The following is a 144,179-nucleotide window of genomic DNA, read 5'->3' on the forward strand; positions in this document are numbered from 1 at the left end:
ACGAAGTAGATATCTACTGCTGATAGCAATATTGATGAAGCAGCTATCTACTGCTGATAGCAATATTGATGAAGCAGCTATCTACTGCTGATAGCAATATTGATGAAGTAGATATCTACTGCTGATAACAATATTGATGAAGTAGATATCTGCTGCTGATAACAATATTGATGAAGCAGCTATCTACTGCGAATAGCAATATTGATGAAACAGCTATCTACTGCTGATAGCAATATTGACGAAGTAGTTATCTACTGCTGATAGCAATATTGATTAAGTAGTTATCTACTGATGATAGCAATATTGATGAAGTAGTTATCTACTGCTGATAGCAATATTGATGAAGTAGATATCTACTGCTGAAAGCAATATTGACGAAGTAGATATCTACTACTGATAGCAATATTGATGAAGTAGCTAGCTATCTACTGCTGATAGCAATATTGATGAAGTAGATATCTACTGCTGAAAGCAATATTGACGAAGTAGATATCTACTACTGATAGCAATATTGATGAAGTAGCTATCTACTGCTGATAGCAATATTGACGAAGTAGATATCTACTGCTGATAGCAATATTGACGAAGTAACTATATGCTGCTAATAGCAACATTGCTAAAGTGGCTATCTACTGCTGATAGTAATGTTGATGAATTATGTATCTACTACTGATAGCAATATTGATGAAGTAGCTATCTACTGCTGATAGCAATATTAATGAAGTAGATATCTACTACTGATAGTAATATTGATGAATTAGATATCTACTGCAGATAGCAATATTGATGAATTATCTATGTACTGCTGATAGCAATATTGATGAAGTAGTTATCTACTACTGATAGCAATATTGATGAAGCAGCTATCTACTGCTGATAGCAATATTGATGAATTATCTATGTACTGCTGATAGCAATATTGATAAAGTAGTTATCTACTGCTAATAGCAATATTGATGAAGCAGCTATCTACTGCTGATAGCAATATTGATGAAACAGCTATCTACTGCTGATAGCAATATTGATGAAGTAGATGTCTACTGCTGATAACAATATTGATGAAGTAGTTATCTACTACTGATAGCAATGTTGATGAAGCAGCTATCTACTGCTGATAGCAATATTGATGAAGCAGCTATCTACTGCTGATAGCAATATTGATGAAGTAGATATCTACTGCTGATAACAATATTGATGAAGTAGATATCTGCTGCTGATAACAATATTGATGAAGCAGCTATCTACTGCAAATAGCAATATTGATGAAACAGCTATATACTGCTGATAGCAATATTGATGAAGTAGCTATCTACTGCTGATAGCAATATTGATGAAGTAGCTATCTACTGCTGATAGCAATATTGATGAAGTAGCTATCTACTGCTGATAGCGATATGGATGAAGTAGCTATCTACTGCTGGTAGCAATATTGATGAAGTAGCTATCTACTGCTGATAGCAATATTGATGAAGTAGCTATCTACTGCTGATAGCAATATTGATGAAGTAGCTATCTACTGCTGATAGCAATATTGATGAAGTAGCTATCTACTGCTGATAGCAATATTGATGAAGTAGCTATCTACTGCTGATAGCAATATTGATGAAGTAGCTATCTACTGCTGATAGCAATATTGATGAAGTAGCTATCTACTGCTGATAGCAATATTGATGAAGTAGCTATATACTGCCGATAGCAATATTGATGAAGTAGCTATATACTGCTGATAGCAATATTGATGAAGTGGCTATCTACTGCCGATAGCAATATTGATGAAGTAGCTATATACTGCTGATAGCAATGTTGATGAAGTAGCTATCTACTGCTAATAGCAATATTGATGAAGTAGCTATTTACTGCTGATAGCAATATTGATGAAGTAGCTATCTACTGCTGATAGCAATATTGATGAAGTAGCTATCTACTGCCGATAGCAATATTGATGAAGTAACTATATACTGCTGATAGCAATATTGATCAAGCAGCTATCTACTGCTGATAGCAATATTGATGAAGTATCTATCTACTGCTGATAGCAATATTGATGAAGTAGTTAACTACTGCTGATAGCAATATTGATGAAGTGGCTATCTACTGCTGATAGCAATATTGATGAATTATCTATGTACTGCTGATAGCAATATTGATAAAGTAGTTATCTACTGCTAATAGCAATATTGATGAAGCAGCTATCTACTGCTGATAGCAATATTGATGAAACAGCTATCTACTGCTGATAGCAATATTGATGAAGTAGATGTCTACTGCTGATAACAATATTGATGAAGTAGTTATCTACTACTGATAGCAATGTTGATGAAGCAGCTATCTACTGCTGATAGCAATATTGATGAAGCAGCTATCTACTGCTGATAGCAATATTGATGAAGTAGATATCTACTGCTGATAACAATATTGATGAAGTAGATATCTGCTGCTGATAACAATATTGATGAAGCAGCTACCCAGCAAACACAAAACGTTTTCGACGTCATTCGCAAAAGGTTATAAAAGGTTGTCAGAAAACGTTTAAATGTCGGGTTATATAAAGGGTATATTAAGAGTATAAAACGTTTTCATAACCTTAAAAACATTTTTGATAATCTACTGCTCAGCAAACAAATATGTTTTACAAAAAACGTTTAAATGTCGGGTTATATAAAGGGTATAAAAACGTTTTAGTAACATTCCAAAAACATTCCTGAAAACTTGATACAAAACATCCTAAACAGAATGTTATTTTGGGGTTGAAAAAATATTTTGCGCAAAATTTTGCCCAAAATATTTTCAATAACGTTTTAAAAACGTTTTCATGACCTTTATATAACCCGACATTTAAATGTTATTAGAAGGTTTTGAAAAAAACATTTTAAGAACATTTCTGTGTTTGCTGGGTTCAAATATTTTAACATAATGTTATTTAAGTATTGACACAATATTTGGCAAAAATGTTTGCAAAAATAGTTTTCAATAACACTTTTTGAAAACATTTAAAAATATTGTTGTAGTGTGTTTTCATATAAAACGTTTTAAAACGTTATCATGACTTTTATATAACCCGACATTTTAATGTTATTAAAACGTTTTTGCCTAAACCAAAAGCCAAAATATAACTTATTTAAAATGTTTTTAGAACGTTTTTGTGTTTGCTGGGTATCTACTGCAAATAGCAATATTGATGAAACAGCTATCTACTGCTGATAGCAATATTGATGAAGTAGCTATCTACTGCTGATAACAATATTGATGAAGCAGCTATCGACTGCTGATAGCAATATTGACGAAGTAGATATCTACTGCTGATAGCAATATTGATGAAGCAGCTATCTACTGCTGATAGCAATATTGATGAAGCAGCTATCTACTGCTGATAGCAATATTGATGAAGTAGATATCTACTGCTGATAACAATATTGATGAAGTAGATATCTGCTGCTGATAACAATATTGATGAAGCAGCTATCTACTGCGAATAGCAATATTGATGAAACAGCTATCTACTGCTGATAGCAATATTGACGAAGTAGTTATCTACTGCTGATAGCAATATTGATTAAGTAGTTATCTACTGATGATAGCAATATTGATGAAGTAGTTATCTACTGCTGATAGCAATATTGATGAAGTAGATATCTACTGCTGAAAGCAATATTGACGAAGTAGATATCTACTACTGATAGCAATATTGATGAAGTAGCTAGCTATCTACTGCTGATAGCAATATTGATGAAGTAGATATCTACTGCTGAAAGCAATATTGACGAAGTAGATATCTACTACTGATAGCAATATTGATGAAGTAGCTATCTACTGCTGATAGCAATATTGACGAAGTAGATATCTACTGCTGATAGCAATATTGACGAAGTAACTATATGCTGCTAATAGCAACATTGCTAAAGTGGCTATCTACTGCTGATAGTAATGTTGATGAATTATGTATCTACTACTGATAGCAATATTGATGAAGTAGCTATCTACTGCTGATAGCAATATTAATGAAGTAGATATCTACTACTGATAGTAATATTGATGAATTAGATATCTACTGCAGATAGCAATATTGATGAATTATCTATGTACTGCTGATAGCAATATTGATGAAGTAGTTATCTACTACTGATAGCAATATTGATGAAGCAGCTATCTACTGCTGATAGCAATATTGATGAATTATCTATGTACTGCTGATAGCAATATTGATAAAGTAGTTATCTACTGCTAATAGCAATATTGATGAAGCAGCTATCTACTGCTGATAGCAATATTGATGAAACAGCTATCTACTGCTGATAGCAATATTGATGAAGTAGATGTCTACTGCTGATAACAATATTGATGAAGTAGTTATCTACTACTGATAGCAATGTTGATGAAGCAGCTATCTACTGCTGATAGCAATATTGATGAAGCAGCTATCTACTGCTGATAGCAATATTGATGAAGTAGATATCTACTGCTGATAACAATATTGATGAAGTAGATATCTGCTGCTGATAACAATATTGATGAAGCAGCTATCTACTGCAAATAGCAATATTGATGAAACAGCTATATACTGCTGATAGCAATATTGATGAAGTAGCTATCTACTGCTGATAACAATATTGATGAAGCAGCTATCGACTGCTGATATCAATATTGACGAAGTAGATATCTACTGCTGATAGCAATATTGATGAAGCAGCTATCTACTGCTGATAGCAATATTGATGAAGCAGCTATCTACTGCTGATAGCAATATTGATGAAGTAGATATCTACTGCTGATAACAATATTGATGAAGTAGATATCTGCTGCTGATAACAATATTGATGAAGCAGCTATCTACTGCTGATAGGAATATTGATGAAATAGATATCTACTGCTGATAGCAATATTGATGAAATAGATATCTACTGCTGATAACAATATTGATGAAGCAGCTCTCTACTGCTGATAGCAACATTGATGAAGCAGCTATCTACTGCTGATAGCAATATTGATGAAGTGGCTATCTACCCAGCAAACACAAAAACGTTTTTAAAACGTTTTAAATACGTTATATTTTGGCTTTTGGTTTAGGTAAAAACGTTTTAATAACATTAAAATGTCGGGTTATATAAAGGACATGATAACGTTTTAAAACGTTTTGTATGAAAACACACTACAACAATATTTTTAAATGTTTTCAAAAAATGTTATTGTAAACTATTTTTGAAAACATTTTTGCCAAATATTGTGTCAATACTTTAATAACATTATGTTAAAATATTTGAACCCATCAAACACAGAAATGTTCTTAAAATGTTTTTTTCAAAACCTTTTAATAACATTTAAATGTCGGGTTATATAAAGGTCATGAAACTGTTTTTAAAACGTTATTGAAAATATTTTGGGCAAACATTTTTCGCAAAATATTTTTTCAACCCCAAAATAACATTCTGTTTAGAATGTTTTGTATCAAGTTTTCAAGGATGTTTTTGGAATGTTATTAAAACGTTTTTATACCCTTTATTTATTACCCGACATTTAAACGTTTTTTGTAAATCATTTTTGTTTGCTGAGCATTAAATTATACACAAATATTTTTTAAGGTTATGAAAACGTTTTATACCCTTAATATACCCTTTATATAACCCGACATTTAAACGTTTTTTGACAACCCTTTATAACCTTTTGCGAATGATGTCGAAAACGTTTTGTGTTTGCTGGGTATACTGCTGATAACAAAATTGATGAAGCAGCTATCTGCTGCTGATAGCAATATTGATGAAGCAGCTATCTACTGCTGATAGCAATATTGATGAAGTAGCTATCTGCTGCTGATAGCAATATTGCTAAAGTAGCTATCTACTGCTGATATCAATACTGATGAACTGCTGACCATCAATATTGCTTTGTACGTCATCAATATTGCTATCAGCAGTAGATATCTACTTCATCATTATTGCTATCAGCAGTAGATATCTACTTCGTTAATATTGCTATCAGCAGTAGATAGCTACTTCATCAATATTGCGATCAGCAGTAGATAGACAATTCATCAATGTTGCTATCAGCAGTAGATATGGCTATTTCAGCAATATTTAGCAACAGATAGCTACTTCATCAATATTGCTGTCAACAGTAGATATTGCTAAAGTAGCTATCTACTGCTGATAGCAATATTGATGAACTGCTGATCATCAATATTGCTATGTACAGACTTGACATTTAATATGGAATATTTTTTGGCAAAATTCCAAGACTGGTTTGGAAGGGGTCTGCACACGGGGTAAATATTAATTGGGGTGTGTCGGGAGATGTAAAGTAATTGTTTGTCAGAAAATGTGCTTTCCATTAGTTTACATAATGGCGCTCATAATGTACTGAATTAGCCTAAAATGGCGGATTTAAGGATACTGAATATGATTTTTGTGGGGTAAAATATCTGAATTTGAGGAACATTATTCTGATATTATCAAATTTATTGAGGGTTGAGGTGATATTTACTAAACCTAAATACAATAAGTGTTCATCAGACCTGAAATGACTTGTAATCTATATACCAGTTTTGAAAGTGGGAGGAGCTTTTATAAATATGGCTCCGAAAAGTGTTACGCAGATACGCACTAAGAAATTTTGAATGGCCACCTGGGGCCAAATGTTATAAACTTACTGTACACAAAGAAACAGCGTGAGTTGATTGGACAACCAAGAATCCGCGCAGTTGTTTTGTACTCTAAGTTTATAACATTTGACCTCAGGGGGCCATTCAAACTTTCTGAGTACGTAAAACTGTTATGAGCCATATTTCAAGCTCCTTCCAAAAAATTGGTACATTGCAAGCGTATTTCAGCTGTGATGAATGCCAATTGCTGACGAAGTTTACGAAATACCACTTCAAACCCCTATAAATTTGATAACAGCAGAACAATGTTGCATAAAGTCCGAAATTGTGTCCCCCACATAGCTCAATTTCAGCCTCCCTAAATCCGCCATTTTAGGCAAATTCGCTACATTATGAGCACCATAATGTAAACTCATGGAAAGCACATTTCCTATCAAATAATTATTTTACACCGTCTCCCGACACATCCCAATTAAATTTAGCCCGTGCGGTTTATGCAGACCCCTTCCAGTCCAGTCTTTGAATTTTGCAAAAATATATTCCATATTAAATGTCAAGTCTGTACTTCATCGTGATCAATATTGCTATCAGCAGTAGATAGCTACTTCATCAATATTGCTATCAGTAGTAGATAGCTACTTCATCAATATTGCTATCAGCAGTAGATAGCTACTTCATCAATATTTCTATCAGCGGTAGATATCTACTTCATCAATATTGCTATCAGCAGTAGATATACTTCATCAATATTACTATCAGCAGTAGATAGCTGTTTCATCAATATTGCTATCAGCAGTAGATAAAGCTATGTCAGCAATATTTAGCAACAGATAGCTACTTCATCAATATTGCTATCAACAGTAGATATTGATGAAGTATAATAGCTATCTACTGCTGATAGCAATATTGATGAAGTAGATATACAGCTGACAGAAATATTGGTGAAGCAGCTATCTGCTACTGATAGCAATATTGATAAAGTAGCTATCTGCTGCTAATAGCAATATTAACGAAGTAGCTATCTACAGCTGACAGCAATATATTGATCTCTGCAGCGGACAGCAATATTGATGAAGCAGCTACCTATATACTGCTGATATCATCTATCTACTGCTGATAGCAATATTGCTGAAATAGCTATCTACTGCTGATAGCAATATTGATGAAATACTTATCTATACTGCTGATACATGTAGCAATATTGATGAATAAGTTATCCAAGTGATGAAGCATATAAAAGATGCGGGGCCTGCAAGTGTATCCTGAGAGACGCCTCCGTTCATTCAAATGCTTCCAGTCAGATGTGACATTTTTTGTACCTCACACATTGAGATCTACTGAAGGTATCAGCTCAGATCTCGCACCCACTTGGGAGCATTTTTGAGATGACAACGTTATTCGACTCTATTCCTGACTTTATATCAGCGTGTTTGTGAAGGTTATCAAGTAACTTTGCTAGAGCCTTTGCTGTTGTCAAACTGGTTACTGTCAAGAAGTGGCCTAATGTCTTGCATAAGTGAATCGATGTGGAACGATTCGGCGGTTTTCGCAAAATTGTCGAAAGCGAGACTGGGACACAACACCGCTCTTAAAGAAGGAGTTTAAGATGATGGTCAAGGGAGAGCTCAACTCATATCATAAGCGAACTCACGTATAATGTATGCTAGTATACCATCGGGACCACTAGTTTTCTTTGAACCAATCTTACGCAACTTGTTAAACACATCACATTCATTGATCAAGGGCAAGAGAGGTGTGGGTTTGAATGCTGGGCGATTCTCAAGGTGCGAAGGTGACAGGTAAGCGTCCGATTTGCCGGTGTATTCTGGCATTTCAATGTGTATTGTGTTTTCTTGTGTATTTGTCAACCTGTAGTATTGCGATATAGGCCTACTGTAGAAATCCATCTACACACATAATTTTGACGGAAGAGGCGAAAGGCAGACGCCCTCCATTAAAAAAACCATTTTAGTAAAAACATTATTTTGGAATTTGAGCAACAATTACTTAATGTATATTACTGATATAGGCGACTGTACACACACACCATCATGTACAATTGTTTTTGTGGAGGGTGTATGCATATGCTTGATGGAATTCTACGGTAGGCCTAGTTTAAGGGGCGATCATATTCTTCGGAGGGGGTCGCAAATTTACAAAAAGTCTGTGTCAATAAATTTGTGACCTTCCTATTTTGGCAACAAAATGTTATGACCCCCCCGATACACCTTTCCCTCCAAAATTGTATTGAAACCAGTATTTTTGAATAAAATAAACACCATCTGTGGTCATCTTGTGACTCTACATGTCATCAAAAATGTTGACTCCCTATTTTTCTTTCCACAAATTTATGACCCGTATAATTAGACCCCTTCCTGAAGAAAATGATAGCACCCTGGGAATACATATAAAATACCTTTCCATGCATGCAATGTGTTGCAATGATTAACTACATAATAAACATACACATGCTAAAATAAATCTTCTAACAATAATAACGAAAGACTTTTAATTTACTCACACAAAATACGGCATACAAAATATCAACATACAAAAATAATTATTACGTAATTCTAATATGTACAAGAGAAACTAAGTAAGAGGTCACACCTAACAAGGATTTTGCGCCGAGTAATGACGATTCTACCATTTTAAATTTCTTTTTAAAGTATGACAAATGCAAGTATTACCGAACTTCTTAAAACACGTTTGGCCAAAACTATGTCTTTCTTTATTCAATATATTGGTAAAGAGAAATACACGATTTTATTTTGGTATAAAACGTATTATACCAGTTCAGAAATTTGTAATTGCCCTAGGTAATTTTAATAGCAGAAATTCTTATTATTTGACTTGCATTTGATTTCATTATATGCCATTTTATTATTTACACTATACGATACTTAGGGTGCATGGTGCATTATATAATATTTACAGAGTTTGCCAATGACATAATACACTTTTGACTGAAATATATATAAATATTGTTCATAATAGACCCATGCATCCTTTGCTTCGCGGACTATGTGAAAGACAATAGAATAAACTGGTTCAAAACCGGGACAGGGGCAGGCAAGTTCGCAAAGATGTCACGCAGTTATATGGGCCTATATGTTTCAGCCTTATTTATATTATCATTCCCGATCATAATAATTATAATATAATATATATACTATAATACATGTAGTACGTTTGAATTTCATATATATATTATAACACGATTAAGAAACTATAGAAATATACAATGCTCCGAATCTTACAAAATTGTAGCTTCAAAATTTTACATATCGCCTGTCGTATATCGCCTAAAATATGATCACATAATGATCAATAGGCTCAAGTTGCATTATAATAATATATTAATTCAAAAGCATCGCTATTTGCTTCTAACCATTGTGAATAATTAATTGAAGTTACATATAGAGCATGTAACAATACCGCCCATCCTTAAACAAGTCTTTTCGGACTAGCTGACGACATTTTAATACTGGCCTGGAAGAAAAATAAAAAGATTCTTTCACTCGACAGTTCTTGTTAAAATTCGATGGGCACAAACAGTTCGCTGGAAAAAGTTCTTGAAACAAGTACAATAATGATAACCGTATCAGTATAAGCATAATACGATTTCATTACCAATTAATCCTCTCAATAATTAAGGTGGTGGCCTTCCTATCTGTTGTTGTCCAACAATCATTGCATACACCCAACATCGTGTGCGTCAATCCGGGGTGGGTCAGGGGGGACGTATCCCCTACCTGTTGGCAAAATGACCCATTTTTTTGTGTTCTTTTCGGCCACTTTTTGACAATTCAGGCCAAATGCCCCCAACATTTTAAGACGGATTGACACGAATGCGCAACACACATAATCTTGAGCTGTATACATACAAAAACAAAATATTTACATGGAAATGATAAACCTATATGCCTAAAGCTTTAGTCTACTGTCCTTAAAACAAGACATTTTGTTTTCTTCATTCCATTTGCAGCCATAACGCACAAAGTATAAACGCATCAGTTAACGCCATGTTTTATGTTATAACAAATTTACTACTATGTGAAAAAGACGATCAAGCTATTTTACTCTGAAGTGTTGAAGTTTAGCTCTGATTATTTTACTCTTGTTCCCGATTCTGCAGGTTTTGACAGCATAAGAACCATTGTTTATTACAAAGGTTTAAACGTGATGACGAAATCAGCACCAACCTGAACTAAACCAATTAATATCTTGCATGCCTATTCTCAAATAACGTACGTACTGAGTCAAAATTACCGCCAAAATCAGTTATTGGATAACATTAATTGACACCCCTAATGTAGACTAAAGCTTAAAAAAATAAAACATAAATAAGATGAAAGACCTATCGATATGTATTACTTACTAAATGAATTCAGTGTGATGTTAGTCTAATTAATATGCACCGATTAATTAAAATAAAAAGTAACTTTTTATAATAGGCCTACATGCATCGCATGATTAAAAAAGTTAATGGAAATGGTTGTATAAAGTAAGATGGAATGATCATATCGTTGTGGATATGCAAATTTTAATGTTACCAATATTTTTTATAAAACAATACAGCTAAATATATATCGTAAGATTTTGTTTTAATGTGTTTCTTACACGGGGTTTCTTAGTTACATCTTGTAATGTAATGATATTATTAGCAAGCTCTGTGGCAGTATAAATACACATGTATCTAGTCATTAACAGTGGTATTGCAATACCGTGTAAGAGCCAGTTACATCACATTGAGCACGTCTGTGGCTCTGTGCTAATATGTTTTACTACATAAATATGACTTCATACATTATCAATTATACTGCTACAGAGCTCATTAGCATTGCAGGTGAATATTTTACCAAACGTAACAGCGCATGAACTAAATGTCCTGCATGTGTGTAGGGTATGTCATGTATATGTTAGGCAAAGATTTTTTTTCGCTATAGGTGTCTTGGCTATGAATGTGATCCTTCCACATATGAAATTCTTTTACGTTAGCACGTTCAGAATTATTAGATTGAATTGAATTCAAATTGTTAATCCAAATTCGCCCACAACTAAAGAGTTGTTTTAGAATACCGTATATTTACACTCCACAAACCAACCTCATCAAACTTTTTTGGAAAATTACAAGGGGACTTTATTATAAGGACTATTATCAATTCCAGCTGACATCTCATTAGTTCCCCTGGCCGTTTGGATGTATTGTATTAAATAGGTATTAGCATTTTACTTTGAAAAATCAATGCAACAGGGCTGTGGTGATACATGTAGTTTGCGTGCCCCTCCATTGAACATTGGCCGAACCACACCCAGGAAAAATGCATGAGGCGTCACTGGAATTGGAACAGATTATAATAACCATTTTGAATATTTTAAATACTGATAGAAAAAGGAAAAGTGTGTACAATATCAAAATCAATTATTAACTTACTTATTTTACAATGCAATAGAATAAATAAAACATTTGCATATTTCTTGTTAATCATAAAATGTTAGTTTTACTGTGGAAACCTCCGGTGAAGAGGAGACGAGCCACATAGCTTGGCTTTCAAGACAGAAAGCTTAAACTGACAAAACGGCTTGCTTGAGCTTTAAGCCCAACAAGCTTGAGCTGATAAACCTGCTAACTTGAGCTAACAAACCTGCTAGCTTGAGCTGACAAACCTGCTAGCTTGAGCTGATAAGCCAGCAAGCTGACAAACCAGTTAGCTTTAGTTGATAAGCTAACAAGCTTGAGCTTTAAGCCCAACAAGCTTGACAAACCTGCTAGCGTGAGTAAACAAGCCAGCAAGCTTGAGCTAACAAGCCAGCTAACTTGAGCTAACAAGTCAGCTAGCTTGAGCTAACAAGTCAGCTAGCTTGAGCTAACAAGGCAGCAAGTTTGTGAGCTAAGAAGCTAGCAAGCTTAAGTTGACAGGCCAGCTATACTGATCAAAGGAGACAGGTGATGATTGGTCAGCTGCTTAAGCCTTTTCGTCGTCGACGAACTGAAATAAATAAAGAAAAATAACAACAAATGAATAAGACTCAAATTATAAATTCAACACAACAACTTTATTACAAGCTTTTCGCTCTAAAAGAGTATTTTTATTAGGTTTTCCCGCGGCATTAGACTCAAATACCTAGCAAAGACAAGAAAACGTTTACAAAAAACGTTTGATTGTCGGGTTATAAAGGGTAAATTGGGTTGAATGCCAAACATTCTAACATGTTAGTTAAGAGTTGAAAATATATTTGGAAACATGTTTGCCAAGAAATATTTTACTATAACATTTTTACATTTTTGAAAATACTGTTGTAGGTAATTTTCATATAAACATTTTAACATTTTTAAATGTTATTGAAACGTTTTGAATGAACCCAACACGTGTTTTATAACGTTTTTATGACATTTTTGTTTTTGCTAGCCATAAACCTTTTGAGGTTGTCACGATTGATGCTTACCCCCATAATTATTAACGCTACAATCAATACTAAAAGTAGTGACATATTTTTATTGCAGTGACTTGTCTGAACTATGCAATTAAAAAAATGGTCACTTGTTTCAGTTTTGATCTGTTTTTGTTAGTATCATGGCTGCAAAATTATGAAAAAAACAAAAAATGGTAGACTGATGATGATCGATGATGGCAGCGTTGTTAAAGCAGATGTTCAATCCTAAAATCAAGCAAATTCTATTACTATAATTCAAGTTAATGTTCGCTATAGTCTGATATATTTGCTCAATATACATGCATATGCCTAGCTGCTTATAGAGGAAGATTATCAACTATATTATTAAGGGCTGGGGTATGAACGTTTGGACAGTATTTATTTTGGGACATTAGAGCACATCAGACATATCGAATTGCATTCTGAATACGAAGAATGTCCTTCTGATATCAATTAATTTTGATTTTTTGAAATTCACAATTTAATACACATTTTATGGCAAATCATTAAAAATTGATATTTAACAGTACTCAAAGTAAACTTTATAAATCTGATGATTTATACTTAAAGTGTATGTAGGTGGGATAAAAAGCCGACGATCAATTGAAAATTTTGACCTTTCGTATTGAATATATGGAATTTTTTTCCAAAAACATCAAACAAAATTAGGTCTTTTGGGAAAAAATCCATATCTTCAATATGAAAGGTCAAAATTTTCAATTGACCGTCGGCTTTTCCTCCCAGCTACATACACTTTAAAATATATATTAGATCATGGAGGTATATAAATAAATTATTTATATACCTCCATGATTAGATTTATATAATTTACTTCGAGGACTGTTATATATCAAAAATTTGAAAAATACCAAATTTTTATAATTTGTCATAAAATTTGTATTATATTGTGATTTTTAAAAAATGAAAATGATTTGATATCAGAAAGACATGCTTCGTATTCAAAATGCAATTCGATAGGTCTGAGGTGCTCTCATGTCCCACAAAAAATACTGTCGAAACGCAATAAACGCTCATTCTAGATCCCTTAATTATTATAAACATATTTATGAACCAACCGATAACCATTTCAATGTAAGCAATTAATATGCCTCACTGTAAACATTCCCGGATTAACACTTTTTTAACACTTCAATGCGTTTATTTCCGTACTTTACACGTAACAGTATAGAAGGCGTTGCTTACCATTAACACTATAACGCGTTTACAAGGGTATTTTTCATAATTATTAACACACCAACGTGTTTATATTGCTGATATGAACATGTTGAAGTGTTGATTGTTATGAAAAATACCCTTATAAACGCGTTGTAGTGTTAATCGCTAGCAATGCCTCCTATACATGTTAAGAACGGAAATAAATGCGTTGAAGTGTTAAAAAAAGTGTTATCCGGGGATGTTTAAGTGCTGTGCTCGGTAGTCCTATATAAGTAAAAGCACGTGGATTGCATATGATTCCATTTAAATAATACCTGAATATGTAATTAATCAACATATTTGCAATCTATGAAGCCAATATTAAATATGCATAAAGGAATAAAAAAAAAAGTATCCTTATACTTATAACAAAAGCGATTTCTTAAAGAATATATACTAAATTACCAAATTAAGTAATCAAAATAGACGAAGAATTTTGTTCTGCAAATTTCGATACCTCATTTGGCACGATGTGACTCATTCCTCACGAAGTAAAAAAAGAGCATTTCAAAAAGTGACAAATTTGGATGTTTCCTCCTTGTGGGCGATTCTAACGGGTTCATTACAGCTTGACAGATCAACACCCACTCTGCTCATAATTAGCTTTTGAAATATCTTCTTTTTTATTTTTTATAAATGCGTTGAAGGTTAAAAATGTGTTATCCGGGGAGGTTTGCAGTGCTATGCTCAGTAGTCCTAAATAAGTAAAAGCACGTGGATTGCATATGATTCCATTTAAATAATACCTGAATATGTAATTAATCAAAATAGTTGCAGTCTATGAAGCCAATATTAAATATGCATAAGGGAAGATGCAAAAAAAAAAAAAGTATCCTTATACTTAAAACGAAAGCGATTTCTTAAAGAATATGTACTAAATTACCAAATTAAGTAATCAAAATAGACGAAGAATTTTGTTCTGCAAATTTCGATACCTCATTTGGCACGATGTGACTCATTCCTCACGAAGTAAAAAGAGAGCATTTCAAAAAGTGACAAATATGATGTTTCCTCCTTGTGGGCGATTCTAACGGGTTCATTACAGCTTGACAGATCAACACCCACTCTGCTCATAATTAGCTTTTGAAATTCCTTCTTTTTTATTTTTTAAAATTTAAATTGGTATTTAAGTTGAAGAAATAAAATCGCATCGCATCATGAGGTATCAAAATATGCAGAACAAAATTCTTCAACTAATGACTATATGTGATAATTTAGGTTTAGTGTCTTTGATATACCGGTAGATCCCTTAAGTGTACGGCTACTTTTTGTGCGCAGTGTACTTTCGCAAGTGCTGTTCCTGCCGTGTATATCTAAGAATGTATTTAAGGGATCTGGAATGAGCGTTTATGGCGTTTCGACAGTATTTTTTGTGGGACATGCGAGGACATCGGACGTATCGAATTGCATCTGAATACGATACGAAGCATGTCTTTCTGATATCAAATAATTTTGATTTTTGAAATTCACGATATAATACAAATTTTATGACAAATTATTAAAATTTGATATTTTTCAAATTTTGATATTAACAGTCCTCGAAATAAATTTTTATAAATCTAATGATATATTCTTAAAGTGTATGTAGCTGGGAGGAAAAGTCAATTGAAAATTTTGACCTTTTATATTAAAGATATGGATTTTTTCCCCAAAAGACCTTTTTTTTTTTTGGTGTTTTGGAAAAAAATCCATATCTTTAATACGAAAGGTCAAAATTTTCAATTGATCGTCGGCTTTTCATCCCACCTACATACACTTTAAGTATAAATCATCGGATTTATAAAGTTTACTTCAAATACTGTTAAATATCAACTTTTAATGATTTGCCATAAAATGTGTATTACATTGCGAATTTCAAAAAATCAAAATTATTTGATATCAGAAGGACATTCTTCGTATTCATAATGCAATTCGATATGTCTGATGTGCTCTAATGTCCCACAATAAATACTGTCCAAACGTTCATACCCCTTCCCTTAAAGGCTACGAATTTCGGGTCTTTCCAAATAAAGTAACATCAACAGCTATGAAAAATACAGCAGTTAATTTAGCAATCCTAATCAAGAGGGCATTAATGGCTGTAGCAAAGGGTTATTAATATATGGTAAAAAGCAGCACGAGGAACCAATAGATTTTTTACATAGTGTCCTTGCCTCTTAAAAATATCTCATTCGCAGCCTTATAGTTTACACGTACTTCACTCTCTGAAATAAACCAACCAAATAAATCGGGATAATATGGGGCGGCGTTATTTTAGCATAATTATGCAGATTTGATTGGTGTGGTTGAATCTCACTCGACGTTTTAGATCTAGCCCTCTTAAAAAAGACAAGTGACATGCCTACGTCCATGACAAGTTTGAACCAACCGTAATGTTGGTCCAATCAAAATTTGCATGCGCTATTTTCAAAATTTAATATTTAGTGCATGAATGAAGCTATGACTGAGGCAGCAATGATCATCATGATGTGTATTGAAGAGCTTTGAAGCACGCCATTTATCAAAATGATAGGAAAAATATATAATATCAACGAAAGCGATGATGTCAAGGAGGAGGGGGGAGCTAATGTATGCGAGCTGGGGATGAGTGAAAAGGCGTCTGATGGAAAATCAAAACATGTGTTTACATCCTTGCCTTTTTAAATATATCATTTGCAGCTTTACTTTACACGAACTTCTGAAACAAACCAACGAAATCATTATCAACTGAGCAAAAGGTACCAAAATCTGAATTTTGATGATTTTCACAATAGCCCGGATGAGCAAATCACTGAATGGGCCTTTAATATACAACAATAATTTCAATCAACTGAATCACACAATATGCTTACCTCCGATGCATCAGGACAGCAGCATCCAATGGCCATGGACGCCGCTGATGAAGCCCAAGTAATGATAGTCAGAAAGCACATTGCACCATAGATGATGATTGAGGCTAACCAATCCTCATATTTAAATTCGAATGTATCTGCGGGTGTATTAGCTATAAAAAACGAAAATAAAAACCCAATTAATTATTGTATATAGATAAGCCAAGCATCAAACAAACCGTTCGTTTTTGTGAAGGTGTTATCGACGACAAGTTTTGTTTTTTTAATTCAATATGCGAAAAACACCCTAAAAATGCATGTTTTTGGCCCTTATTTCTAAAAAATTGACTTTCATTGCCAGTAAGAACTAAGTAAAGGATATAGGATTTAGCTATGTTTCACTTGACAAAACAGGATACTATTTTTAATCCAAAAAATAGTGCTTTATTTTTCTGGAATGGGGAGTAATCCTACCCAGGAAAATATGCAAGAGGAGTCACTGGAGTTGGAACAGATAATAATCAGGGAGGAAAAGCTATAAAAGACTAGTCTATCACAATTTAGTTGAAAACATACACACACAAAATGTTATAAATAAAGACACGACAAAATAACAAATAACTAATAGGCAAAATAAAGGGGTGCTTGAAAAAAAAACCCGTTAATGGTACCGTAAAAACTCGATAGTTAGCATATGTGCTTACTATCAAGCACTTTTAAAACATGCAAACATAAATAGCCCCATCCACTAAAGTGTAAAGGGTTTTGAGCAAATCATCGATACACATAGTTATATATACGAACAAGTAAACCTGCAAATATGTGCCTCAACCCCATTAGCTCAGTTGGTAAAGCGTCGGACTGGTACAATTTAATGTTTTCAAGAGCGCTCGATAGTAAGCACATATGCTTACTTTCGAGTTTTTACGGTAATTTTGTGTGTGTTTAAATAACTGATAGCGGAAGTGTTTCGCTGAATTTGAATATTGTTGTATTTTTATCCGGGAGTATCAAAGAATAGGGTCACTTGTAAAAAAAATCCAATGATCATATAGAAGGCTTTTGTTCTTAGTTATATTTAATACATGGACTACAGAACAATTCCACAACCCTATATTATATAAATTATCACAGCCTATGTAGTTCAAATTATATTTATCTACTCCCTAAATGTAAAAGAGTGAATTTCCACTCTTTCAAGGACAATCCGTTTTTGAGTGGGAAACAGTCTAAAATGAAAGAAAGTACATTTTCTTTAGGCAATATTCACTCTTTTGTGAGTATACCGACTACTTTTTTAGAGTAAAACTTTTCCACTCAAAAATGGATTGTCCTCCATTTCACTCTCTCACTCTTTTTTTCCACTCTTTCCACTCGGTGTACATTTATAGAGAGTAGTATTACATTGTAAAAACTTGCTAAAAAATAATGCGTAAATTTGGACAACAAAACTGCCTGAATTCAGGCAAAATGTTCATGCCTTAAGTGAAATAAACTGATCAGAAACCTATACAAGACTCAAGGCTCATTGAAGCACGGGTGTGAGATGCCACAACTAAAAAATAAGGACAATTACTGTTCAAATGCTGAAAAACAGCGTAAAATCGGGGTATAAAAACGCCAAATATGGGCGGAAAATAAAAAACACTGGGCAACAAAAAATGAGGAAATCAACTGAAAAGAGGAACTCTATTGATAGTATTGTCTACTTGAACGAGTTTTATGATATCATGGAAGCTTTTCCCCAACAGGTTTACAAGAAGACTTATACATGGCATTACTTTAATTATAGTTAATATTAAAAACAAGTTCCACAAAGGCGAACACCGGTTGTTGTGGTCTGTTGCCAATAAGCAAAATTGAATAGACATGTCATTTAGAAATGTGTTGTTGCCATATGTAATGTTAAAAAAAAGGTTTATGTTATAGGTATATCATGTATATAGAAAGTGCGCATTTTTGTTTCAATATGACATTTTAAATGAGCAAAATACAGTTCCCAATAAAACAATGGAACCTTTTGTCTACGTTAATTCAACATAAATTATATAATAGCCCTGAAAAGAGTAATTAATAATTGTTTACCTATTACATATTGTTCTAATTTTGTTGTCCTTGCTTCCTCTCCAATATCACCAAAGTAGTCTTGTTCGTATAAGTTCCACGTTAGCACTGCCATTGTGCCTGCCGTTGACGCAATAGCCAATACACACATGATAGCCATGCCACGGGCACTCTGCAATGTTTAAGGGAAGACATATTAATTTGAAGTTTTTAAACTTAAAAGTATCCCAAACCAGATAAGATATTTTATACTTCCCACAATGCATTTCTTCCATTTCAATTGTCTGTACTGATCTGCTATCTAGTGCAATCACATATACTCCCGCATCCCCGGTGCAACATGGGTCGATAGTCACAAAAAGTGCCTCAACGAACAAAAAAAATATATGCTTCTTTCATGACTATCAACACATGATTGGCCAGTCTATTCTCAATATGAAAACAAAGGAAACCTGTACAAAGTAATAGGAGTGTCATTTGCTGTAATGTAATGCATCATGTAGCAAAGGATTCTGGGAAGGGTAAGACACAGACCCCTGTTCTCTTATCCCAAACTTACATCCATTAAGGCTCATTTATGTTTCAACAATATCGTTAATGAAAACAACGCCCAATTACATCGTTTTTGTACGTCCCCAGGCCTTTGTCAAAGCATCATCTTCGCCAATTAATTAGCTACGGCAATTACGCGAGCCATCCTCAATGGAAGTGCAGTGTACGGTAAGATAACGCTGGTATGCCTTTTGTTATATGCAACAATCAAATTAAATGACAACATTAAGAGATAATTACTTACACAGTCATCATCGCTCATCCTGAAGCCTACATACATTGCTGAAATACCTGCCACTAATGCCTGTGTGTCAGTAAAAGAGATTAGAGACGAGAAAGTTCTGGTTAATTGACTTCAAAATATATATATATATATATACCAAAGTGCATAAGAGAGCACATTAATCGTTAGTGAATAATTTAGCCCGGGAATTTAGTCAATCCATTGGTTCAGTATTTGATTATGTTGATGGCCAATGCCAGTTGTGGCTATCACATAAATCGGTAACATCTACCCTGATATTTTGGCATATAATATGACACATGTCCCTCAACTTATTGGAATCAGGCAACGTTTGTATATGACAATTAACATATAACCAGATGTCTTAACATCTTACCTCCTTATTTCAGCTTAAAATGGGACAAAAAATCTTTCAGACATTCATTACAAACATTATTTCATAATTTTTGATATTACAATGTGACAGAATTCGTATATTATGGCTCTAAGATATTAAACTAGAAGCAAGTGAGATTGTTTTCATCATTTTTTTCGCAACTTTCCAGTTCTTCGCAATATGACATGAATTCTTACTTTGCCATATTTTTTTGTAAAGTTACGACCAACTAAAGTAACTTACCCCAATACCGCCCCATAATGTGATATATGAATAGTTGAAAGCGGCTAAAAATTGGAAGATTTCTATGTCTGTTTCGCTGAGAGCAAATACGATACCACCTCCGATGAAGATGAGGCCTATGATGAAGAGGAAACTACCACAGCACTTGAGGCAGCGATACCTGCACACAGGATTACCCATTAAAATGCAACACATATTGGTATCTGAAATGAACAGAAACAAAGAATGAATGTATATAATAATATTATTATTTAATTAATTAATAAGGATGCTAAAATCTAATGCTTTTCCTTACAAGCAGAATAGCAGATGCGGGATAGAGGCTCCGCGGGCAGCGGCAGCGCTGACAATAAACATGATAAATGTCTTGTGGACTGTGAACTTTAAACAAGTAACATATTAAACTATTTATTATATAGATGCTTTTTGGAGATATTCTTAGGAAAATAAATGTACACATGGATTCAATTCTGGAGCTATGATTCATTATTTTGTTAAATTAGTTGGACGAACTGATTGCCGAAATTACCGTTATATACAACTGCATATCACTTTGTTAGAATATACCAGTTAAAGGCCCATTCAGTGACGTGTTCATCCGGACAATCGTAAAAATCATCAAAATGTATATTCTGGTACCTTTGTCATTGTCAAATAATTATTTGGTGCTATTATAGCCTGCTTGTGGTTCCGCCGAAAGCCGTGTATTTAAGACAAACCAAGGTATTTTGCATGAAATTTATATACTGACAGTATACATGTATAAATTAGTTATTAACTACATGTATTTGAATAGGGCCTCAACTTTGAAAACACTGCTGTTCTCATTTTTTGCCCATTTTGTTTTTCATTTCAAAAGTACCTAATAACAATTTTATTGACTTACCCTTCACTTTTAGGCAATTTATAAACAATTTTAATTATTTGCACTTTCGCTGGGATCACAGAAAGGGCCTTTATCTTTATTCTATATAGAATGATATATGATTATTTCTCTTGTCCTTTCACGACAGATCTCCCATGCTTGACGTAATCGGGGACGTAATACACCTCCAGAAACAAGTATAATACTTTAATATTTCTGTAAACAACTACATAATACATGACAAACCAGTCACCAGAAAACCCCGCAGAAAACTATTCAACTATTGAGGAAAGTTTGCTGACATGACATGCATTGTACTGTATTCCGGGGCTATACTAATACTTCCATTGTACCGAAAGCTACCATATGACCCGAAAAGAATAGCACGACCTTATGTATTGTACTCAAATTTAGAGGATGTAAGCTTACTCATGTTTGCTAATGTTATGCATTGCCGGATTTAATATACTAGAAATTCCGAAGATTTATTGTATTTTCCTTTTAAATTTACATTGGAATGGGAATCCCCAATGGAATTATGTAAGCTTTAATATGTTTGTAATCTTAAAATGTTTTCTTTTGTAATGTTGGTTTGTTTAATAAACTCTTCCATTTTTGTATATATTTTAAAGTGGTACCCTTTGATAAATGTCTGACAATTTTTGCATTTTTCTCAAAAAATAATAACACACTGGTAACAAAAGTTATGTATATTATAGGGGCGAGGAATCCAGTTACTACACTGGAATTTCAGTGACTCGATACAAGCGGTACGTTGTTTATGATAAGAAAAGAGGTACCGCTAGAATATACCTTATTTCTTAACATATCGAGGGTTGACAAACAGAAGGCCTTAACTCACTTTTGGCCATTTTGAGATTTTGGTACCAAAATAATCTGTAATACCAACAGATTCTTAAAATCATAAGACTTAACTCAATTCAACTTCCTATTGCATCTATAGCACAATAATACTTGGTCACATCTCAATGCAAAATATTATTTTTACTCATTTTTCTCAAAAAGGCACTTTTTGAGTTAAGGCCTTCTGTTTGTCAACCCTCGATATGATAATGAACCACTTGTCTTGAATCACTGACATTTCAGTGAAGTAATTGGATTCCTTGCCCCTATAATATACGTAACTTTTGTTACCAGTGTGTAGTTATTTGTTGAGAAAAATGCAAAATTAGACACAAAATTTTTCAGGGGTGTAGTAACCCCTTAAATTGGTATATTCTAAAAAAAATACAGGTATCTATACAGAAAATGTCGCATTCTACTCGTCACCCATGACTGGATAGAATTTAGTAATCTTCCTGAGAATGTATTAGACTGTTTGATGAAAATTCCATAATAGAGAAAACCAAGAAATTTAATCATAATCAAGGTTATTAAATACTATAATATTAAGGGGGTACTACACCCATCGCATTTTTTTACGGGGTTTTTTGCATTTTGTGAAGAAATGAGAAAAAAAATTGGACATAGTGGTATGCAAAATGAAGGGGCAAATCTTCTCGTTCTATTGGTGGCATCGGTATCAATGTAGCTTACATGCTTTTGAAGGTAGAAGCCAAAAGGTGGTACATCACTGATGTTTTAAATTCACTTCATTTTGGAAAGCTTGCTATCAACGGATTTCGTTAAAATTTTGGATATGTGTTGCTAACGCATTAGAGAAATAATGTTGATATGTAAAATGGGAATAAGTGGTTCCTGATGGCTTCATGAACTTGGTGATTTTCAGTGCTCCACATCTATCAAAAACGAACTGGTTAAAATGCTTCTATTTTCAATGTTGAGCTATATTTTGTATTTTTAACTAGCGACATTATTTCACTGAAACTTAATTAAGCCATAGGTAACAGGTTACCACAACCATACTACAGCAATGTTGAAAAAATTGCATTTCTCGTCACCTATACCCACCATATTTCGTAAGTGCGTTAAGCTTATATTTGCGATTTTGGTAACTATTTTACCTTTTGTTTTCTAACCCATTTCAACTAGGAACTCCAAAATTGATACAGTGATAGCATATTTTAAGCGGAGTCATATCATTTGTAACTTACCTATGATTGTCGCTATCCAAGGCAAAAAAATCAAATATTGTGTATATTTCCATAGAGTTCTGCACGATATACGGTAGCCGAATTTTGACACGACAATTTTGACAAGTGTTCACCCACAATCCATTGCGTTATACGAGTTGCCGAGTTTGGGTATATATTTAGGTATTTTTAAGATCAAATTCCGGCGTATGGGGCAATCCCAATACGGAGCCATGGAGAAGGAAAAACAAATTTTAGACAAGCCAAGACGGGCCGGGCCGGGGGCACAGGAATTTGGGAAAATTTGGCAGATCGAAGGGGGAATTTTTGGCGCACATTCAATGGGACACGACTGATTTTTAAATAACACGCACAAGGCTTTGGAATCACGTCACGAGTATGCCTACAGAATAGAAACGCAGTCAAAATCATGAAAAATTCCTGCACGTTATCCGGCACGCTCAGGCCTATAACGTAGGCCCTACGCTCGAATTTAGACATTCCCATCTATACAATTTTAAAGGCCTATCCAGTGATCCCAGCAAAGTGTGAAAAATTAAAATTGTTTATAAATGTCTAAAAGTGAAGGATAAGTCATTTAAATTGTCATTTAATATTTTTGAAATGTATTTGGCATAGGATCCTAACAGCAGTAGGCCAATTGACAAAGTTGAAGCCCGATATAATGTAGGTGGCCTATCATAGGCTTGTCCCGGCTAGTAATCAGATTCGTGTAAAATGTCTGATGATTTTTTCCCGGGATGAGATTTTGTCTTTAATACTCAGCGTTTGGCTAAACCACTAATAGGCCTACTATAACAACAAACAGGGACAACAAAGGCGATTATGAAGGCCGGGGAAGGGGTAAGATTATAAGAAATTCAGTTGGTAGGCCTACACCATTTGGAAATCCCCCAGTGAGCCCCTTATCATGCTTATTTCATCATCTAATATTTTAATTATATGACTGCCCCGGGCTATAACCTTTAACTTTCATTTTTCCGTGTTACCTTTAAAATGTAGGCCTACGCCTATTATTTTGCGGAATTGTACGCCTATAGGCCTACTCGTGCTTTTCACCGCTGATTAAGTTTATATTATCGCAACTCGCCATCTGGGGTGGTGAATTTCTTTCCCCATGCCAACAAATCTTTGTCCTCCCCACTTTGACCTACCATTTAAAATGTCTAAAATTGCGGAATTGTTAAAATGTCTTAATTTGCGGAAATGAGCAAATTTCTCATACGTTCAGTGCCGTACATAAGGGGGGGGGGGGCAATGGGGTAAGCTACCCCACCCCCCTGTGGAAAGTCCGCCCCCCCCCCCTTTGGATGCGGTCGCCCTGAAGAATTTTACTAGGGTTTTTTTTGTACTTTTGAGCCTATTTTGTTTCGTTAAAGATTTCCCCCTTGAATGAGGGTTCCCCTTTCACTCCTTTGCCCCCCCTTAAAAGTCCTAGCTACGCCCATGCCCCCCTCCCCATGACGTCACTTCATGGGGAGGGGGGGGGGCACAACATACATTTCTGGTGGGTATGCTCCTGGGGTATGCTCCCCAGAATTTAGTAGGGTCCGGGGACTAATCTCCCGGGGGTGCTGACGGCGTACCGGGGTAGGCCTACATGCCGGAAAGGGAGCATGTTTGGGGCTGCCAATAAATATAAAAGGTGGTCTTTTGGAGCTGCGAATAGTCAAAATTGGGTCTTTCTTGGCTTTCTGGGTGAATAACGCCTGAAAAAACCAGACATGTGAAGAATGATCGAGCGATGTAGGTCTTAGAGCTGAAATTGTCAAGTTTCCGTGTTTACGTATGCCTGCGCCTGCGCCTATAGCTCTATTTTGGTCACGGGTCTTTTGGGGCTGCGGAATCCAAAAAATGGAGGGGGGGGGGTCTTTCCGGGAGAGCATACCCGTATGGTCTTGTGTTAAGTTCCAACGCTTAAAATTCAATTTTAATAACACGACGGTCACAATCTTGATTTTATCAGGGATTTTACCAAGAGAAGGTGCCAGGCATACATGCTCATGTTTGAATCTGGCAACTTTGAACTTATGCGGTAGTCTTGTAGCCGTCCGGCCCTGTTCAGTTTTATACACGCATTTGAATAGGAATTGTTTTGCGCACTTACCTAATGTTTATGGAGCACATTTTCTTCATTAGTTTGTCAAGTTGATGTCAAATGTTCTATTCTATATTATTTGGCAATAGTGTTTTTTTGCCTATAGTATGTCCAAACATGGTCCAATGTTGTAATTTGTTGTTTTTTGATCGCAAAGGTCGGATATTTTTATTCCCGATTTAACTGTGCACCCGCCGGAGGGCTTCGCAAGGGTGCAGAATTCGGCGAAAGTTTGACGGTAATTTTGCCTTTTTTGACACTAAAACGCATTCGATCCTTAATTTTATTTCAGCAAAATTTTTGATTAGGTAGCATATTAATGAGGCGGCTACAATTTTTGTTACCAAATCTTAAAGAATTATTATTCTCAAATGTCTGACCTGTGTATTTCCTATTGGTAATACAAATTGACGTGTCAGCCCTAAACATACATAGGCAGGTCGTATTTTGGACTGGTAGCAAGTCTAATACTGTATGTGAACGGCAGAAACCGGTTGTGACGGAGACTACGTGGTAGCGTCCTTAACAACCAGTCAACTTTAAGACAAATAGGTGAAAAGGGACACTTTCACGATGTTTTTCATATTTTTTTATTTCACATGATCAGTGCATATATCGCCTAGCTTGAAATGATAAAATATTTTTTTAGACCAATCAAACCAATATATGGGTGTAGTACGCCCTTAAAAGTATAATTACTTCAGCTCTCTTAATAATTAAGAATAAGAGAGGGTATATTTTTAAATTGCAATTTACAACTATCCATTTTCAAGCTAATTTTGACACAAACATTGTGCACCACTCTGGGCCGGGACTCTGGGTCACTGCACACTCAGTGGTGATATATTCTTCATATTTTGATATCTGATAATTGCTATATCAAAAGAAATTAATTGAAAAGTGAAGAATTTTGATGACAATAGATTTTGTCTCGACTCCTGCAGAGAAAATGACAATTACAGAAACCATGATTGTTTATTTATTGTGGGAGTATTGCTGGTGTTTTACCAACCGTGTATAAGATATCTTCGTCAATTTATCAAGAAGTGAAACATTTCATGTATGGTATGTACAATGTACTTAGTATTTGAAAGCCGGGTCTGAATTACTTTGCTCTACTGGTATCCTTTGATTCCATGATGTAGCCTACATATCAATCATTTTTGAACATTGTCATAATGGTGTTCAATTTAAGATTAAACAAGGATTTTCGGTTATATTCACCACTGATAAATTTCTCAAAATAATTTAGACCCTTTTAAAATTGCAGCATTATTGGTTTGCTGCATTTATTTTCAATATCTTCCAAGGTTAAGGGCTGGGGTATGAACGTTTGGACAGTATTTATTGTGAGACATTAGAGCACATCAGACATATCGAATTGCATTCTGAAGAATCTGAATACGAAGAATGTCCTGATATCAAGTAATTTTCATTTTGTGAAAATTATAATACACATTTTATGGCAAATGATTAAAAGTTTATATTTTTGATATTAACAGTCCTCGAAGTAAACTTTCGAAATCTAGTGATACGTACTTGTGTAGCTGGGATGAAAAGCCGACGATCAATTGAAAATTGTTCATATTGAAGATATAGATTTTTCCCCAAAAAACACCACGAAAAAAATAGGCTTTTTTGGGAAAAAATGTACATCTTCAATATGAAAGTTTTCCAATTGTTCGTCGGCTTTTCATCCCAGCTACATACACTTTAAGTACATATCATTATATTTAGAAAGTTTACTTAAAAATATCCAAAATCAAAAACAAAAACAAATTGATAAATAATAATTTGTCATAAAATTTGTATTATATCGCGAATTTCAAAAAAAAAAAAATCAGGACATTCCTCATATCCAAAATTCAATTCGATATGTCTGATGTGCTCTCATGTCCCACAAAAATACCATGAATACTGTCCAAACGTTCATACCAGAACCCTTCATGTTCTATATTAAAATATTTATATGGGCGATATGTTCAAACCCGTGTTTAAGATATTTCCATGCATACATACATACATTTGAGGCATTTATATAGCGCTACATATATACATAAAGAGCGCATATCCATATAGTTTAATCGAATAATTTTAAATTACAAAAACCGGAGGGGATTTTTTTTTATTTAGGTACACACGCATAAATAATAAATAACCAAAAAAGCAAACATGTGAGATATTTCCCATAACACAAAGGCAAGTTAAGAATCATTTACATTTGTAAGCAATTTGGTTTAAAAAAAATGAAAAACAAATTAATATGTGGGTCATGTACTTCACATATTAGCCAGCAAATGACATCCATAATTAGGAGAAAATGACCAAAGAAAGCCATTATAGTGACCCACAAACTACATGTATATAGTTTCAGTAAATTAAATGCGATGATTATATTTACCTATAAAGCCTAATTGTTAACGTCAATATTCCTTCCATTCTAGTTTTTTCGGTATATTATAGTAACGAGCTATAGTTTGAACGAAGTGGATTTATATATTTAGTCAAATTATAAAGCCAATCAAAAAAATCAAAAAGAAATATTAAAAGAAAGAAAATGAATATTAACAACGCGGTTTTGACAATTGCCCCTTGCCGCGTAACGCGAGACATCTAATCCGAGGAGGGGCCGAGGGGCCCGGATAAGGGCCTGATATGAGGAGGCGCAGGCCATTTTTTCAACAATATTTTTTTAATTTTCACTTTAATTCAACTCCTATGGCCAGGGGTGCATGTATCGGAGCCAACGATCCGGAGGGGCAGACATTCTTGGGACAAATGCGCACGAAAAAAATACCAAAATGAGGACAACTGTGGCCTTTAACCAGGACAAAGGACATGAAGGAAGATGAACATAGGCCTAATAACTTTTGGTCAGTGTCCGGGTATTTCGAGCCAGGGGGAACTCGCCCACGGTGGGTACGCCTCTGTCTATGACGTTATCCCAGGGACGTATTCGCCTCTGGAATAAAAATTGAAATTTATGTAAAGCATTCTTTAGATTACATGAATAGTTTTTATATGTTAAAAGCATTCTATGACATGACATATGTTATAATAGCAAAGCGCACATTTATTTTCATATGCACATCATTTAGCCATTTGGCAGATAATATAATATAATCGACCAATTAATATCCGCCCTTATTCGTAATATACTGATAAATAGCTATATACTCTATAGATTTTATTTTAAGTGCTTTTAAAATGGCTTTGAAATGGAAAGATTTAAAACAATGGTTGCTGGCTGCAACCTGCCATTTATTTTATTCAAAATTAAGCTAATCGAGGCCAATATGTTTTTGCAATTTTTCCAAGAAAACATATGATATAGACAACTAACGGTGAACGTGTTGCCTGATGTAAACATTTTAGCATTTTGAAAGTGCCTCTCGGCAGGTGAAACCGACTTCTATATCATAATCAATAAAAATCCATAATTATATTTACTAGATATTAAATTCATAAGGAGAATCTTTGTTTGGATGACTCATTATATTAACGTCTCTTTATCAACATGTATATAACAACAAGCATGTTTAGAGTCACATAGCTTTTATAATGCAAAAATAGAGATCGGCGAAAAAAGCATACAATTTGGATCAAAATAAAACAAGCATTTATCTGATGAAGTTAATAAAATTCATTTTATTGACCTGCACGGTACTAGGATTTTTTGGACCAATTAGGTATAAATATTATCTGTATTATTCAATATACAATTTACAAAGGCCTACTTTGACATGTTACATGTATTATAACATCTAGATATTTGCAGAGGTCATGGCATTCGAATATGTTTAATTGGTGATTAGTGTATAAGCCTATTCTGATGAAAAATGAGGCAATTTTAATGCTTAGTATAATAACTGATGGTCTAAATGGGATTGGAAAACTTGCTGCAGTTTTGTACATAATTATCAGTTTCCTGAAAGCACTTTGTTTCAAAAGAATTTACGCGAATTTGATTTATTTTGGTTTTTCTTTGTTCAGACAATTGACAAAATCACCATCCCCAAACCCAGAAAGCTATCAACAAAATAAAAGCAACGCGGACCAATCCGCAGGTGCATCCGCACACAATAAAAAAATATCACGGAATATATTCGTAGTAGAAAATAATATACCTAATAATTATAAAATAGAAGATACATATGTAATTGTACGATAGTTGAATTTGTTGTTATAAACGTAAATCGCCAACATATGTATGGCTAAACTCCTCTGCAAAAACAGTGTTTAAACTATAATTGCACCACGTTTATAAACATGTTTATAGGAATATGATGGATTGTGATTAGGAATGAAATATGTTTAAGAAACATGGTGTAATCTCTTGTTTAGAAAAATCGTTTGAAGTCTAAATACTGTTTTCACAGTGTGGGGAAAGTAATGCAGTAAGAATGGCACAAAGCGGAACAAAACGCGGTAAAATATTTCTGTTCGAGCTTGTTAGGTATAGGCCTAGATTTCTGAATCATAGTTTTCATTAAAGTATAGGGCCTAACTTTGAAGTTGGATATTGATATTTTGAATATCTGCTTGTAACGTCGCGGTTGGCATTTGGATTGTTCGGTTTTGTTCCTCACATCAAGTTGCTGTACGCTCAGTTCTCTCTCTTGATACAAGGAGCACTTGCATGAAAGTAGATTTTGATGTGAAATTATAAATCTATATAATTTATGAATGTATGGCACTTGCAGTTTTCAACAAGTGCGTGTAATATGTGACGTTACCAAAACTATGTACAAAGGTTGTCATTTAATTAGTCTATATTATTTGGTCAAAGTGCGTCATGATTTTTTCGAAGTTATTCATGCACGAAAACTAATTCAGACATAAGAAAAAAGGTGACAGAATGTAATGGATAGTGACAATTGGTGGTACACACAGCAATGTGATTGTGATTAAGCTTAGCAACAGCATTTATACAATGTACATTACCAAAATTTTCAATGCGAATGAATTAAACGTCATTGTATCGTCATCTGATCACATGACCGTAAAAGGTAATCCCCATTTTACTTCATGACCAGGTGTATGTACATATTGTACATATGACTTTCTTCCCGATGAATGTAGGCCTATCCTTTTAAAATACCAAATTATTAATGTCGATTTACATCATAATCATTATACTTACAGTACATTGTAATTTGATCAAAATAAGGTAGCTCGGGGATCGCCTATTATTAATACCAGGGCGTGTACCTCATCTTCTTTGCTCAAACTGCTCAGAAAATAGGTAATTCACAATTACCGGTATAATTGATTACCGGTATAATGATTACATGTCTTTTGCGGCAACTCGATTTCCATCTCGCAAGTGCATGAACACAAATAAAAACATGTTTCGAGGTGTTCTCGACGAAGTACCTTTTTTTTTGCTTATCTTATTTAATCCTGATATAACTGTAGTCCTATTGTGGTAAAACATTTTAGTGTGTTACCGGTACCAAAATGATACCCATCCGTTGTTTGTGTATTTGAATAGGGACAAGACACGATACGGCCGTCTTATATACAAACTTATATTTTAAAAATTCACAAAATGGGCAGTAAGAACCCTTTTAAATGTTCAAGAATTATTATAGGCCTACTTCATTTTTGTTTGCAAATAATATTTCTAACTGATATGTACACACTTGAACTGTGTGTGCATTTATGTGCATTTATGTAGGAATTTACATAGGCAACATAATCTTATTAACTTACTACGGTTTCATAACGTCCTTCTGATATCATATAATTTTTTTTGAAATTATGAAAATTTTATTGGCGATATTAAAATTAAAATTAAAATTTGGTACTTTTGACATGCATTTAAGGGGGTACTACACCCCTGCCCAATTTTGTGCCTATTTTTGCATTTTTCTCAAAAATTATAGCGTATTGGTGACAAGTAAGATATGTATATTATAGGGGCAAGGACAACAACTACTGCACTGGAAATTTTATTTCAGCACAGACAACAGTTGTGGAGTTACAGTCAAAATGAGGGAAAACCAATATTTGATCAATAAATCAATAACTACTTGCCTTGAGTTGCTGAATTTTCAGTGCAGTAGTTGTAGTCCGTGCCCCTATAATATACATATCTTACTTGTCACCAATGTGCTATAATTTTTGAGTAAAATGCAAAAATAGGCACAAAATTGGCCAGGGGTGTAGTACCCCCTTAACAGTCTTCGAAGGAAACTTTACAAATCTTATGATATGTACTGAAAGTGTACATGAATGTAGCTGGGAGGAAAAGCCGTCCATCATTGGAAAATTTTGAACTTTCGTATCAATTGTATACATCTTTTCCCCAAAAGACCTAAATTTGTAGGTCTTTTTTGGGGGGAAAATCAACAATTTTATAACAATTTTGATGTTATTTTAGGGTAATTTTTACATATATGCATATGCAAGATGCATATGTTAATAATTATGCCCATTGTTCTTAGAAAATGCAATAAAATAAAGTTAAGCTCGAAAAAGTTCTTTATGATTTTGCATTTTGAGGGCATGACCGAGAAAATAAGTTCGTCGATTTCGGGTCATTTTGTGGTCAAGATGAATATGGATGAATTGCTTGACTGGATAATGATATCGTGATGATGAATGCATTGAACTATGTGATGTCTTGGAAAAAGTGAAAAAAAGTATAATAATCCAAAAAATATGCACAAATTGGTATAGAGAATTCCGTAATAGAATATCAAATTTAACCAATTGAATTTCGACCGTATATAGGCCAACCGGTAGATTCGGTAAACCATTTGCATTTATAGCAATATGGATTCCGAGTTATGAATGGCAATATCACGGGCAATATTAAAGATACCAAGAAAACTTCAGATGAAAACCAGTTATCTCCCGAAGTGTTTGAATGTAGCCTATTATTTAATAGGCCTATATTTAAATAAAACTCGGTAATGCTCAACATCATCAGCACCGCTGTAATTTCCAATCATAGGCCTTCAAACATGTCAAAAGGCCTACGTTCCAACCAAATGCACTTGTTGCACACTATTTAACACTATATGCACTTTGAATTAAACAAATTAAAACTGTAAAGCAAATGTGACAGTTTTCTGGCACAAATAAAGTACACGGCAAGTTCTGTACATACATACCTGTTTTTCACCGTTTTGTTCTGTACTATTCCGTCAGTAACGCGTCCACAGGTAGCAATTGATGAACAAATGGCGAGAAATGAATTGGGATATACTCAGTAGTATCTGTGTAAGTTATGCTAAGTGCATGAAGTGTCCACCCATTCAATGGTTTGATTACTAATACAACATAACAATACGTACCTTGGGCGTGGATCTAGTGGGAAAACCGGTAAACTCAGACGTATTTGACTTTTGAATGAGTGAATCCGAATTAGAGTTGTGTTGCCAGATTTGGGTGTTTTATTCCGCCTAATGCCTACCCCCAAAAACCGAATATTGCTTGCGAAACGAACAAAAGGCCTTATCATTTAGCCCAATCAATAAGTGAAATCGTTAGGATTCGGCACAATGAACAGCGCAAAAAGTGGTATTATGGCAATAAATACACCTAATGTATGACTATACCATTGCACGCAGTGAACGTTGTAGAGAACAAAGGAATAGTTAACCATCTATCAACCCACTGGTCATTGTTATGGTAATAAGGCTAGTCAACATGTCCTTAACAAAATATTATACGGTTCATCGATCGATAGGGTCATAGGGCTACCACAAACCACGGTCATGTGTTGGAATCCTGCACATTTGGAACTTGTGAGTGGAATAACAGTGGAAGAGCCCAGGTGGAAGTTTCATCAAGGTGTACAAGGCGCGCTGCGTCAGTGGAAGAGAAAAAAAGGGGGGGGGGGAGTAAAAGTAGAAAAAGTGCCGCTTTTTGACCCGGGGTTTTTGACTCCTTAACCAAGTTAATACAGAAAGATAAAATGTTTGGGTAAACCTGAGACTAGTCAGGGCGGTAAACTTAGTTGTAGAAACTACACATTTCGAACGTTTGAGGACTGAGCCGTGAGTTCCAATTATTGGAACTAGGGTAAACTAATCACTCACTTCGCCTTTGGCCCCAAAACGGGGTAAGAAATGAAGAAACTTGAAGGGTGCGTCAAGCGTAACTTTTAAACCCTCATATATCATCTGAGAATCTAAACATACCAACCCCCCAAAAAACCAACCAAACAAACAAACAAAACACCAACAAAACAAAAAAACATGAAATACTAACACTATAAGCTATAAAATCCAATGCGGAATGCGTTTCAGTGGCGTAGATAGAGGGGTTGTGACGCACAGGGCTAAGGATAGGCCTACATGATAATGACGACCCCCCCCCCCCATTCTTGAAACTGACAATTGCGCGCGGAGCTCGCGAACATTTGGACAAATAGGGCTTTCCATTTATTAATTTTGGTTATAATGAAGTTGAATATTGGCTTAAAATGATGTTTCAAATTATTTTGTGCCGAAATACCCCCCACGTCGCTACGCCACTGGTTTAGTCTTCTTTATCAGTCGTTTATTTTTATTTGCTGGTCTCGGCGTGACTCTCATTCGTAAAATATTGTTATCAGCAGTAGATAGCTACTTCATCACTGCTATCAGCAGACAGCAACTTCATCAATACTGCTATCAACAGTATATAGCTACCTCGTCCACATTTACTGTTGGAAGTAGATAGATATTTTATCACTAAATATTGTTATCAGCAGTAGATAGATACTTCATCAATATTACTAGCAGCAGTATGTAGCTACTTCATCAACATTGCTATCAGCAGTAGATAGCTGCTTCATCAATATTGCTATCAGCAGTAGATAGCTGCTTCATCAATATTGCTATCAGCAGTAGATAACTACTTCATCAACATTGCTATCAGCAGTAGATAGCTACTTCATCAACATTGCTATCAGCAGTAGATAGCTACTTCATCAACATTGCTATTAGCAGTAGATAGCTACTTCATCAACATTCTGTAGTAGATAACTAATTCATCAAGATTGATATCAGCAGTAGATAGCTCTAGCTATACCTTATTCACTTTACCATCCGAAGTAGATAGATACTTTATCACTAAATATTGTTATCAGCAGTAGATATCTACTTCATCAATGTTACTAGCAGCAGTATGTAGCTACTTCATCAATATTGCTATCAGCAGTAGATAGCTGCTTCATCACTATTGCTATCAGCAGTAGATAACTACTTCATCAATATTGCTATCAGCAGTAGATAGCTACTTCATCAATATTGCTATCAGCAGTAGATAACTACTTCATCAACATTGCTATCAGCAGTAGATATCTACTTCATCAATATTACTAGCAGCAGTATGTAGCTACTTCATCAATATTGCTATCAGCAGTAGATAGATGCTTCATCAATATTGCTATCAGCAGTAGATAACTACTTCATCAATATTGCTATCAGCAGTAGATAGCTACTTCATCAATATTGCTATCAGCAGTAGATAACTACTTCATCAACATTGCTATCAGCAGTAGATAGCTACTTCATCAATATTGCTATCAGCAGTAGATAACTATTCATCAATATTGCTATCAGCAGTAGATAACTACTTCATCAACATTGCTATCAGCAGTAGATAGCTACTTCATCAACATTGCTATCAGCAGTAGATAGCTACTTCATCAACATTGCTATCAGCAGTAGATAGCTACTTCATCAACATTGCTATCAGCAGTAGATAGCTACTTCATCAACATTGCTATCAGCAGTAGATAGCTATATACTTCATCAACATTGCTATCAGCAGTAGATATCTACTTCATCAACATTGCTATTAGCAGTAGATAGCTACTTCATCAACATTCTGTAGTAGATAACTAATTCATCAAGATTGATATCAGCAGTAGATAGCTCTAGCTATACCTTATTCACTTTACCATCCGAAGTAGATAGATACTTTACCCATTGCTATATATGCAATAAATTGCTATATACTTCCATCACCAAAACTGCTGAACCTTCTGTTCCTTCCTTGTACATAAGTTGGTTGAAATAAAGAAATTATTTAATTTAATCAGATCTTACAGATAGAACATTGAAGTCACCTGCAGGACAATGTATGCATGTTTGCATGAGACAACATCGCCGGCGGTGTAATTATTTTTAATTAGATCGATATTACATGTATATACACTGTAAATCCAAGTGTTTAGGGTTTTGTAACACTTTTAAACATTGCAAGGTGTTTCATTTTTCATTTTCACAGTTAAGGTATAGGACACCTAAACACCAAAGTAAACACAAAGTAAACACATAAACACAAAGAGTAAACCTAATTATGAAAGTATTTAGACAAACATTCAACATGTTTACTTTCAAAATTGTTTAGAAAGTAAACACACCAAACGTTTACAAAGTAAAAACATGTGCATTTACTTTCCGAACAATATGAAAGTAAACATGTTGAATGTTTAAAATCTAAATACTCTCATGTGTTTACTCTTTGTGTTTATGTGTTTAATTTATGTTTACTTTTGGTGTTTAGGTGTCCTACACCTTTACTGTGTATAAATGAAAAATTAAACACCCTGCAATGTTTAAAAAGTGTTACAGAAACCCTAAACACTCGGATTTACAGTGTCAAGTGATAGTTTTTATAGACATATCAATTAAACTATAAAATAATCATGACATTAACCTAGATTTTGTTTCTAGTTTGAAGTTATGCAGATGTTGCACAGTTTCAATATTCACATATTTGACCTACTGATCAGAAGTTTGCAGAGCAAAGTTTAAGCTACACCGATGCACTGGTATTTTATTCTATAGCCGCATATTTAATCAAAGTATTCTATTCTAGCCAATATTACACGGAATTCCATGCATTTTGTTGCAGTTCTGCCACGAGTACATTAAGATAATATCTGAGACTATTATACCTAGCCTCAGGTAATATTATTGCCCGCTTCTTTAGTTTTGTTATGATCATCTCCAGAGCATAGCGAACTTGATTATTTGGCATAATAATGTCGATTTACCAGCACCGGGATCTCCGCGCATATCAGGATATAATGATAACTTCACAAGTGCATGCCCGCCGTTGGGGGAGTGGTCACTGTTTTGTGTTCTCCAGTGCAGTATTTGCCCTGGATTTTTGACTCGAGTTGTGCAATTTTCGTATATTAAAAACAAGTCCTTTTTTTCAAATAATTAAAGCCATTAGGTTTTAGCATGGCAAAGTAACAAAGATAAATGCTCAGAGGTAAAACGGCGGGTAAAACGGCCTTGTCGTCGCGACACCCATCATCAAATTGAAAAAAAAACAAGACGACCATCATGGCACGACATATCCAGCAAACACAAAATTGTTTTCGTTTTATAAACGTGTTTTGGTTTTAGTCAAAATGTTTTATTAACCTTTAAATATCGGGTTATAAAAATGGTCATGCAGACGTTCTTATACGTTCTAGCAAAAACACTACAACAACATTTTAAAAATGTTGTCACAATATTATTGTAGCAAACAGTTTTAAAAAAATCAACCCTTAAATAACATCACGTTAGAAAGTTTTGCAAAGTTTTCAAAAATATTTTTGAATGTTATTCACCTTTTATAACCCAACATTTAAGCGTTTTCTTTTTGTGTTTGTTAGGGTTTCTGCAAACAGTAATGGAATCACAAGTTATTCGATTTTTTATTTTTTATTTCAACTTATTGTATAGTTTTGTAACAAATGCAATGGTCAAATACGGATTTCTATACAATTATTTCTTATATAGTTATAGGCCTACATCATTATAATAGCTGTCCTTGATTTGCGCACACCTCTAAATTAGTCCAATAGATTACCATAACCATCGTGCAATTCGCAAATTGTGTTAAATTTGCCGTATTTGGCAGTACTTATTTTGTGGGAAAAGGTAATTGGACTTTTCAACTAAATGAGGAGTGTTGTTGAAATTGTTGCTGAGTGTTGTTGATATTGCTCATCAATTAGAAATGATTTATAGGATATTTTCTTTTTCCTTTTTTTAAATTTCCATGATCAATCGAAATGATTTTACACTGTACTGATCGACTCTCTAAATGAGTGAAAATCCAGTCTTGTGGAGAGCCTCCATATAGGCCTATGCGTTTCACCACTACCGTGACTACTGCTTTGGAGAAAAAAATGAAACAAAAAACATAGGCCTCAGCACCACCTTATTTACACGCGATTTACATCGATCATCATATATGGTCAATATGCGATGTTGAGGAAATAATTTATAGCATTTCAAATTAATTTTCATGATTACAAATTTTGTCACGACTAATAATTATTAATTTTTAATGACAAATTAATGAATAATAATCAAAATCAAAATTCAGTTGTGAGATTGGTTCATGTAATGGAAAATATTTGTAATGATGAAAATTAATTTGCAATAAATTGATTCTTCAATATCCCAAGCACATTTTCAGAGTTGACACGATTGAGTCACATTTTGACATGATTTCGAATTAACTTTGACGAGAAATCTAGCGATATCATATCTTATTTTACTAGATCTATAGTCAAGTAACAAGATATTAAAGAGTTGTATTGTTGCATATTACAGTCAACAACGGTGGGCATCGCCTTATTCAAAATTATGTGGAGATGCTGTTTCTGATATTGAACACACGTGATGAATAAAAATAGTTTGAGTTCTTATGGTGGTACTATACTACACCCTTGATAAATTTGTAACTATTTTTGCATTTTTCTCAAAAAATAATAATACACTGGTAGCAAAAGTTATGTATATTATAGGGGCAAGGAATCCAGTTACTACACTGGCACGTTATTTATGATAAGAAAAAAGGTACCGCTAGAATGTACCTCATTTCTTATCATAATTATATAATGAACCACTTGTCTTGAATCACTGTTTCAGTGAAGTATAGTTGGATTCCTTGCCCCTATAATACATAACCTTTGTTACCAGTGTGTAGTTATTTTTTTTGACAACAATGCAAAATTAGTCACAAAATTTATCAAGGGGTGTACCACCTTAAACATTTAAAAATCCATTTATATAACATTATGCTTGCAGACTCAACATCGCGGAGTCGACTACACACACATGAAGTTCGATTCTCATAATGCTGTCAGTGCGTCAGACACTATAATATTACTAGTAATAGCTAGTAATTCTTCCGAACCCCTCATATTATAAAAGCAGCAGTCTATATAATACAAAATCTCATAAAATCTGAGTACATGCCTATTCTTGACCAGGACATCACATCTTTCCAGGAACTGGACCATTATGCCTTAAATTGCATGTATGGTCAAAGAAGTGCTCGTTGAGACCTTTTGCACCACCTTCTGCTACTCCGCTTTTATTTGTATCATATTTTTTGTTGGAATTTATCATATTTTTGTAGCTTTATGTTATGGGTATGGGTTCATTTTAGGTTATGCATGGTGCGTATCTTTATCACGTGATCTTTATTCCAAATATTGAAACGTTTATTTAAATACGTTTTCGCTCACGAAATATATTTTTGTTGTTAAAATTCCAACAAAAAGACAGTTTGTCTCTAACATGTTAAATGCATGTCATCATGCACCCGATGGCTCAAGAGTTTAGTGCCCAACCCTATTTTGAAAATTGGACGCATGCAGTCAGATGCCACGGGAATATACCACTTCTTCTTTTCCAATGCTACAAATAACAACTAAATCAAAGTGTGCAGTTTTTGAATTAATATAAAAGTTTTATCACAGGTTCTGTGGTATTATGTATATGCCTTTATACCCACCCCAAGCGCGCTTTTTGAATCGCAAACTTGCCGGTGTGATGTACAATTATTGATTCGCAAACGGTGTAATGCAGTGATGGATGGACTCGTTTTATAGTCAATTTAGGCAAACTCTATTAAATACCAAATTGCTTTACTCAGATTAGAGAATGAATTTGGAGAAAACCTTCTGATAATTAAAAACACTCGCTAAGCAGCAAGACCTTCCCTCTAAGCTTTTAATCCGATAAGCTGATTATCTATTTGTTTTCATGAATTGGAAGATATTCTTTGATGTATTACTGAGCTCAATCATCTGAAATTACTGGAGCGTGAGCCACCCAGGCTGGTGGCTCAGCATAGTATTTTATTAACAGAAGGTTTTCTCCAAATTCGTTTCCTAATGATACACGAATGTGGAAAATAAGGTAAACTACTTGTTAATATTCATAAAGATTAGTTGATCCAAAAGATAAGTTGGTCCAAACAATGGAGGTCATGGCGGTTCACGATGTTTCACATCAACATTGACTAGTCACGATCTTTCATTGTGCTTTAAAAGTTTAGGCACTAAGCAGTTGTTACGCTCTCCCTGGTTGTCAAAGTCTCGGTAACGTTTTTTACGTTATTCCCTTTCAAGCAGTTTATACGTCAGCCTGTATAGTTGTTACGTCGCTCCCTGGTTGTAAAAGTCTTAATGGTTTTTACGTTATCCCTTTTCAAGCACTGCATACGTCTGCCTGTGTAGTTATTACTTTAAGTCTCTCCCTGATGGCAAAGTCTTAAAACGTTTTTTTACGTTCAATCCGGTTTTAAGCACTTCATATGTCTGCCTGTGTAGTTGTTACTTTAAGTCGCTCGGCCCTGGTTGTAAAAGTCTTAATGTTTTTCTGCCTCCGCCAGGAGGTAGTATGATTTGAAATTTACACCTAAAATGCCGCACATTGCGCGGCATATAGGCCGATTGTACAAATTTATATTCTGACAAGTACTCTAATTTCCGCCCAATATCGAGAGCCCAATATATATCCCCACCACTTTGCGCCATACATAAATTCGCCTATCGCCATTTCCGAATGTTCAAAAGGTAATCACGCTTCCTCAGCATGTGCAATAAATTAGCATTAAAGTTAATATTATTCTATAGGGATTCTAGAAACACCTAGCACGTGGCGCCAATGGTGCGAGTCTATCAAGCTCATGAATTATGCATTAGAATTTTTCAAACTCATATGTTGTATAATTGAAGACCGAATTAAAAAGACTAGCTTGCGTATGCCGTCCTGTCAACCAGACCAAAAATGCCATACTGCGCAGGTCAGCAACCAATCACGGCGCGCCTTTGTCATGACGTCAGACGCAAACAAGTATTTTTAATTCGGTATTTAATTATGGGTTGTAGCCTCATCATGGAATAAAGATAGAGCACATCAGCAATATCGTAGAAATCAAGTCGGACAACCGTTATGCTGTGTGTGGCAATGGGAAAACACATTAAACAAGGTTTAATTTCATGATTACATGAAACCTGATTATCAATGCAAAAACTTTGGCTGGAGAAGTTGAAGCTGACGTTCATGGCGACACTTTGGATGTGATAATTTGACATCATGGATTGTTTTGTGCAAAATTTGAGGTATTTTTGTGTCATTTAATACGCGGTGAGTCAGCAGGCCGACTGACATGCATGCTAGGCTCGACTAGGCCGCAATCATTGTGCATGCGTGTCTACATCATAATAATAGGTTGAAATGATGGGATTGAAAAGACCGGCTAGCTATTTGATTTCTCTGCATACGAGATGTATGTGCTGTGCCGTGTTCAACTATGATGCGCCTAGCCGCGCCTATGGCCGGCTTCATTGCTGTTCAAATCATGTACTAAAGTATTGCAATTTTATTGTGTTGATATAATTCGGAATAATTCGTTTTAAAGTATTTGCTTCCCATGCGTGGTTGGTCATGTTGGTGGTATGTATGTCAGTTTTTTACATTCTACTGAGTACTGTTGCAATATTTTTGTATGCATACCCATGACCGTTTCAAGACTATGACTGAGAAATTTGCTTTTTGTTTGTTAAGATAAAAATAAAAATAAAATGCAAGAATCATCTTTCCCCACACAATACTTCTTACAAACAAGGTGTTGATATTGGCCCTTTCGATGCAAAACAAAGCACAAATGAAGGAAAGAAAACAAAACAATAATGTTTTTGATTTTTATTCAATTACACATACAAAAAAGTAATGGCCTATGAAAAGACCCCCCTAAATATAATAATATTAATATTATTTTAGTCCTGAATACAAAATGTAATAAACAAGCATAAAAGAATCTGATACGAAAATCTGTTACTCTGAAACGTTACAATTGTAATTTTCAGTCAAAAAATCCACAAGAAATGACTCTTGATACAACTTAGGCCTATATTTAAAAAAACAGAAACGGCTGCCTGCATCTGGAACTCTTCATATCTGAAAGTTTGAAGGTCTTATTTCATACATCAGAATTATCTGCAAGATGGCTTTAGGTGACCGTAGCCCTATTGGCTAATGCACAAATTTAGATTTTCTTTCTATTTAAATAATACTATAGTATGTTAAAGCTTATGCCCTGTAGATTACATTCGGTTCTTGAGATATGGCCTGTCAAAATGGCGCGAAACAAAAAAAAAAAATTGGCAACAACTTTCTTTTTATTTTCTATATTTTTGCAGTTTCCAGTTGCCAGATGATTTTCTAATTACATGCATGAATTATGCAAAGTAAAGATTTCAGATAATCAGATACAATTAAAAGAGCTATGGCACTGAGGCATGGTAGGCTATGGGTAGAACACACACTCTACTACAAAATTACGGTTGCGTTTTGGCAAATTTCAATTTGCATAATTAATCAGGGCCACTTATTAGAAAAGTTGATTAGGGCCCAAATTAATTATGCAAATGGAAATTTGTCAAAAAAGGCATCCATGGGTTTTATATCTTATTTTGTAGCCGATCTGAACATTTTACTTTGTATAACTCTTGCATATATAATTAGAAAATAAGGCCTACCTGACAACATTGCATAACAAAAATAAAAGAAAGCCATTTTGACAGGCCATATTTTGGTAACCGAATATCCGATTAAAATAAAATTTTCAGTCTTGTAATCAGTAGAGAATGGGCTCACATATTTCAATCAGACAAAAATCTATATCCAATAGCGTTACCTTAAAGCTAGCATTATAAGTGTCTCCTTAACTAATAACAAAAGGTGCCCATTTGTATCTTGGAGGCATTGTCTTTTTTAAAGACATTTCTTGTTTACGTTATCCCTTTTCAAGCACTTCATATGTCTGCCTGTGTAGTTGTTACTTTAAGTCGCTCCCTGGTTGTAAAAGTCTTAACGTTTTTTACGTTATCCCTTTTCAAGTACTTCATACGTCTGCCTGTCTGACATTGTTTTTACGATCGTGTCCGTTAGTATCTGCATCTGACATATAAACGTGTTCCATGTTGCTATTAAGATAGCCCTGAAATAACAAAAGGTAAATATGTAATTACAATTACAATCATCATTGTTTGATCTTTGGTAGTTATTTGTTTGTTATGTGTATGTGGGTGCGTGGTTGTGGTGGGTGGGTGTGTGTGTGTGTAGGGGTGGGGGTGTTGGGACGCAAATTGGGGTAGGGGATTCTCGCGTGATGGTATCTGTATCACGGGAGGTGTGTGGATGTGGGTGAGTACGGTATGTGCCGAAAACCGTTACTGTCATCTTGCATGATGTGTATCGAAATATCCGGATTTGAGCAACGTCTGCCACATAGTCGTTATTACAGCAAGAGATACCGCAAAATGCTAGCATTATGCAGCATGAGATTTAGCCCAAATACCGGCGTATTTCCAGCAAAAGAGTATGCCCATCTTGAATGCGGCATCGGAAAGAGATTCTCGTTTAATACTGACTTTCCAACAAGAGCCCCTGACCAAATACCGGCATGACATACAACAATGGATACAGCACATGATGCCGTCGCCAAACAAGAGATTAGTGTCAGAGATTATGTCCAATTGCCGGCATTTATACAGAAAAAGATTCTGCCCAATTGCCGGCATTTCACCAAAAGATTCTGCCCAATTAATACCGACATTACAGCAAGAAATTATACCCAAATGCCGGCATTACAGCAACCTGAATTGCAGCAAGAGCCTCTGCCCAAATACCGCATTACAGCAAGAAATATACCCTAATACCGGCATTCGGTAACCTGGACATTGCAGCGAGAGCCTCTGCCCACATACCGGCATTACAGCAAGAAATTATACCCTAAATACCGGCATCCGGCAACCTGGACATTGCAGCAAGAGCCTCTGCCCAAATACCGGCATTACAGCAAGAAATTATACCCAAAATACCGGCATTCGGCAACCTGAACATTGCAGCAAGAGCCTCTGCCCAAATACCGGCACTACAGCAAGAAATTATACCCTAAATACCGGCATTCGGCAACCTGGACATTGCAGCGAGAGCCTCTGCCCAAAATACCGGCATTACAGCAAGAAATTATATACCCTAAATACTGGCATTCGGCAACCTGGACATTGCAGCAAGAGCCTCTGCCCAAATGCCGGCATTACATCAAGAAATTATACCCTAAATACCGGCATTCGGCAACCTGGACATTGCAGCAAGAGCCTCTGCCCAAATGCCGGCATTACATCAAGAAATTATACCCTAAATACCGGCATTCGACAACCTGAACATTGCAGCAAGAGCCTCTGCCCAAATACCGGCATTTCAGCAAGAAATTATACCCTAAATACCGGCATTCGGCAACCTGAACATTGCTGCAAGAGCCTCTGCCCAAATACCGGCATTACAGCAAGAAATTATACCCTAAATACCGGCATTCGGCAACCTGGACATTGCAGCAAGAGCCTCTGCCCAAATACCGGCATTACAGCAAGAAATTATACACTAAATACCGGCATTCGGCAACCTGAACATTGCAGCAAGAGCCTCTGCCCAAATACCGGCATTACAGCAAGAAATTATATACCCTAAATACTGGCATTCGGCAACCTGAACATTGCAGCAAGAGCCTCTGCCCAAATACCGGCATTACAGCAAGAAATTATACCCTAAATACCGGCATTCGGCAACCTGGACATTGCAGCAAGAGCCTCTGCCCAAATACCGGCATTTCAGCAAGAAATTATACCCTAAATACCGGCATTCGGCAACCTGAACATTGCAGCAAGAGCCTCTGCCCAAATACCGGCATTACAGCAAGTAATTATACCCTAAATACCGGCATTCGGCAACCTGAACATTGCTGCAAGAGCCTCTGCCCAAATACCGGCATTACAGCAAGAAATTATACCCTAAATACCGGCATTCGGCAACCTGAACATTGCAGCAAGAGCCTCTGCCCAAATACCGGCATTACAGCAAGAAATTATACACTAAATACCGGCATTCGGCAACCTGGACATTGCAGCAAGAGCCTCTGCCCAAATGCCGGCATTACAGCAAGAAATTATACCCTAAATACCGGCATTCGGCAACCTGGACATTGCAGCAAGAGCCTCTGCCCAAATACCGGCATTACAGCAAGAAATTATACCCTAAATACCGGCATTCGGCAACCTGGACATTGCAGCAAGAGCCTCTGCCCAAATACCGGCACTACAGCAAGAAATTATACCCTAAATACCGGCATTCGGCAACCTGGACATTGCAGCAAGAGCCTCTGCCCAAATACCGGCATTACAGCAAGAAATTATACCCTAAATACCGGCATTCGGCAACCTGAACATTGCAGCAAGAGCCTCTGCCCAAATACCGGCATTACAGCAAGAAATTATATACCCTAAATACTGGCATTCGGCAACCTGAACATTGCAGTAAGAGCCTCTGCCCAAATACCGGCATTACAGCAAGTAATTATACCCTAAATACCGGCATTCGGCAACCTGAACATTGCTGCAAGAGCCTCTGCCCAAATACCGGCATTACAGCAAGAAATTATACCCTAAATACCGGCATTCGGCAACCTGGACATTGCAGCAAGAGCCTCTGTCCAAATGCCGGCATTATATCAAGCGTCTGCCTGGACATAGAGCAAATTAATACAACATATGCATATGCAACTAGCAAGAGATTCAGTACAATTAATGTTGGCATTACACGAGGGCAAGAGATTCTGTTCAAATGCCGGCATTTTCCCTAAGTATAGGCCTATACACAGGATATACCGGGATTTTGATATTCTGATGAATATATTATTATGTCGTTTGCTTTTGATGCACGGAAATCTGCGATCGGAGTGTGCAATATGCCTACATGTTTCGTGTTTAAATTTTAGCACCTTCAAGTTTCGCTTGACGAAATGTTGGTATCTCGGCACCTCGACACTCCAACGTGTTAATTTCTATGATTTTACAAGACGTTTTATGCGATTACATCATTAAAATTTATATCGTTCCGAAAGGGTCCGAATTCGAAAATCAACGTCGAAAATAACGTTGTCACAACACGAATACGAGTCCACAAATTAACGTAGGCCTATTTACAAACGTGAAAACGTAGTGTGTTGCCGGAATAGTTTATCTTAGCAATAGCCTACGTCATCTTGCAGCCTACCTTTGGAGGTCTGGATTCACAACAGCAATTTAACCATGCGCCATAGCAAGAACAAATTAGCAGGATCAGACCAAATAGCACCACAGCGCCCTCTATAAGTAGCCCAGTCAAAACTATTGTGTCCTCGTCTTTTTCAGCATCACCAGATCCAGGAGTAGCGCCATCACCATTTGTTATTTCTCCATTGTTATTATCGTCCATGGTGAGATCAAATTCTATCCAGAAGGAGATAGCTGCTGTAATTGCCAGACAAGCAAGACTGCACAGGATTGATGACAGACACAAGAACAGGAATAGTCCACCCTGTGAAGACAAGAAGACAGACAGGACATAAGGTAAGGGTGAAACCTTTGAGGTATATCTTATTCGCGACCAGTGGTCGTGGTCTTACATTTATTATATCATCATATATTATGAGGATGTTGACCACCCTACAAAATATGAACAAAATTATGCTTCGGACCCCACCTTGTATTTATTTATTTATTGCAAAATCTTCGACCCTCCCAAACGACAATAACGACCCCTCAAAGCTCTTCAAATAAGATTATATAAGGTCCTATCATCTAAATGATATATCTTTAACTTTACTACACTCATAGAAATTGTTCGTTGGCATTACTCAGTAAGTTGATGTAAGTCGTTGCGTCAACTTTCCGAGTAATGCCAACGCGTACAATTTTGAGTAACGCTGACTCGATATCATTATGTTGGTCGCACTCATTTGCACTTACTTTATTGAGTTGTTACAACTCAGAAAATGAAACTAGCCTAGGTTAGCATAATTTTCTAGAGGTGTGCTATAGTATACAAAATTGTGCACTGATTACAAAAATAAATATTTGAATACTGCTAATTGTGCAGAAAATGATCAAATTTGAAATTACGTGAATTAAGTAACAAAGTACCAAATTGGAATAACTCAAAACAATAAGTACCAGTAACTTAATATGAACGAGTTACATCAGCTTACATGTTGAGTTACAATAACTCAACTAATTGGTTCTTTGAACCTTGTTTATTTTCTAAGTTCCTGAACTTGAATTCAGAAGTTGGCATTACTTAAAAGTTGACGCAACGACTTACATCAACTTTTAAGTAATGCCAACAAAGTTGATTAGTTGACGGAACTTTTGAGCTTTTTCAGCATTTTTTAAGTTCGGATAACTAAAATGAATTTTGTTTTGGCAACTTTTACACTATTTTTGAGTTGTCCAAACTTACTCCTTTTGAATTGCGCCATCAAGGCGAACAAGTCATTTCTATGAGTGTGCGTACTTGTATTGCAAAATGTGAGCCACAAGTGCATCAATGTTTCACGCCTATAATAAAATAGTTTAATATTGACTATGCAAAGTTTATCATTTTTTATGTTATTCTTTACACGCATGGCTCTACAAAACTATGTTGGTAAAGGTGTCCTTTTTTAATATGATCAGAGCTTTTACTTCCTCATCAAACGCGGGCATCAAACTTACTCACTAAGTTCGTCAAGATTTATTGAACCAAGCAAAAGCTAACACTTTACTTTTGCAATAAATCTATTGGTATTCTGGATAAAGCCACTTTCCATTCATAATGCCAGTGAGAGGGTTTTCCGCATTACTCGGTATTGACTCACTAAATCTTCCGGGTTGTTATCCTTGATATGAAAATTCTTGTTATTATTTGTTATTTATTCACAATATTTAATTTCAACAGGGTAACCTGCTCAATAAAAAATGATTTTCAGCAGGGCCCTGCATAACGCATAAAACAAAGTTTTACATAGTTTTTCAAGAAATTTTTCGATGTCCGAAAGCATGAATCTGCAAGCGTCACACATAGGCCTATACACTTGTTTGTGTGACGCTGGAGTTTTTTTTTATACAGTCGTCTCAGGTTAAAGTAAAGCATTCAATAAAAATATTTATATTATAATATTAGTAGTAATGAAATTACAATAATTACATTTATTTATTACTGGCCAATTTTGTGCCTATTTTTGCATTTTCTCAAAAATTATAGCGCATTGGTGACAAGTAAGATATGTATATTATAGGGGCAAGGACTACAATTACTGCACTGAAAATTCAGCAACTCAAGACAAGCAGTTATTGATTTATTGATCAAATATTGGTTTTCCCTCATTTTTTTTTTTTTTTCCACAACTGTTGTCTGTGCTGAAATAAAATTTATAGTGCAGTAGTTGTAGTCCTTGCCCCTATAATATATAATATCTTACTTGTCACCAATGCGCTGTATTTTTTGAGAAAAATGCAAAAATAGGCACAAAATTGGGCAGGGATATAGTACCCCCTTAATGCACTCACAGTCACATCTCGACATAATTATAATGAGGGCTCACTTAATATTGAACAATTCTGATTTGGGATCTACCGCCCCTGGTCTACCGGTTTAATGGATTTGGTCCTGAGTTATTTGAACGTTATTTATCATGTTTATGCTAAAAATATCTGATATCGGGACTGCTATCTTCAGTAGATAGCAGTATGTGACAGGATACTATTCTCAAGGGCAATCTTGAAAAATACTAGAATATCTTTATTTAGCATATTAAAATAGTAAAATGTGTGCTTGAATTAACTTCTTTACAGTGTCTTGCATCAGCAGTGGTCCCAACGGGGACACCTACCCGCTATTGTTATATTACATCTCCTGGTTATGTTACAGAAACTTGTTGGGGGGGGGGGGGGGTATAATAAATCGAATTATACAGTGCTTTAGCTTTATGCCAATGTATTATCTTACCACTTTGAATTCCTTGACGGTTCGGACCATACAAACACCAAATAAACCGGTCAAAACAGCCTGAAAAAGAAAGAGATGAATTATTTAGAATTCGTTATATTTCACTTGCTATTTGTAAACATGGTTTTCAATTGAATAGTGTAAAAATATTCATAAATCGGCATTTTATGTGAAATAATGGATGGGAGTTATTTTTGTAATAAGCTTGTCTTGCAGCTAACACACGCACACGGTGATCAACGATGGTATGAAAATTGGTATTTTTACAACCATTTATTATTTTCTCAAAATAAACGAGTGGCTATGCACATTATCTAGTTTTTAGGGAGTAAGTTTCAATGCTGTGGGACAATGTATTTCATAATATCGGCAGAATCCTGAATCATATCAGTCAATCAGGGTTAGCGTAATCCGGAGCGTAATATATACGATTAGGTCGAAGAGTCATATAACCGATTAATTTCAGGCTATTCCATAGACTCAATTCATTCAGGCTGGTGACGACAGATGACTGCTTTCGTGAAGATCTAATTGTTATTGCGCCCTCTTCAACTTCAGACTTCTTTTCTGTGTCGGATAACACTATTAAAAGTTATTGACGTGATTTCAATCAAATTTGCGCAAAGAAAACATGCATGTCAACTGAAATTCAGCAGTCATGTTCCATATGAAAAAGTACAAACACCTTGAAGACTTTGATATTGAATATCCTTTTATAATTTAAACAAGAACTGTCTTTAAAAAAGACAACGCCATAGATGAAGATCGCGTTTCATAATTTTGCATTGACAAGTACTTGGAATGCTGATAATTTTTTGTGCATGGCATAACTAATCAGGCGGGAAATATCGTATTTATTGGTAAAACCCATCAATGAAATACTAGGAAATACTCGAGAATTTTCATGTTGAAACCTGAATTGAAAAAAGCGTGCTAAATAGGTCTACACGACAATCCAACAATCTATATTCAGACGACCTTAAGAATGTTTGCTGCTCAAGGGTGATCATATCAACCAAGTTTCATGATAATCCAAATATCTATGTAAATGAAACTAAAAACATATACTGCAAAAAATCGCCATATACCATGTAGGCATATGTCTTAGAAAGTGTCTTGCAATTAGACATGTCTTCAACAAGACAACTTAATGCTCAATTGAGACATGTTATACAGTGGCGTACCGTGGCCGCTCCTACCCCGGGGTCTGAAGAAAGTTAAATTTTGCCGCCCCATTCATCAACAGCCCGAAAAGGTTGACCCAATTTTTTCCGGTGGTTTGAAAAAGTGAAGTGCAAAAAAAAAAAGGATTATAGGCGCCCTAAAAGCAACACATTCTGATATATAGTATACTATTTTTTCTAACATTTTGATACCTTTTTACAAGTGTTTTCTTTAGTAATTCTTTTTGCCGCCCTTCTTCTTCTGTCGCCCCTTCGCTCTCGCCCCCAAAGCCACTCCCAAAATACGCGCATATATCTGACCACAATATGCAAAATCAAAAAGTGTTGCACGTCTCATGACATGACGTGTCTTAGACTGTGTGTTCAGACAAGACGACGTGAACAGTGAATGTTTATGTTTTATTGGCATGTCTAATTGTAGCTAATTGTTAGCAAGAGACAATTTATTATAAAATACGATATAGGCCTAGATACGGTTTTACAGTGTATAATCTGCAATGAATCTCTATACTCTTTCCCCCAGCTTTTTCCCTTTCTCGTATCACACTATCGAAAATGATAATATCCCAATTACGTTTTTATAGACATCACAATTTACTCGCTTATCAAGAATATGGCATATGTTTCGGTTATCTATCATGTCTATAAACATTCAAATTATTACATCGAGCTGTGGCATTTGATCTTTTAAGAATTGCTTGTTTTCATTGGCATGTTTTATGTGCTGATAAAATGTAGCTGGGATGACCTCTTCTTCAGTCTCAGCTATAGCACAGATGATGATGTTGACGACGTGATTTATTTTCTATCTCTGTGATACCATAATAATTCGATTGCGATGAAAGATTCTTTCGCTTAGAAGCAAGTTCCGGGACAGATAGTATTGAATCGGGCACTTCCCTGATTGATTGAATGAATGAATGTTTAGTTTTTTTTTTGTAAACATTTACATATTCGGTTGCGCTTCCAAGCCGATTTTTGTTGACTGTGGTCTTATATAAAAGATCTTCAACCCGGGTCTTCAACATAGAATTTTACCTCAACCTGCACTCTGAGCGTAAACTAAAACCTTGAATACCTTCCCTATAGTTACCATCATATATACATGTATCCTGAATGGCGACAGTAAAGGATGTAGTGGGGTATGGCCAGTGCTAGAATTGCAATTCAATAAAAATTCGGTTTTTGAGCAAGGGGCATAAACATATAACTTTTTGAGGCTCTATCACCCCCGAGCGCCTCTGATCACTGAGAGTAGGCCCTATATTAATTATTATGAATGCAATATCGTCACTAAATATGTTTTACTTTACTTACAAAAAGTCCACTCCACGCTGGTGCAGCAAAATCGAAGAGAAATTCTGCTCTACATCCAAAATAGCAACTGACAAACATGGCGATTTGTACTAGTCCAAACACGATGAGTGCAATGCTCACATTCAACGCGTTGCCATATACGTACGCCATCTTGAAATTGGGTTAAAAACTTAGAGAACGTTGTCAATGAAATCTGTATAATAGAAACAATAAAATAAGTTGAAAATTAATTCAATATGACCATTATTCATGTGGTAGGAAATGTAGGGTATTTTATAAGGGTGGGGTAAGGTGAAAGGGGAAAGTTGTCCCAGGCTCCAAATGCTTCGGGACAACATTGACCCCAGGCATTATACCAAAACAAGATATGTGTGATATTTATTGGCAATTTTGTGAATGTAATTTGAATACTTTTGTGGAATCCTTTGCGTCGAATTTGCTATCAGCACGGTTCCAGGAAAGACTTCTAAATGTTATGACATTACAATTTCAAAATGAAGCCTCATTGTGCAGGTATCTTGATTCTGTTTCATATTGATAATGATCTCATTTGTGCGGTGTAGATAATTCAGGGATTGGAGTGATGTTCCTTCAAAATCGGCAAGCGCCCAAAATCGGCAAAAATTGTAAGCATTTAGGGGCCATCCATAATTTTCGCCATTTTCACTTATGCACAAAGCGTGCATAACTTTTACCCCCCTCCCCCCTCGAGTTATGCACAAATTAAATGGCGAAAAATTTGCTGATCCAAAATACTCTGTGGATACCTTTACGGGCGTATATGATGCAACTTTGGTGCGGGAGTACCCACTATTAGTCAAAACATTTTTAGTATCTATGGTCAAAATTAACTGTAGGAATGGTGTGAAGGTCTCCTTGCAACTTTATTTTCTTTTAAGCATGTACTACTGGGTCTCAGAAAACTTACCCAGAATTTAAATCGTGTTTGACGAAAGAGAGACTTGAATTTACTATTTCAACTTTTAGGAATTTTCTGTTGAAAATTAAGGAAAGATGCTGTATAGAGTGCTATAATTAAGTTTTGTATTCAGCAAAAGGTATGTATAGGACTGCTGTGCATAATAAAACATTAAAGATAAAATCACTATTGGTATAATAGAATTTGTTAAAAATTTCATTAACATTTTCTTAGGTTAAAAGAGCGATGAATAAAATGTTGGGAAAATATCATTATTTTACACTTTCATATTTTTTTATTGCTCAAACAAATCGCCATTTTTCTTATGCACACATGCCCAAAATTGTTTACCCCCCCCCCTCTTATGCACGCTTTGTGCATAACTTAAAATGGCGAAAATTATGGACGGCCCCTTACACAAGAGAGTATAGGACCATTCACCCGTCAGTGATATATTAAAAGAGTATAATCGGGGGTGCATGAGGGGACAGGGCCGGATTTACCATTAGGTCAGATGCATGGGCCCGGCCCCCAAATTTCTCTGTGCATCTTCCTTTTCCCGAAAACACCATATTTTAAGGTGAAAATAAGGTGAAATTGCACAAATTTGCGCGCTTCGCGCACAATGGCCCATTCTGTAGCAAGATTCACTTTCGCTCATCTGCATCTAAATTTTAATGCCCCCGCCGCCACCGTTGATTACACCTGAACTAAAACTTGCACTTGGGGGCACACAGTGAGTTTTGGGGCCTCCAAATTTTGGCCTGGCACAGGGCCCCCAAAATGTAAATCCGGCCGAGGGGGGGGGTCTTCCTGGTTGAAGGTATACGGGCATGTGCCATAGTTTTAGGGTACCTTATCAGCGGTTTTGGTATATTGGGCAATTAAGCAATTTATAACAAACATTTATTTGTTTTTTTACACTTTCGCATGTTGATTGTTTGAAGGTTAGCAACTATTTTAAACTGTTACGATTTTGTAGTTCACAAACATTTTCGAAGACCCCCGGCCACCCCCGTATCGCTGCGTGGCAGAAAGTCTAAATGATTTTCGAAGTTTTGCCGCGATTATTGAGATTAATTTGTCAAAATTCGGCCCATTTTAGCAGGTAACTTCGTAAGCTAGGGGCTCATTGGAACAGAGTGGCCCCATCCATCGACATTAAAGCATACAGGACGCTGAAGTGCCCAGCTCAAGTTCGTAATTGTTGAAGCGGTGCATGAATAACGAAGTATCGGATAAATAAAAATCCTTTAAAAGGAATAGGGCGAGCAAATATAGGACGCTTCATAGCATATCGGTTTTAGAAAACGTTGTTCATAAATGTTTATTGAAAGTTGACAAAACATAGGCCTATTTGATATGACAGAAAACGTTTTACGATAATATTTTATATACAACATTGTTATATAAATTTTGTTTGTTTTATAACGTTTTAAAAATATTGTGTGTTTTCGTTTGCTAGGATTTGTATTATAGGCCTAAAATATCATCAGATATTTTACCTTAACAGATAAAAAAAAACTTCTTCTCATCTTCTCTGGTGAGACCCCGGGGGTGAGACAACATAGTTTGGGCTATATTCCCATCGCATCAAATTATGGTGCACAAATTTGAACAAATGAACCATGTTATTTAAACATGAAATCCTGGGCATGAAATAATATTGAAAATCGTAAACATAAAGCAAGTTGCGTGACTGGTGAATCATCACGCACACTGAATATATAATATTTGTGAATAGTATAAATGCGTGGTGTATGCATGTAACTGTTGAACTTGAATTGAAGTCTTGAACTTGACAATATATACTGGTATAGAGATTTGTGTTCTTTTCTGGTTCGTTGGAGTCGGCATGTTCATTTTGACCGTAATCGTTGTATGTTTATAGTGTCAACAAATTTAACGGGTCAAATGGCGCACTCTCAGAGAAGTTTCACGATATTATGCATCCCGATATATGCCTCGCTTGTCGAACTTGACGCTGCTGCAGATACGTATAATAGGCTAAATGTTGGTATAAATAATTGAATCAACATTAACAGAATTAAGTTCAATATGGATGTTGATTATTATTTCAAGAAATAAAAAAGTACCAGAATATTGTCCTTTATATGAAGGATGTTATCTATTATATTATATATATCTTTAATATAGGGTGAATCTAGACCCGTGTACGTTTTTGACATTCCAAAGAGTATTATTTTTTTTGGCTTTTGTAAATTGGACGCATGTTCGAGAGTGAGACCCGTTTCAAAATTGCGCTTGATAAATGTGAAGGAAATCAGCTCAAAAATGCGAAATTACTTGCTCACTCACTGCGCTCGTATCACGTAATAAATAGTATCGTTTTGGGGTTGACATTTAATTTGGAGAAATTGGTCAAGTTAATAATGTTTTTGCACATTTTTTTAAAACAAAAAATGTTTTAAAAGCATTATTTGTTAGAAGAATTGTGTGAATAACACTTTAAATTTAGTGAAAATATTTCATTATGTTTGTGTATAAGAATGTAAGATTTGAAAGTTTCGAGCATCTCAAGATTTTTTTGACCGTCTCAGTTTGAGTTGGAAAAAAAACTCGGGGAAATCACGCTTTCCCATTCAAGGGGTACCATACACGTTATGTACCCATTGAAAACGTTTATACTCGTACTTTGATTTGTGTAAGTTTTATACATGCGATTTTATTCTGATCATGACTAGAAATGCATGGGTCATTCTTCTGCTTTCGTCCAGGTCCATTTCCATGCAGGAGCTTCCAGGCTTTATTTTCTTAGAGCTTTATGTGTGAAAACCTGGACAATGACGATGTTGAGGTCAGATAAATAATTATAGCAACTACTATAGGAGCGGTTATACACGTACATTTAATTAGAAAAAAATAAAGGCATTAAGAAATAAGCCTTTGAAAGTACAGCTAATGGACATTTGTTGTCATATTGTGCCATGTGATTACATTAGATTTTTATTTTGGATTTCTTTTTGGAGGAAGTGAAAGTGGTATATAATTCAATTAGAGAAGCTAATTGTCTAAAAACAATTCATAATCTTAAAATCAGATCGGTTCCTCTTGTGTTTGAAGTCACTATCATTATAGTCTCGTTATAGCATACATGCATGCATTTCCAATTATGCGTTATTAAATTTTCCTGTTTGATCAAATACATTTTCGCAACATCGCACTCTTTTTCATCAGATTTTCACACTTTGAATATTTTCATAACAACACTGTGTCGCCATGTATTGGTATTGTTCTCTTTCAAAGTTGTATTTAACATTTAGTGCGCCCAAATTCACATAAAAACCAAAATAGCAATTGCCAAGGTTGCGAGTTAATTTGTCTGCAGTTGTGCAAATCCATGTTTTTGAAACACCATATAATTTTTACACATTTTCATAATATTTTCCTAACAACACTGTGTTGCCATGCATTGGTTTTACTCTCTTTAACATGTTTAAATTATTGCACAATTTACCATTATAAAGTATGCCCTAATTCACATATTAATAGAAACCGAAATAGTAATGGCCAAGTATAGCAATAATTGTTGCATTTACATTTTTCAGAGTGGTCTAAATATATTTTTTTGAACATCACACAATTTTGCACATTTTTATATTATTTTCCTAACAACGCTGTCACCATGCATTGGTTTTGTTCTCAAAACCAAAATTATATTCGCCATGTTTACATCTAATGTGCCCCCAATTCACATGATTTAACATGTTTAAAGACACCAAAATAACCACAATATTGTCAAGTGTCAGCCATTGCAATTTGCAATGATGTCTACTTTGGTGGCCTTGGGGCATGCAACAACAATTAACATTGTTTAAAAGGGAACAATGACAATGGAATCACAGCAATGCAATATCATGCTTGAATGAATTAAAAAATTGATTCGTGTAATTAAAGCCGGGAATTAAAGGCGTATTTAAATAACATTATTTGTTTCTTGATCTAAGTTCAGGGTAGATGTCTCATTTAAAAGGGCATTTCGTGATCCACAGCATCCTCCTCCCACTTTTCACAAAAAAAGTTGAGATTTTTATACCATTGGAAACCTCTGGCTGCATAATGTTTATGTACAAAAAATTTCTTGCAGATTAATTCATTTAGCAAAAATATCGTGAAATTTGAATTACTTTCAAGTACACCAGAACGAAATTACAAATGGAGTAGTGTAATACACATAATCATGCATAAATCGCCAACACAAAATCGGAATCAACTGAAATTTTGGGAATAAGCTTTTTTCGTGGATATCTATACTGAAAATGTCATAAAAAGTGGATAGGATCACGAAACACTCATTTAAGACAGAATCATCACCACCTCCTAATTAGGGTTAGGGGTTAGGGTCAGTGTTTGGGGTTAGGTTTAGGGGTCGTTTGTCCTAAATGAGACATACAAAGTTCGGTGTTTAGATTGCCTATAACATGTTAACATGGTATAATTAACCAAGTTGGATAAAATTGAACTAATGCTGGGTAATTTTGCCCAACGGATGTTTTACCCAGTGTTCAAACAGTGCATACATCGGCGTTATAAAATAAATGATTTTTTTTGTTCAATTTTATGGATCTATTATGTTTTGTAATGAAACACTATTTTCTAAACACATTCTGTGTAACATTTTTTGCTAAAATGCTATACAATGATGGAATAAAGTTACAGAAAATAGGTGCATACCACCTGTAGAGGATGTCTGGAAATCCAGGGAATTGTCCGATATGAGCCCTTTAAATTCAGGATTTTCGATTTTGGACTATTTTTTGCTTTTGTTTTTTTCATATTTAGATACTTTGAAATCATGACTGAACAAAAAGTCCGGAAATCCGAGTTCCAAGGGGTGTGCGTCTGTTTTCTGGAATAGCCCATTGGTGTCTAAGAGCCTGAGCATATAAATGTTCGCCTTCCAAGTTTGCAAAGGAATATAATTGTATTGATAACAAGAATGTGTAATTGCTAAACACAGTTTTTTTAATGAAGCTTCGCTAATTTCCTATACCCATACGAAATACGGTCGTGAGTTATACAAATAGTAAATTCTATAGCATAAAAGGGTAAAACGGAAGAAACTTTTCTCATCACGAGAACTAAAACCAACCTTTTTTCAATGAATGGCAAGTTTCAAACTCCAAGTTTGTCTAAGATTATGGACATTGGCATCCAAAAGGCAGGGTTACAATCCCACGATGACTGGTCTGTAAAGGTATACGGTATTTTTACTGTGAAGTTCATGCCCTCCATGTTTGTCCTACTGGGCTAAAAGGAGCTGATGCTATTATTCTACAATTTTAAACGAATCTCATCCCTCAGGTATCCTGCAACCCACAAAATGGACAGTCAAGATCCATTGCACTTAAGTTTGTCGTACTTTATTTAGTTAAGCTTCAACACGCGAAACTATTGGGCGATTCCAGTTGAAATCCATACACCCTATATGGAAGATATGACCTTAATCTCCCACACAGGGAGTGTGAATTTCAAATGGGTTTACCTGAATGGGTGCACGATGGGTTACTCCATTTGAAATTTACACCCCATGTGTGAGAGATTAAGGTCATGTCTTCCACAGGGGGTGTATGGATTTCAACTGGAATAGCGCATCACACAAAGGCAAACGATATGTTCAAAAATACACAAACAAGAGTTTTGAACTAAAGTAAAAGCACAAAAGAATCTTATGTAAACAAACAAAAACATTTTTTGTGGCCATGCCATTTCATCTAATTTTTTATTTTCATGGCAACGAAAATGTGTTTAATATAAATAAAATAATAATAAAATTTAATAATAGGCACTATATTTAATATGATTTGCATAAGAATATACTATATTGTTGCGATATAGAACTTGATGTTTTACAAGGAAAGAGTGTGACTTGACTATAACTGCATGTAATTTAATTAACTGATGTGGCCTTTTATGATATGCTTTTATTAAGTTAAGTATCACGATATGCATGGTTTTTGTTGAAAATGATTTTGAAACTGCCGCAAGCAAAACAAGATTCATTAATTTGGTAATTAAGTTGATGAAGCTAAAAAAATGCAAAACAAAAGCAAAAGAGTGCAACTATAGTGGTGGCTTCAGAGAAATGATATATTCGCTCATTATAAACATCAGCTAGTGGGAATAAGCAACGTTAATTTAGCTTCCATCTACCTGTTTTGAATTTCAACGAATTTGTATTAATAATAACAGGGGTTCATATCCCTGATAATAACAACATAAACAACAAAAGGAAATAATATTTCAACGGGTCGTGTGAAATTAATTTTCAAATCTTTATTGTCAAGGTGTCAATTTTGATTTTCACAGTGATACAAAATATATACATGTACACTGACTTTCTTGATTTCCCATGGAAAAAAATACACAGAATTAACTGAGGTCAATGAATTTTCTGCCGCGCCTTTTGCAGAGAGTACGCATGTATATCGATTGCAGAAATACATCGGAACTGAACCCCATTTTGTCTTTCCTTACGCGCAGCTGGTCAACACTTTTGTCTTGATTTTTTGTTCGTTTTTAATTCACAGATTGTGCCATTTATATTTAAAAGAGTCAATCTCGGTTTACTAAAAGATGAAAGATCGGCAGGGTAGCAACCCGAGGGGCCTAATACTGCGAGCAACTGTCAATGAACCCCAAATGACTATAACCTCATCTCGGTAATGTGACGAGATATGGTTTTTTTTATATACATTATAGTGATCGTGATAGAACTTTGTCTTCTGGATGTTGTTTTAATGTAAGTCTCTCGAATCGAATTCATGTCAACATTTGGACAGATGTTTAAAGTGGGGGTAAAATGTACGTGTATGCGCATGTGTTTTATGTGCAAAAATGTTTGTTTTATATTTAGAATCAAATATTTTCTTAAGTTGCAAATGTCGCATTGAATAACTATCAAAATATCCAAAAATATCGGTAATATAAGATCCAACCCAAGAAATACCGTAATCAAATTTCGTTTACTTTGTACATTCAAATGCATAGTTATTTGAAACATATTTCATTACAAAAATCTGTGTGTATATATAACTCACAATTTAATTACTTTCAATTAAGGTAACATATTAACCTGTTTTATACTAAACGTATCTGTGTCATTGTCGCCATCATTTTGATGATTAAAATCTCGTTTAGACCTACCATAAATATGATAAATGATCATGTGAAACAATTATGTCATACAAGTAATGTCATGTCATGCTAATTGAGAAGAAAATGAAGAAACTAAATGTATTATTTCACAGATGTCAGTTGTGATATATCATGCAGTTAAAAACAATATTGTAACACATTTCTCTGATAATTATGTCAATTTCATATCATATTTTAGTACTAATTATTGGTTTCCCACTTATATATATTTCAATAGCGGCTGGCAATATAGGCTATTTCATAAACTTTTGCTTTCAACATTATGTGCGAAATCTATTTAGCTATCGGCGCGGCATGATCGGTGTAACCGTACATACTATCGGCGTGTTTACTTCCCTGGGAAAGTTCCAAAATCAGGAAAGTTATCTTAATCCAAATTATTTCGCTTTGAAGGGCAAGTACCTGTTTGTTAAATGCTGAAATCGACAATTTGTCGGACATATTGCGAAAAGAAGTTACTCTATTTGGATAAGTCAGTGAGCGTAAATGTATTATACATGATTTGTTTAAGGCCCGAGTTAAGGTATCGTACCGTGTATACTCAACTTTTACACCCCATTGATTTTTAACTATGCGCTATTTTGACCTCCCTGTTCTAATTGAGAGTCTAGGGAAGATTGATTCTTGGAAAGATGTGCTCTATGCTTTCGCTTTTTTGATCATTTTAAAAACTGAACAATAATGACAATATCTTCATACATTTAGTTGGCAACTGTTTGCTCATCAGTGCATTTTTTGTGTGAGAATGCCTTTTAATATGTTTACAACATGTTGTATAACAGTTCGCTTCAAAACAGTGATTCGAAAAAAAAGAAGCCACCTTACATTGCGCGCTACACTGCAAAAACAGCAGAGCAACACTTTAATAATAAACACTTGAACACTTTAATGGCTAAGGTTTGTGCAGTGAAGGTAGGCCCTATAGGGGCGTTATTTTATAAACACTAAAACACGTAAAATATGAAGATGTTTATGTTTTTTAACACAAGATAAGTGTTAAAACACTTCGAACATTATGTTAAAAAACATAAACATCTTCACATTTTTATGTGTTTATATAAATTAACATCCCTATATAACTTCACTATACAAACCTTAACCATTAAGTGTTCAAGTGTTTATTAAGTGTTGCTCTGCTGTTTTTGCTGTGTAAGAAATCATTATAAATCCCGGGATAAAAATATAATTGATGTTAAAAAAATATACATTTCTTCAGTAGGTCTACATTAATTTACTACGAGCCTTTATCGAGTAATTTAAAAAACACAATCAATATTGCGTTAATGCTTTCGTTAATATAATATCGTAAGTGAACTATACATTATTTTTGTCATATTTTATTCATATATTCTTAAGCATCAAAAGCGTCCATTGTAATTTCCAACTCGTTTACTTTCCCTTTTGTTAGCTTCCCAGGTATAAGGTATATGGCGCGTGTGTACGCCTCAATTTAAATTACTGTTTTTTCAAGACCCTTTAATTCCACACTCAAATTGGTTGGCGCACGAACATTTGCACTTACCTTTTCTCGGTAAATAAATTCCTGAAGCGATTTTCAAGGTTTAAAAACACCTTGAAGAAGTGAAATTACACACTATTGCTGAAACATTCACAACATGAGAACATTGAACTAAAAAAAAAATGTACTTACATTGTGAAATAGGAGCAGCTGACGCTCAAACGGTGTAGGAACGCAAGCACGACCTGCTATTTGGCATTTGGTCACCTCTGCGTCAGTTTTTGGTCGGTGTCGGTGGTGTTGTCACGGCAGTCTTTCACCACCAAGCATTGCTTCAGGGCACTAGTAATAATCGTCTACTGCGCTCACCATGCTCACTGTACTCGCCAATCACTCTCCCACGCTAAGCTATGTTTACAAACTCAGTGTTTCTATATTGAAAGTATGTTTATACTGGAGTAAACTTTACAGATTTCTAGAATATGATTTAACTCATGTCATTTAAGGCTAGTACTTTGCTGTGCAGGGCCAGGCCAAAATTTGGAGGCCCCCAAACGCACCGTGAGGAAGGTATATATGCACTCAAGTGGCCAAGTTTTTAGATTGTACTATGACATTTGCGCGCGAAGCGCGCGACAAAATTCAATTTTAGACTATTTTAGCCCAAAGCTGAATTTTGTTAGGCCAGTGAACGCGAAGCGCGCAAAATTGTGCAATTTTTGTACCCTATTTTGGCCCAAAATGGTGTTTTTCGGATAAAATAGAAGATGCACACTGCACAGGACAATTTTGGGGGCCCCAAAAAATTTGGGGGCCCTGGGCCCGGGCCCATCTGGCCCTATGGTAAATCCGGCCCTGTTGCTGTGATCACATATCCCAAATCAGAAATCATGTGCAATTTTTATCATTCCGTTCGTCCTCGACCATTTGTCGACATAGTCTGAAGTATTGTCAGAGTCAGACGAATATCAAACGCACCACACCCAACCATGATGCTCATAATTCTCACAAATCTTTTATAGAAGGAGTGCGCGGGTTGAGCGTAGAGGTTCTGTTCTCACCAGTCCAGGTCCCGGGTTCGAGTCCCGGCCGTTCCCAGACGATTCCATATACTCGCTCTTGCAGGTTTCAGGGGTCTTCGGTTTCTTCCTGTATCTAAAACTGGGCTTTCTTCCCTGAGTATATCATGATAATGATCTACTTTGTGTCATATCCCATATCCATATCCTGTATTAAAGTACCAGTAAATCCAAGCACCAACCCAAACCAACCCAACCCAACCCTATAAATGGGAGTAATCTATAGAACATGTCGAAACGTTTGATATGAATTACAAATGTTATTGAAACGTTTTTTATATGAATGACAAATTTCATTAAATAAAATGAAGCAAGCCAAACGAATTATACAAACATGATAGAGTAACAATTTCTCCAAAAGAATAATGTGCACGTATAGCCCATGGCTAAGTAAGTGTATTAAGCAAGAACAGGTTCAAAGTTAAGTAAGAATCCCCGGTGTTTTCTTGTAAACTTGAACTTAGGGTCAGCACCACCAGCAGTCATGTTTTTAAAGCTAGGTTTATCATGAGGCAGAGGGCATTTAGCGTGCCAAAGAGATCCCTTTTCACAACATGTGAAAATATGTCCCAATACTAGTAATTTTAAAAGTTATACGAGCTGATACCGTATCATGCGTGGTAGTGCAGGAACGGGTAAATCAGCATTAATTAGCCTACTATATTGTCCTCGAATACATGTATAATTTTATATTATTCACACACCTGCTCTGCACACCACACAGGCAAACAGTGGCGTAACTAGGGGGGGGGGTCAAGGGAGGCAACGTGCCCCGGGCGCCACATTGGGGGGGGCCGAAATGACGGTGGATAAAAAACAATTCCAAGCGGTGAAAGTCATAATTTTCAGCATTTCAGCACAAATAGTCATTTGAAAGACCCATTTAAGACCGAAATTCAACTTCATTGTCACCAAATTTTATTAAAGTGGTGTTTGTGCAAATTTTCGCGCTTCGCGCGCAATTATTTTCAAAATTGGTTGCGGGGGGGGGGGAGGGGCATTATACATCCTTGCCCCGGGCGCCACAACCCCTAGCTACGCCACTGCAGGCAAGCAAACATTTAAACAAAATGCACACACCTGCGCCCCAGTGGTGTGGTCAGGATTTTTTTCAGAGGGGCTGATTCAAAGGGGGCAAGGGGCAGGTCAAATTTCCAGGGGTATACTAGTACATTGTAACGAAAATGGTCCAAAATGCATGTGCTAAAAAGTACAAAAAAATCTTAAATAATCTTAAATATCAGGGTAGTCGATCAGCAACCAAGAAGGGGTAGGTGGGTGGGGTGGCCCCTTTTATTTGCTCCACGGTTTGCGTGCAAACAATATACACTACTACCATTTCTTTATAAATCATAGCTTTAAGCCCATTTCCCTTTAAACGACCCTCAAGGTCATATAAACCTCGCCAGCGTTAATGTTCTGGCAACACCAGCTTGTTTGGAAAAGATTTTGTTTATAACGTATTGTTGCTATGGAAACATATATCAAAATAAAATAATGAGCATTGATTTTCTGCGTAGGTCAGGAGCTCGGCTGTTGTTCTAGTTTACAATTAAAATACTGATACATGCATTCGAAAAGACCATATAGTATTATAATATAATATAGTATAGTATAGTATAGTATAGTATAGTATAGTATAGTATAGTATAGTATAGTATAGTATTAGTATAGTATAGTATAGTATATACCGTCCTAATTTTAAAACTAAACCATGTGGGTAAATTTATTTTTTTAATAGATGCACTATCTAATTCTGCACATGACACCTCATTGAATGCAATGTGACCTCAAGAAGTAAAGTTATAAGCATTTGATTAGACGAAGGTCAGTTTGCCAATTTTAAAACTGAACCTTCGTCTAATCAAATGCTTGTAACTTTACTTCTTGAGGTCATATTGCATTCAATGAGGTGTCATAATGTGAAGAATTAGATAGTGCATCTATTAAAAAACCAAATTTACCCACATATGGTTTAGTGATAAAATTAGGACGGTATACTCTGCACTAAAATCGAACGCGCACGCGGGGCGCACGATTCCCACTATACCATGCGTGTACGCAGGTATACGGTCTTTTCAAATAGTGCCTTCTTATGTGACCCGGTAGGCTACTTTGAAATTGCCTTGCTCGATTTAAGCTATAGACGAATCCAACGAGCCAAGTCATATGGTCAGGATTTGACTGGGTCCCCGGCGCACCAAACTGGTGCCGTGACTGCCCAATTGGGTGAATTAAAGTCGCTTAAAATTCGATGTTAGATTTTTCATTATTCTTTTGTCTACGTGTAATACGGGTGATAGAATGCAGTTTAAAATACCCTCAAAGGCCGCATCATTTCACATTTTAGGTGAGATGGAGCCGACGGGGACCCAAATATGGCTGCCATTGAGGTGTAGGAACTAGCGTGAAATTGGATTCGTCACACCACATACGCGTGCACCTGCAAAACGTGCACCGTATACCCGAATATATAGTATACTTCTCTGTTATCGCAGACTTATATCAGTTACATAGCACGAATAGGGGTGAATTGAATAGACCTTTTCAAATCAAGATCGGAAAATCGCGCTATTTATTCAGTAAGCTAGGGGGTCAAATTGTACCGAAACTGGCGGACAACTAAATGTCATGAATTACGACACCCTTTTGCGCGAAAATGATACAGCTTATACGATGTGAACATGGGGTCATCGCGAGAAATATTATCTTAATGCTTTTATACACCCCAATCCTCAAGTTTCCAAAGCCCGATCCGTAAGTTTATACTTAACATTAACATACGTAATACGTATACAGTACACATACTTTACGCTCCTGACTTTTCCCTCCTAAATTCTCCTCCCAATTTCAGGAGCAAGTTTTAATTCACACATCTCCTTCCGTTGTTTCGCACCTAATTTGACCCAGACACAGGCCCGTACGCAGGATTTCATTGGGGGGTGCTGATTTTGAAAAAGTGGACTTTTTCCCTGCGTACGGGCCTGCCCAGACACCTTGAATTAACCAATCAGAGAGCAGGATTTTGACCCAAAAAGGCGTGATTTCCTGTCATTAACACCACTTCCGTCCATCATGATGTCAGGATCTCAACCTGCTCCTGGTACAATCCTCCTAATCCAATCGTAAACCTACATGCTATACTACTCGTCATTTTTCGTTGGCCAGTTAATTTGATAACTTGTTAACTTGATTGCATTGCACGTTGAGTATCCTTGGCAAAACTTCAAAAGTACCTCTCTCGTCCCATATAGATTGACCGTCGAAAGTGCGGCGTAGTTTGTGATGCCTGTTACACATTGGAACTTTGCGCGGTACATGATGCTGAGGAGGTACTTTTATGCGCGCGCGATAGGGGAAATTATTTCATGCTTCGGGTTTTGTTCGGAATTACTCGGTATGAAAAGGTCTACCGGTATATTTTTATTTTTATTGTTATTTATTTATTTGAACGGACGCTTTTGTATCAGCGGCACACGCCTAAATTGGCGGTGCGTTCATATAAAAGACAATGAACAAAATTCACAGTACAATCAAAATTATTTACAATCATATGTACATAGGTAAATCAAATCAAATCAAATCAAGTTATAAAGAACAATTATACAGATTTTACCAGCATCACTTAGTTGTATTATAGTGATACGACTATTATATAGAGGGATTGCGATGTTCCATACGCGGCACGTGGACCGTGCGTTAACACGCACGTTAACGGTTTATACGTACATTGGCTGTATAATCAACTAACGATTTTGGATACAGCATTCGGCCCTCTTGCGGCCAAATGTTTGAAAAGAAAATCTCTTAAACTCTGGAGGTCGTTCTTATGGGTTTTTTAACGGTGAAGATAATATAACGAAAAGTTGGCTTCATTTGATTTTTAGAACAGGCTTAACATGTCCCTTAAAATCGATTGTTTTTCAGTGCTTCCCGAATATTGTTATTACAAAAACTTAATATTTCTGCAGAATAAGGACCATTTCATGCATATATCATGACTTTACTTTCAAAATGAGATTTTTTTCGTGGTGAAAATTAGGCGCGTCGCATGAACCTCGACATGCTGTAAAAATCAGCATATTTCAACCCCATCCGTGCGTTTTATAAGTTATATGGGAAGTACCACATACGTTTCAATGGACAATCTCTACGTTTGAATATCGCGTATAAATGAAGTTCATTTTTAACACATCGCTGTTCCTTTATTATAATGCTTTATTAAAAACAAAAAGGATCATAATACTAATTAAATTTTCCTTCGTTTATTCATTACCCTTGACTGTCTAAAATATATTGTGCAATAGACAAATCTCCACGTTCATTTTGAACGTGTAAAATCTTCAAAACTGGCTAAATACGTGACCTCACTTCGATACAGGAGAGTGGTTTTGAATAGATCGACGGGCGTACTCCGCGGCGTTTGGAAATCGCAATCTCTCTATTATGAGGTTTTGAGGCCTCATTCACATTCACGCCCTCTATCGATAAGAACGTTCGATGACCAGATAATCTATTTCTTTTGTTTTATATTGTATTATGAGAGAAAATATAAGTATTTGATATAAGCATCTCGAAATTTGTTTTTGTTTGAGTTTGTTTTATGAAGCTTTCAAAATCTATTTCTTTTGTTTTATGTTGTATTATTTTGAGGAAAATTGTGAAGATTTGAAACCAGTATCTTGAAAGTGAATTCTTATAATTTCTATAATAATAGAAAAGCCTCATAAAACAAAGGGCAACCTACGAATAAGGTTTTTGATATTGTATTATGAGGAAAATCACGAGTAATTCAAGTAAACGTCTCAAACTAACTTATTCTTTTGTTTGACTACGTTTTAAATTGAAATTAACTTCTATGTTTTGGCCAAAATGTCCTCAACTGACCTGGACAAGGTTAAAAGGTTTTAATTTTTTAGCAAAAGTTTTTATTTTGTCAACAGATCTGTATTAACGATTACTAGTATTTAAACATTTTCCTGTACATGTGCAATAGCATAGTTCCAGTAAATAATGTTAGTAAGATACGACCGGTTATAATTCCAATAACATATTTTCAGTAATATAGATCCAGTAAAATAATTATTAATACTGCTAATTATAATAAGTTCAGTAATCAGTAAATAATTCCAATAGCATATTCAAGAAATGTTTTCACTAATATGTGTCAGAGAATATGGGTCATCTATCATTATTTCGCTCAGATATACAATTCATGCTTATTTTGATTTTATTTTTAAACCCTCTGCTTACTGTATGTAACAAAAAAAGAAGAAGAAAAAAAAAAAAAAAGGAAAAAAGAAAAAAAAAAGAAAATCAAACCGAACCATACCCCATCTTTTGAAAGTTTATATTTTCATCAAGGTTCTTAAGACAAAAATTCCAATTTTGATATTGACACACAATGCAATTTAAAGACCGGGTCTTTGTTTTTATTTTCCCACACTTTGTTTTTACAACTGGTATCTAGTAGTCGCGCTACCTCTAGGACCGCTATACCTAAGGTTCACTATCTCTAAGGTTCGCTATCACTAAGGTTCGCTATCACTTATTACAAAAAAGTCCTTTACTTCTAAGGTTCGATATCACTAATTTCAAATATCGTTCGCTAGGCCTATCTCTAATTTAAAAAAAAGGTTCGCTACCTCTTAATTTTATTTAAAATCAGAGATAGCGAACTTTATTTAACATTAGTGATAGTGAGCCTTATTTAAAATTAGTGATAGCGAACCTTATTTAAAATTAGTGATAGCGAACCTTATTTAAAATTAGTGATAGCGAACCTTATTTAAAATTAGTGATAGCGAACCTTATTTAAAATTAGTGATAGCGAACCTTATTTAAAATTAGTGATAGCGAACCTTATTTAAAATTAGTGATAGCGAACCTTATTTAAAATTAGAGATGGCGAACCTTATTTAAAATCATAGATAGTGAACCTTTTTTTAATAAGTGATATCTAATTTAGATATAGATTTCCTTCAAACGTACGTACAATATTAAATATCGCCCCTTTATCCATCCATGTAAAAAAAAAAGCACGAGAACATTTTCAGCGCAAATGTGAACAATAGCACAATTAGCATACGTTGGTTCACGGAAACTGCATTGTGGTCCTGAAATTGCAAACTGCGAAGGTGTGCCGTATACTACTTTAAGTTGGAGTTTATTTTGAGAAAAAGCAGTGATTATGTCAAAAATATAGTTAGTAGGCACATTCGTTTCACCATAGACCCTGGAAGATATTTAATAAACATTTGGTCATATTTTATCAATATTATGAAATATTAATACAGTAAACATACTATTCTATAGTAAATCGGTTATACCAAGTAACTGATGAGGCATTAAATATGCAGGATATTATTCATCTTCCTACCCGTACTCACGTCCTATTTTGGTTTCGGACCCGTACTCATGGAGTGTGACCCGTACCCGTACTCATGGGACCCGTACCCGTACTCATGGCATGGGACCCGTACCCGTACCCATGGCCTGGGACCTGATACATGGCTAGATGCATGTAGAAAGTGAGAGTAGATCTACTCTCACTTCCCAGATGCATGTTAACTCCACTCACTCATCATGCTCATGAATCATGCGAGCCCGGCATGCGAATCCTCTGATCATAATTATGGTTACATGGATGGGTCTGGGTGGGAGTAATGCAAGGATCCACTATCCAGATAGCAAGTGCCCTGAATTTTAGCCTGGCCCAGGGCCCTGAAAAAGGTAAATCTGGCTCTGGCTACACAAATTGTATGTAGGCTACACAGTGTAGATACCTACATTGTGATAATCTCCAGCCTGTGCACACTTTATGCCACCCATATATAGGGATACCCATAACCATAGACCATAGTGGGACCCAGTATTTGAGTCCCAATTCTCGTACCCGTACCCATGGCCCGTACCCGTACCCATACTGGGACTCATACCCGTACCCGTACTCGAGTCCCAATTTTAGGTTCGGACCCGTACCCGTAACTGTACTCATGGCCAGGGACCCGTACCCGTACCCATGGCCTGGGATCCGTACCCGTACCCGCACCCATGGTCTGGGACAACCCGTACCCGTACTCATGGCTTGGGGTCCGTACCCGTACCCGTACCGGGACCCGTACTCATGGCGGGTCCAGTCTGCTCACAGACGTGGCTTTTTACTTCCGCAAATGGCCGTTGGTGGTATAGCTTCTCTTCTCGAACTATGACCTAGGTCACGACATTTAACCCTGTGCAGTTTCATCCTCCTGATGCAATATACCAAAATGTAGGCACGTAACAAATTAATATTAAGTTAATATTTCCTCATACACTTTCAATACAAATACTCAACAACACTGAATAACATGTCCCTGCAACCTCGGACTTAAAACTACTAACAATAGAGTTATGGGTTCACCCAAAGAGCTTTCAATAGAATAGAGTGGCAATAGATATGTAATGCTTTGTTCGTTTGATGCCGATTAGAGTTTGCGACAGGCTATTCTTAAAAGTGGTACCATTGTTTGGAACAAAGGGTTCCGCCATTAAATTGGTCACTGATCCGGCATCATATCGTTATGAATTCGGCAGAGTGACGAATCGAGAATTTTGAGTAAATTGAGTTTTTGTATGATTATGTTTCAGGTTATCTTTTATTTCCACCAAAAATTAAAGGTAAATCATAATCCTAGACTAGTACTTATGTTAATCTAAATTAAATTAAAATATTGTCTCTGTTTATATATACTTATTATGATAGGCATAATGTGTATGTATTATGTTAAATAATTACATTATTGCTTATGCCAAATTACTTTGGGTCTTTATTTTCATCATAATTTGAAATATGTTTTCATATTCCATACCGTTATTTCATTATTTTACTCCAGATTGTTTATATTTATTCTAAATCTGCACATATCATGTATGTATTTCTCTATCTGCTATCACTAAATTACATTGATACTTAATATTAGATTACTTTTGCTCTTCATTTTCATTATTATAATTAAACTTACCAATCTGGCTTACCAAAACAAATTAATATTAAGTTAATATTTCCTCATACACTTTCAATACAAATACTCAACAACACTGAATAACATGTCCATGCAACCTCGGACTTAAAACTACTACATGTAAGATTGTCTAACAATAGAGTTATGGGTTCACCCAAAGAGCTTTCAATAGAATAGAGTGGCAATAGATTATGTAATGCTTTGTTAGTTTGATGCCGATTAGAGTTTGCGACAGGCTATTCATAAAAGTGGTACCATTGTTTCGAACAAAGGGGTTCCGCCATTAAATTGATCACTGATCCGGCATCATATCGTTATGAATTCGGCAGAGTGACGAATCGAGAATTTTGAGTAAATTGAGTTTTTGTATGCTTATGATTATGTTTCAGGTTATCTTTTATTTCCACCAAAAATTAAAGGTAAATCATAATCCTAGACTTGTACTTATGTTAATCTAAATTAAATTAAAATATTGTCTCTGTTTATATATAATTATTATGATAGGCATAATGTGTATGTATTATGTTAAATAATTACATTATTGCCTATGCAAAATTACTTTGGGTCTTTATTTTCATCATAATTTGAAATATGTTTTCATATTCCATACCGTTATTTCATTATTTTACTTCAAAAATTATTTATATTTATTATAAATGTGCACATATCATGTATGTATTTCTCTATCTGCTATCACTAAATTACATTGATACTTAATATTAGATTACTTTTGCTCTTCATTTTCATTATTATAATTAAACTTACCAATCTCGCTTACCAAAACATATTTATAAATATATGTTTACAAATACGCACGTGACCACCTGCGCGCTGCCATAACAGCTTGTAGACAGGAGGTCTAGATGCATGACCTTTGACACAGCGGATGGTCTTCCTGTACATTTGAATGAAAATGCGGTAAAGCAACACCAGATTGTGGCGTAAATTTGTCTATTTCTTGGAGTTCGTGATAATATTGTAAACGTTTCTGTCGATGAATAGTCTTTCCGTCTGCAAATTCTTTCAAAATGTTGTTATTAATAACATATCAACAATTCTGAATCCCCAAATGTGTAATAGTTTTGCTATTTAAGTAGTACTAACTTTGATGATATTTGTCCAAAAAGTTCGTATCCTTTCCTGTATTAGCCTTTCAGAGGTATGGCGGACACAATAGGATGGCGCTACACGAAGTGGGTAAAGTCTTTTGAATTTGGCGGGTTTCACCCGTATTGAATACTGCCCTCCTATTGTGTACGCCATGCTTCGAAAAGGCTAATTGCGTGACGAGTTGGTCCCACCACAGATGTGGTCCCACTTAGTGGCCTTGGTATGGATGTGCGATGGGTCACGTGCGTATTTATAAATACGTATTTATAGGCTAGCTGCTAGTTACGTTTGTTCCTGTGCTTAAAACTTGTTGTACCAAAGTATGTATTTTTCTCCTAAATTTGTTTGTTTATCATTGGATTGGTTACATTGTGACTTTTATTTGAGAAAAACATTGATGAATAGATTATTTTGAATTTGAAAATTTTAATATGACGATGTCTAGTTATTAATTAACAGCTACATGCACTCTCGTACAACAGCGCAAATGTTGTATGGATATGGTGTCAGGACTCCTCTTGCTTTAGGATGAATATCGACACTTTCCATCCCGTCCGGCTTGTGGAAGCTAAATCGATGCATCAGGTGCGTGTAGAAGATAAAGAGTTCCATCACAGCTAACTGCTTGCCAAGACACACTCGTTTACCTGTATTGAATAAAAACGTTCAGACAATTAATATTAATTTATTTGAAACCATAATTTCAAACTGCTAGTTATATGAAGCCTTCCCTGATTCTACAATGCGTACAATTGTTTATCAATCTGATGATCAAAATGATTGACCCGAGTAAACCAGTGCAGTGCTCATTATGAACTTTTCACTTTGTTAAATTATGAATCTGCTCAGGTAATAGAGCTTCGATAAATCAGATGAGTTACGGGTATGCATATGAATTGATTTAATCATGGTTCACCATGCGTACATTTATTGTTCACCACACTGAAGAGGATACCCGAGTGCTCATTATGAACTTTTCACCATGTTCACTTTGCTCAAACATGAATTTGCTCAATTATGAATCGAGGCAGAATCTCGATCAATCAGATCATGAAGCTATATGCACGCGATTTGTTAAAATTTGGAGCATATACAAGAATGTAGTTGAACGAGGCTCAAACGTTTATTCTGTCATTCACATTATGATATCAAAGAATAGAAACATATTATGGAACACTTGCTCAGTAACCAGTAACGTACCTGCTCCGAAAACCATCTGTTTGGGATTTTTCTTGAATTGCTTGTCGTCGTCTAGGAACCTCTCAGGTTGAAAACTATCAGGTTCAACCCAAACGGAAGGGTCGCGTGTTACGGAGTACAAATTGGATATTACATGGGTACCTTTTGGGATGGTATACCCCCGAAATTCTACCTCTGATCTGTTGTATCGTAAACCTGTAATGGCTGCAATGCTGGCGAAACGTTGTATCTCATGGATGACAGCTTCTGTATAGGGTAGATTTGGTTTATCGGATAGTTTTGGTAAACGATCGCGCCCAACTACTGAGTCAATTTCTTCCTGTACACGCTTTTGTACATAGGGGTATTTCAGCATGTACAAAAGTGACCAGCGTAAGGTGATTGACGTTGTTTCCGTTCCTGCAAAAAAGAGGTTGTGAATCACAGCCACTAATTCGTCATCACAGAGATATGTATCGACGCCTTGTTCAGTTTTCATTTTCAAATCTTTCAAGTAAACATCAATAAAGTCTCTCATATTTTCTTCGTCGTACGTATCTCGATGTAAATTCACAACATCTTTTATCTTCAATCGAAGCTGCATATACGATGGTAACCCACCTTTAGGAAAGAAAGGTATCTTCGAAAGAAATGGCGCAATGAATAAAAACAATTCTGTAGGCAGGTGAGGCACAGCGTCCTCTAGCAGATGTAATAGAGTTGTAAACTCCAAATCATTGTATTCAAATCGCCTACCAAAGACAACAGAGCAGATCACATTGGAAACGGCATTGTAGAAAAAACTGCTCGGGTCAAAAGCTTTCCCATTACTAGCTTTGATTTCATGCATTAAGAATTCACTTTCCGAGGCAATTTGATCTTCAAAGCTTCTTTTACCAACACCAAAACCTCTCAGAACTGTCAACGAGAACTTGCGATGCTCTTTCCACGGGTCGCCGGATGCCAGAAGAATACCTGTACATAAAGATTAAACATAAACATGTGATAAAAGGAACATGAAAGTTCTGATTTTCAATAACATGTTCTCTCAACTCACTCTGCTTTTTGCCTAAAAAGAAAGACGGAAGGAAGGAAGGAAGGAAGGAAGAAAGAAAGAAAGAAAGAAGATGAAGAGAAAAATTATTTTCCCTGTCCGGGATTGACCCACCGACCCCTTGGGTGCCAACCAGCAGAACGGGTATAGCAAGCCACGCATGTGACCGTCTCCCGGCGAACGGTTTCGTGTAGTTTGGCATAATTACGCAATCGGGTCACGGGGCCGGGGATGCATGGTCTTGTAGTCGCTTCGTGCTGTATGGTTTTGTATGGGCTAGTTTATCTAGTAGCGTTAGGTTTAGGGCAGACCGATATCTTAATTATTAGATTACATAAAAGTCTTGGGAACTACGAGTAGAGGGGCTTTTTTGAGCTTTCCTGATTCGATCAAAGTAATAAAACATTTATAGGTTACAGGTCCCTCAAACAATTTGTCATATTTTACCAACGTTTAAGCTAAAAAAGAGCGAAATAACTCATTCAAACTTTTACTCGTAACCCCCAAAAGTGTTCAGCAACACCTGTTGCCAACTACATTTCAATAAAGTGTCTAAGTTCACCTCTTAGAAAGCTGGACTGCGCAAGGTCACCTGATGTACCTGTCACCGAATTTGGGTCACACATTAAAACAATAAACTTAAATATTATTGTGCTTGGCTGTAAATCTCAAGGACAGAGACAGAATTCTTTACAGTAACTTAATTTGTCAAGAACAATTCGTAAGGGACCAGTTAACGTCAATGAATAACTTACACCAGTTTGTTTGACGCGACTAGCGACTTCTGAGCTACGCTACGCTATCATTTGTTTATCATAATCATGATAATATGGTGTTTGCGTGTGTGGAATGGGGGTGGGGGTGGGTGTGGATGGGGTGGGGTGTGTGGGGGATGTATGTGGAGAGTGGTGGCGACGAATGGGTGGGTAGGTAGAGGTCGGAGGCTTCTTCCTGGTTGAAGGTGTACGGGATGTGCCAGGGTTTTGGGGTACCTTTTCAGTGATTTTGACATGTTGATGGGTATTTGGGCAAAAGTGCATCTAATTTGGGCATATTTTGGTGCTTTTTGTGGAATATTGGTATACCGATGGGTTGCAAAAACAGCAACAAGTAGGCTACCCAGCAAACACAAAACGTTTTCGACATCATTCGCAAAAGGTTATAAAAGGTTGTCAGAAAACGTTTAAATGTCGGGTTATATAAAGGGTATATTAAGAGTATAAAACGTTTTCATACCTTTAAAAACATTTTTGATAATCTACTGCTCAGCAAACAAAAATGTTTTACAGAAAACGTTTAAATGTCGGGTTATATAAAGGGTATAAAAACGTTTTAATAACATTCCAAAAACATTCTTGAAAACTTGATACAAAACATTCTAAACAGAATGTTATTATGGGGTTGAAAAAATATTTTGCGAAAAATGTTTGCCCAAAATATTTTCAATAACGTTTTAAAAACGTTTTCATGACCATTATATAACCCGACATTTAAATGTTATTAAAAGGTTTTGAAAAAAACATTTCTGTGTTTGCTGGGTTCAAATATTTTAACATAATGTTATTTAAGTATTGACACAATATTTGGCAAAAATGTTTGCAAAAATAGTTTACAATAATATTTTTGAAAACATTTAAAAATATTGTTGTAGTGTGTTTTCATACAAAACGTTTTAAAACGTTATCATGACCTTTATATAACCCGACATTTTAATGTTATTAAAACGTTTTTGCCTAAACCAAAAGCCAAAATATAACTTATTTAAAACGTTTTTAAATCGTTTTTGTGTTTGCTGGGTATATAGAGAAAGTCAGCATCAGCTAGCATCCGAAAGTTTCCGTGGAACATCATTCCCCGTACAAATTTGTTCGATGTGTGTGCGTAAGTGCGTCAATTAAGATTCCATCCGTCAATTAAGATTCCATGCTTTAACCTACCTTTTGCACTAAACATCTTGTTTGATAGTTGTTCTTTGTATCCGGGCGATTTCCAGTTGAACTCTTCACGTGTTAAAGACTCGTGTACTGCGTCATAACCACTGATAACTACGGCTTGTCCGAATGGGGCAGATAAATAACATACAGGTCCATACTTCTGAGCTAAACTGCAAAATAGTTCGTGAAATGGCAGTTTGACTTGCACTAGTTCTGGAAGACAGCCGAACACAGGCCATGATCTTGGACCCGGTGGAAGATTTTTAATTCGCCTACGATGTCGGTGTACGATGAACGTGAGAATAAGAAACACAATTAAGCAGAGTAGAGCTGAGCGAACATTTACAGAGGCTACCAAATAATGCAGCGCAGCCATTGTAGATATAAAGCTGAAATATTGCCCTGCTATAACTGTATTATTACTATTATTGAATACGGTATTTCAATATTAATACATGTACATGACCGTGCAAAATATCCATAGTTTCACATACAGCATATTGTGATAAAATAAATGTACCGGAACTTTGACCTTGACGTTAGGGGCTGTGCAACATAAATTATGATCAGGCCCGTATACGCAGGATTGTATTGGTGGGGGTGGGAAATTTATTCGCCCGGTAATTTTTTCTTTCTGGGACACCCTGTATAAGGTACACTTAGAGTTTATACTCTATATAAGGCACACATAGAGTTTATACTCTTTATATATATTTCTCTATTATTACTATATTGATACATTTAATTAATTTGGTTCTTCATTTTCATTATATTAAACATGTTTTCCAATTTTACAAGAATTTTTTTCTATATTCAATATGCTTATTATCTATTTAGCCTACATTAGTTTTTATATCATGTGATTTGTTTTATGTGAGAAAAACATTGATGAATAAATTATTTTGAATTTGAAAATTTGAATTTGAAGATGTCTAGCTAGTTATTAATTAACGGCTACATGTATGTAAGTAGTTAACGCCCAGTTTCTTTGACAAGCATTGTGGGTAAGGTTCTGGAAAAGTTAGTTTCTTCTCGTATAAGGGGTGGTGCAATAATTATGTGTACCCCGAAGGGTGAATTATAGGGGGGGGCAAAGATTTTTGGCAGGCCAAAAGGGGGGGCAAGCATTTTTGGCAGGTCGAAAGGGGGGTCAAGCGATTTTTGGCAGGTCGAAAGGGGGGGGCAAGCAATTTTTGGCACAGATATTTTGGGCACCGTTTCTATATTACGCCCTAAAAGGCGTAGGAAAACGTTACGAACACGTTCAAATATGCAAAATTTCCTGCTCACTGCGCTCGCATTATATGTTAAGACAATTTAAGGTTTTAAATTCGGGTTCCCCAAAATCTTGCATGTGTAAAGGGGGGGCAAAGATTTTTGGAACGTCAAAGGGGGGCAAAGGTTTTTGGCACGTCGAAAGGGGTGGGGCAAAGGTTTTTGGCACGGCCAAAGGGGGGGCAAGCGATTTTTGGCAGACCATTTTGAGAATTCACCCCGGGGTACACATAATTATTGCACCACCCCTAATGAATTATGTCAATGCAAATAGTAATTTGTCTGATAATTAATTTGGATTTCGCAGTGGTAGGAATTGTGAGCAAATGCTCACAAATTTTCCATCTGCTTAGTAAATCATTGGATGATCGTAAGTGTTGGCTTGTTGATGGTATTTTCTTGGATTTTAGTTCTGCGTTTGATAAAGTTGATCACAATCTTTTGCTCGGTAAACTTCATTCTATGGGAATTAGAGGTCAACTTCTTCGGTGGATTCAAAACTTTTTGTACATGCGTAAGCAAAGGATTATTTTCAAAGGTGTGGTTTCTAAATGGTGTAATGTAACTTCTGGTGTTCCTCAAGGCTCTGTTCTTGGTCCAATTTTATTTCTGTTGTTTGTTAATGACATTAATGATGTAGTTTCTTCTTCTCTTTTCCAATTCTATTTTCCGTCCTATCTATGGTGATTTTGACCATGACATTCTTCAGCAGGACATTGAAAATATTTTCCAGTGGTCAGTTTGTAACAAACTTCCTTTGAACCTTTCAAAGTGTTCTACTATGCATATGACTAGATCTAAGTCTCCTAATTTCTGTAGTTCTTATATTATGGGCAGCCATGAACTTAAAAAAGTTGATGAATTCAAGCTACTTGGAGTTACATTCAGTAAGGACCTTTCCTTCGATTCTCATATTGGCAATGTTGCAAATAAAATTTCTAAGCTCTGTGGTTTCATAGTTAGATGTACCAGAAATATGACTTCTGTTGCTTTACTTAATCTTAAGTTACAAATCTCTCATTTTGCCTCATATTGCTCATTGTGCTTGTGTCTCCATTTCAAAGGAATCATATTGATAGGTTGGAAAAAAGCCAAAGGAAAATCACACGTACTGTGTTCTACAAAGATTTTCCTGAAGTTAATTTTGAAGATCGTCCTTCATATGCTGAGAGGCTTGTAGACCTGAAAGTAATTAAACTTGAGGATGTTTCCAAGTGTCAAAGATTAGTCTTTGGATTTAAAATAATCAATGAGATTGGGCCTGTTTTTTTAGGTTCTTTGGTTCAAAGAAGTATTTTGGATAATTCTAGGCTATTGCACCAAACTGATAAAAATTCTTCTTTCTTTAATTCTAGGTTTGTCTCCCTTCCACGCCTTTGGAATGGAATTCTCACTGAACTGCACCATGTTAATAACCTAATTGTTTTAAAGTCTGAATGTAAATCTTTTACTTGAATATAAAGCTTAAGGGTACTACACCCCTCGATAAATTTGTGTCTATTTTGCATTTTCTCAAAACTAATAACACACTGGTAACAAAAGTTATGTGTATTATAGGGGCAAGGAATCAATTACTACACTGGAATTTCAGTGACCCAAGACAAGCGGTTCGTTATTTATGATAAGAAATAAGGTACCGCTAGGATGTACCTCATTTCCTATCATATATACTGAACCGCTTGTCTTGAGTTACTGAAATTTCAGTGTAGTAATTGGATCCCTTGCCCCAATAATATACATAACTTTTGTTGTTACCAATGTGTTATTATTTTTTGAGAAAAATGCAAAAATAGTCACAAATTTACCGCAGGGGTGTAGTACCCCCTTAAATGATTGTGGTATACATGCTTTGGCTTATATATTTTCAAATGCTTGAATTTTATGCATTATTTACTAATTAACTATGTATTCATTCATGTGCAGGATGATGAGTGGGCACTTCTGTGTTTTGGCTTTCAGCCCATTCACTCATCCTGAATTATTTGCTTTTGTGTGTAAGAAATGTAAAGTGTGTAAATGTACTGTTATTTTGTTATTTTGCAAATAATTCAAATAAATATTATTATTATTATTATTATTATTATTATTATTATTATTATTATTATTATTATTATTATTATCGTACAACAGCGCAAATGTTGTATGGATATGGTGTCAGGACTCCTCTTGCTTTAGGATGAATATCGACACTTTTCATCCCGTCCGGCTTGTGGAAGCTAAATCGATGCATCAGGTGCGTGTAGAAGATAAAGAGTTCCATCACAGCTAACTGCTTGCCAAGACACACTCGTTTACCTGTATTGAATGAAAACATTCAGACAGTGTATTAATGATACCAATTTATTCGAAACCATCATTTCAAACTGCTAATTTCTTTACCAATCTAAAGATCAAGAAGTTAGACCCGAGAAAACTATTGCTCACTATGAACTTTTCATTTTGCTAATTTTTGAAAATTGAGGGGTTACTAGTACCTTTATGATGATTGAGGGTTACCTTTATGATGATTTGATTTGTCCATGGTTCTGCACATTTACAATTATTATTCACCAATCTGAACATGCTGAAGGGGCAGAATTTCGATCAATCAGATCAAGAAGCTATGTATGCACACGATTTATTCAATTTTGGAGCCTATACAATAATGTAGTTGAACATCACGAGGCTCCAACGTTTATTCTATCATTCATATATGTTATATACCAAAGAGCAGAAACATAAATTATGGAACACTTGCTCAGTAACGTACCTGCACCGAAAACCATCTGTTTAGGATTTTTCTTGAATTGCTTGTCGTCTAGGAACCTCTCAGGTTGAAAACTATCAGGTTCAACCCAAACGGAAGGGTCGCGTGTTACGGAGTACAAATTGGATATTACATGGGTACCTTTTGGGATGGTATACCCCCGAAATTCTACTTCTGATCTGTTGTATCGTAGACCTGAAATGGCTGCAATGCTGGCGAAACGTTGTATTTCATGGATAACAGCTTCTGTGTAAGGTAGATTAGGTTTATCAGATAGTTTTGGTAAACGATCACGTCCAACTACCGAGTCAATTTCTTCCTGTACACGCTTTTGTACATCGGGGGTATTTTAGCATGTTCAAAAGTGCCCAGCTTAAGGTGGTTGGCGTTGAATCTGTTCCTGCAAGAAAGAGTTGGTGAACCACAGCCACTAATTCGTCATCACTGAGATATGTATCGACGCCTTGTTCAGTTTTCATTTGCAAATCTTTCAAGTATACATCGACGAAGTCTCTCATATTATCTTCGTCGTACGTATCTCCATGTAAATTCACGATATCTTTCACCTTTAATCGAAGCTGCATATATGATGGTAACCCACCTTCAGGAAAGAAAGGTATCTTCGAAAGAAATGGCGCCATGGCTAAAAATAAGCCTACAGGCAGGTGAGGCTTAGCGTCTTCTAGCAGATTTAAGGCGATATAATACCCTGATTTTCATCAGTACCCATCTTCTTTTTTTTGTTGCAAATTTATAAAGTATATAAATATGTTCATCATCTCATGTCCTGAACTTATAAAATATCTCTACATACAAAGTGGTTTTAAACCATTTTAGAAAATCATTTTAGCCCTATATATTTTTTTGTTTACTGTATCCTGGTAACTGAGATGTGTGTTTCATAACAAACCATAATTTATTCTATTGAACATGTCCAAGTAGAATACATGAATAGAATACATTAAATCCTTTGTTATACTATCTATAGAAATGTACTCACTGATTATAACACTGAATAAATTAAATAGGCCTAATCTCTTCCACAAAGACAATTTAATACTACACCATGTATGTATCTTCTAATGTGTTGTTAGGAAAAGAGATTAAAAAAGGCTATAAGGTCATCAAAGGTCAGGTTATAGGTCAATTGGTTCAGGTCAAATTCAGGCATCAATTTTGAATACATGTGATAGTCTGTGATATCATACATGTCATAATGAGGCATCAATTTTGATATTTTGTCTGTTACTGGATATATAATGGAAATGTGTGAGGTGGATATACTAAAATACCTTGGGATGTAAATGGTGAGTACAATTTAGATTGCCTAGTTGAGATGGATTGGGCAAATAAATATAAAATAGTTACCAAAATCACAAAAATTAAGCTTACGGAAAACTACCTAATATGGTGGTATAGGTGACAAAAATACAATCTTTTTCAACATTGCTGTAGTGTGGTTGTAATAACCTGTTACCTATGGCTTAATTAAGTTTCAGTGACATAGTGTCGCAAGTTCAAAATACAAAATATAGCTCAACATTGAAAATAGAAGCATTTTAACCGGTTCGTTTTTGATAGTTGTGGAGCACCAAGTTCATGAAGTCATAAAAGAAATCAGGGACCACTTATTCCCATTTTACATATCAACATTATTTCCCTAATGTGTTAGCAACACATATCCAAAATCAACGAAATCCGTTGATAGTAAGCTTTCCAAAATGAAGTGAATTTAAAACATCAGTGATGTACCACTTTTTGGCTTATACCATTAGAAGCATGTACGCGTCATTGATACTGATGCCACCAATTGAACGAGAAGATTTGCCCCTTCATTTTGCATACCACTTTGTCCAATTTCTTTTTCTCATTTCTTCACAAAATGCAAAAAAATGCAAAAAAAATGCAATGGGTGTAGTACCCCCTTAAGAGAGTTGTAAACTCCAAATCATTGTATTCAAATCGCCTACCAAACACAACAGAGCAGATCACATTGGAAACGGCATTGTAGAAAAAACTGCTTGGGTCAAAAGCTTTCCCATTACTAGCTTTGATTTAATGCATTACGAATTCACTTTCCGAGGCAATTTGATCTTCAAAGCTTCTTTTACCAACACTAAAACTTCTAAGAACTGTCAATGGGCTATTCCAGAAATTTTCCACACACCCCCCAAAGGTGACAAAGTTCAATTTAATACAAAATGTGGGATTTCCCATGAATGGTTTTGCAAAATCATATGTGATTTCCCGAGCCACCTATAACATAGCAATGGGATTTCCCAGCCAAATATTTAGCGTGTACATTTGGGAGTTGGGATTTACATGCATTTACACCAAAAGGTGATCGGAATTCCCAATTTTTTACATTCCGATGTGCATCTGGACGGGAAATGGGATGTTCTTTCGACATTTACTGATAGGAATTCCCAAGCAATATTGAGGGGGAAAGATGTGGGAAATCCCAATGTCACCTTTGGGGGTGTGTGGAAAATTTCTGGAATAGCCCAATGTGAACTTGCGATGCTCTTTCCACGACTCACCAGATGCCAGAAAAATACCTGTAAAGATTAAACATGAAAGTTCTGAATAACATGTTCTCTTCTATAAGGGGCTATGCAATAATTATGAGCCCTGTGGGGAGGGTAAAATTAAGGGGGGGGGGCAAGCAATTTTGGCCAGCCGAGAGGGGAGGGGGCAAGCAATTTTGGCACACATTCATGGGGCGCCTTTTAAATAAAACGCTCTAAAAAGGCTTAGGAAAACAGTACGGAAACGCTTTAATATGCGCATTTTCCTGCTCGCTGCGCTCGCAACATAATATATATAGACCATTTAAAGTTTGCAAATTGGGATCCCAAAAATTAGCTATGTGTAAAGGGGGGGCAAAGAATTTGTGGCGGGACGAGGGGGGGGTGCAAGCGATTTTGGCAGGCCGAGAAGGGGGGGCAGGCGATTTTGGCCAGCCGTTCGAAATTTTACCCCCGGGGCTCATAATTATTGCACCGCTCCTAAGGCAAGCCGATAAGTACTAGATTACATGACACGCACGATGCCTTGTATTTAAACATCGATAAGAGGAGCTCTTAGAGGGGCTGTTATTGACGTTTGAGGAGCTGTCCTGATTCGATCAAAGTAACAAAACAATAGGTTACAGATTTTACTGAAAAAGAGTGCAAACGTTTACCCTAACCCCCCAAAATTTCAGCAACAGCTGTTGCTTTATACTGCATGTGACAATGAAGTGTCTAAGATCGCTTCCTAGAAAGCTGGACTGATGAGCAAGGTTACCTGATGTACCTTTCCGAATTTGGGTCACACAAATTATATTTAAAATAACGCATCTGGCTGTAATACTGTACCAGGGGCAGAGAAAGAATTCCCTAGTACATGTAGTAACTTAATTTTAGTAGGGGACCTGTAGCTACTTAACTTCAAGTGATGAATAATTAATACATCAGTTTGTTTGACCCGACCGGCGACCTCTGGCTAACTAACCTTTCATTAATTATGTGTTTGCGCAATATGTATTCAGACCATTTAGGTTTGGAAAGTGGGATCCCAAAAATTTGGCATTTGCAAGGGGGGGGGGGCAAAGAATTTTTAGTCCGAGAAAAGGGGGGGCAAGCGATTTATGGCGGACCGAGGGGGGGGCACACAATTTTGGCGAACCGTTTGGAAATTTTACCCCCTCGGCTCATAATTATTGCACAGCCCCTTACAGCAATATTTAATGTCCTGTGGAATATTTTCACTTATGGAACAACTTTTGTATCTCCACAAGGTTGTGTGTCTCCATAAGGCATACTCAGAACGCACATAATTATTTCCACAAGGTATTACGTATAGGACCACATACTCACACACCCAGGAAAAAACTTGGACATTTTCAGATTTGTGTGTGATCCATTTTAGGTATTAAGTTCGCGTATGGGTGTGGGAGTTGTGTAATGTGTAGGGTGGTGGCGATGAATGGGTGGGTAAGAGAGGCTATCCGATTATTACTATGTCAACTGGATCACGTTTTTGAGTTCTGCACCACGATCGAAATGATCGCAACACAAAGTCTATGGTACCGGGGTATGTACTATCAATTCCAAAAGGTGCGTGATCCAGTTACCAGGGAGTTACGTAACCACAATGCTGGCGAATTATTAAAGAATGAATGCTTAGCCCTACCTTTTGCACGAAATAGCTTGTTGTTAGATAGTTGCTCTTTGTATCCGGGTGATTTCCAGTTGAATTCTTCACATGTTAAAGACTATTGCACTGCCTCATAACCACTGATAACTACGGCTTGTCCGATTGGAGCAGATAAATAACATACAGGTCCATACTTCTGAGCTAAACTGCAAAATAGGTCGTGTAATGGCAGTTGGACGCGCGCTAGTTCTGGAAGACAGCCGAACACAGGCCAGTATTTTAGACACGGTGGGAGATTTATAATTCGCCTACGATGTCGTTGTAAAATGAACGTTAGAATAAGAAATACAATTAAGCAGAGTAGAGCTGAACAAACATTCAGACATGATGCAGTCATGTCTACAGTAAAATTCACCTCGACCTTTGCAGGACTTAAACCCCATTAAAAGCTATTAAACCAAGATAACACTCATTGAAACAGCTCAACTGATTAAATCGGATCTTCTCTGGCTGTGCACATGTGTCTGTTTTATATGTGCGATATAGCAATGAGCTGCTATAATACAGCTTCAGTTGGGTAACCGATTATAAAGGAAACGCAAGGAAACAATGGTATGTAGGCCTTTGTTCACGAAATGAGACAATGGCCTGCTTTTTGTTAACCAGCATTCTTGAAAATGAGCAACATAATGATTGTTGACTTAACACGGTTTGGAAATAATTTCTTCATATTTTTGGTGTTATCTGTCGTTTACATATCCTTCCTAAAACACAAAATTGCGACCCTTTGTCAATCACCTACAGTACCCAATTTCGGCATACTATATAAGAAACTCATCATAATGATTGCCAGAGAATAGTTTAAATGTAGCTTGTACCGTTTTTTGTGGCATCCTTCAGAAGTGAGCGGTCCGATACCAATATTTTCGGTCAAATCTCCATTCAATAAACACGGGGAGTTGGCTACCTATGCCTTGCCCTCACTCATATTTTACAAAAGTGCGACTATTTCTGAACATCTAACCTAGCTGTAATTTTAGGTCATGTTAGAGAAATATATTTGCTAGAAGTTTGGAGAATAAGTTAAATATTGGCTGGTCATTTTTCACACAGTGATGTTAACTAGGCAAGTGCCCATTCTTCCAACATACATCATTTGTAGAGGTCACGCGTCAATGGTGAGAGCACTGTGTATTGTGTATAGGAAAACGGACAGTAACTGCAGTATGAGAGGCTACCAAGTCATGCAGCGCAGCCATTGTAGATAATAGAGAGCTTGCGAAATGAAGTTACTTTAACTTTAACGTCTAGAGGATTATAGAGGATTATGTATTCAAAACCACCTTGGTTTTGAATACATAATCCTCTATAATCCTCTAGACGTTAAAGTTAGAGTTAAAGTAACTTCATTTCGCAAGCTCTCTAATAATTAAGTTAAAATATTGCCCAGCTATAAATGTTTCCGGCCGAGGTTTCCGGGCAGGGGCGTCGCAAGACCTTTTTCATTAGAGGAGTCAATGATTGCCGACGAGCCGTCTGTGTGCCGACATACCAAAAATCTAGAGCGGTTGTCACCATAGCTGAACCATGTTACATCAGCCGGGGAGGGGGGACTTTGTTTTCATTTGACACCTTGGGGATGATAGGCATACCTTCTTGGCATTTCGAAATAGACCAAAATATGAATACTGACCCAGGGGCTTATGAGGAGTGTCACCCCGGTAGGGAAATCATTTTTAATATATTCTTATTATGGGCCATTTATTTACTTTTACAGAGATTTGCGGGCAGTCTTGGAATTTTGCGAACAAGTATATTCCATATTAAATGTCAAGTCTGTATCTAGAAAGTTGCCAAACCTGTGTTAGGATTAGGAGCCCTATTGTACGTCTTCTGATTTCATATATGCCTACAATTTAACCCATACATAATAGCTAAATAAAACGGTATAATCTGGTCAAATTGGTAATACATATGAATAAATACTAGGGTAGCTGCAGGTAATATGGGACAGCAGGTAATGTGGGACACCTGTTTTCATTTTAACAAAAAGTAGCTTAGAGAAGGTAAACACTTTAAGTTGATTTCTTAAGTGTTTAGAGACATCAATTGTGCTTCTAGAAATGCAGTTTTGGAGTCTGTGTATCAAACTCTTGGAAATCAATGCCAAAAAGAGTGAAATTGCCCAAAAAATTATGTCGTTTTTTTTTGGCCTGATATAAAATCAATGACGTCACATTTTATGATTGTGACGTCACATTTTATGATCTTTAGGTGATGGGTTAAGCTTATCAGCAAGTAAAATTCCACTGACAAGTGGCACTTTCCTTTATAAATGATTATTTTCTCTGATTTTCAACTGAATGGGTGCAGGTAATATGGGACACATAGGAAATTGTGTGCATTGTCAATGCGAAAAGCAAAACTACCGGTATTTAGAAAATTGAATTTTCTTGTAGAAATTTGCATTTAACATTCAAAATCATATAACAAAAATGTTTTTAGAACAAAAGAGTGATTTTCTGAACTTTTTGATTTTCACCATAGAGATAACACAGTGTCCCATATTACCTGCACATGCAGGTAACATGGGACACTTGACGATGACGTCATTTTGACGTCATAGCGTCCAAACAAACATAAAAACAAGGTAACATTGCCTGTTTTATTAATCTTAAAGGACAGGTTGTTCATCATAACAATCTCTTGTGGGCATATCTTCTTTAGTTTTTATGCAAATAAGCTAAACGTCCTTAATGGTCCCATATTCCCTGCAGGTACCCTACTATTTTTTTACCGAGGGGTCCTAGGGTCAATTCCCGGGGGTACCTAATGAAATCTTTCTTCATCTTCTCTCCTTTTTCGTTCCTTCTCTGCCTTCCGATAAACAAGGTCATCATCTACCATTACGGCGCTTTTTGAGTTGTTGCATAATACACATTATCATTATAGCCCTAACTAATGGAATGCCATAGTGCCGTAGAAATGAGAACATGACATTCCTGTTGATCGAGTCAAAGGCTTTCTTGAAGACGATAATTGTAATTGTGAGAGGAAGTTGATAACTCTGTAAGGCCTCCAAGGAAGTGGATGTGGTACGCAACTTCTACCTAGCATATTTAGTTCAAAAAGAAGATTTTTGTTGCAATGCTTCCCTTATGTCTACATTATTTGTTTGATGTCTTTTCTCAACGTTCATGCTATTTATACATATAACATTTACAACGGCCATTCATTTACGAAATTGGCTATTTTTTATTTGAACAAAGGAATAAATACAACAATTTCAGGTTTATGTTTTATATTTTACTTCGGCTTTTCAACTGTCTAATTAGCCGCAGTCTGTGGCCCTCACGGACTTAGCGAGCGCGTAGCGCGAGACGTTCATTCGAGCGCGTCAGCGCGAGTGTGTGCTACTGTCTAATTGGCGCATTCAGTAAGCGTCAGACTTATAAAAACGAACGATTGAAGTAACAGATCGCTGGTTCGAGCCCTTTTGAAGCCGTGAAAATTGTATTTCTTTTCATTATGCATGATTACATTCCGATTCATGAAATTTACTAGAGCGTAATCATCGGTGGCGTAGATTTGGGTGGGGGATGGGGTTGGAAAAATAGTGAATCCAGCACCTTTTGGCGACCAAATAAGTTTATGGTACTAATGTTCATGATGTTAGTGCATGTCCACAAACCACGCACTACTCAAATGTACTTTGAATTTTTGATCCCGATATGGCGTACTCAGGCCGCTCCCCGGGGGAGGGGGGTGGAACTGGTTAACTTCAACAACCCGAGAAGATTGGCCCAATGTTTTTCGATGATTTAAAAAAGTGAAAGTGAAGGATAATAGGTACTAGCAACCTAAAAACAATGTTTTGTATAAATCCAATTCTTTCATAATTTTTTGACAATTTCCCCACCCTGTCTTCTTCTTCTGTCGTCCTTTCCTTTTTGCCTCCCCCTGCTTTTTCACCGGGGGTCTTGCGCCCATAAAGCCCCCCACCCCATATACGCGCATGGATATTTAACGAATTGGGTTGTGAATGTGATCCAGGAAGGTGTCCCATATCAGCGCATCTTGCTATTGTGTTAGTTGGACAACTGCTTGGTTACTGACATGTTTTTAAGGTAGAGTATTGAGGCAAACCTGTGTGTAATTTTGGTTAATTTTGATGGACAGGATTTTAAGATATGTCCTTGTAAAAAATTATAAGTTTCTTTTTTGGCTTAGTGTATATCAACTCATACTATACATGAATAATATCAAATAATGTGCATTTGACTATGTATAAAAAGTAGGCTTATACCAAATCACTTCTTTTGTTGGTTTGTCATAAAACTTGATTCTTAGACTGGTGTGATAAAATTACTCTAACGTGCAATGGCACATATGTCGTATGGATATGGCGTCAACACTCCTCCTGGTTTAGGTTGCGTATTCAAAATCTCTGTATCTGTAGGCTTTTTGAAGCTAAATCGATGCATCAGATGCGTGTAAAAGATGAAGAGTTCCATCCGAGCCAGCTGTTCTCCGAGACACACTCGTTTACCTGTGTATTTTATAGGAAAACGTACCGACAGTGAATTAATTACTTTATCATTACGACCAATAAAGTTATACCGAATTTACTTTTGAACCGGATCAGAGCACAAAGATTTAGCATTTTTTAGTAGTGGCGGCGGCACGGGGATGGACGTGGTGGTGGTGGTGGTGGTGGTGTGTGTGTGTGTGGGGGGGGGGGTGGGGGGACATGGGGGAAATTGCCCTCCAGTCAAAACTCTGGCTTCCCCCTTCCCCCAGTGAAAACGAAAATTTCCACTTTTTGCTGCAATTTTGCGCAAAATTTCTTGATTCAGTTTGTCCCCCATGGCCCCCTCCTGGCACCACCACTGTTCTGTGGTCCTGTTCTCCAGAATCTCACGATTCTGCACTTTGCAAATGGTAACAAAAAGCTCGGTGCTCATAATTTTGTAGATCTTACAGGAACCTATCATTGCAATGTTCACTGACTGGCAAATTTAACTTAACATAAAACGGTCAGAAGCACTATTTTGTTTCGTTTGATTTTTTGTTCTTGTAGATTGTACACCATGCATGTTGCCCAGAAATCATCTGGTCTTGATTTTGGAATTTGTGGAGATGTGCGGTAGCCCTATGACTCTATAATGGCTATAGTAACTTGTTTACCATGTTTACTCTTACTTTTTATGTTTGAATACCTAATTATCGGGTCATTTGAGACGCATAGTCCAGAAGGACTGACGCTTTTATTCATCTATTATTCAAAATTAAGGTTAATATGCTAAATTTGCTAAATTCTATTAAAATATAACAAATATTTATACAAAACAATGAAAGAGATTTTTGGAAAACATTTTGAAAAACGCAGCCTCTTCTAAACGGAAATTTTCTGGAATTTACGGGCCCAATCTCAACCTAAGATCTTCGAAATGGTACCTGAAGCTCCCGCGCATCCCCGTATATATAACCACCCTTCCACGTAGATCTCCCGGCCCAGATGCTAATCAACATTAATCGATCACAGACAAGAAGTAGACGCCTGTTTTTTCTGACTACATGAATATGTTGAACAAACACTTAAACCTACCTGCACCAAAAACTATCTGTTGAGGAATCTTCTTGACCTGTCCATCTCCATCAAGAAACCTCTCAGGTTTAAAAACATCCGGTTCATCCCAAACGGAAGGGTCTCGTGTTACGCTGTAGACATTGGATATCACGTGGGTACCCTTTGGGATAGTGAAACCACGAAATTCCACCTGTGATCTATTGTATCGTGGCGATACCATGAAGAGTATGCTCGCAAACCGCTGTATCTCGTGAATAACAGCTACTGTATAGGGTAGATTAGGTTTATCGGATAATTTTGGTAAACGGTCTCGCCCAACTACTGAGTCGATTTCTTCCTGTACACGCTTTTGTACATCCGGATATTTTAGCATGTACAAAAGTGCCCAGCGTAAGGTGGTTGACGTTGTTTCTGTTCCTGCATTAAAGATGTTGTGAACCACTGCCACTAATTCGTCATCGCTGAGATATGTATCGACGCCTTGTTCAGTTTTCATTTTCAAATCTTTCAAGTAAACATCAATAAAGTCTCTCATATTTTCTTCGTCGTACGTATCTCGATGCAAATTCACGATATCTTTCAGCTTTAATCGAAGCTGCATAAACGACGGTAACCCTCCTTTAGGAAAGAAAGGTATCTTCGCAAGAAATGGCGCAATGATTAGAAATAATTCTACGTTAACGTGAGCTATAGAATCTTCTACCAGATGTAAGAGAGTTGTAAACTCTAAATCATGATATTCAAATCGCCTCCCAAAGACAACCGAACAGATCACGTTGGATACTGCATTACAGAAACGACTGGTTGGGTCAAAAGGTTTCCCATTGCCAATAGCGAATTCATGCATCAAGCATTCGCTTTCCGAGGCAATTTGATCCTCAAAGCTTCTCTTGCCAACACCAAATCCTCTTAGGACTGTCAACGAGAACTTGCGATGCTCTTTCCACGGATCGCCGGATGACATGCTAATTCCTGTAAAGATTAAAAGCAATAAAGGAAGCTGAAAGTTCTGATTTCCTGTGGCATCTTCTCTTCTATTAATCAGACAGATTACAAGAAGTCTTTGTAACTACGGGCAGAGTGGAGGCTAATAAACGGTTGAAGAATGTTCCGGTAATCATAAATACCAAACGTACTAACATTGCGTTTCACGGATCCCTTAAACATTTACCCTTTACCCCAGAATGTTTTCAGCAACACCTGGTGCCATCTGCATTTTACAACGAAGTGTCGATTATCGAAGGTCACTTTCTGGAAAGTTGGACTGAGCATGCAGTTATCTGATGTACCGGACTCCGAATCTGGGTTACAATGTACCTGGCTGTAAACCATTGCAATCTCAGGGGCAGAGAAAGCATTCCCCAGAATACACCATGACTAGCATTTCTTTAATATCATTATGGTAAATTGCGTGTGTGGGTAGAGATGGGTGTGAGTTTGTGCGTCAATAATTAAGCGTACACGTTTTTAAAAACCTACCTTTCGCACTAAAAAGTTTGTTAGATAGTTGTTCTTTGTATCCGGGTGATTTCCAGTTGAACTCATCACAAGTTAAAGACTCGTGCACTGCGTCATAACCACTGATAACCACAGCTTGAAAGAATGGAGTAGACAAATAACATACAGGTCCATACTTCTGAGCTAGACTACAAAATAGTTCGTGTAATGGCATTTTGGCGCGCACTAGTTCTGGAAGACAGCCGAATACTAACCAGCATCTTGGACCTGGTGGAGGATTTTTAATTCGCTTACGATTTCGGTGTACGATGAACGTGAGAATGAGAAACACGATTAAGCAGAGTAAAGCAGAGCGCACATTTATTAACTCATACAGCGCAGCCATTGTAAAAATAATAAAGCTAAAATATTGCCCTGTTCTTAGTCATGTAGGCCTATGTATTATTTATCATATCGATATGATTCTCTATGTACATAATGTATGATTTGATAAGTTCAACCTCTGAGCTTTGACCCTAACGTTAATAATTCCGTAAATTGAATTAAGACACTAGGATCTCAATCATGCTCATATGTCATTACATAGTTCTTTAATCCCAATATGCTTCTACATGCATAGAATGACCTTTGAATTTTGAGCTTTGGTTATTCAATGGTGATCATTGAGCTTTGTCATTGGGGATGAGGTCATCACGGCTCATAGTGAGAGAATAACATGATAAAAAGCTGCGAATTGTCGAAAAACCGAAGCATGCAAAAATGATGCGTCACTCTTATTTCTTGTTATAGTAAACAATTTCAGAGAACAGTTTCGCTCACCATATGCTCACGTAGGAAATAAATCGAGGGTGGTTCAATAAATATGTGCACACGGTTTGTTTGTTTGTTTGTTTTATTTCTTCATTAATCTGGGACACAATTAATCATCTGTTCTTCCTTGAGGCCCAGGTACGGTGTGGGATGAAGGGGAGGGGTGAAAAGCATTTTTTGCAAGTCTCGAGTGGAAGACATGGAATTGGGAAACAATCTGTTTGCATGCCTGTGGAACTGGTAGAAGTTATATATGACACACACACGGGGTGGGTGTGGATGTGGGGGTGGGGGTGGGGGTGGGTGTGGGGTAGGGGTGGGAGGGGCACATTGTCAATATAATGAGTGGAATTAGAGTTCCCGAACATTTGCCATAATGTAATGGGGAAGAGGGCAAAGATAGCGATTTTCCACATACCATTTTGGAATTACCCTGACCACTCACCCCTAAAACATTATTTTCTAAACACACAAATAGTCTGGGATTGGACCAAGTGGGAATTGCCCGGTGTCTCTGAGTTTTAAATACTACTTGTTAAGTGGGCTTGTCTACCATGTCTACTACTACATGTAGTGTGTCTTGTATAAAAACTAGCTGGGGGGTTTACACCCCCCAGCTAGGTACTGTAATGCTCTCCGATTCTTACCTAGCTGGGGGGTTTACACCCCCAGCTAGGTACTGTAATGCTATCCATTCTTTCTTCTGGCAACAAATTGCACATTTTTTGCTCTAGCTCAGACATGCTTTGACCGATTTTGACCTAACTTGATCACAACCATCATTGACCACAACCATACACGTTACCTGACTTTTATTAGGTTAAAGGTTACAGAGGGGTCAAATAGGCTAAAAATGTGATTTCAGCTAAAAATTCTTCTTCTCCTACATGTAACATTCTACAATGACGTCACTTGACCATAAGCATCGGCTATACCCAGTGCCCATAGTGTGTAAACAGAATTGGGTTCAAAGGTCATTAAGGGGGCATTACAGGTATATAACCAAATACCTTCAAAATGCTTCTACTACCACAAATTACATAGCACAATGACGTCACTTGCACATATGCATCGACTATACCCAATGCCTATAACTTGTACACAGAATTGGGGTCAAAGGTCATTAAAGGGGTAAAATCTTACAGTTGCATTATCTGGACATATGTAAGGGATATGTGGCTCAAACTCATTGAAAACAAATCTCATGACCAGGGGAAATTTTACAGGGGTCGGGTCATAGGTCACGCAGAGGTCAAATCTTAAAAATGCATTTTCTGGACATCTGTAAGTGATACGGGGCTCAAAATTGGTGACAACAAACTTCATGACCTGGGGATAATTTTGATACATTTGCAGGGGTCAGGTCAAAGGTCATCTTAGGTCAAATCTTAGAATTTCATTATCTGGACATCAAAGTTCAAAGCTCAAACTCGGTGACAACAAACCTCGTGACCAGGGGAACAATTTGAAGGGGTCAGGTCAAAGGTCATCTGGTGCTAAATCTTAGAGTTGCGTTATCTGGACATCTGTAAGAGGTATAGGGCTCACTGTCGGTGACAACAAACCTCATGACCAGGGGAACATTATTGAACATCTTGCAGGGGTCATGTCAAAGGTCATCTGGGGTCAAATCTTAGAATTGTGTGACAACAAACTTGATGACCAGGGAAATTTTTTGGAACATTTTTCAGGGTCAGGTCAAAGGTCATCTGGGGTCAAATCTTAGAATTGCATTTTCTGGACATCTGTAAGGAGTACGTGACTCAAACTCGGTGACAACAAACCTCATGACCAGGGAAATATTTTTGGAACATTTTGCAGGGGTCAGATACCTCCACAATACCAACAAGCCCCAGCTAGGTTTGTGGTCTATGGCCACCATTTGCCACTAGTTCTTTCTTTCTTCTGCCAACAAACTTCAAAATGCTTCTTCTCCTACATGTTACACCCTACAATTACGTAACTTGCACATATGTATCGGCTATGTCCAGTGCCCATAGTGTCTAAACAGATTGGGGTCAAAGGTCATTAAGGGGGCATTTCTGGTATTTAACCAAATACCTTCAAAATGCTTCTTCTACCACATATTATATAGTACAATGATGTCATTTGCAATATATGCATCGGCTATACTACACGCCTATAACTTGCATACAGAATTGGGGTCAAAGGTCATTAAAGGGTAAAATCTTACAATTGCATTATCTGGACATCTGTAAGGGGTATGGGGCTCAAACTCGGTGACAACAAATCTCATGACCTGGGGACCATTTTGCAGGGGTCAGGTCAAAGGTCATGCAGAGGTCAAATTTTAGAAATGCATTTCCTGGACATCTGTAAGGGGTATGGGGCTCAAACTTGGTGACAACAAACTTAATGATCAGGGGAACACTTTGCAGGGGTCAGGTCAAAGGTTATATGGGGTCAAATCTTATAATTTCATTTTCTGGATATCTGTAAGGGGTTTGGGGCTCAAACTCAGTGACAACAAATCTCATGAACAGGGGAACATTTTGCAGAGGTCAGGGCAAAGGTCATACAGAGGTCAAATCTTTAAAAATGAATTTTCTGGACATCTATAAGGCGTACGGGGCTCAAACTCGGTGACAACAAACTAGATGAACAGGGGAACATTTTTGGAACATTTTGTAGGGTCAGGTTAAAGGTCATCTGGGGTCAAATCTTAAAATAGCATTTTCTGAACATCTGTACGAAGTACGGGACTCAAACTCGGTGACAACAAACCTCATGACCAGGGGAACATTTTGCAGGGGTCAGATACCTCCACAACACCAACACGCCCCAGCTAGGTTTGTGGTCTATGACCACCATTTGCCACTAGTCATATCTCTATCGGTATTGATCTTTTTTAAAAGTCTATATAAATAACACTTGCACAGATTGTACATTCTTGTCGTCCTTACCAATAAGAAATAACCTAAATACCCCTATTTGTCCACAAATCATGCACTACTCGCATTATGTACTTTGATCCCGATATTTAATGAATTGTATAGATGTAGAATGATATATCGATAGTCAAGAAGGTTATCGGAGGTTATCTGTCTCATCGATGCATTTTGTTCCAAAATAGTTTTTCTAAAGTAGATGGAAGATATAACCATATAACTTACATAATCACTGACCAGTATCTGTGGAGAAACTTAGCCACCTAATTACTCATTTACTAAATCATATTACATAATAACAAAAAAAATTGAAGGAATGAACTCTTGTGAACAAATATTTGACTATGTTGTTTAAAAAGTATACCAAAATAACCAAATCATTTCTTTTGTTGGTATAAACTTATATAAAACTTTATTCTAAGATTGGTGTGATGTTATACTCTAACGTGCAATGGCGCAAATGTCGTATGGATATGGCGTCAACACTCCTCCTGGTTTAGGTCGAGTATTTAAACTCTCTACATCAGTAGGCTTCTTGAAGCTAAATCGATGCATCAGATGCGTGTAAAAGATGAAGAGTTCCATTCGAGCAAGTTGTTCTCCGAGACACACGCGTTTACCTGTATATTTGAGAGTTAATAGGGTAAATTGTCGTTACTACCATTTTAAGTTATACCGGATTTACTTTTGAGCCGAATCAGAGCACAAAAATTCAGATTCTTTGGTCCTGTCCTCAGATTCCTTGTCCTCGTGAGATTCTGTACTTTGCAAATGATACCCAAAAAGTTCGTTGCTCATCTTCTATGGGAAACCGATCTCAGATGGACCATTTTGTTTATTATGATTTTTTGCTCTTGTAGTATATACACGACGTTTCCCAGAAATTTTGATTTTTGATTTGGATTGGGTGGGGCAGCGCAGCTGGGATTTCGAAAACTTAACTCCTAAAATACATCATTAGATTAAGGTAAATATACCAAATTCTGGAAAGTTGTTCCAGAATTTTGGAGAAAATCGTGAAAAAGCGATAATTCTTTAAACCATTTTCTGGAATTTGCTACCCTAATATGACTCAAGTATTTAATGCTGATTTTGATTTTTGAATTTTGATCCCCCTCTCCTCGAGAGAACCTGAAACTTTTGACCCCCCCCTTCATAGACATGCATAACTTTTTTGACCCCCCTCGTTGTAACGCTCATTAAGAAGTAAGGTTTCATGGATTTTCGATACTTCATATAAGACATGTAGGCGCTAATGTACGGTAGGTGACCTACACAAGTATTTACCTTATCCTAAAATGCTGCTACAGGCCTATGCTCACTGAGAAAATAAGTTCTTGGAAGTACAGAATGCAGCTATGTAATCATCGTAACGCGAGTTCAAAATACAAAATAACAACGGTGCCAAAAACAACAATATCTGAATATGATCACAACAAATTAGCACTAACTCCTGCGAAGGTATCCAGATATTTCTGCTGTATAAGTTCGGCGTATTTGCATCTGACATCACAATAACACTTTCCCCCTGATCTCTTTCCACAATAATCCATAAAGGGTATAATTCGTTGAGCGCTAATTTTTTTTTGCATGAATGCTACCAATTTTGGTTAAAATTAAAGGTTAATTTTGGTATTACGCGGGACTTTCATAATTCTCAATTATAATTATATTTAAATGCGCGCGAATTTTATTTTTTATCAATATTGGATAAAACTTTTGGACCCCCTTCTATACGGAGTCAAACTTATCCCCCCCTTTTGAAGACCTAAAACTTTTTGACCCCCCTCCAAAATGCCCACCCCCACCAAAGTATTTATGAACACTCCCTAAGAACATCAAGAACACACCTTGAACACATCAAGAACGTGTTCTATATCCGCATCATGCAGTTATTGTTAACTACATGTATGCACACAACACAGGGGCACTCACAATAGGCAATTGAACCCTACTGGTAGCGCTGTGTTGTAGCTATTGGGGGATGAACTCGTTAGTATCATATATCAAAAAGTATAAAAGCTATGATTTTAGTACTTTCTCTATGTTTCAATTACTTATTCTTTTCCAAATATCTGAATCTTCAACCCGGTACAAGCTTTAATAACGGGGGAACATACATTTTATTAAAAAGAAATCCTACCATCTATCCAAACTCGCCGTGTTATTCCAATGCACATTTGTGACGTGTCATGTCAAAAGGAGACACTTTTGGGCAGGTTATCAATTTTGAGGTTTTTACATATCTTAGATATAGAGATATTTTGCTCCATAATGCCGTTTTCCCCAATGAAATCAGACATTCCTAAGAGAAGATATTGAGTTCGTAAGTTATGGTATTATAAAATGGGAAATTGAGATATCGGCCTTTAAAAATATTATTGACAGTGTCGAGAGTAGGAATTACCTTGAAAAATGTCTCAAAAAATACAAGATGCCAGTTATATTCCGGTCTGAAACTATCAGACAATAATTTAAACATTATTAACATCACAAATTCGCAACAAACCAAAATTGTGAAAAAAATCACCCCAGGCAGATTTTTGGCTTTTTCTCCATTTACGATCCTGCCCAAAAGTGTCTCCTTTTGACATGACACGTCACATTTTACTTCACCGGGCAGCCATTTTTTGATCGTATTTTGAAGATTGGTGTCATAAAACCGTCATAGGTACAAATTTAGTACTTTCTGTCAATCAATTATGGCTTATTCTCTACATGTCAATCTTTAAATAATTGGCATAGTCCTTATAATAACGGTGGTCCGCCTTGATGAGTAAATGACAGCAAACAGCTGCAAACCAGTGAAAAATATCCCAAAACTCGGTCAGTGGAGCTCCGCTCGTACATGTCAATAGAGTCATTATCGATTGGATTAGTCGTCCGTAGCGGACAATTCGGTCGCTCATTGGATCAATATTATCAGGTGGTAATAAATTTGCATTGGACAATAGATTACTATATAATGGTTTAGTACTGTATATATCGGTTTAATCTTCAATAAGCGGGTTTATGGCTGAAAAGGTCACGGTGAATTCGCCGTGGACGTAAGTGGACTATGGTTACACTTTCACACCTTATGCTGGTTTCATACTACCCTGCCGCTTGCCGCAGCGGCAAGCGGCAGGAAAGTATGACGGGCGCAGTGTGTTCTGCAGTTTTTGCAGTGTGCTTATATAGGCTTTTTAGCCTGGCTTGAGGATTTTGTTTCAGCCTGGTCCGTTTAGGACCCAAGCGTGTCTCCACACGGACCGACCATTACATTAACCATGTTAACAATCAAAATTATACAAATAGACAGTAACCTACCTGCACCGAAAACTATCTGTTCAGGAATCTTCCTGACCTGTCCATCTCCGTCAAGAAACCGCTCAGGTTTAAAAACACCCGGTTCATCCCAAACAGAAGGGTCTCGTGTCACGGAATACAAATTGGGTAATATGGGGGTACCTTTTGGGATAGTGTACCCTCGAAATTCCACATCTGATCTCGTAAACCGTGGAATTGCCAGCAAGACTATACTTGCAAACCGCTGTATCTCGTGAATAACAGCTTCTGTGTAAGGTAGATTAGATTTATCGGATAATTTTGGTAAACGATCTCTCCCAACTACCGAGTCAATTTCTTCCTGTACACGTTTTTGTACATCGGGGTATTTCAGCATGTACAAAAGTGCCCAGCGTAAGGTGGTTGACGTTGTCTCCGTTCCTGCTAAGAAAAAGTCATGAACCACTGCCACCAATTCGTCATCGCTGAGATGTGTTTCAACGCCTTTTTCATTTTTCATCTGTAGATCTTTCAAATAAACATCAATATAGTCTCTCATATTTTCTTTTTCGTATGTATCGCGATGTAAATTCACGATATCTTTCAGATTTAGTCTAAGCTGCAGTAAAGACGGTAACGCACCTTTGGGAAAGAAAGGTATCTTGGTTAAAAATGGCATGATCATTAGAAGTATTCCTATAGCCATGTGATTCGTCGAATCTTCTAGTAGATGTAATAGGTTCGTGAACTCAGGATCATGGTATTCAAATCGTTTCCCAAACACAACTGAGCAGATTACATTGGAAACTGCATTGCAGAAAAGATTGGTTGGGTTAAAAGGTTTCCCATTACCAGCAGCAATTTCATGAATCAAGCATTCACTTTCCGTGGCGATTTGATCTTCAAAGCTTCTTTTGCCAATACCAAAACTTCTGAGAACTGTCAATGAGAACCTGCGATGCTCCTTCCATGGATCACCGGATGCCCAGATGATACCTATAATGATTTAAACACAATGTGAAAAGATTTAAACGCAATGTGAAAAGATTTAAACACAATGTGAAAAGATTTAAACACAATGTGAAAAGTTTCGAGTCTAATGATAATCGGACTGTTGACACAGCAACGATGCTTGAATGAAATGGAGAATATCTCGTTATATCCTTGTGCTTTGCATGGTGGGGTTTTCGGGAGGGTTGGTGGGTGGGTGTCGGGGGGGGGGGAGGGTAAGAGAACTCAATAACTCAATGTCCAACGGCCATACAGATCCTGATATTTGAGGTATGAGTGAGCTGAAATATTGTGGAACACTATACATTCTCCCATTACATACAAATGAAGCCAGATTAAACATGTTAAATGAATGCTAGCTATAATATATGATTTCCGGCAAAATTTAATTTGGTTATTCTTTACCTAAAATTGTTGGAAAATATTAATATTAACCATCAGGGTTTTTGTCCATTTTGAGGCGAAATAACGAGGTAACGTGGAGTTCTTTCCCCGTGGGTTCTATCACGTCTATGGGGACTTTTAAATATCGTAATGGGAAATGTGTAACAATAACATTACAAAAAATAAAGTAGCCAATTTCATATTTATATAAGATCGTACGTTATGGGTTTAAGGGGAGGCGATCTTATGTGCGTAATTATAGACGGCCAGGGGATTCACTCTATCATTATAAAAATATCTGAAGAAATCAAAGAGCTCTAGGAATAAAAAATTGTAGTGTAATTCACGCCAGACACAATTTCTTTTAATGACAAAAATGAATTTGTGTAATCGATCAAAAACCAAACGTTTTTACCAATTTTGAATTTAGCCTGAATCCGTAAATATGGCACCTCTCGCCCTTTTTCAGGTCAAGGAACCATTGTTGAAGCTATTTCACATATACATGTTCAAAACACTCTAGGGAAAGAATGTGGCCATATACTGCTGAAATATCTCTTGTTGATTTCGAATGATAATATCTTAACGTCGTAAATTTTAAGGTCAAGTTCCTAAAATCAAAACAAAACATTGCGATGCAGATATTCCCGACTTATGCAATTGCATCATCGTATCAGTGTCTTTATTATTTGATTGAGGCCTTTTCCAAACGTTCGTGCTATTTATGCATAAAACGGCCAATCTATCTTTACAAAGTGCGTCATTGTTATGTAAACAAAAGTCTAAAGATAGCATTATTAGATTTATCTTTTATTATTACACTCCCCTGATCATCTGCCTACGTGGCCGAGTGGTAAAGACCGTGACTGATAATTAATGATGCTTGGAATCGTTGGTTCGAGTCCCATCGAAGCCCGTGGAAACTTTTTTTCCTTCAAAATTCATGATCGCATTCCGAAATGAGTAACTTGTCGGTAAATCGTGTATCGTATCCTTAAGTCACTTTTAGCACTCGATTCCTTATCGGACTATCGAAATAAGAATTTTAAGGAACAATACACACTTGAATACATGTACAGCCTATAAACTGACCACGAATTTCACACCTACCCCCACCCCATACACACACGTGACATCCACATCCACACCCACCCCTGCACCCTATCAGTTTCCTAGACTATACCACAATTATCATTTTATTAATTTATAACTTCAAAGATTTTTAAGTTATAGACCTACGGCAGCATTCTGGAAATTGGGACACCTTTGGAGAAGCCCAACCCTGCCAATCGAAACAAAAACTAAGCTGTTTGAGACAACTTGTGTTACTGTCTTTCTGTACGAGTGCGAGTTATGGATAATCACAAAGGACATGAAGGACACGGAAAACACAATGACTTTGCAACTTGCAACACCTTGCTACAGTGCCATGTTAAACATCAATCGTGTGGATCGGATTCAAAATGAAACAATTTACAATCTGAGCAACACCATCCCACTGGTTGCCAGAGTCAAGACTCATCAACTCAGAATATGCCCTTTAAATTCACTTATATTCCACACAATGGGAAGTGGAAACCAGGACGGCCGCACACACTATATGTACTTGCAGTATGTCCAGCACCTCCTGGGAGGTACTGAAGGTATGCTGCAGTCAAACAAAATTGTTTCGCTAGCCAAAGATCGCAACAGTTGGAGAAAGCTTGTAGCCTGCTCCGCAGCTGACTGATGATAATCATGATGTAGTATCATAGCATGATGCGTGGTTTTTAGTCAAGTTGGATTTAAGAATACCTTTAGCTACCTCTTGCTCGTAAGAGTTTGTGAAATATCCCTCTTGAGATGCCTGGTGTTCGCCAGTTGAACTCTTCACAAGTTAAAGACTCGTGCACTGCCTCATAGCCATTGATAACGACAGCTTGACCGAATGGAGTATTAAGCAGACATACAGGTCCATACTTCTGACCTAAGCTGCAGAATAGTTCATGCATTGGTATTTCCTGAAAATCCCTCAAAAGCTGTGGAAGGCAACCGAACACTGGCCATGATCTTGGACCAGGCGGAGGATTTTTGATTCTTGTACGCTGTCGGTGTACGATGAGCGTGAGAATGAGAAATACAATGAAGCAGAGTAGTGCAGAGCGAACATTTAGAGAGGCTAATATGCCTGCTACTAGGTCGAACACAGCAGCCATTTTTTTAATTTAACGCCCGAGCATGTTACGGGAGCGCAACATTAAACCATTGGTGTATCTGAGTATTATATCTGAGTATCTGGATATAGTTAAAGGTCAACTGTATACAAGCAACTCACTATCTCTTGCGAAATACTCAAACAGATATATTAGAATGATTATTTGCTGTAATAGAAATTGCAAGATAAACATGTATAAGCCCACAATATTATTGTTCAAAGTTTAGAATATCACCAATAATAGTGCATCTTGATGGCGTATGTAGCTAGGGAAAAAAGAGGGGTAGGTAAGGTAACTGCCCCATTCGCTCCCATTTTCGTCCAATTGTGCCAACTTTTCCCAATCTGGAAAGTTCCTGGCTACACCACTAATCACTGCTTGAAATCAGGTCAACGAAATCAGCCCCGATGGTCAGATTATGCCTGCTATTCGCTACTTGCACGGTTCCGCCATTATGCACTATGTGCGGGAGAGCCTCGAACTGGCAGCATACATGAATGGGAATTGAACTAGTCATAACGTTCTGTGTAAGGTTACATAATTCTTCCTTTCATGTATGCTGCCAGTTCGCGGCTCTCCCCGCACATAGTGCATAATGGCGGAACCGTGCAAGTAGCGAATACTACCAAGTGCTAGCTGTTCATGTTTCTCAAATTTAAGTTCATCCATAGATTACCAATTTATTCTTGAAGGAAACCCAATCGAAACTTTTCACAATTCTGTCACATGGACTGGACAGACACACTGTACTTTAATTCCAAGTACATTTCAATAAGAAGTTTATGATTACTCACCCCAGCCTTTCGGTGTGCCACAAAAATATATGCAAATCGCAACCCCTTTCCACGTGCAAAAAACGGTATTCCGCCCTTAACATGCCAGATATTTGGGAACCTAAACTTATAACCTTAATTTGTGTCCGGGATTTGACCATGCGATGCGAACCCGGATGCGAGCGCAGCGAGCGACTTCCTATAATTATTTGAACGTTTTCTTGTTTCGCTACCTCATTTTTAGGGCGTTATATTCGTTAACCAGTCTTTCAACCTGCCCAAAAATGTTTGGCCCACGGAGAAATTTTTATCGAGCCAATGGGGGGGGCAATTTTGTTATTTGTGAGATTTTGTTATTAAAAGAAGAACCACCCGGAACTGGTGGTCGACCGTATGTCAAGTTTTAATTTCATCCCTAATAAATTAATTTGGTTGGTCTGTAGCAACTGAAACAAGAATTTGTCTTTAAAAAAGTTCACGGATCAGGTGTATAGTACATGTACTTTGAGCTACTTTGGTCTAACATTTAATATTCATTTCTAACATACTCTGCCCTTATTCGACAATAAATAAGTGATATGAGGCTTAATAATGACCCAGCAAACACAAAAACGTTTTAAAAACGTTTTAAATAAGTTATATATTGGCTTTTGGTTTAGGTAAAAACGTTTTAATAACATTAAAATGTCGGGTTATATAAAGGTCATGATAACGTTTTAAAACGTTTTCTATGAAAACACCCTACAACAATATTTTTAAATGTTTTCAAAAAATGTTATTGTAAACTACTTTTTACAAACATTTTTGCCAAATATTGTGTCAATACTTTTAAGTATTTAAAAATAACATTATGTTAAAATATTTGAACCCAGCAAACACAGAAATGTTCTTAAAATGTTTTTTTCAAAACCTTTTAATAACATTTAAATGTCGGGTTATATTAAGGTCATGAAAACGTTTTTAAAACGTTATTGAAAATATTTTGGGCAAACGTTTTTCGCAAAATATTTTTTCAACCCCAAAATAACATTCTGTTTAGAATGTTTTGTATCAAGTTTTCAAGAATGTTTTTGGAATGTTATTAAACCGTTTTTATACCCTTTATATAACCCGACATTTAAACGTTTTCTGTAAAACATTTTTGTTTGCTGAGCAGTAGATTATCAAAAAATGTTTTTTAAGGTTATGAAAACGTTTTATACTCTTTATAATATACCCTTTATATAACCCGACATTTAAACGTTTTCTGACAACCTTTTATAACCTTTTGCGAATGATGTCGAAAACGTTTTGTGTTTGCTGGGGATACCTGCGTCTTGACTCTGGAAAACAATATTTTTTAAAAACCTCATTTTGCATTTAGTTTTTTTTAAGCCCCCTCGGTAGCCTTCTACAGGATCTCATTTTGCATTTAGGTTTTTATTGTGTTGCAAAGTAGCAAAACTTTCTTTATATATTACCCAATTTGTGCCTGGAAAAGGCTATCCCCTCTTACAACCTATCGACAGGTCTGATTTCTATAATGAGGTGTCACCGGGTTTGCAAGAGATAATAATACCAAATCTAAACACCATGAAATTCACCACATCACGACCAAGCTCACATTGGGCGCCCCATTCCTTTTTTAAAGGAATTTTGATTAAACCACATATACAAGACACACATTTGGCTATAACTAGGAAGAAAATTGCAAGATGTCTTATCACTAAAGTAAACAAATTACACAGCCATTTGCTCTTGCTAGCTTTTGTCAGGGTCATGGTCCTGCTTTAATTTTATGAACACCAATATTATACAGGTTTATACACATGGGTTATTACAAGAGTCAATAAACATTCAATTAACTATAGATAATGGACTTAGTTTTGTGCAATGTAGTAACTTTCTGAAGTAAATCGCCTGCTGCATAGTTTTCTATACAGATGATATGTTTACTTTGTGATTATTATTATTATTATTAATCAACACTTATATGGCGCTCTAACAATTAGGCCTGACCTTGACCTGCTAGTTTTGATTAACCAATCAGTTATGTGTATTGTCAGTATGTGATGTCTATAAGCCAATTGCAAACATGTTTATAAAAAAGGCTAAAAAATTCCTACATTTAACAGACTCTTTGCCGGGTTTAAGGGCTAAATACTAAGTTGTCATGTGGGGCAAGATTAGATAAGCCATACAAACTAGGGTATGAGATATTAGGAATTATTTCCTAGCCTCTTAACCACAGGATTGGTGGGCTACTAGTATATAGCTATTCAAGACACAGGATATGTAAGGGATAATCTGTGCATATGAGACGTGGGTGCAAGTGGTATCATTTCACTGCCGTGAAAAAAGAAGTACACACTAGTGGCAAATGGTGGTCATAGACCACAAACCTAGCTGGGGCTTGTTGGTGTTGTGGAGGTATCTGACCCCTGCAAAATGTTCCAAAAATATTTCCCTGGTCATGAGGTTTGTTGTCACCGAGTTTGAGTCCCGTACTCCTTACAGATGTCCAGAAAATGCAATTCTAAGATTTGACCCAGATGACCTTTGACCTGACCCCTGTAAAATGTTCCAAAAATTTTCCCCTGGTCATCAAGTTTGTTGTCACGCAATTCTAAGATTTGACCCCAGATGACCTTTGGCATGACCCCTGCAAGATGTTCAATAATGTTCCCCTGGTCATGAGGCTTGTTGTCTCCGAGAGTGAGCCCTATACCTATTACAGATGTCCAGATAACGCAACTCTAAGATTTAGCCCCAGATGACCTTTGACCTGACCCCTTCAAATTGTTCCCCTGGTCACGAGGTTTGTTGTCACCGAGTTTGAGCTTTGAACCCCTTACAGATGTCCAGATAATGAAATTCTAAGATTTGACCTAAGATGACCTTTGACCTGACCCCTGCAAATGTATCGAAATTTTCCCCAGGTCATGAAGTTTGTTGTCACCAAGTTTGAGCCCCATACCCCTTACAGATATCCAGAAAATGCATTTCTAAGATTTGACCTCTGCGTGACCTATGACCCGACCCCTGTAAAAATTTTCCCCTGGTCATGAGATTTGTTGCCAATGAGTTTGAGCCACATATCACTTAGATATGTCCACATAATGCAATTGTAAGATTTTACCCCTTTAATGACCTTTGACCCCAATTCTGTGTACAAGTTATAGGTAATGGGTATAGTCGATGCATATGTGCAAGTGACGTCATTGTGCTATGTAATTTGTGGTAGAAGAAGCATTTTGAAGGTATTTGGTTATATACCTGTAATGCCCCCTTAATGACCTTTGAACCCAATTCTGTTTACACACTATGGGCACTGGGTATAGCCGATGCTTATGGTCAAGTGACATCATTGTAGAATGTTACATGTAGGAGAAGAAGAATTTTTAGCTGAAATCACATTTTTAGCCTATTTGACCCCTCTGTAACCTTTAACCAACTAAAAGTCAGGTGACGTGTATGGTCGTGGTCAATGATGGTTGTGACCAAATTAGGTCAAAATCGGTCAAAGCATGTCTGAGCTAGAGCAAAAAATGTGCAATTTGTTGCCAGAAGAAAGAATGGATAGCATTTAAGTACCTAGCTGGGGGGTTTACACCCCCCAGCTAGGTAAAAACACACATCCACACCCTGATGTGATGTACTACTATAACGTGCGATACTGCGATAGCACAACCATAGTTTGAGCTAGTTTGGATTCACCCTGCCCTGACCACACACCCGTAAACATTATTTGCAGTATCATTATTCGCATTATAAATAGGCACCAATTATTTTCTTGTAATGAACGAAGCAAGTTAATTTCTGGTAAGAACATGTGCAATTATTATGTGTAGCACCAGCTAGAGGGAAGCATAATTCCATGATAATATCTTATTAGTAGCGCACATTATTTTGTATTATTTTCTTTATATTTAACCAGTTATATTTGCCAATGTTCAAATAAAGAAAAATTAATATAGCAGTTTTTGCATCATGAATTCTTCACATTAATAAATGCTCGTTGAAAATTCTGAAATACTTTGGGAATACTCAGTAGATTGGGGTATTCCATTTGAATCCATAAACTCTTAAGACATGACCTTAATCTTTCACACAGGGAGTGTGAATTTGCAATTGGATTACCTGAATGGGTGATTCCATTTGAAATCTGCACCCCCTGTGCGCAAGATTAATGTCATATTTTTCATAGGGGGTGTATGGATTTCAACTGGAATAGCCCATTGTTGCAAACTTCAGGTGAAGAGAACATGAAACCAAGACCGTAAAGGAAGTATACAAACCAGAAGATATTTTGAGGATGAACGTAAATTGCAGGTTGGTAGATATAGTTTAACAAGTTCATGTACATACTCTGGAGCAAGTCCGAGAATACACTTAAAAGTAAGAAGAAGAGACTCACGAAGAATGATCGCGAGATTTAGTCTAGCAACTGAGTTCCGTATTCTTCCGGAAGGCCAACAAGTTATTAAACTGTTGCAATTACCAACTTCGGCATAACCTGAAAGACAGCTTATAGCACTCACTCGTATGGTGCTGACCAGGGCTCAAATATAAAACTGTTAAAACACATCACGCGAGAGCCCATTATTCTGCATTATTATGTTTTCAGAATCTTGCTTCCTATACCTCTCCACACAGTTTAAAACATCAAAAAAATAGCATATTGGATGCATTTCGAATCCAGTTTTAGCGCCACCTGGATCACAATCCCCCGTGATTGTTAAAATCGCTGATTTTGCCGCCAATTTTAACGTATTGCAAACAGCAACGACCGTATGTGAGACTAGCGAACATAAACGCACTGAATGAGACTATTCATTCATGAACTCGATTTTGTTTATTTTGCTGTCAAATTGATTTTTCTACGGACGCGGAAAGAGATGTTAAATTTCATGATTCTAGGCTTGAAAATCAACGTTGTGGTGTACTAAATGCATGTTTCAGCTGCTAAGAAATGAAGAAATTAATGTGGTTTGTTGAAATATCTGTTGAAAGTACAAAAAACTAGTAAAAACCGGTCAGTGCTAAACCACTACGTAAAAGCTGCAGAATTCGGCAATCTCACACGCTCGGACATCAAAAATTATCAAATTTTCTGACCAAACCAGAGGATTTATACCTGCCAAGTGCCAAATATCACTTTTTGAACTAATTTAAGACTCTGCAAGGTGTGAATGATGTTAGCACAGACACGGTAGGGTTTTAGATAAGCTTATGAAATCGGTAAATATAGTCCACCCAAGTCAAGTGCACTGTTGCCTTGGCTCTTGAAACTGGCTGCAGGCTTGCACTCTGTTTTTTGTAGCTTAAGTTACGCTTACTTTATCAGTTTATTGCCTATCAAATATCATTATAAACACTTTATTACTTCATATTTTTAACCCTCATAATTCAATTATATCATTTCGCAACTTACGAACGACTCGGAACGAGTACGTAACTTCATAATCATAGGGATTTTTTCTGCATTTTTTTTTCTGTAGTGTTGGTAGGCAATCTCTGGGAAGTGCAGATTAGTAAATAATTTTAGTGAAATGTATTTTACAATACGTTATAAAGTTACGATGGATTTTGAGACTTACGAAGCGCTACGAATCGTCATAAATTTTGGTGAAATGGATCCCCATTGATGTAAATGTTATGGAAACTTATGGAATTCCGGAAGTAGGGCCAAAAAAGTTCGGAAATAGGCCGAAAAAAAATTCAATTTTTTTTTTGCTCTAGGCATGTAAGATCAGTCAATTTTGACCCCTCCCCCCAAAAAAAATCACGCAAAAAAAAATTGAATTTTGTATTTTTAATAAAGATTCTGAAAACATAATAATGATAAAATTAGATGGTTTTTTCACCCAATGCAAAATTTATTGGTCTCCTATGAGTTTTAAAATATTGGACTCGACTACGTCTCGTCCAATATTTTAAAACTCATAGCTCGACAATAAATTTGTGCATTGGGTTCAAACCATCCAATTTTATATCAATAATGGGTCAAGCGCCGTAACACATTCTACGCACAGCATTACGCTTGGTTGCGCGTGCAATATTTCCGCGATACTCGGTGTCACCTTGAAGTAAACAACATAAAATATTTGTGCCAAAAAAATGATATTTTCTCTTTAAATCGCACTATTTTCTGGTAATAGAATAGAAATAAAGGGTGCAGCATTATCCTTTACACGCAAATAATGTATCCTCGGCAGTAAAACGTTTAAATAATGGGTTCGGCTGCGCCTCACCCATCATTTACGTTTTTACTGCCTCGGACACATTATTTGGGTGTAAAGGATACTATAATGCATTACCCTTTATTTCTTAATTATACGATCGTGCAGCAAATAGGATTGGGGAGGGGGGAGGTACTTAACACAAATTACCGTACGGGTATGCTCCCCCGGAAATACCCCCTTTGGATTTCGCAGCTCCGAAAACTTCCGAAAGATCCCTAAATTTTACCAAAATAGAGCTCCCAATGACACTTGATTCAGCTCGAAAAGATCCCTCAATTGCTCATTCCTTACGTTTCTGTTTTTAGGCGATTGACTATGTTGTATATTCAGTATACCAAAATTATTTGTTGGTTTATACATAAGACTTAATTCTCAGACTGGTGCGATATATTATACTCTAACGTGTAATGGCGCAAATGTTGTATGGAAATGGCGTCAACACTGTTCCTGGTTTAGGTCGAGTATTCAAGCTCTCTGCATCAGTAGGCTTCTTGAAGCTAAATCGATGCATCAGATGCGTGTAAAAGATGAAGAGTTCCATCCGAGCCAGCTGTTCTCCAAGACACACTCGTTTACCTGTGTACAAAAATTACGAGAGTGAGTACCAGGCTAATGAATACCTAAGTATCATTACTAAAACTCTACAGGATTTACTTTTCAACCGAATCAGAGGACAAAGATTCTGTCTTTTGTCCCGTCCTCAGCTCCCTTTATCCTGTCCTCGTAATATTCTATACAAATGATAACCAAAAAACTCGCTGGTCATTGCACTGTGGATCTTATGGCATGTATGGGAAACCGATCTCTGCTCATTATTTACTCGAGAAAACTTAACTTACCCAGCAAACATAAAACGTATACAAAATGTTTTTAACTGGTTATAGTTTGGGTTTGGTAAAAACGTTTTAATAACATTACATTAAAAGGTGATGAAGACGTTTTGTCTGAAAACACATTAAAGCAACATTTTTATATGTTGTCATTGTCAAAATGATATTGTACAGTTTGCAAACATGTTTTGCCAAATATTTCGTCCACTGCAATAACATTATGTCAGCAGCAAGTAGTCAAAATAATTATATTCGCTTTACATAACCCGACGTTTCCTGACAACCTTTTCTAACCGTTTGCGAATAATGTCAAACACGTTTTGTGTTTTGCTGGTTAAAACGGTCCGATGCGACATTTTGTTTGATTTTTTGCTCAAAATCGTGATTTGGGATTTGGATTTTATGGGGCTGCGTAGCTGGGATTTTGAAAACGAACCCCTAAAATACACCATATTATTTTGACGAATATTATTTCTGTTTAAGATCATGGTAAAATTACCATCTGTTTCTCTTTCATTATAAAAAAAAAAAGGAAAAAAAAAAGCGCTGTGATTTATAGTGCGCTACGCACAGGCACAACGCCTAGACGTTGATCCACAAGCCTCTGCACACTTTAAAGGTTGTCGCTGACCACTATGGCCCCACATCATTCCATAAACCATTAAACAACAATACAGGGACTTTGCTGCTTCAAGATCGCACACCCATGACATACCACAAATAACCATCGCAACCAGGATCAGCTCCCCGAGTTTCGTACGGGTTACAACGAGACAAATTAGCAGTGAGTTCCTTGTCCAGGGGAATTTCAAGCTAACTAAATTAAGCCAGCATGCTTATTTTTATAGCCTTTTAGCCTGGTTTGAGCATTTTGTTTAAGCCTGGTCCATCCAGAACCCAGACTCCATAAGCCTGTTTGAAATATGGCGGGCACAAGACGAGATGGTGCACTTTGATTTGGGTAATCTTTTGTCAGCTGAGAAGCATGCCAAAATTACCCAAACCAAAGTACGCCCTCTCCTTTTGTGCCCGCCATACTTAAAAGAGGCTAATTTAAACCATTTAATCAAATACATTAACAAACAAAAACAGACAGTAACCTACCTGCACCGAAGACTATCTGTTCAGGAATTTTCTTGACCTGTCCATCTTCGCCTAGAAACCTCTCAGGCTTAAAAACATCAGGTTCATCGCAAATGGATGGGTCACGTGTCACGGAGTACAAATTGGATACTATATGGGTACCTTTTGGAATGGTGTACCCCCGAAATTTCACCTCTGATGTCGTAAATCGTGGAACTGACATGAAGACTATGCTTGCAAACCGCTGTATCTCATGGATAACAGCTTCTGTATAGGGGAGATTAGGTTTATCAGATAGTTTTGGTAAACGATCACGTCCAACTACCGAGTCTATTTCTTCCTGTACACGCTTTTGTACATCGGGATATTCTAGCATGTACAAATGTGCCCAACGTAAGGTGGTCGACGTTGTCTCTGTTCCTGCTAAGAAAAAGTCGTGAACCACTGCCACTAATTCGTCATCGCTGAGATGCGTTTCAATGCCTTGTTCTTTTTTCATCTGTAAATCTTTCAAATAAACATCAATAAAGTCTCTCATATTTTCTTCGTCGTATGTATCGCGATGTAAATTCACAATATCTTTCAGGTTTAGTCTAATCTGCAGTAAAGACGGTAACCCACCTTTCGGAAAAAATGGTATCTTGGCTAAAAATGGCATCATCATTAGAAGTATACCTACAGCAATGTGACTTAACGAATCTTCCAGGAGATATAATAGGTTCGTGAACTCAGGATCATGGTATTCAAATCTTTTCCCAAAGACAACTGAGCAGATTACATTGGAAACTGCATTGCAGAACAGATTGGTTGGGTTAAAAGGTTTCCCATTACCAGCAGCAATTTCATGCATCAAACATTCACTTTCCGAGGCGATTTGATCTTCAAAGCTTCTTTTGCCAACACCAAAACCTCTGAGAACTGTCAATGAGAACCTGCGATGCTCCTTCCATAGATCTCCAGATGCCATTATAATACCTATAAAGGTTAAAAACATTAATTAGAATGAAATTCAGTTCTCAGTTATGTAGACATTTCCAAAATTCCACTCGCTTAGTTTCGCCACCCAAGTCGGGTGACTTCTTCAGTAATGCGATGAACCGCCGATTTCCCCGCGAGACTTCCCATCCCTATGGTGCAAAGTTCTCAGCGGATCATAGTGATTTTAGAGAATATAATCCCTTCATCTCGATTTAGCGTCTCCTGTCCCTCTTTTTAATCCATAATGCATCACGAATATATCTTGTGTGTTTATTTGAGTCCTTTCCCAGTGCAGTATCTTTTCTGGTATTGATAGTCGGATTGTCATAAAACGTGATGCATGTAATCACAATTAGGCCCTAAGCGTCAAAACCATCAAGGTCATATCAAGGTTAACAGTTACTGATAATAGATAGTTGGATTGTCATGAAACTTGGTTGATATGAAATCCCTTGAGCAGCAAACATTTTTAAGGTTGTCTGAATATAGGTTGTTGGATTGTTTTAAAACTCGGAGGATGTGATGTTACAAGTATGAATAAATATATACCTACCTAGCACACATTTTTCAATTCAGCTTTCAACATGAAAATTCTTTGAGTATTTCTATATAGTATGTCATTGGTGGTATTTACAAATAAATACCAATATTTTCTACCCGGTTAGTTGTGTCAAACACACAAAATTTGTAATGCAAAATTATGAAACATGATCTTCATCCATGGCGTTGCCTTTTTTTAAAGACATTTCTTGTTTGATGTTTGGTACAAAAAATGTACGGTTAGGGATAAAGATATCATTGATTTGCCCTCGCTGGAAGACCCCGTTTTCACGCACAAACTTTGAACAAACGAGGGCCTTGCTCTTTATAGTCCTCACCGAATGACCCCTATTTTTTAAATCCTCACTGAAAGACTCTCGTCACCGAAATACCTCTACCTTCTGGGGCCCTGCACCGTCACTTCCATATGAGTGCCCCCCACCAGTTGCTGCAATTAAACTAATGAAATGTGGGTATGCTTTGTTTTGGGTGTGGGTGTGAGTCAGTGTCGGGTGTGTGGGTGCCCATTGGATTGGTACATCTCCAATCCCGGGTTTCAATATAGGGCTTTATCCTTTAGTTGATCAGAATTCTGTAAGCTCATTAGTCAAACACCATGCACCACTTGGATAAAAATCCGTATTACCTGCGTACTGCAGGTACGGCTCCACAACGATGACCTCAATTTTTATCGAATTTCTACTTTTTGAATGATTGTAATGCCCAGTGGTGTACTAAAATACCACGTGAAAGACTAAGCATGAAGTGCTTTAGCTACAGTAAAATTCAGGGTTTTATATTAAATCCGGTGATCTCCGGTTTTATTCAGAGTTCACCGATCGGGTGATGGATTAACACATCGCGTACATGTGTATCATTGAATCAGTGACGTATAAACTTTGTGCATATCGCTATTCGTCTTACGTCTTGATTACTATTCGTCTTACGTCTTGACGTATAAATTGTGTGCATATCGCTATTCGTCTTACGTCTTGTTTGTACATCCCAGCTATATACGTCAATAATCATGATAATAATACTACGATCGGTGAGCTAATACATGCGTTGTAGGCACTGGAATAAAATATCAATTGCTTTCGTTCTAACTCATTTGTTTGGCTCGAAATAAAAAGGGGACAGTGTGATCAGTAGCTATCAGTGAAAACTAACATTTAAATAGGAATCTATATTAATTATCGATTATTTCGTTTCAAAATTACAACAAATTTGAAAAATTCTGGAAATATTTTCCAGAATAAAAAAAATTACACTTCTTCCAGATTTAAGCAAGTTTTCTGAAAATTGCGACCGACAGTTATGCCGAAACACCTCAAAATGCCCCAATCTGCATAATATGAGCTCTGTCGCACCCCCCTGACCATGTACGTAGGCCTATACCATGTGTGTTTTTAAATACCGTTTTTGAAAGTCATTTTGGATTTTGGAATACCTTTTGCTCGTAAGAGTTCGTACAATTCCCTACTTGAATCTGGTGATCTCCAGTTGAAATCTTCACAAGTTAAAGATTCGTGCACTGCCTCATAGCCATTGATAACGACAGCTTGACCGAATGGAGTATACAGCAGGCATACAGGTCCATACTTCTGACCTAAGCTGCAGAATAGTTCATGCATTGGTATTTTGTTGATATCCCTAACAAGCTCTGGAAGACAGCCGAACATTGGCCATGATCTTGGACCAGGCGGAGGATTTTTGATTCGTCTGCGCTGTCGGTGTACGATGAACGTGAGAATAAGAAATACAATAAAGCAGAGTAAAACCGAGCGAACATTTAAGCCCGCTATCCGCGGTACTAGGTCATACACAGCAGCCATTTTTATTATCTGTTCCAAGGCCGGTGACACATCATTATATAAATTGAACCTGTCGATAAGCTTCGATAGGTTTTTGCTCGATAAAATCAATATACTAGTAACCCGCGAACAAGGCCATAAGTTCGGCTACTACTGTACGCAAGTAACAAAATGGTAGACTAAAGGAGTATTCAGACTTTTTATTGTACGTACAATATTGTATGCAACATATCTACGTTGTTTAATCTATTGCCATTCTATTTCCAGTAACTTAAAAGTTCTAACGAATGTTTGATGACGTAAAATCGATAATATATTTCTACTAGATATTACATGTAACATATTATCGATTTTTCGTCATCAAACATTCGTTAGAACTTAAACATTACTGGAAATAGAATGGCAATAGATTAAATAACGTAGATATGTTGCATACAATATTGTACGTACAATACTCGGAGTCTGTGGAGCGCTTAATGCATATAATGGTCAATGAATAAATTATCTATACTAATAAAATAATGAGCTCTGTCTGTCTGTCTGTCTGTCTATCCGGCTATGCGTTTCGCTGCGCTTCGACGCATCGTTCCGATATTTCGGATATAGATAGGTATCGGGTATTCCACGTTTATGGGGTGGTTTGAAAGGTCATCGGAGGTCAAGGTCAAAGGTCAAATTTTAAACTTTGTCCGATCTGGCCCAAATTTGGTGGGTGGAATCCTTGATACAAGGGGAATATAATGCGCGAAATAAAATCGAGGTCAACCGAGGTCAAAGGTCATTACGGAGGGGTCAAATTTCAAACTTTGTCCGATCGGGCTCAAATTTGGTGGGTGGAATCCTTGATACGAGGGGAATATAATGCCCGAAATAAAATTGAGGTCAAGCGAGGTCGAAGGTCATTACGGAGGGGTCAAATTTCAAACTTTGTCCGATCGGGCTCAAACTTGGTGGGTGGAATCCTTGATATGAGGGGAACACATAAAACTTAAAATCAAGGTCATTCGAGGTCAAAGGTCATCCAGGAGCTACATTTTAAACTTCATCTGATTTGACTTGGTGAAAGTAATTCTCCATATCACAGGAGCACTATCACGGCTACAGGTGCTCTTTCAGCTACAGGTACACTAGTTAAAAGAAAAATATAGGCCTTACAAATTAAATTTTCAACAAGCTAATTTTCTCCAACCTTGCTGCTAAAAGCTTATTCTGTTTAAGTTTGGATAACATCCGGAAATAACATGTTCTGTATCACTGAAGAACAGTGAATGATAATTATAGTGTTTTCTGAGACTACATAGAATGTATGTAGTGATCATCCAAGTGCTGAAATTTAAATTTATTTTATTTCCATATGCACAGCGTATTTTTAACAACTGTTTATTTACTTCATAATTCAATATGATATAAGAAAGAACTTAGAATAGAGAGGTATCTTTTGAAAAAAACACCCCGATTTTCGAGGAGCAAGTTTACGGTCCAACACCCTTAATGGTAGAATTCATTCCTGGAATGTGGGCATGGACGAACATTGTCATATAATGTACAAAAATGCCGGTAGAAAAGATATTCGCCATTTCCTCTGTACATGCACCGCCTTGAATGGTATTCGATCGGAAAGATTCTCCGAGCTGGAGCGTAATCTTTCGGAACAGAATTTAGAAATGTTCTGGCATTTTTTTTATGGCTGGGGACGTCGACGTGAAACTGTGTCCTATGTTATGTTAGGAACCTCATTGGACCACGAGAATGAAGTCAACAAATGTTATGTTATGTAACCAGTGGCGTACCGTGGCCGCCCCAACCCCGGGGGGCTGAAGAAGAAACAATTTTGCCGCCCCTTCCTTAACAGCCCGAAAAGGTTGACCCAATTTTTTCACGGTCGTTTGAAAAAGTGAAGAGCAAAAAAAAAAGAAAAAAAAAAAGGATTTTAGGCGCTAGCGCCCTAAAAGCAACCTTTTCTATGGCGCCCCCAAAGCCCCCTCCCCAAAATACGCGCATGGTAACTTACTTAAAACGTGCATGGACCTTGAGACCCTCTGTCTTGAAAGATATTTAACATGTTTAATGTCCATTACTATAATTGTCATGTTATGCCACTATAATTGTCATGTTATGCCAGTATATAATATAATGCTGATGAACTTGCAAACTACCGTCCGATATCTAACCTGACCTACTTAGGCAAGTTGATTGAGCGCGTCGCAATTTCTCAACTTCAGTCCTATCTGCATGATAATGACCTCAACGCCTCCAAACAATCAGCGTATCGTGCACATCACAGTACTGAATCTGCATTGCTCCGTGTTCAGTCAGACATTCTTTGTGCACTTGATAAAGGTAATGAGGCCATTCTTGTCCTCCTTGATTTTTCGTCGGCTTTCGACACAATAGACCATCAGTTATTGCTTCAGAGATTAGCTGACAGATATGGCGTGTCTGGTACTGCCCATATGTGGATTAAATCATATCTTGAGAATAGAACACAATCTGTCGTCGTGAAAGATGCAGTTTCAACCAGTGTTTCTCTCAGCTGCGGAGTACCACAGGGATCGGTCGCTGGGCCGTTACTTTTCACCATGTACAGTGCCCCTATGCAAGATCTTATAACAGCACATGGTGTGCATACTATGGTGTACGCAGACGATACACAACTATATATGTGTTTCCACCCTGATGATCGAGCTCAGGCTATTGAAGTGATGGAAAACTGCATTGCGGATGTGAGATCATGGGCCGTTGCAAATAAATTGGTCCTTAACGATGCCAAGACCGAACTCATCCATGTCACTTCCCGCTTCTCGAACAGACCTGCTACAAACATATCGCTTGTAATCGGGGATTCCGTGATCAATTCTTCAAGTGGTGCGCGCAATCTAGGCGCTGTAATGGATTCTCACTTTTGTATGAAAGAGCACATCGACAGCATCTGTAAATCTGCCCTAGTTGCAATTCGCAGAATTGGTCAAATCAGATATTATCTTGACGAGGTCAACACAGCGAGATTAGTTCACGCATTTGTTACTTCAAGGATTGATTCCTACAACTCTTTGTTATACGGCCTACCGGATAGCTATATCTCCAAGTTGCAGCGAGTTCAAAACACTGCAGCCCGGCTCGTCACTCGCACCTCCAAGTATCAACACATCACTCCTATTCTTCAGGCACTTCACTGGCTCCCTGTACAACAGCGGATAATCTATAAGATTCTTCTCATGACCTTCAAGGCTCAAAGTCAACTTTCTCCTCTGTACATCTCACAGTTCATCTCGCACTACAATCCTAGTCGCAAACTTCGTTCGTCTTCTAAATCACTTCTCTCAGTCACATGTCGTCCATCTACCAAGTATTATGGGGAAAGATCATTCGCGTTCGCTGCACCTTTTCTTTGGAACAACCTGCCACATAACATTCGTTCTGCTGACTCACTGCACTCTTTCAAGCGACTTCTGAAGACGCATCTTTTCATTGTTTGATTCATCTGTGATTTTGTTGTTATATAATTTATTATGTTTCAATTTGCTGAGGGTGATGTGCTAGAAACCTCTCCCCTCAGCAGGGTGTTGTGCCACCCCATTTCGTGTTTTATTTATCGCCAGATAGTTATCGCTGTTTTTCGTCAAATATATCTTGTAAAAATACTTCTGTGTTGTTCTTGCTGAGGGTGACGTGCTGGTAACCTCTCCCTCAGCAGGGTGCTGTGTCACCCCATATTGCGTTTTAATAATCGGCATAATGTTGTTCTCGCCGCTGGTCTCGCCTACGCCTTAATTTTAATTGTATTATCATGTTTGTTCTCGCTGAGGGTGACGTGCTGGTAACCTCTCCCCTCAGCAGGGTGTTGTGCCACCCCATATTTCGCGTTTTATTTATTATGTTTCTAGCTGAGGGTGACGTGCTGGCAACCTCTCCCCTCAGCAGGGTGCTGTGCCACCATCATATTGCTGTTTTTCCAAGCTGAAATATTTCTCGCTTCTGTCTGATTTGATCTTATTCGCCATTTAATAATTATTATGTTTTTATATTGATCATGTTGAACTTGGTTTTTGCTATAATGAGTATAATGGCCTGTAAATATAATATGGTCATTGTTTTATTGCTTACTGTATGTATATGCTGTGCTACCATGCGTCTTTCACTTGGTTGGGACCCTTTGCTCGTTCTTATTTTCTCCTTTCCTTGTGAGGGATGCTTGGTGTAGCCTAATTAATCTTGTTATTGTAGTTTGTATTTTAAGGTGTATTATTTAAGGATTTTTGTACATTTATTTAGTTTTTACTTTTAACAACATTTTACTCACGTTAGACTATCTTTTGAATAAAGTGCTCAATCCCAAAAGGGAGAGCGTATAAAAATTCAAAGAACAGACCTTCCAGAATAGGTAGTCGTTACTCTGAGTTTCATGCCTAAAAGGCAATCGTCAGACGACACGATGAAATGCTTTGGGTGGACTACCATCACTTGGGAATGTGAAAGAATATACATTCCATGGTGTCAACACAGCCAAAGACTATTCAGAGTCAGTCTGTCTATCGGAGATAGTCAGAAAGTGCTCAACTGCAAAACAGGAGCGTATTAACAACATTTTACTCAAGTTAGACTATCTTTTGAATAAAGTGCTCAATCCCAAAAGGGAGAGCGTATAAAAATTCAAAGAACAGACCTTCCAGAATAGGTAGTCGTTACTCTGAGTTTCATGCCTAAAAGGCAATCGTCAGACGACACGATGAAATGCTTTGGGTGGACTACCATCACTTGGGAATGTGAAAGAATATACATTCCATGGTGTCAACACAGCCAAAGACTATTCAGAGTCAGTCTGTCTATCGGAGATAGTCAGAAAGTGCTCAACTGCAAAACAGGAGCGTATTAACAACATTTTACTCAAGTTAGACTATCTTTTGAATAAAGTGCTCAATCCCAAAAGATTTTTGTTTTTAACTGTTTTTGTATAATGCCATCATTTTGCATGAATATTCAATTGTGTTCTAAATTTGTTTCTTGTTGTATACATATGTTTTTTTAACGCACCGCTGGTTAAGCGTTAAGCTGATACAAAAGTGTATGTTCCAATAAATAAATAAAATAAATACATATAGCCGTAGAAAATACCATGTATTTTTCATTTGTAAAATTTCATGTAAACAAATCCAATTGATTATTTTGTAAAATGATGTTAACCATACCTAACAATGACGTTTCGTGCTACATTGTAGCACTTTCTCAAATCGACTGACCAATTCTCCCAGTCCTCCTCGTCTGCTTCCTGTTGGAGCTTGACGTTGGTGGCGCTGTTTTGGGGTTTTAGGAGCTGGTCATAGATGTGCAGCAGGAAGTGATTTCCTTCATCCCGGTTTAGTGTGTTGGCGCCCTTTTCCGAATCCAAATCGCTTCTTTTATGTGTCTTCTATTTCTGTTTTGCTCTCTGTCCTTTATGCTCATGATGCTTGCGTCATCACAGTTGATCACATGATTGTCCTCCGCAACACATGCTACATGGTCTGGGATTTATTAACCTCTCCGGTGACCGAGGCCTTTTCTGTGCTCTGGTGTAAGCCTTTGTTGAGGCTTTCTCCGCTTCGGTTTTGTGTTCTTTTAGCCGCGTACCAAGCACTCTGAGGTTCCACCAATGTACGGTTTTTTTTTCTTTCAAACATCCTTTAAGTCACACCAAACATTAAGAAACATCCTGGTTCACCCGAAGGATAAGCGCGATTCATTACAAACAGCCGAATGCGTTTATGAAATCCCATGTCGTAACTGTGAATTTTTTTTTTCATAGCCCCAAATTTCACATCCGTAAAGTAGGATAGGAAGAATAAATGATGTCGACAGGTAAATGAAGTTTGGATGCTTTATAGACAAATCCAACTAGCCAAGTGATGGTCAGAATTCAGTCGGCCATTACTGGGTCCCGTCTGCACCAAACTGGTGTTGTTACTACTCAATTGGATGGATTAAATCCGCTTAAAAATCGATGGTGAATTGCATTGTGTTATAAACTTTCATCATTCTTTTGTCTACGTGTAATACGGGTGATGGAATGCAGTTGAAATATTCCCGCCAAGGCCACATAATTTCACATTTTCGGTGGGATAGACCTAAGGGGACCCAGCTATGGCTGCCATTGAGGTGTAGGAATGCGTGAAATTGGATTCGTCTATAGTGATGAGGGCAAACATTGCTCGTTTCGCTTGGGAAATTTGATTCTTAATTGCTTTTTGAAATTTACCATGATAGTTCAACTTGATACCCAGATCATCACAAACTTATAAATCAGGGCGATTTCAGATTTTTCCACGGGAAAAAATTACAATTTTAGTTTTATAAATGTTGTTAAACTCTTTGAATAAACGTTTTAAGAACATTTTTGTGTTTGCTGGGAAGGAGGTGTGCGATATGTGTACCCCGATAAGGGCGATGTGAATTTCTTAAAGTGATCTGATGCCTAACATTACTCTCCCTGCTCTCCCCAGCCTGCGGTGTAATGCGGTATATGCAACCCCTGCCAAAAATGTTTGACTCACAGAAATTTGCCAAACAACATTTTTAGGATCACCCCTATTAAATACATGCCAAAATCAAATAAAAACTCCTTTAAAAGGGATGACTCCTGCAATTATGGGGTTTTGAATATTGAATTCGTGGTATACAGAATGAATGCAGTCTTTGTACTGATTTAAATAGTAGAGGTTTTCTTACTAAAAGACTCACAGCTTATGATACTTTATTAAATGCGTAATTATATTATCAACGATATACATAATGAAGAAAAGAAGACGGATAATGTGCTTCACCCTGGCAGGACGTAAGGCAATGCGAGACGCAATTAATACATGCGAGGGTCGGAATTAAAGGATGCAATCCCAGGAAGTTATGATTTAAATGACTTTATGAAGCTCGGGCAAAATGATAACAAATAATTTTAGAGATCAGAAAATAATCAGGTCCCAGCGGGGTTTGAACCCCGGACCGTACTATTAATAGTTGAGAGTTATACAACTAGACTACCCGAGTTCACAGACCAGTTCGGTTGCATGCTGCACGTTGGCAAATTTAGTGTTTCATATATTTATGTTTCTTTATATGTCACCCATGCTCTAAAATGGAACACGGGAGTTCAGTTTCTAATCTTCATGTCTGAAGTCATGATGCGACCCCATCTTGTTTAATACTAAATGGACGCCCATTACCATGGTGAAACGACGAGTTTGTTATTTGGGCGCACCCAAACAACTCTTCTAGAAACATAATGAAAAGGTTTGACTACAAAAACAATTCTTATAAATGTATCTACGCACAGTTTCCACCTCGATACTACACGGTTGCGTGCATAGCATCATAAGAACTGTGTGAGATCTCGTGGAAAACAGGATTCTGTGATTGGTTTTTGTCAAAACCTCAAGTGTTCCCTTTATCACTGGTTTATCCAGTCAGATTTTTTTAAATATCAAACGAAAGCAAACACTTCCCCTAAAAACTATTATCCCCATTAGGTCAACAGATAACGCAATTCAATGTTATAGCAACATCAATGTGGTAAATCTGTTGAAAACTACCTATCCAAGCATATTTTTTGACCATAATGTAGGTTTTAAAAGTCAAAGTTAAATAGAAAGTATTCCTTACAATATATTTCAAATTTTATCCATATACTAGCCTCATTTTCATGAGAAATGGCCAATTATCTTTAAATTGCAAATCTTGTGCAAAAAGTTACTATTTTCGCCTGTTTTGTCATACGGTTGTAAATTCAATGAACTATGACTTTGCTAAAGAGCGCTTACAAATTGATATGGATAACCCACATTCTCATAACTATAATAATACTTCATAGATTTCAGATTCATCTCATATTGCCCCCCCCCCCAAACAACTTTACATATTCTATCGTGCAATGGCGCATATGTCGTATGGAAATGGCGTCAACACTCCTCCTAATTTAGGCTGAGTATTCAAACTCCCTGCATCTGTAGGCTTCTTGAAGCTAAATCGATGCATCAGATGGGTGTAAAAGATGAAGAGTTCCATCCGAGCTAGCTGCTCTCCAAGACACACTCGTTTACCTGTGTATTTGTAAGAAAATATTCCGAGAGTGAATGCTAGGCTAAATGAATAGTAATTAACATATTTATTTACTTTTGTACCGAATCAGAGCACAAAGATTCAGCTTCTTTTGTCCTGTCCTCAGCTTCCTTGGTCCTGTCCTCGTGAGAATCTGGACTTTGCAAAAGATATCTTAAAAGTTCGCAGGGACTGTGTTTTGTAATTTGCATTTAATAGCTCTTCAGGAGCCTTCAAGGAGAGCCTGTTTAGAGCATTTACCATTGTTTACAATAGAATGTAAGGAGAGAATCACTGTGGGAGAGAATGGTCAACTAAGGAGAGCTAAAATCACTCTCATATCAGATTTAAGGAGAGCAGTAGAGACCAATTGCTCTCGCTCTCCTCAAAAGGTGCTCATTGCATTGTGGATCTTTATTATGAGAAACCAATCTTTGCTCATTATTCACTAGAGCAAATTTCGGAATGTTGTCAAAATCGTTTAAACGTTTTGTATGAAAACACACCAAACCAACATTTTTTTAACATGTTAAATGTTGTCAAAATGTTATTGTAAAATATATTTTGCAAACATGTTTTTTTCAATTATTTCGTCAACACTGAAATAACATTTCAGTGTTATTTCAGTGTTGACGAAATAACACTGAAATAACATTTAACCGGTATGTTAGAATATTTTGCTTATAAAGTTTTCTTTGCATGACTTGACTATTTGATTTGAGTCGTCTCGTAATCATGTCTCCACACGACCGACCATTTAAACCATTTAAACAAACAAACAAACAAACGGTAACCCACCTGCACCGAAAACAATCTGTTCAGGAATCTTCTTGACCCGTCCATCTCCATCAAGAAACCTCTCTGGTTTAAAAACATCCGGTTCATCGAAAATGGAAGGGTCTCGTGTCACGGAGTACAAATTGGATAATATATGGGTACCCTTTGGAAAAGTGTACCCCCGAAATTTCACCTCTGATCTCGTAAATCGTGGAGCTGCTATGAAGACTATGCTTCCAAACCGCTGCGTCTCATGGATAACAGCTTCTGTGTAAGGTAGATTAGGTTTATCGGATAGTTTTGGTAAACGCTCTCGTCCAACTACCGAGTCCATTTCTTCCTGTACACGCTTTTGTACATCGGGATATTTCAGCATGTACAAAAGTGCCCAGCGTAAGAGGCTCGTAAGGTGGTTGACGTCGTCTCCGTTCCTGCCAAGAAAAAGTCGTGAACCACAGCCACCAATTGGTCATCGCTGAGATGAGTTTCAATGCCTTGTTCTTGTTTCTGCTGTAAATCTTTCAAGTAAACATCAATGAAGTCTCTCATGTTTTCTTTGTCGTATGTATGGCGATGTAAATTCACTATATCTTTCAGGTTTAGTCTAATCTGCAGTGAAGACGGTAACCCTCCTTTCGGAAAGAATGGTATCTTGGCTAAAAATGGCATTATCATTAAAAGGATTCCTACTACCATGTGACTCATCGAATCTTCTAGTAGATGTAATAGGTTCGTGAACTCAAGATCATGGTATTCAAATCGTTTCCCAAAGACAACAGAGCAGATCACATTGGAAACTGCATTGCAGAAAAGATTGGTTGGGTTAAAAGGTTTCTCATTACCAGCAGCAATTTCATGCATCAAACATTCACTTTCCGAGGCGATTTGATCTTCAAAGCTTCTTTTGCCAATACCAAAACCTCTCATAGCTGTCAACGAGAACTTGCGATGCTCCTTCCATGTATCACCAGATGCCATGATGATACCTATAAAGGTTAAAAACATTTTTGTTAAGACTTGGAATAAATTCATCATACCAGGATTGTAAAGTAAATTAAATTCTCAGTTATGTTGACAAATCCATAATGCCTACTCACACAATCACTTAGACAGTTTTAGACCGTTCTTTAAAGTCAATTTGGAATACCTTTTGCTCGGAGGAGTTCGTGCAATTTCCTAGAGCCTGGTGATCTCCAGTTGAACTCTTCACAAGTTAAAGACTCGTGCACTGCCTCATAGCCATTGATAACGACAGCCCGACCGAATGGCACATGCAGCATACATACAGGTCCATACTTCTGACCTAAGCGGCAAAATAGTTCATGCATTGGTATTTTGTTGAAATCCCTTACAAGCTCTGGAAGACAGCCGAACATTGGCCATGATCTTGGACCAGGCGGAGGATTTTTGATTCGTCTAAGATGTCGGTGTACGATGAATGTGAGAATGAGAAATACAATGAAACAAAGTAAAGCTGAGCGAACATTTAGGGAGGCTACTAAGCCCGCTACTAGGTCATACACAGCAGCCATTTTGAATAATCAAAGGAAGTGCATAATAGACCATGGCCTGGCTAGTGCCTGTCCGGTCAAAGATGTTAAGGGAGCTTAACACCAAATCATGGTGTCTTTGAGTATTAAAATAATAGCCCTTCTTTTAGATGTACTACAAACAACTCACTATCAAAGTAGAGATAATTTATATCTCTATAATAGCATGATTATTTGCCGTAATGAAATGAAACATGTAATACGCCCACACATTCCAGAAAATAAGTGCACACCCCCTATAGAGGAGTAAATTTTCAATAAAAGATATGTCTGGATTTCCATGCTTGCTTCCTGAAAACGAATGGAATTCCAGTTGCCAATGTTACATGGAAAAAGCTTGGAAATGCAATAAAGCGTATAAAAAATCACGGAATTGTCTGAAATGAGCTCTCAAATTGAGGATTTCCGATTTTGAACTATTTTCTGCTGGATATTTTCACCTTCGGGCACTTTAAAAGTCTGGATTTCCAAAAATCCCGACTGGACAAAAAGTCTGGAAATCCGCACTCCTCTATGTCTATAGGGGGGTGGGTGGGTGTGCATACTTTCTGGAATAGCCCAATATTATTGTTCAAAGTTTAGAGTATCAGCAATTCTTAAACACTTGAGAATGTTCTTGCAATCTTATTGGTTCTTACCCGTGTGATATGACACGATATTACACACCCCACCGCGTGTATGTCGACGTGATACTCGTACTCGCTATTGGAACCAATCAGATGTGCATAGCAACAACTGGACTGATCGATTCTAAACCCTAGGTAATTCCTTGTAAAATATAGGATTTAATTTAATTAAAATTTGGTATACTTATGATTAATATATTTATTTGAATTGAAGTGTTTAAGAATGAGAATAAAGGTATTGTTTTTAGCCGCTGTCGTGCATCTATCGTCTCATATAACACGCGACATCATTATTTTTGGCGTAAAACAACTCGGCTTCGCCTCGTTGTTTTACTTAAAATAATGATGTCGCCCGTGTTATATGAGACGATAGATGCACTCCAGCGGCTAAAAACAATACCTTTATTCTCTAAATAGTGCATCTTCTTGATGGCGTACTATTCTGTACGCAACCTTGGAGTTCTTTTTGATTCAACCATGTCTATGTCATCTCAAATATCTGCTGTCTCTCGCTCTTTAAATTATCATCTTCGTAATATAGGACGCATTCGCTGTTATATTGATAAAGATACTTGCAACCATGCTGTCCGCTCACTTGTTATTTCTCGAATTGATTATTGTAACTCTTTATTATATGGTACAACTGTAAAAAAACACAGAAACTACAAAAGATACAAAACAGAGCTGCCAGACTTGTTTTCAAGGCAAACCGTATGGAACACACCACTCCTCTGCTGAAAGAGCTTCACTGGCTTCCAGTAAATGAGCGTATTACCTACAAACTACTCACATTCGCTTATAAAAGTAGACATGAAACAACACCACTGTACATACAAAATCTCCTAAAATCTCACACAAGTCATTTTCTGATGGTATGTTCCTACGATCACATGCTGATGGCAGTCTGCTTGAATGTAAAAGAACTCACACATCATATGGGAATAATGCCTTCTGCAATTCTGTGCCAGCTCTCTGGAACAAATTACCTGTAAAACTTCGTACTTCACATAGTCTGGCCACTTTTAAATCTAATCTGAAAACCTATTTGTTTCCAAACTAAGTTTTTTATTTTTAATTAAGTTGTACATTTTAATGTAGCCTAAGATGTAGTGTAAGTTGTACTTTTAAGATCATTGTAAAGCGCGTTGTTCATACTTAAGCTAAGGCGCTATATAAATTCCGTTTATTGTATTGTATTGTATCGAGTGAAAGCGGAGGTGGTGGGGGAGGGGATAACTGCCCCTTATAGATCCACAAAAGTAACCCCAAGCGGAATAATACCAAGAGCTAGCTGTTCATATTTCTCAAAGTTCATCTAGATTTCAATAAAAAAACCCTATTTTATCAAATTTCATAATTTAAGTTCTTTACTGAAACCCAATTTTCAAAATTCTTTCAATTTATTTCAACGAAAGGTTTATTTAGTGATGTGCTCCCTAAAACATAATTATTGACATGTAAAAACCCAACAAACACATAAACGTAATACAGAAAAGGAAATGTCGGGTTAAATTATATGAAGGCTATAGCGTGCTTCGCGCGCATTTTTACCATAAACGTATTCTTTCGCCAAAAGGTGCTGGATTCACTATGTTAAGAAAATTTTTCCAACCCCATCTCTCCCCCCCCCCCATGTCAAAAAGAAATTTACGCCACTGTTCAAAATGATATAGGGTTGAAAAGTTTTTTCAAGCATCCCAGCAAACACAAAACGTTTTCGACATTCGCAAAAGGTTAATTGTCAGAAAACGTTTAAATGTCGGGTTATATAAAGGGTATATTAAGAGTATAAAACGTTTTCATAACCTTAAAAAACATTTTTTGATAATCTACTGCTCAGCAAACAAAAATGTTTTACAAAAAACGTTTAAATGTCGGGTTATATAAAGGGTATAAAAACGTTTTAATAACATTCCAAAAACATTCTTGAAAACTTGATACAAAACATTCTAAACAGAATGTTATTTTGGGGTTGAAAAATATTTTGCGAAAAATGTTTGCCCAAAATATTTTCAATAACGTTTTAAAAACGTTTTCATGACCTTTATATAACCCGACATTAAATGTTATTAAAAGGTTTTGAAAAAAACCATTTTAAGAACATTTCTGTGTTTGTTGGGTTCAAATATTTTAACATAATGTTATTTAAGTATTGACACAATATTTAGCAAAAATGTTTGCAAAAATAGTTTACAATAACATTTTTGAGAACGTTTAAAAATATCGTTGTAGTGTGTTTTCATACAAAACGTTTTAAAACGCTATCATGACCTTTATATAACCCGACATTTTAATGTTATTAAAACGCTTTTACCTAAACCAAAAGCCAAAATATAACTTATTTAAAACGTTTTTAAAACGTTTTTGTGTTTGCTGGGCATCTATATAGGCTATATCTCAGATTATTTGTGACATTTTCATGTCGTGTTGCATATCAATGTTTAGCTACTCAATTCCCCTTTACAATGACACCACATTTGAAACAATCACATTTTCCACGCCTGAGTACACGTCTTGTGAATGTAGTGGAGACTCAAACAGAATGACCATGACCATCACATATATTGACCATCTGGACCTAATGCAATTTTCCAAGATGAGAACGCTCGCTCCAACAGAGCCAGGGTAGTCAACGACTACCTACAGAATATGGGAGTAGAGAGAATGGAATGGCCTGCCATCAGCCCAGACCTCAACCCGACTGAGCTGAACAGTTGTGGGACCAGCTTGGAACAGTGGCGTAGCCAGCACTTTTTCAGAGGGGGGGGGGGGAGACAAATTTTAAGGGGGGCACCTTTTGGCGACAAAATCAGTTAATGTTAGAAATGCGCGTAAAGCGCGTGAAAAATTTTGCCATATTGAAGCTAAACTGGTGAAATATGGTACAGAAAGTGAATAAATTCGCGCGAAGCGCGCAAAAATTGGAACTTTTTAGGTTAAAATGGCAAAATATAATGTAAATTTGGTCAGAAACACAAAAAAGTCTTAAATGTCGGGGTGGTCACCATCCCACAGGGGGGCAAGACTTTTCACAGGGGGGAGCTATTATTGTTAATTTTGCACCTTCAAACCGTACAAACCATCTCAAAAGTTAGGTCTTTATAGTAGGAAACTTTCTTTAGCGAAGGCACCATGTCAACAATGCCTAGAAAAGTTGCTTTTTGCCATGTAAAAGTACGTAATTTTTCGCCATTTCCTGGTATCAGCATAGAAGCAGGTCGATTCGGTCCAAACCAATTCGTCCACAGTTGACTTGGCCATATGCCAATTCATGCATTGGCCCCAAGCTAAGTCAGCCACAAACCAATTCGATATTGACCAAAAGGGATAATCGATTTAATATGTTAATGAATATATGTGACCGTCCATCACGAAACAGCTGTAAAGTCGACTGGCGGTCAATTTTGTTTTATTTCGTGTTTAGAAAATATATCATAAGCTTTAAAATGAAAAATCCTTTGACTCCAAACGATATCCAGAAGTAAAAAACAAGGGGGTTAAGTGCACAACGTACAAAAAAGTGACTATATCTCATTAACCGATGATCCTACAGATATGCGACCACTGACTTTTCTGTTCCTTTTTAACATATGGCACGACTCTCTAAGATATTTGGTTAAACATTTTAAAAAAAAGTGACTATATCTTATTAACCAATGATCCTACAGATATGCGACCACTGACTTTTTTTTTTTTGTTCCTTATGACCAAGGGAAAAGTTTGACATATCTTACGACTCTGTAGGAAATGACGTACATCATCATCATCATACATCATCATTTTATTTTCATTCAAATCGACATACAAAATATATATAAAAGACACAACATTTGAATGAGGAGAAGCTCAAAAGGCCTGAAGCGAGCACCCCCTTACACTGCCTTAAGTTACAACATACAATTACACAAAGCTAACAAATAAAAGAAAAAAGAAAGAGGAGAAGAACATGCAAAGAAAGAACCAATATAAATATTTATAACATTTCATATAGACATTCCACAGTTCACAGAAGAAATTGATAGTTGGGGTGGAGATGGGTGGGGATGGGTGAGGTCATTAAATAATGCCTAAATATTAGATGTAATTTTTTATTAGACTTTTCTTTATTTGTAACTTAAACTGGTTTACTGATTTTGCCATCTTTATATATTTATCAGTAATATTCCATTTAGGACCGGCAGCTCACCGGAAGCTCGACATATCACACGACTCTTTAGGATATTTGGTTTAAAAGATAGAGGGTTAAGTGCACAAAGTACAGCGAATTGGTTTGTGACCGAATGCAAGACATCAAGGCATCTAAATATACAGATTTGGTGTAAAAACAACGGTTATGGAGAAAATCACGAAATAGTTAAATTTGGCCAACTTTTTTGTACATCAATATACAGGGTTCGAATTAGCATGTGGGCGAATTGGTTTGGGGCTGAATTGACGAATAGTATTGATATCGATATTGATATTTTTACCCACGTGATATTTCGATATGATGATTCGAATTGCCACGTGATCGTCAAACCTGTAGGAGAAGGTGTCAGTTCTGCAGGAACTGACACAAAAAGCACTGAAAACAATCAAGGGCCTTGGGCCTTTTCTATGATCAAATGAAGCTAACTTTTCGTTATGATAGATCACCGTTAAAGAACATGTTTCCGCCCTCCAGGCCAGAGTATACCAGATTTTGATTACAAATATTTGGCCGCAAGAGGGCCGAATGTATCCAAAATAGTTGGTTGACTGTACAGCCAATAAATGTATAAATGTGCGTATAAACGTGCGTATAAATGCACGTTTACAGGCACAGTCCACGTGTATGGCAAGCTAAGCGGCTCAGAACGTGGGACTAGCTACGCGCAGCTTCTTTCTCGTTACGTGCAGCTTATTAACCTATCAGATTCGCGGTTTTAAACACGTGGAGCTGATGTAAACATCCTCTCTCACAAATATTACGTTGTTAATTTTGTAAATAAAAATATCTGTAGTATATCAGCAAAAAATGGTATAGGTGCTATTAAAGTAATATCTGAACAAAATGATGATTGTTCTATATTTAGGGGGCTATCATTTTCTTCGGAAGGGGATCCCAAATATAGGGGGTCATACTTTTTTGGAAAGAAAAATAAGAGGGAGGGGGTCATAAATTGATAATGACAAAATGTAGGGAGTCACAAGATGACTACAGATAGTGTGTTTATTGTATTCAAAAAGACCGATTTCAATACAATTTTAGCCTGTCTAGGGGGTAAGGTGTATCGGTGGTGGGAGTCGGGGGTCATAACATTTTGATGCCGAAATAGTGAGGGCCGCAATTTATTGACGCCGACTTTTGTAAATTTAGGACCCCCCCTTTCCGAAAAAAAATGATGACCCATTTTACTCTCTCCATATTTACACAGTGGCATGTGATATCGCTTTCCCTGCAATATCTTTACACAGCGCTTTACATCAGTAGTAGTTGTTGTTTGACCTTCATATCCCCTGCACCGCTAATACAGCCCGAGTATAAAGTTACTTGCTATTAAACACGGTGTAAACTTGGAAACACTAAATAAATATGCTTTGTGTCATTTTAGCCAGGCATTAGCAACATGTTCTCTTGACACGTGCTGTGATTTGGCCTCCTTTACCCGTTCGTTATCTATGCTAATTCCGTAAATTAATTACAAGATAATAATTGTGAAAGAGGATACCTATAACTATACTACGCGCAGCTAACGACCCAACCACGTGATTAAATTTGACAATTTTGATTGGTCAAACAGCTGCTCGTAACGAAAAAGAAGCTACGCGTAGCTGTTCCACGCTTTTGGCCCCCTTGGCTTGCCATACACGTGCCACGTATGGAAAATCGCAATCTCTCTAATCGTGATAATAGAGAGCTTGCGAATTTCAAACGTGCATATATTCAAAATCCCGTCACATGAGAGTGATATTGAATAGATGCACGGGCTTATGATCACGGTCGCGGCGTTTGGAAATCGCAAGCTCTCTTGTCTATTACATACAAATTCACTGCAAATATGACGTGATATTGATATGTCAAACTCCTCTACAGTGTGATCAGAACATTACAGTGTGATGAGAACATCTAAGGTCCAGAGTGATGTTTAATTTTTTATTAAAATTAAAAGAACCACTTTTTAAATGTAAGTTACACTGCTGGGGTGGGGTGGGGGCACCGAAGGCCCGAAACAAGGGCGAAGCCCGAAAGCACCTCCATTTTTACCATACTCCTACATGTTGATACCTCATACTTCTACACGTTGGTAGCCAGTGGCGTAGCGATGGGGGGTGGGGGGTGGGGGGCACATACCTGTGTTTCTGCGCGCATTTCAGCGCAAAATCATTTGAGTGATAATTTTTAAGACCAATATTCAACTTCATTATAACCAAAATTAATTATTGTTAGGCCATATTTGTCCAAATTTTCTCGCGCTCCGCGCACAATTGTTTCAAGATTGGGGAGGCGCCATTATGTATCCTTAGTATAGCCCTGGGCGCAACAACCCCTAGCTACGCCACTGTTGGTAGCTCGCGGGTAGTTTAATAAGTTTCCAAGTCTGTAACACAGACTAGGTAAAAACTAGTCTAAAGTTTTGGCGATTATTTTTACATTTTCAAATCCTTAGAGTCAAAATGATTCCCTGTGTACATGGAGTCATTTACAGGTTTTTTTTTACATGTGCAACTAAAACGGTGCACAAATTTTGCCATAGAGCGACTAATAGCAACATAACAAATATTTAAGGGTCATTTAGGGACCGTTCAATATTTACGCCAGGGGACTACATGGGAGTTTTAAGGAAGAAATCCGAATTTTCTTGGGGATCACTGATTTTTTTACTTGAGCCATGAGGTTGAAGCCATATTATAACATTTGCTGAGAAAGACGCCCTCACTGAATTTTTAAAATTCCCCTTTTTACACGATTAAATTGTACTTTATTAAACCAATATACCCTGCAAAAATCAAGACTCTAGGTGCTGTAGTTTTGTCAAAATCCATGATTTTCAATAAAACGCCGGAACCGGCGCTTTATTATTACGATGGAATTATTAGTCGAACGCATACACGATGTTCATAACACACAGTACGTACACGGCGTGCGGGACGGTGATACACACAACAAAGGGTCGTACCACAACATGACCGAAGGAGTGGTACGTATTGGCGACATGTGCGCTGGTAGTAAATTCCCATTTTCTTTGCTTTGCCGTAGTTGTTCGGCTCAAAAATAAAAGGGATATATCTGACAGTAAAAGCTAACATTTTATGGCAAATAAATGCTAATCTATTTTGTTTGAAACTGTTATAATATGGGCTTTAAGTGTTCTAAATGGAGAAAAGCAAAAAAAAAGGCTATGGGTCCGAAAATTTTGAGCGGATGCGTGGGGAGTGGTGGGGGGGGGCGAAATTGTTCGTCGATTTTTTTGGTATATTTAACGTTCCCTTAACAATTGTGATACTTTTACTTGTGTATTGTTGTGTTCATTTGCTATTGACTTCACAATCCGAATTCGTGAGGGCACGGTGGCTCAGTGGTTACGGCCTTGGACTCATAATCTGAGAGCTTGCTTTACGTGCGTGGGTTCGAGTCCCCGTCCCGCCACCGTGTTGCGCCCTTGGGCAAGGCGCTTTGTCTCGCTTGCTTCACCCCACCCAGGTGCAATGGGAAGCTGTTAGGGGTAGTCACAGTCGTTGTACTGATGAACCCTGCGCCATATGTAGGCAGCAAACGTGGTTCCGACATATTCTAATAACGGCGGAATAAATGTAAAGCGCTTTGAGGGTGTTTACGGCATAAAGCGCTATATATATATATATATATATATATATATATATATATATAACAAGTTTACTTTACAAGTGACTAACTTTGGAATTTTAGAGTGCTCAAACCCATTACAGGTGAGCAATAGAAACAAATTCAAAGTATAGACCTCTGGCAAGGCAACCGTTACTTAAAGTTTCACGATGTATAAACTCGTATAAACATTTCTGTAAATTTGAAATCATGACAAACTATCCGTCTGATGATCGGTTTACCCAATGATCGTAAGTGAGGGTATTCCGTGAAACTTTAAGTAACGGTTGCCTTGCCAGAGGTCTATACTTTGAATTTGTTTCTATTGCTCACCTGTAATGGGTTTGAGCACTCTAAAATTCCAAAGTTAGTCACTTGTAAAGTAAACTTGTTATAATACGCCCCCACTATTTTTAGTGGTTGAGCACTCTCGACTACTTTTGGAGTAGAGACTGTTCTGGTTGGCTTGGTTCGTCATGATTTTGACACCACAGAATGTATATACTCGTATAAACATTTCTGTAAATTTGAAATCATGACAAACTATCCGTCTAATGATCGGTTTACCCAATGATCGTAAGTGAGGGTATTCCGTGAAACTTTAAGTAACGGTTGCCTTGCCAGAGGTCTATACTTTGAATTTGTTTCTATTGCTCACCTGTAATGGGTTTGAGCACTCTAAAATTCCAAAGTTAGTCACTTGTAAAGTAAACTTGTTATAATACGCCCCCACTATTTTTAGTGGTTGAGCACTCTCGACTACTTTTGGAGTAGAGACTGTTCTGGTTGGCTTGGTTCGTCATGATTTTGACACCACAGAATGTATATACTCGTATAAACATTTCTGTAAATTTGAAATCATGACAAACTATCCGTCTGATGATCGGTTTACCCAATGATCGTAAGTGAGGGTATTCCGTGAAACTTTAAGTAACGGTTGCCTTGCCAGAGGTCTATACTTTGAATTTGTGTATATATATATATATATATTAAAAAAAATGGAAGAAGTCAAGCAAGAAATCCATGTAAATTAGAAAATACCGTTGTGACATAATGCTTATATCAACGTCACGGGCGCAATCTTAGCTCTCAAATGCCGTTTGTTCTGTTCTATCTGCTTGTTCCAATTTCGAGATATGTTTATTTAACAACGAAAGGGTAAAATCACAATTGTGCCACTTTTACTAGGGAAGAGAGCTGTATATGTAAATCAATGATAGTTGATGTTGATGCGTCTAAGGCCTCGTATCCATAGGCTGTTCCCTTGTGGCGTGTGCCCTTGTTCCGTGTTTACTTTTTCCCATGTGACCTGCCACACAGACAACCTATGGATACGGCCACTACAAAGTTTCGTTGTCTGTGTGGCAGGTCACATGGGAAAAAGTAAACACGGAACAAGGGCACACGCCACAAGGGAACAGCCTATGGATACGAGGCCTACTGCACTCCACCTTTCGGGGCACATGCATTAGACGCATCAACATCAGCACGCGTGCATTATTTTGTCTAATATATCTCCCAACAAGTAATACGCGTTCATTAACCTTTAACATGTATAAGTGCGCAATATTTGTTTGTCTTTTAACATGTCACTTAAAAGTGACTAAGAGAACAGTATTTAACATGATAAAATCATTGACATACACATGTATTTAATTTTTACAGCAGAATGTGAAATATTTATTTATCTTTTAATCTCTTTTAAGTGTAAAAAGAGAATCATCATTCCTGCATCATGATAAAACAGTAAAAACAGTCAAAAACATTTTGTATTGTGTAATTGATGCATTCTTTTGATTTCACAAAGGAACTCTTGATAAACTTGATGCTATCACTGTCACATTTAAGCCCTCTTCCCTATAGTAAAAGTGGCACAATTGTGATTTTACCCTTTCGTCTTTAACTAAACATATCTCTAGATTAAAACAAGCAAATTGAACAGAACAAACAGCATTTGAGAGCTAAGACTACGCCCTTGACGTTGATGTAAGCATTATGTCACAACGGTATTTTCTAATTGCCAGAGAGGGCGCTTTTCACTTGCACAATTTTTTTTTGAGACAGGCTGTACATAACATAGGTACATGAAAACCCCGCCGTATGCAAAGTGGCTACCTTGCCCTTGACTTCTTAACTGCACTAATAAACTAAACTAAACTAATAATCAAAATTTGACAAAGTACATAGAATAATTACTTAAAAAAATGCCCCAAAACAAAACAAATAGGCACGACCGGGGCACATATCCCCGGTCGTGAATACACAGTGGCCCTCAATCAAACCCGCTGTCCCCAGTAAGCCCACATAAAGTTTTCTAGGCCCGGGTGGGTCGTGTTATTATCTCCTCGGACATTAATCCAATTGCCACACTCCACCATGAATATTTGGGGAGCTGATGTCTCTCAATGAGGGCAAATATAAAGGAAATTTCTTGAAGAAAAATAGTCTCTCAAATATAATCAAAGGCTTGCGTAGGTGGACATGGTGGAGACATTTTTTTCTGTGCATTTTGAGGCTTGAATTAAGTAAAATATGGCAATCATTTTTTATAGTGAAATAGGGCATTTTACATAAATCTTTAATTTATATACTTATATACATTAGCTACATGTATTTGAATGGGGCTTCAACTTCGTCAATACTGCTGTTTTCTTCGTTTTATGCCAAAATGTTCATTTAAAAAAATGACAATTTGAACGACCTATGCTTCACTTTTAAGCAACTTAACAATTTTATTGTTTTTTACACTTTCGCTGGGAGTACATTATGTAAGTAAGAAGTGGTGACAGTTATATATATTTGAAAAAAACCAAACCAACCGTTTCTTCTCACCGTAGTACGATACATTAAACTTTTTGTGCATAGTTAAATAAATAATATAAGAGTTTAGTATGCAAAGTCCAAGTTCAAGAGTTACCGTATGCCATTTTAATTTTAAAAAACTTGCAAGACATTAGGCCTACTTTTCATGTTAACAAATGAAAGAATTTATGCATATGATAAGGCGACGAAAAAAGGAAAACCCTGTTCTACGGGCCCGACCGACCCAGATTTTGAACAAATTGGGAAAACATTTTTCCTGTACAAATGAATGCCGACCCAAATTTCGGAAATTTCAGGAACAATTTTTTTTTGGTATTTTCTCAAATTGCAAATTATTTACAGATTTTGGTTATTTTTTGGGTCATTTAAAAAAAAAAAACAAAACACCAACAACAGCCCGACCAACCGACCCTACATGAAAGGTCCGTCCGCCCGTAGAACAGGGTTTCTTTTTTTCGTCGCATAATGGTGTATTTTTTTTAATACCGTAATTAGCAGCATGTAGGTAAAAATGTCTTTGAACATGCTGAAAACAGTCCTTTAAGTTTTGCAAATAAAGTTACCAAAAGAAAGGCAACTGCGTGCCACTGTTTACTGCATAGCCTATACTCGTAACAAAAATGCTTTAGAGTGACATTTTTTCATTAATTCATGAAATATTTGAGACTCTTTGATAATGCAATATTCAGCTGAGTGAACCCGGACGCTGATTATTCATCAGCATTGAACTGTTTCATTTGGCCTCGCAATTTTACGTAGTCTGTGAACAAATTCAAAAGACTGCAAATAAACCAAGTATTTGGTTCTTTTATGCATTATATTGAAAACAATACATGCCTTTTTACCTGGCTGTTTATCCATAATGCTGACACACGTTGTATTGTATACTTATACTCATGATACATGTTCATAAATGACACTAGAAGGAAGCAATATCAGCCTAATGCAATTTTGATGTGAATTTGTTTAAAAGATGGCTACGGAATCCGATCATATTATCTGAAATCAAGTTGGAAAATGACAAACAAATTTTTCATCTCTTCTCTCTGTCTGTTAGGCATATTACTACTGTGACCATATCGGATCAGAAGTAAGTTGTTCTCGCTGGTGTTGTTGTTAGCGGTGGAACCATGGGTTGGATAGGACCTGGTTGTCTGTTATTCACGGGGACATTTACATGGATTCTAGGACTTGCTTCCATTGGACTCTGGGTTGGTTGCTACTATGAGTGCCCATCAGGACGTGATGTGGATTTTAATTATTATGTAGCTGTGTGGACTGGAGTCGTGGTAAGTTAAAGTTGATTATAAATCAGTAGGCGGTAGGCCTACGTAGCCTAGTCAGGCTTGGAAATATAGGCGGATGTAGACTATGTACATATCCGTAGTAAGCCTAAGCCTCTGATTCCAGAAGCGTAGCCAGGCATGATTTTTTCAGAGGGGTGGGGGCCAAAGGGACGAAAATGGTAAAAAAAAATTGGATCAAAATGACAACAATATGCCTGAATCTTAAATATCAGGATCCCTCATGGGCCCCCTACGCCACTACCTGGTTCCCATGTAGGTCTAAATCTAGACACTATACATGTAGGGCTTTACAGAAAAAGTTACATAAATCCAAATCAGTGTCTTAATTTTCAACATTGATTAATTTACGAGGGTCATTCAAATAGTTCTACCTCCATCATCACATCGTTTTACACATGATTATGCTCTTAAATCGCGGTGATGTGAATTTTGGTTGTTTAGATATGTTGGTTAAAGCGAATACAGATTTGGCATGTCGGAAACGGAGCATCATATTGTAGCTTTGGATAATCTCCATAAAAATGTTTTAAGAAGCAGCTAGCTGTCCAACTGCTTTGGAATAAATATGCTCCTTGACATGCATTGGGCTTTCAAAATAAAACACGTTTTATATGAGGAGGAAATATCGAAGGGTTCGAATGAAATTTGCCAGATTTCGACTAGACCACGGTTAAGGGTAATTCGTAACTATAAACATCCTTTAAGCAATGGATGCATCTTGACGTGGAAATAAGATGACCAATATTATTTGTTAAAACTATGTGCATACGACTTAATTGATTTTAACTTTCGACTTGAACCAACAAGTGCTCACCCGATCGAAATCAGCAACCTCAATGGAAAAGGGCCAATATATGAATGGAAAAGGGTCAATATGAAGGCTATTCAATATGAAGGGTCAATATGAAGAATATTCTGAACATGTATTTGTTTTGTTGTGCAAAAAAACATGAGACTCAGTAAATTAACATCTAACCAAAGTGAGTTTTTCTAGGTTGACAAGATTCAATTTTATACAATTTGAACTTTTTCCCAGATGACATAGTAGGCTCTATAGGCCTACATAGTGTTATGATACAGTAAACAACCTGGAAGCATTAGATATTGAATTATTTGAACAAAAAAAAAAATCATTTTTAATAGACGTGACCTACTTTTGTAAATTAATATTATTTAGCCTTTCTTTTCAGACCGTTTCCGACGTACCAAATCTGTATTAGCGATAACCAACACATCTTAACAACCAAAAATCACATTTGAGTCAAGTAACTTTTATTTTGTAGCCAAGATGTAAGAGTATAATCATGGATAATTTCAACTTCCTGGCATGTAAGATAACAGAGATGTGATGATCAGTGTAGGGGAGAGCGGGGAGTGTTCTACTCTAGGGGCAGGTTCGCCCACCCCTTGTTTCTCAGCACTACGGCTATCAGGGAATTTGGTGATGGCAAAATTAGGTGACATAGGACATTATAAACTTCTCATATTAGCTACGCGACATATAGGGACGTGTTCATCGAACTGCAGCCAAAACAAAAAAATTACACCAAAACGTATATTTTTTCTTGCATTCATAATGTTGTATTATCATTGATACATAAATACAGATGGTTTTAATGAAAATCTGTATTGGGAACATATGGGATTTGTCAAAGATTTAATGCAGTTATAATCTCCTTACTCGATTTGTGTTTTGCATACCCTGAAGAAAATACAAAAATGTGCACAAGGGGCTCGTTCGCCCTTTTGAGGATGGGGCATGTTCGCCCTATATCTTCCCTGGGCGGACTTACCCCAAACTGGAGGGCGAACCTGCCCCATCAGCGTATTATGCAAAATATTGATAATTAAACCATTAAACAAGGTAAAACTACTGAAAAACATGTTTTTTTAAAGTTATGTGATATCGGTATTACTCATACCATGTACCACAGTTTATGTCCTAATCCATTTCTCCCCGAAGTTGTAAACATGATACGTTTAAGCTCACTTTGGAACCCTACATTTTACCCTGACCCGACCCCTGCAACAAATTTAGTGACTCCCCAGAAGAGAATGAATGCCCTGTATACTCTTGCTAAATGCTTGCATTGAATATGTTATTGTTATGCAATGTTTAAACCATTTTTGTGATATAGGGTGAACTTACCCCACCATATGGGCGAACCTGCCCCAATATGGGGCAAGTTCGCCACTTTGCAAAACTTGTTTGTTTGCTCTATCCTGTTGCTATTGTAAGGCCTATAGGTCTGGGATTGTGGCCGTATATAGCTAAGACATAGGGCTATATCAGGTCATCCCTAACCTTAAAATTGACATCGCTGGGCTGGTCAGAAAAAAATAGGGCGAACACTCCCCGCTCTCCCCTACATCGGTTAATATGCGCTTTTATAAATACGCACGTGACTCATGGGCACGACATGCCAAGACCAGCAAGCGTGACCAAATCCTCATGCATTGACCACTATTATACCCCTATACAGAATAGTAGATAAATATCATAAAATTTAAGTATTGATTGAATAGCAAAATTATTACACATGAGGGGATTCCGAATTTGTAATATGTTATCAAAAACAACATTTTGAAAGTATTTGACGACGGAAAAATATATTCAACGACGGAAACGTTTTATACAATATAATCACAAAGTTGAACAAAATTAGACAATTTTGCTGAGAAGTCTCATTTTGTTCCGTCTTTGCATTCAAATGTATTATATAAAAAGACCACCTGCTATATGTATGAGGTCACTTCGAGACATACTGCCTACAAGCTGTTATGGCAGCACGGGTGGTCACGTGCGTAATTTATAAAAGCGCATTTATAAATATAACCGAAGTACACTGATGATGGAGGTAAAACTTTCTGAACGACCCTCGTATGTATAACATATTGTTGTGACAGCACTTACTTTAGGAGTAGAACCTTTAGGAGTAGCGAACAGTTTCCGTTTAAGAACCCTTAGCTCCCAATCAGATCTTTTCAAAAAATCAGCACCACACACCGATATAAATCCAATATTAACATGATTAACATGAAAATTGAGTGCCATGTGCCCCTGGGCTATAGGCCCTCTCAAGCAGAAACGTCAAGGTTCAACTTACTGTGGCACTCATTTTTCATGTTAATCATTGGAGTGTTGGGTAGTGCTTAAATCATCCTCTGGGTTCAACCAGGGCATGTACGTTCAACTTGCATGCAAAGTTTATGCATGTTCAATCTATCACGTCTAGTAGGGGAGAGCGGGGAGTGTTCGCCCTATTTTTTTCTGACCAGCCTAGCGATGTCAATTTTAAGGTTAGGGATGACCTGATTAGCCCATGTGAAAGCCCTATGTCTTAGCTATATACGGCCACAATCCCAGACCTAATAGGCCTTACAATAGCAACAAGATAGAGCAAACAAAAAAGTTTTGCAAAGTGGCGAACTTGCCCCATATTGGGGCAGGTTCGTCCATATGGTGGGGTAAGTTCACCCTAATCACAAAAAAGGTTTAAACATTGCATTATAACAATAACATATTCAATGCAAACATTTAGCAAGAGTATACAAGGCATTCATTCTCTTCTGGGGAGTCACTACATTTGTTGCAGGGGTCGGGTCAGGGTAAAATGTAGGGGTCCAAAGTGAGCTTAAACGTATCATGTTTACAACTTCGGGGAGAAATGGATTAGGACATTAACTGTGGTATGAGTAATACCGATATCACATTACTTTAAAAAACATGTTTTTCAGTAGTTTTACCTTGTTTAATGGTTTAATTATCAATATTTTGAATAATACGCTGATGGGGCAGGTTCGCCCACCAGTTTGGGGTAAGTCCGCCCGGGGAAGATATAGGGCGAACATGCCCCATCCTCAAAGGGCGAACGAGCCCCTTGTGCACATTTTTGTATTTTCTTCAGGGTATGCAAAACACAAATCGAATAAGGAGATTATAACTGCATTAAATCTTTGACAAATCCCATATGTTCCCAATACAGATTTCCATTAAAACCATCTGTATTTATGTATCAATGATAATACAACATTGTGAATGCAAGAAAAATTACGTTTTGGTGTAATTTTTTTGTTTTGGCTGCAGTTCGATGAACACGTCCCTATATGTCGCGTAGCTAATATGAGAAGTTTATAATGACCTATGTCACATAATTTTGCCATCACCAAATTCCCTGATAGCCGTAGTGCTGAGAAACAAGGGGTGGGCGAACCTGCCCCTAGGGCGAACACTCCCCGCTCTCCCCTACTACGGTATACCGTGGTACAATGTACTACGGTACAATGTACTAGTATTTGAAAGCAAACCAAATTACCAAAACGTTCTTCATGACTTTGATTTTGGAGATATCAAAAAGAAATTATATTGTCACCTTTCTATTATGTTAAGTGCAGAAATCAATTTATAATTAGTTTAATATGTGCAATAATAAGCATGATATTTATAAATAATGAGCGCCAGGGCAAAATGGGAGAGGTACTTTTGGCCCGGGACTTTTGGCAAGCTAAAAAGGGAAGCAAGCAATTTTTGGCAGGTCAGAAGGGTATATGAACCAGGATATGGGGCACACATTTGTCATGTTTGTAAGGCATTTTGTCAATTTCTAAGCTTAAAAGGCGTATAGAAAAAATACGAAAACGTTGATACAAATACTGGGTTCCGAAAATGTTGTATGTGCAAATATTTTTGTTGGCAGGCCGCGGGAGGGGGGGGGCGGGGGAGCGAGGCAAGCAATTTGTAGCACACCAAGAGGGGTGGAATCCATTTTTGGCACGCTGTTCGAAAATTTACCCCCCCCCCCGGATTCATACTTATTGTACAGATTCTCATTCATAAATAGGCATTGTAATTCTTTGCAACTGGTATACCTTTTATTTTATTTTGGGCATTGTATTATTATGAAATAGATATTATAGTTGTTAGTTTATTCATTTGTGTGTCTGTTTGTTTTATCCTAGGCTTTCTTCGCTGGAATATTTCATATGGTGTTCTGCTGTGGTAAAAGACAGCAATACAACAAACCAGTGGTAAGCTAATTTATAATATTAATTGCATTTTTCTTTCTATAGGCCTACCAAGGCTACCATCACCCTCATTTTTTTTGCTTAACTCAATCTTTAAAACAATTGCCACCTTGCAACAAAATGTCATTGTTACCCCAGATCCAGACCTTTGTGATTTTCTACCTAAATCTATGAGTGTGACTTAGGCAAGACAGTTATTCCAGGACTTGTCCCACTATAGCCTATCAGTGACGTTGTCTTTATCATTAGTTTGAATACGTAAATCTATTATACTGCGCCAATAAAGTATCCTTACACTTGGAAAAATAATCACAATTTCAAAACTGAACAATATTGGGATAAAATTTGTTTTTTTAATAGATGAACTATCTAATTCTGCACATTATGACACCACGTTGAATCCAATGTGACCTCAAGAAGTAAAGTTACAAGCAATTGAATAGACCAAGGTCCAGTTTTAAAAGTGACAAACTGGTCTATACAAGGCGCAAAAAGATTCCAACAAGCGCAACAAAGAGACAGCACAGTTTCTTCAATGAAGCGTTATTTAAAGCAGTTTTTATTTCAGTTTTTACTTCTCTGTACTTTTCATAACTTTCATTTTATTTGTCAGTTCTTTTGTTTCAGTTTTCTTTTGTTCCTTTTGTTTTAAATTAAGGCCCAACGCATAAATTAGCCATTCACTCTCTCTAGTCTGTGGAGTTTTGAATAGGCCTGTTTGTCACTTTTAAAACTGGACCTTCGTCTAATCAAATGCTTGTAACTTTGCTTCTTGAAGTCACATTGGATTCATTGGGGTGTCATAATGTGCCGGATTAGATAGTGCATCTATTAAAAAAACAAATTTACCCCAATATTGTTCAGTTTGGAAATTGTGATTATTGTGTAAGGTGTAAGGATACTTTATTGGCGCAGTATATATAGACCTATTTTAATTTCAACGCCATCAAGGCAACACCAACACTACACCCTCATAACCAAATTGCCTAAATCATTTGTCTGATTTTTGCCTTTTCCACAAATCTAAAAAAAATGACTTGGGCAATTAGGTTATGAGGGTGACGATTATTTTATGTGGCATTGCTAAATCTGGCAAATCAACATTACATTTTATTTTAAACTATGAATTAAACTCACTGCTGTGGTTTACGTTGAAAAGAGCTCACTTACAGCCCCATACACCTTTTCCCGCACCAAGTGGCAATCGCAAAATCGGGGACAAAACCGGGACAAACCCCTCCCCCCCCAAAAAAAAAAAAACATATCACACTAGGCCTACACCATGTACACATCGAGCACACATTGGCCCAATTATGTTGGTCTCCTTGCATAGATTCATACAATTCATACTAAATCATATGATGAAATAGCCAGGCGTGAAAAAATGGAAATAATCTATAGTTCAGTTCAGTTTATTTCAGGGGCGGATTTAGAGGGGGGCGCACCCGGCGCTCGCCCCTCTATTTTCTTCAGATCGGTGTATTTTTGCAGAGCGGCGCCTGAATTTGTGTGGGCGCCGAGCCGCGGCGGCGGCGCGCCGCGTGGCAGTGGCGTAGCCCCCCTGGCAAAATTGCCCCCCCCGCCCCCTAGCGCTATTTGGGCCCCCGCCCCCTAGCGCAAGGAAAAAAGAGGAAAAAGGAGAGAGAGATGAAAAAAGGAATGGTACTATATATCAAAATGTGTTGCTTTTAGGGCGCTAGCGCCTATAATCCTTTTTTTTTCTTTGCTCTTCACTTTTTCAAACCACCGGAAAAAAATTGGGTCAACCTTTTCGGGCTTTTGAGGAAGGGGCGGCAAAATTTTTGTTTGGTGGATTTGGGCCCCTGCCCCATACAGGCTTGCCCCCCCCCCCCGGAAAAAATCCCAGCTACGCCACTGGGCGGTGGCTCGGCGCCCCCTCTATTGAAAATTCCTGGATCCGCCCCTGTATTTCACCATTAAATAACCTCTACATATAAAGTAAAGCAAAATCATATGGTAGCAGACCAAAACAGAGCAGGGCTCGAACAATTTTGGCCACCCTTTACAATAAGTTCATAATTAAATCGTGGTGCTCTTTTGACTGTACAGTCATAGATCGGTATTTACCATGTTTACAGAAACATGCACGAGATGCTTGGAAAAATAATAATTATATGTACAATTCATGATTTTAGTTTGCATAATACTCTGAATCCTGACGTATCCCAGCAAACACAAAAACGTTTTAAAAACGTTTTAAATAAGTTCTATTTTGGCAAAAACGTTTTAATAACATTAAAATGTCGGGTTATATAAAGGTCATGATAACGTTTTAAAACGTTTTGTATGAAAACACACTGCAACAATATTTTTAAATGTATTCAAAAAATGTTATTGTAAACTATTTTTACAAACATTTTTGCCAAATATTGTGTCAATACTTAAATAACATTATGTTAAAATGTTTGAACCCAGCAAACACAGAAATGTTCTTAAAATGTTTTTTACAAAACCTTTTAATAACATTTAAATGTCGGGTTATATAAAGGTCATGAAAACGTTTTTAAAACGTTATTGAAAATATTTTGGGCAAACGTTTTTCGCAAAATATTTTTTCAACTCCCCAAAATAACATTCTGTTTAGAATGTTTTGTATCAAGTTTTCAAGAATGTTTTTGGAATGTTATTAAAATGTTTTTATACCCTTTATATAACCCGACATTTAAACGTTTTCTGTAAAACATTTTTGTTTGCTGAGCAGTAAATTATCAAAAAATGTTTTTAAGGTTATGAAAACGTTTTATACTCTTTTATATTAAAATATACCCTTTATATAACCCGACATTTAAACGTTTTCTGACAACCTTTTATAACCTTTTGCGAATGATGTCGAAAACGTTTTGTGTTTGCTGGGATCACACTACCATGTAACAAAAACCCATTATAACCGTAGCGTATCCTTTTGACTTTGACATCTTTTCCAGTTGTGGAGCGCCGCATGCTGTTCATTTATACTCCTACCATGTTCGCTTCTGCTGACCACTTTATCCGGTTATTTGTCATGGCGGGAATGGGATACGGAACAAAAGTATCAGGAAGATCTAGCGGATCC

General features: G+C 36.9%; 9 protein-coding genes across 13 annotated transcripts in view; 2 read left to right on the forward strand and 7 right to left on the reverse strand.

Moving 5' to 3' along the window:
- Nucleotides 1–9,073: 9,073 nt before the first annotated feature.
- On the reverse strand, nt 9,074–32,986 carry LOC140137580 (uncharacterized). Of its 3 annotated transcripts, XM_072159303.1 has the most exons (7): nt 32,694–32,870; nt 20,535–20,737; nt 19,916–19,975; nt 19,141–19,291; nt 17,077–17,228; nt 16,399–16,449; nt 9,074–12,585 (listed from the first exon to the last, which is right to left on the reverse strand). In XM_072159303.1, the coding sequence occupies exons 2-6, from the start codon at nt 20,727–20,729 to the stop codon at nt 16,432–16,434; spliced, it is 576 nt and encodes a 191-aa protein (XP_072015404.1). In that variant the 5' UTR covers nt 20,730–20,737; nt 32,694–32,870; the 3' UTR covers nt 9,074–12,585; nt 16,399–16,431. The 3 variants fall into 3 exon arrangements, with proteins under 3 accessions (XP_072015404.1, XP_072015403.1, XP_072015402.1); XM_072159302.1 differs by lacking the exons at nt 16,399–16,449; nt 32,694–32,870 and adding an exon at nt 32,877–32,986; XM_072159301.1 differs by lacking the exon at nt 16,399–16,449.
- A 6,171-nt stretch (nt 32,987–39,157) lies between these two features.
- Nucleotides 39,158–61,114, reverse strand: LOC140137581 (uncharacterized). Of its 2 annotated transcripts, XR_011856868.1 has the most exons (6): nt 60,937–61,114; nt 51,188–51,380; nt 48,687–48,746; nt 45,936–46,238; nt 42,650–42,822; nt 39,158–40,139 (listed from the first exon to the last, which is right to left on the reverse strand). XR_011856868.1 is itself a non-coding variant. In XM_072159305.1 (5 exons), exons 2-5 carry the CDS (start codon nt 51,335–51,337, stop codon nt 42,727–42,729), a joined length of 609 nt encoding a protein of 202 aa, XP_072015406.1. In that variant the 5' UTR covers nt 51,338–51,380; nt 60,937–61,114; the 3' UTR covers nt 42,614–42,726. The 2 variants fall into 2 exon arrangements, 1 of the variants encoding a protein (XP_072015406.1); XM_072159305.1 differs by lacking the exon at nt 39,158–40,139 and having other exon boundaries at nt 42,614–42,822.
- An 8,304-nt stretch (nt 61,115–69,418) lies between these two features.
- LOC140137582 (cytochrome P450 2F3-like) lies at nt 69,419–75,587 on the reverse strand. Of its 2 annotated transcripts, XM_072159307.1 has the most exons (4): nt 75,107–75,587; nt 72,737–73,090; nt 72,137–72,535; nt 69,419–71,583 (listed from the first exon to the last, which is right to left on the reverse strand). In XM_072159307.1, exons 1-4 carry the CDS (start codon nt 75,477–75,479, stop codon nt 71,396–71,398), a joined length of 1,314 nt encoding a protein of 437 aa, XP_072015408.1. In that variant the 5' UTR covers nt 75,480–75,587; the 3' UTR covers nt 69,419–71,395. The 2 variants fall into 2 exon arrangements, with proteins under 2 accessions (XP_072015408.1, XP_072015407.1); XM_072159306.1 differs by having other exon boundaries at nt 69,420–71,583; nt 72,137–73,090.
- A 12,047-nt stretch (nt 75,588–87,634) lies between these two features.
- LOC140137118 (cytochrome P450 2J4-like) lies at nt 87,635–89,701 on the reverse strand. The gene is made up of 2 exons (XM_072158774.1): nt 88,873–89,701; nt 87,635–87,813 (listed from the first exon to the last, which is right to left on the reverse strand). Exons 1-2 carry the CDS (start codon nt 89,699–89,701, stop codon nt 87,635–87,637), a joined length of 1,008 nt encoding a protein of 335 aa, XP_072014875.1.
- A 4,370-nt stretch (nt 89,702–94,071) lies between these two features.
- Nucleotides 94,072–100,888, reverse strand: LOC140137119 (cytochrome P450 2J4-like). Its single transcript, XM_072158775.1, has 3 exons — nt 100,498–100,888; nt 97,341–98,294; nt 94,072–94,651 (listed from the first exon to the last, which is right to left on the reverse strand). The coding sequence occupies exons 1-3, from the start codon at nt 100,886–100,888 to the stop codon at nt 94,473–94,475; spliced, it is 1,524 nt and encodes a 507-aa protein (XP_072014876.1). The 3' UTR covers nt 94,072–94,472.
- A 6,678-nt stretch (nt 100,889–107,566) lies between these two features.
- LOC140137583 (cytochrome P450 2J4-like) lies at nt 107,567–113,207 on the reverse strand. The gene is made up of 3 exons (XM_072159308.1): nt 112,767–113,207; nt 109,820–110,773; nt 107,567–108,461 (listed from the first exon to the last, which is right to left on the reverse strand). The coding sequence occupies exons 1-3, from the start codon at nt 113,149–113,151 to the stop codon at nt 108,283–108,285; spliced, it is 1,518 nt and encodes a 505-aa protein (XP_072015409.1). The 5' UTR covers nt 113,152–113,207; the 3' UTR covers nt 107,567–108,282.
- A 2,502-nt stretch (nt 113,208–115,709) lies between these two features.
- Nucleotides 115,710–116,606, forward strand: LOC140137120 (uncharacterized). Its single transcript, XM_072158776.1, has one exon. It carries the CDS (start codon nt 115,710–115,712, stop codon nt 116,604–116,606), a length of 897 nt encoding a protein of 298 aa, XP_072014877.1.
- Nucleotides 116,607–120,752: 4,146 nt separating this feature from the next.
- Nucleotides 120,753–122,363, reverse strand: LOC140138386 (cytochrome P450 2D1-like). Its single transcript, XM_072160289.1, has 2 exons — nt 121,993–122,363; nt 120,753–121,196 (listed from the first exon to the last, which is right to left on the reverse strand). Exons 1-2 carry the CDS (start codon nt 122,345–122,347, stop codon nt 121,018–121,020), a joined length of 534 nt encoding a protein of 177 aa, XP_072016390.1. The 5' UTR covers nt 122,348–122,363; the 3' UTR covers nt 120,753–121,017.
- Nucleotides 122,364–135,632: 13,269 nt separating this feature from the next.
- LOC140137584 (uncharacterized) overlaps nt 135,633–144,179 on the forward strand; it is a 13,073-nt gene continuing 4,526 nt past the window's right edge. Inside the window, exons 1-3 of the mRNA XM_072159309.1 lie at nt 135,633–136,063; nt 141,041–141,109; nt 144,052–144,179. The exon at nt 144,052–144,179 is cut by the window's right edge and continues 169 nt beyond it. Coding sequence (XP_072015410.1) covers nt 135,905–136,063; nt 141,041–141,109; nt 144,052–144,179 — 356 coding nt within the window. The 5' untranslated portion in view covers nt 135,633–135,904. The remainder of the gene's footprint in view (nt 136,064–141,040; nt 141,110–144,051) is intronic.

The sequence above is a fragment of the Amphiura filiformis genome, chromosome 17 (assembly GCF_039555335.1).
Source record: "Amphiura filiformis chromosome 17, Afil_fr2py, whole genome shotgun sequence".
Taxonomy (NCBI): Eukaryota; Metazoa; Echinodermata; class Ophiuroidea; order Amphilepidida; family Amphiuridae; genus Amphiura; species Amphiura filiformis.

Bases quoted from the DNA above. Each gene is read 5' to 3' on its own strand.
- LOC140137580 (XM_072159302.1), bottom strand. From the start codon at position 20,729: ATGTGTTGCATTTTAATGGGTAATCCTGTGTGCAGGTATCGCTGCCTC. The intron at 19,292-19,915 runs GTAAGTAATTAT...TAAACATTGCAG, and splicing joins GGATGAGCGATGATGACTGT to AGTGCCCGTGGCATGGCTAT. The intron at 17,229-19,140 runs GTAAACAATTAT...CGTTTTTTATAG, and splicing joins ATTAGAACAATATGTAATAG to CTAATACACCCGCAGATACA.
- LOC140137581 (XM_072159305.1), bottom strand. From the start codon at position 51,337: ATGGCGTACGTATATGGCAACGCGTTGAATGTGAGCATTGCACTCATC. The intron at 48,747-51,187 runs GTAAGTAAAGTA...TTTCTTTTTCAG, and splicing joins CAGCGTGGAGTGGACTTTTT to GCTGTTTTGACCGGTTTATT. The intron at 42,823-45,935 runs GTAGGCTGCAAG...TTGTTATTTCAG, and splicing joins GTGAATCCAGACCTCCAAAG to GGCTATCTTAATAGCAACAT.
- LOC140137582 (XM_072159306.1), bottom strand. From the start codon at position 75,479: ATGGCTGCGCTGCATTATTTGGTAGCCTCTGTAAATGTTCGCTCAGCT. The intron at 73,091-75,106 runs GTAGGTTAAAGC...CTTTATGTACAG, and splicing joins CAAGATGTTTAGTGCAAAAG to GTATTCTTCTGGCATCCGGC. The intron at 71,584-72,136 runs GTACGTTACTGG...TATTCAATACAG, and splicing joins ACAGATGGTTTTCGGAGCAG to GTAAACGAGTGTGTCTTGGC.
- LOC140137118 (XM_072158774.1), bottom strand. From the start codon at position 89,701: ATGCATGAATTCGCTATTGGCAATGGGAAACCTTTTGACCCAACCAGT. The intron at 87,814-88,872 runs GTAGGTTTAAGT...TAAAATACACAG, and splicing joins ACAGATAGTTTTTGGTGCAG to GTAAACGAGTGTGTCTCGGA.
- LOC140137119 (XM_072158775.1), bottom strand. From the start codon at position 100,888: ATGGCTGCTGTGTTCGACCTAGTAGCAGGCATATTAGCCTCTCTAAAT. The intron at 98,295-100,497 runs GTAGCTAAAGGT...AAATCATTATAG, and splicing joins CAAACTCTTACGAGCAAGAG to GTATCATCTGGGCATCCGGT. The intron at 94,652-97,340 runs GTAGGTTACTGT...TCAAATATACAG, and splicing joins ACAGATAGTTTTCGGTGCAG to GTAAACGCGTGTGTCTCGGA.
- LOC140137583 (XM_072159308.1), bottom strand. From the start codon at position 113,151: ATGGCTGCTGTGTATGACCTAGTACCGCGGATAGCGGGCTTAAATGTT. The intron at 110,774-112,766 runs GTATTCCAAAAT...TAACCTTTATAG, and splicing joins CGAACTCTTACGAGCAAAAG to GTATTATAATGGCATCTGGA. The intron at 108,462-109,819 runs GTAGGTTACTGT...TTTTGTACACAG, and splicing joins ACAGATAGTCTTCGGTGCAG to GTAAACGAGTGTGTCTTGGA.
- LOC140137120 (XM_072158776.1), top strand. From the start codon at position 115,710: ATGTACAGTGCCCCTATGCAAGATCTTATAACAGCACATGGTGTGCAT.
- LOC140138386 (XM_072160289.1), bottom strand. From the start codon at position 122,347: ATGCTGAAATATCCCGATGTACAAAAGCGTGTACAGGAAGAAATGGAC. The intron at 121,197-121,992 runs GTGGGTTACCGT...ACAAATACACAG, and splicing joins ACAGATTGTTTTCGGTGCAG to GTAAACGAGTGTGTCTTGGA.